Source organism: Oryctolagus cuniculus, chromosome 6 (genome assembly GCF_051225735.1).
Source record: "Oryctolagus cuniculus isolate XC-2025 breed Fujian yellow rabbit chromosome 6, ASM5122573v1, whole genome shotgun sequence".
NCBI classification, from domain to species: Eukaryota; Metazoa; Chordata; class Mammalia; order Lagomorpha; family Leporidae; genus Oryctolagus; species Oryctolagus cuniculus.
In genome coordinates, this window is record NC_142872.1 from 157,975,389 (window position 1) to 158,097,284 (window position 121,896).

Below are 121,896 nucleotides of genomic sequence, written 5' to 3' on the forward strand. Positions count from 1 at the left end.
ACAGGACCCTGCGCTGTTCTTTTGTCTGCTCGGCCCTCCCCGGGTTTGCTGCTGGTTCTTCCCGGGTTGGCTACCATCCCTTCCACCTCCGTGGAAGGGCGGTTCTCCCTGCCACATTCCCCACTTCCGCGGGGGAGCGGTACACCGCCGGCCGGCTCTCTCGGGGGCTGCACAGGTGTTCCCCTTAGATGTTCCTGGTGCATGCCATCTCTCTCCTCCTTTATAGTCCTCCTCCGCCAATCCTAACTCAGCTACCCACACGCTGAGTACGCTGCTCTCCAATCAGGAGCAGGATCAGCTCCTGGAGGTCATCACTCAAGTTGGCAAGAGGCAGCTGTGTAGAAGCTGTTTCCTCCTCTCCCAGCGCCATATTGTGGGAGAGCAGATGCATAGAATAAGTCTTAATTCCAGTAACTTAGTCTAGTCCGAGTTGCTCCCAGTTGCTCCCCACAATTAATACTTATTGGAATAAGTCTTTGGGAGAAGTAAATATCCTTATCGTTATTTCCTATGAACTCTAAATTTGCTGGCAATTACCTTTGAAGCACTAAAATGTGGTCTAATTAAAAGTGAATCATCAGTGCAGAATTTAGAAATTGGAGCAAACACTGGACTAAACTGGCAGTAAAGCTATTTTGGGTAATTCGAGCTAAAATTAATGCTTAAAAGGATGTGGAAAATGCCCTCTAATATCATTTTTATCTTTTCATTATTTTTGGAGGAGGAATAAAACACTAAGGGACAAAATAAAACTTCTATTTTTAATGGCATATATTCTGAAAATGTGTCACTAAGCATAAACATGTATTCTATTTACATGCTAGTGAGCTTTTTCTTGATTTGAACTTGAGATTAGTTTTTGAAGAGTTGTAAGTCAGTAAACTGGTACTATCATTGACTAACATGCAGGGCATCATGTAACAGATGTTGCAGACTGACTAGATGGCAGATATAAACACATGTATGGTAATGCCCGAATTGCACGCCTTCTTCACCTCAGTCGCACAGGCAAGGTCTCAGCAGCCTTTGCTAGAATCTTCCCTCGTTATTTCTGGGAGCGCCTGCAACCTGCCGTGCTCCAAGAGAGGCAATGAGTCCTTTCAGAGATATGATGGAAACAGCACTGGGACCCTGAGAAAAGTAACTTAACGTCAGCTCAGTGGCCCAGTAAAGTCTTTTTGGAGTGAATGATACTTGAAAATAGTTTCTGTCCTTTTCTTAAGATCAGGCACAGCAATCACACTTGTCATTCCTTGTACATTTTCATCTGCTTGTACAAAGCAGCTCCTTTGTCAATCTTTTTCTTTCTTTGTACTTAAATTTATTTATTTGAGAGGCAGAGTTACAGACACAGAGAGGGAGAGAGGGAGAGAGAGAGAAACGTCCATCTACTGGTTCACTCTCCAAATGACCACAATGGCCAGAGTTGGGGCGATCGGAAGCCAGGAGCCAGGAGCTTCTTCCAGGTCTCCCACATCGGTACAGGGATCCAAGCACTTGGGCCATCTTCTACTACTTTCCCAGGCCATCAGCAGGGAGCTGAGTTGGAAGTGGAGCACCTGGACTTGAACTTACGTCCAAATGGGATGCTGGCTCCACCCACTATGGCACAGTGCCGGCCCCTTAATTTTTTTTCTTGACTTCCCTATTCCCACTCCTTTTCTTCTCCACTCCTTATGCACAATTGTAAAAACTCACGTTTTATATGTGTATTTTCAAGTTACACAAGTATTATTGTGCTAAAAACATCAATTTCGTAGATTCTTCATTCAACTCTATATTTTTAAGGCCAAGCCATGATGCTGATATGCATCGAGAGTATTATGAATCCACATATTTTACAAATGACGAATATCTGGGGGGCCTCCACCTCTCCACTAGCATGAGCCGTGCTTGTGTGAACCTTCTTATCCATGCTTCTCATGGGCTTTCTGGGAAACTTTCCAGGGAACATACGCAGGAGGGTGATCACTGGGTCCTGGGCCATTCCTAGTCACACTAACCACTCACAAGGAGCTGGGATGGAAGAACAGAAGTCATACGGGGTCTAAGAAAGGCCACTCAGTGGAGAAAACGGCATGGGGAGAAGAGCGGAAGAGTTCTACATGAGGGGTTCTGAAACTGTGAGATCCTCAGGGCCGGGGAAAAGTGGAACACAGAGTGTGATGGAGGGAAACTGGAGAGGTCTGCACACCAGGCCTTGAAAAGCCTCCTATGCTTTTCTGTGGAACTGAAAGGTCTGGATCATGGATGATCACTTGGATGAGCCATTGACAATGTTACGCAGGTGAGAGGTATTGTCAGATTTGCATGTTAGAAAGGCCACTCTACCTGCTGTGCACCCTGACAAAGTAAGATCTCAAACACTGAGCTCAATACTGAAATGCCACAAATGCCAAAAGGCACTGTGCCCTTTGTTGAAGGGGGGTCTAGCTATCCATCCCCATGCCTGCCACACCATGTCCAAGCAAGGGCTGGGAAGTACGGGACTGACGGAGATGGACAGTGCTAGCTCCTACCAGTCCAGCTTGGGCTTCAAGAGAGAAGCACTGGTGCAGAAAGCATGGATAGGGAAAGGGTGCTTGCAAAAGGGGATAGGAAAGGGGTCTCAGAAAAAGCACCTGAGGCCAGTGCTGTGGCATAGTAGGTTGAGCCTCTGCCTGTGGTGCTGGCATCTGATATGGGCATAAGTTCAGGTCCTGGCTGCTCCACTTCTGATCCAGCTCTCTGCTATGCCCTGGGAAAGCAGTGGAAGATGGCCTAAGTTGCTTTGGCCCCTGCACCCATGTGGGAGACCCAGAAGAAGCTCTTGGCTCCTAGCTTCAGATAGGCCCAACTCCCACCCTTGCGGCTATTTGGGGAGTGAACCAGTGGATGGAAGACCTCTCTCTGCCTCTCCCTCTCTCTCTGCCTCTGCCTCTCAGATAACCAACAACGGGTAGTGGTGGAATCACTGCTCTCACACGTGGGGAGTGAGGGAGCTGCACAGGTGGAACTCTGGAAGAGCTTGGTAGGAAACCAGGGTCTCCACGGTGCTAGTGCTCCTCAGATCCTGTGTGCACAAAGCGGGAGAGGAAAAAGCACACTTCATATCGCCCAGTTATTATGACCCAGTTATTCCTGACTTCCATCTGTCCTTCCTCAGAACATATGATTGTTGATCGTGTTTTTGGCAATAATACAAAACCTAAAGACCAAGGGGATTAGAACACAGAGCAAACCAAAACTTGGCAGACCAGTCCACCTCAACACCTTTGTACCTTTTTGACTCGTGCTAAGCACAGATGCCTGCCTTTTGGGACTACATCTTTCCTTGACTGCTGGGGCACTGTGATCTCTGATCTTCGTCTGCACCTTTGCCAGCTCCACATCCACCCTCACAGGGCTCTCTCTGACACCCAGCTTCGGCTTCTGCCTGTGAATCCAAGATTCCAAATCTCCCTCCCTGAGATCCATCAGCCCACCTTTAGGCAGCATGCCCAGGCCACCTGCCTTCCAATCTAGTCACTAAGATGTCTCCCTTGGCTTTCACCCCAAGCTCAGTACCGCAAGGAGAAACTCACATCCTTCTGTCACCACCCTCACCCTGCAAGAAAACAACCTCGCTTCCCACCTTGTCTACCACTCTCCCAGCACCGGGGTTTTTCTTGCTCTGACTTTGGAGTTACATAACTAGCAGATGTCTCTATTGCTCCAAGCCAGCAGGCAACAGATCCAGAGATTCTTTTTCTGCAGTAAGACTAGGAGCTCTCTCTCACTTACCATCTTCGGCACCGGCATGGAGGCCCCCAGCCGGCTGCTCATCCGTGACTCCTCTACCACGGTGACTACCCTGCTCCTGAGTGCCACTCTCCTGACGAAGAGAATGGGATGGTTACAGGATGAACAGCAAGCTTGATTGTACAGTTGTTTATTAATTCCTGTTTCACCTGTTCTTCCTTTCACTTGTCTGTTGGCATCTTTAGGGGTTTGATTCTAGGACCCTAGAGGATCCACGGATGCTCAGATACCCTATATAAGATAACAACATGGTGCCGGCACACCGGGGTTCTAGTCCCGGTTGGGGCACCGGTTCTAGTCCCGGTTGCTCCTCTTCCAGTCCAGCTCTCTGCTGTGGCCCGGGAGTGCAGTGGAGGATGGCCCAAGTGTTTGGGCCCTGCACCCACATGGGAGACCTGGAGGAAGCATCTGGCTCCTGGCTTTGGATCGGCAGTGCGCCAGCAGTGGTGACCATTTGAGGGGTGAACCAACGGAAGGAAGACCTTTCTCTCTATCTAACTCTGCCTGTCAAAAAAACAAAACAAAACAAACCTACACATTATAGTTGCCATGCTGTATTGTTGACAAGAAAAAGGTTTGTGCATGTTTCGTACGCTTTTTTTGTGTGTGGATTTTTAAGAATATTTACTTGAAAGGCAGTTACAGGGAGAGAGGGGAGAGATTCCATTTGTTGGTTCACTCCCCAAACAGGCTGCAAAAAAACGTAGGGCCCTGGAACTCCACTGGGGTCTCCCACTTGGGAGTCAGGGGCCCACACACCTGGGCCATCTTCCACTGCTTTTCCAGGTGCATTTGCAGAGAGCTGGATGGGAAGTGGAACAGCTGCACTGGAACTGGCACCCGTACTGATGCCAGCACTGCAGGCCAGTGGCTTAAACCACCGATCCTTGGTGGAATCTGCTGCGGTGGAGCCCACGGACACAGACGGCTGCCTGTCCCAGTATGTGCATTACTTTTGTAGTTTCTGAAGAACTCTGCTCCGGCCCTCTGTGCTTCAGCTCTCTACCGTGTGCCTTCTGCGTCCTGGCTCCTATCCGCTCTCACTACGGAACATCATTTCCAAACGGGCATTCGGCGCCTCTCCCCAGGACACAGGCTCTCCAATGCACACGTGCAAGCAATCCACCCGCACAGGTGACCGACCCAGGGTGACCCGCTTTTTAGCAGTTCTGCGAGGTCACCCGGGCGCGTTCACATCTCTGCAGCTCGCACTCGCGGCACGCTCAGCTCGATGCCCGTGAGGACACCGCGGAGCCCTGCCCGGGTCGCTGCGAAAGTCGCCGGGGAGCGGGAGGAAACCGCACAGGCCCGGCTGCAAGGGACCTCCCGGTCTCGGGGAAGGCGGACTGCACCGCGCGCCGCCAAAGGGCTTAGAGACACAAGTCTTTGCCCTCGAGGCCGCCGTGCTCACACTCACAGAGGGGCCCGCCCCGAGTACGGGTGGATAAAAACGAGGGCCGCGTAAGCCACCAGGACTAGAAAGTAAGAGGAAGCGCGCAGCCCTGCCCGCAGACTACCCGGTGCCCGCAGCCACCCCGCGACACCCGCTCCCAGCCCGGGCGCTTCCGCCCCCGGGGGCGGAGCCGGACGGCGGCGGCGTGCTGACGTCACGCGCGTGGGCACGCCCAGCGCGTCGTCCGGCGCGGAGCGGGGCCGCCGCGGGCCCCCTGTCGCTGGCTTCGTCGCGGGAGCTGCGGTGTCCGCGTCCGTTCGCTCCGCTCTTGCCTCCTCGCCCTTCGCCTGGTCTGCGCCTCCGCGGCCCGGCGCCGGCCGTCATGACGCCGTCGGCGCGGCCTGCGCGGCCCCGCTGAGCCTCGGAGCGGCGGCGAGCGCGGCTCGGGGTCACCATGCCTACGCGTGAGTGGCCGCCCGGGGCCGGGCCGGACGGGGGGCGTTGGGAGGCTGCGGGCCCGTTGGGCGCTCCAGGGCTGGGCCGTGCGCCCGGGTCGGCCGGGGGAAGCGGGAGGTGCTGCGCAGACCCAGGAAATGCCGGCGAGCGACTGAGTTAGTTTCGTTTCGGGTCAGGCGTCCCGCCCGGCGGCGGCTTTGCGCCCGTTGCACAGGTGGGGAAACTGAGGCCCAAGCGTTCGAGGGTCCTGCTTGGGACGCGCGGCTGGCTTGTCGGCAGGGCTGATGGTAGCCCGGCGCTGCCCGGAGCCCGTGCCACGGCGGCGCGGCAGAAAGCTGCCCCCGGCGTCATCGCCCTGTCACCTCAGGGGCCAGGCGTACCCGGGGCGCCGCGGGACCCTCGCCGACCCCGACACGTCCGGGTGGTGAGCAGGTGCCCCTTGAGGGTACTGTGCAGCGCAGGTGCTGAATGAGGCCGGCGAGCCGCCCGCTTCAGAGTCCCCCGGGCGGGCAGCGGTTGTAGAAAGGCCGGTGCGGGTGTCCCCCGCCCCGAACTCGGGATCGCAGGTTGTCCCCGACGCGGAGGTAAAGCGTGAGAGTCCCCGGGTGTTGGAGGCGGTGTGGACCAGCGCCAGTGCCACAGTGCTGCGGGTGCTGGCTGGCTGATGGTGCGGTGACCCTGACCCCAGCGGCCCGCAGGATTCTTTCTCAATGCGCGCTCCGGACTGTAGAAAATGTTACTTCTTAGACTGCAGAGCTCACTCCTCGTTTTGTTTCTGTAGACATAGGAAACAGTGGAAAAACTGAATTTCCAGGTCAGTGTCTGATGCAGGTTTTGTCTAGCGAATGGGTCCAGGGGGCTGAGGTCCTGGTATTAGAGGGGTTCCCTTACCCGGTGGCACGTTTTTAGGTAACCTGGATGTCGCTTTTAAGTTCTTATTCATGAGCGGGTGGATTTTGCTCTTCTTCGTTCCATGGTGTTGGGTGTTCTTTGCTCTCCTTGGTGGAATTTGTACCCAGTGTATACGTCTGAGTTGATGTTTCTGTTGCATTCCTCTAATCTCCGCAGTGTCGCTTGCCGTGGTGATTCTCACGATGGCCAGTGCGCGATTTCTAGGTTCACGTTCACTGTATTCAGTAAATGCCATGTGGTCATCTTAACTCTGAGGAAGCCAAGGGGAGGGGGTTGAACACCTGTTCTGCAAAGCCGAGGCTTCCAGTGTAATTTGATGGTAAAATGCCAGTCGGCACCCGGTGAAATGTAGCACATTGTTAGATTCTAGAGCAGAGGCCAGGAGCCTTTTTTTTTCTGCCAAGGGCTGTTTGGATATTTATAACATCACCCAGGGACCATCCAAAATTATCAACTAAAAGTTGGCCTCCTATAGATGTAATGAATTTTGAGTCCTGCCTGCGGTTGCCTGGACAGAGCCAGACCAAATGATTTCACAGGCCTCCCACAGCCCGCGGGCCAGGTGTTCCCCACCCTGTTCTAGAATAATCTAGCTTCATTGAGTGAGTATAGGAAACTCGCTCCTGTTAGAATGTTTGATTTACTCTGCAAAAATCGGTTTAGGTGAACCGCTGGTGTAATTTGCATAGGTAAGAATGCAGATTTCACTCCTTGGCCGCAGGGAAGTGAAATGTTTGTTTTACCACTGCTGATAGTTGTTATGGTACATTTTCTTTTTAAAATAAATTTATTTATTTTTCATTTAATTTGAAAACCAAAGAGACAGAAACAGAGAAATCTATAGTTCATTCTCCCAAAGCCCATAACAGCCAGGGCTGGGCCAGGCCAAAGGCAGGAGTCCAGAACTTAGCCCTGGTGGCCCACATGGGCTGTAGGGACCCAAGCACTTAAGCCATCATCTGTTGCTTTCCGGTGTGCAGGTCGGCAGGAAACTGGAATCAGGACAGGACTTGAATGGGCACTCCAGTATGGGATACAGGCATCCCAGCTTGTGTCTTAACTGCTGCACCAAATGCCTGTCCTTGTCATGGTACATTTTCAATGTTGGAATAAAAGTGTTCTGCCGAGGGGGGTACCAGTATGAAGGGAGTAATATTTACCTTTCCTGTGATGGTCAGAGCTCCTGGGGTAGTGCAGTGAGCAGTAGTGCTTCTTAGATCCCTTGTGTGCAGTGAATTTCCAACATGTTAAGCATCTAAGCCGAGACAGCAAAAGTTTGTTACTTTAGGCTTGCTTTTAGGAAGAAAATCTGTTCAAATAAGCTAAATGGTTTTCTGTCTCTGTCTCTCTCACTGTGTGTGTGTGGTGTGTGTGTGTGAAAAACGTGAGAGGCTCACTTACAAACTCTGCCAGTTAATTCTAAAGAATTTTAGCTCAATAAATGATATGCTCTTCTGTAAAATCAAAAGGTTGGGAATGATCTCTCTGGTCTCTCAGACTCCAGAATTCTGAAAGCAGCCCTTGCTGTAGGTCAGGCTGGGCAACCTTTTGTCTGCCAAGGGCCATTTGTATATGTGTAACATCATTCAAGGCCATACACCATTATCAACTTACAGATTTAGCGTGCTATAGATATATTATATTTTGAGTTCCTCCTGTGGTTGCCTTGGCAAGGCCAGACCAAATGATTGGGTAGACCTTACTTGGCCCATAGGCTGGATGGAACCACCCCTGTGCCGAGTCATAGAATTATTCTACTGTTGCTGTTTTAATGCTCATTTGAAATACTGGTAGACAGTCTTTGAGACCAGTTGATAAATAAAATCCAGCCAGATGTGGTTTACCTTACTGGCTGAACACTTGTGTGTCTTGTGAGTGTTAGCAGCTGCTTCACAGAGTAATTTTGGAGATCCGTATTCTCTGAGAACACAGCTTGCTGGAAGGTCGCTCACAGGGAGCTGCTGAGACACAGGAACGATTCTGTGGCCCTTCACCCTGTAGTTTGAAAGTCATTAGGCACAGATTTCAAGACTCACTGAATGATCTTTTCAAAGCAACAGACCTATAATTTGATGCTTCATTTTTCTGAAAGCCTTTATTTCATTCTCTGTTCGCAGAACCTTTAAGGGGGACTTTGGTTTCAAAGGTTTTCAAACTCTGAAGCGGTGTTTAAATTGGAAAGAATATTCAGGCTTCTTAATCCTGTCATTTTATTTTGCTGACACTTCTTTGAGTTTTGGTGATTTCTGTAAGGTAAAGTGTGGAGTTGAATCAGGATTCAAACAAACATGGCCCCTGTAATCAGTAACTATAATATAGTGACCACACATAACCTCCCCTCCCCTGCATTGAGGTGTTGTTTTTTTTTTTTTTTCCTTGAATTTCATTAAGACAGGTATAGTTTGGTTAAAATTTAGATGAAATTTTTCTGTGAACTTACAACAGAGTTTAACATTTTTGCTTCCATGTTTTCACAATTGTCTGGGAGGGAGGCTGTGGATTTTACAAGTGTGCTAAGTTAGATTCCTGGTTAAATAGGCACAAACTTAAACTTTTTAAGTGAACTACTAATATAAAAGGGGTTCTTGTAGCTCTGAGAATCTGCCTCAGAACAGGTCCAGCATAATGTTCTCTTTTTAAAAAAGATTTATTATTTATTTGGAAGGGAGAGTGACACACACGGAGAGAGATCCATCCTTCCTCATTCGCCGGTTCACTCCTCAAATGGCCACGATGAAGGCAGGAGCCCAGAGCTCCATCTGTGTGGGTGGCCGGGATCCAAGTACCTGGGCCATTCTCTGCTGCTTTCCCAGGTACATTAGCATGGCGCTGGATCAGAGGCAGATTAGTTGGGACTCAAACTGGCACTCCAATAATCACTTGGTAGATTAGCCTGCTGCATCACAGCGCTGACCCCAAAGTGTGCTCTTTTATTATAATCTGAAAGGTTAGAATAAATATGTTAGGGAAAACCAAAATTCCCAACTATTATTTGCTATTAAACCAAGCTTTCAGGAATTATGTGTAGTTAATGCTTTCTTTCCTCATTTAGTTATTGGCATTGATATCTGAATATATTTGTTTGAATATGGTAACGTAGTCATTCCATGTTTGGTTTTTCCTTGGATGAGACAAATTATTTTTAACTTATTTTTCAATCTGCTCTTGTCTCATAAAGAGAAGTACAGAATGAACTGTGGCATGAAGGATGGCTGCTGGTTCATGTGTTTCCTTTTAAATACCTGCAAACTTGACCTAGTCAATCATGTTACTGGCTTTTGAGCATTTTGTGTTCATTTATTCACACTTGTTCATTTATTCATATTCTTATTCTTTTCTCCTTTTCTTCATTTTCTTTCTCTCCTCCTTTTTCTGTCTTCTCTCACACAGCACCTTTGTATCCAAAGTTGTAGCTGAAGACTTCTTTCTCACTGTGACCTTTGGTTTGACCTGCTTTGGTTGCTGTCAGGATCTCATCTTTCAATCTGTCCTGCTTATGAGACCTAGGGCTGCATTAAAGATTTTGTAGGTGGCAGGAGAGAAGGCCAGAGAGGAGATGGGAGCTATATTTAAAGGGCTTTATATGCCATGCAAAGAAGCAATTAATTTGCCTGAAAGTGTTTAAACCATCATTGTCATAGTGACTTTTTTACAGGCATATTATAATAATTTCCTACTTACTGCTTAATTTAAAAAAGAAAAGATAGGTTTATTTATTTTAAAGGCGGAGTTAGACCCCCTGCCCACACACACACACACAGAGGGAGAGAGGGAGATCTATCTTCCATCTACTGGTTCACTCCCCAAATGGCCACAATACCTGGGGCTGGGCCCCGCTGAAGCTAGGAGCCAGGAACTCTATTTGGGTCCCCGTGTGGGTGTCAGAGGCCTAAGTACTTGATCCATCTTCTTTCCTAGGCACCTCAGCAGTGAGCTGGATAGGAAGTGGAACAACTGGGACTTGAACTGGTATCTATATGGGATGCAGGTGTCCCATGTGGTGGCTTAACCAGCTGTGCCACAGTGCTGGCCCCCTGATTACTTTAAAGGACTTCCTGTTTTTAGTAATAGGAATTAAGTATTGAGTAGTGGTTCCACAGCATACCGGTTTGTGCTTAAGTGAATTATCATTGAGGGAGACTGGATTTGACCTGTTTCATGGATGGAGCAAATAGGGTCAGGAAAGGGAAGTGACGTGCCTAATGACAGTCTGTGGTAGAGCTGGGATTAGAACTAGATATACCTGACTTCCAAATTTTGATTCTTTTTTCTTTCTGCACTGCTCTGAGCCAGGCAGGAGTTGAGTCACATCCTATCAGTTTGTTTTAATACTGTCACCTTTGCCTAGCACTGTGACTGGTTACATAACAGGTGCTTGATAAATGTTGAAGAAATGAATGATTGAATCCTGTTGGAGTCAGAGTTATTCTATGATACCCTCCCATAACCTGAAATAATTTTTTTCATATAAAGTGTTATAAAAGTGTTACAGTTCATGATTAGGTTCTTAGCAGACCTGCCTGTAACATTTTTGAGATCTGAGAAAATAATGCAAATGGAGGCCTTCAAACCAAAGTCTAAGTCAGAGTTTTTCAACCTTTGCATTGTTAATGTCTTAGACCAGAAAGATTTTGTTTGGGGAGCAGCTAGGGACTGTCCTATGCATTGTGGGATGTTTGGCAGCATCCTTGGCCTCTACTCACTAGAAGCTAATAATAACCAAGTTTTCTCTGCCCCAGAAGTTGTTAGAACCAAAACTGTTTCCAGACATTGCCGGTTGTCCCCAGGGGACAGAACTGTACCTGGCTGAGAATCCCTGTTTGAAATATTTAAATATGTAGATTAAGTTGTACCCACAGCCTGGCCTGTTTAACCATCTGGGTTCCCTGCAGCCTGTTCCCCAGGGATTGCCATCTCAACCCAGATGTGCAAGCAGCCTGCAGTCCTGGTCTAGGGTGCAGGGATCTCTCTGCTGGGGCAAGGCAGTGTCTTTCCTGACCCTGCCTGGGACTGACCCTGTCAGGCAGGTTCCTGTGGGAGCCTGGGTGGCAGCTTCCCCTCCCTCGATACCCTCACATATCCATTTGAGGATTTCCAGACAGTTCCTAAGCACCTCCCCAAAATACACTGTCTGAGTAGCTAGACAGATGGGAGAGTGAGCCCAGGTTTATTTTGGGAGCCCTGTCTGCCTAGACTCCCATTTTGGGTAATTTGGAATGGGTAACTTAAACCAAAAACTGCTGCAGCTATCTTTCTCTGGTTTTCCAGGTCAGTGATTTTCACTGTAACAGCTTTGTCCCCTGCCTTACCCACATACCCTTATAAAGGAAATAATCCTTTTTGTTCTGGGAGGCACAGGCCCTTTTATAATTCTTAGGATGAAATCACATGTTACCCATTACATGGCTTGAATCTGGTATGGAATAATTCAGTTATCATATACAGTTTCTGTAGTAGTGGGATGGCTTGCAGTAGACTTTGATTCTGTGTGGCTGTCATGTTGTCCTTTTTGCATACTTATTACTGCTCTGTACCTTCAGATACTAGATAGTGTGATTCTATCTTTTGTTAAAGAAGGAGTCATTCCTTTTCATTGTACCTCTGAATTATATAGTTTATTATTTTATTTGAAAGGCAGAATTGCATGGGGGCGGGGGGGGGGGAGACAGAGAGAGAGAGAGAGAGAGATGGGGATGGATCTTCCATCCTCTGGTTCACTCCTCAAATGGCTGCAACGGCTTGAGCTGAGCTGATCCAAAGGCAGGAGCCAGGAGCTTCCTCCAGGTCTCCCACATAGGTGCAGGGGTTTAAGCACTTGGAGCATCTTCTGCATTCTCAGGCCATAGCAGAGAGCTGAATTAGAAGTAGAGAATCCAGGATTCGAACTGGCGTCCATATGGGATGCCAGCACTGCAGACAGCAGCTTTTCCTGATAAGCCACAGTGCCAACCCTTATGTGGTGTTTCTGTATGAACACCAGTTCCATCTCAAACTCTGTGTGTTAGGAACTGTCTTCACTGTGGAAACCTCTTTGTAGGAAGTAAGTTTGCCTTTATCCTCTGGTGGTGGTAGGAAGGATTTTGTTGGTATCCCTAAAGGAAATGGAGTCCCAGACAGTCTCAGAAATAGAGAATCCCAAAGGCCCTCAGCTGTTCCAGGAAGGCATGAATTAGAAGATAGGACATGAGTGTTTGTGTAGGTTAAGAAGCCTACAATATATGTGTCAAGTGGACCCTGTTGAAAATTGGGAAAAGCCTTGATTATTCTTCTCCAGAAAAATGCAAATTCTCCCACAAAGTTTTGTATATAATTTCAAGTGGTATAAAGGCACACTGAGATGCATCCTTTGGAAAAACAAAGCAGACCATTCTTTGTTAGGTGCATCATGCCATCCTAAGGACTTTTTCCTACATTTCTGTTTTTTCCTCTTTTAAAAATGTATTATTTAGGGACTGACGTGGCATAGTGGGTAAAGCTGCTGCCTGTGACACCGGAATCCCATAGGGGTGTTGATTAGAGTCCCAGCTGTTCCATTTCCAGTGGAGCTCCCTGCTAAATGCACCTGGGAAAGCAGCGGAGGGTGAACCAAGTGTTTAGGCTGCTGTACCCAGATGGGAGACCCAGAAGAGACACCTGGCTTCAGATCAGCTTAGTTCTGGCCATTTCAGCCATTTGGGGAATGAACCCTCACTAACTCTACCTTTCAAATAAATAAATAAATCTCTTTTTTTTTTAAAGTGTTATTTATTGGAGAGGCAGAGAGAGCACTTCCATCAGCTGTTTCACATCCCAAATGCCTGCAGCTGCCTTTCCTCCCCAAGTCAGGAGCCAGAATGCAGTCCAGGTCTCCCATGTGGGTGGGTGCAGGAGCCCAGTCACTGAGCTTCACTTCCGTCTCCCAGGGAAGGAAGTTGGAGTCAGGAGCTGGAACTGGGCATTGAACTCTGGCACTCTGATGAAAGACTCTGGGTGACTTAACTGCTGGGCTAAACACCCGCCCCAGTCTCCTAATTTGTTTACATGCTTTTCTTTTTGTTTTACTGTCTTAATCTTCTCTGTTAGCATACCAGAATCTTTCTAATTATTATGTAGATGAATGTTTAGTATGGCTTTTCTAAAATCAGTATCTGTGAAGAGATTTAATTTAAGAATTGTAAAATCATAAGAGAAGGAACTATATAGAGAGAAAGGTGAAATAGAATTTTGAAACCAAAAAAAGAATTTTAGTCCGATCATTATGAAACTGTGGCAGCTCAAGTATGCCATTAAGCTGGGTAATGATAACAGAATGCAGGTCACAGGGATACTCAGTGGGCATGCTCACATTCTACCTCCAGGGGTGATAGGGATATTGGGGAGCAGCGTTATGAAACTCCTGACTAACAGTTTGAACAAGGATTCAGAAGTGATATCAAATAGAAAATAATAGTATTTACAGTATTTGTACAAATCCAATAACAAAACACCAGTCCTATGTTATTGCCCACTTATGCTTATTATAAAAAACAGTACAATGATTGAGAAAGATTTTAGAGAAATCAATTTTAGTTATAAAAAAGTACTGATTAAAAGCTGAAATAATGGGGCCAGTGCTGTGGTATGGTGGGTAAAGCTGCCGCCTGCAGCACTGGCATCCCAAATAGGTGCCAGTTCAAGTCCCAGCTGCTCCACTTCCAATCACGCTCCCTGCCAATGGCCTGGGAAAGCTGCAGAAAATGGCCCAAGTGTTTGGGCCCCTGCACCCACGTGGGGGACCCAGATGAAGCTCTTGGCTTCAGCCTGGAGCAGCCCTGGTTGTTGTGGCCATTTGGGGAATGAACCAGTAGATGGAAAATCTCTTTCTGTCTCTCTGCAACTCTGCCTTTCAAATAAATAAATGCTTTTTTTTTTTTTTTTTTTTTTTTTTTTTAAAGCTGAAATAATGTTTGCGCTATCAGATTACCAGAGTAACACTGAGAGAGAGAGAGGTCTTCCATACACTGGTTCACTCCCCAAATGGCTGCCAGTGCCAGAGCTGAGCCATCTGAAGCCAGGAGCCAGGAGCTTCTTCTGGGTCTCCCACCTGGGTGCAAGGGCTCAAGGATCTGGGCCATCTTCAGCTGCTCTCCCAGGCTCATTGGTAGGGAGCTGGATTGGAAGTGAAGCATCTGAGACTCGAACCAGTTCCCATATGGGATTCTCGCCCTTCAAGCTGGGGCTTTAACCTGCTGTGCCACAGCACTGGCCCCTGGTGATGTGTTTTCTTTCTTTTTTTTCTTTTTTTACAGGCAGAGTGGACAGTGAGAGAGAGAGAGACAGTAAGGTCTTCCTTTGCCGTTGGTTCATCCTCCAATGGCCGCCGCGGCCGGCGCACTGTGACCGGCGCACCACGCTGATCCGATGGCAGGAGCCAGGTGCTTCTCCTGGTCTCCCATGGGGTGCAGGGCCCAAGCACTTGGGCCATCCTCCACTGCCCTCCCTGGCCACAGCAGAGAGCTGGCCTGGAAGAGGGGCAACCAGGACAGAATCTGGCACCCCGACTGGGACTAGAACCTGGTGGGTATGCCGGCGCCACTAGGTGGAGGATTAGCGTGTTGAGCCGCGGCGCCGGCCTGGTGATGTGTTTTCAACTGCTCTGATAGTATTTATGCCTCCGGCCCAGTAATTTCAGTTTTGGGGATCTGTTCTCAAGAAAGTGATCAAAAGCAGATTGAATTTATATTTCTGCATCAAGATGTCTGTCATAGTACTATTTATAAAATTGTCAAGGCCTAGAAACATACCAGTAATGGAGAAGTGATGCAAATTGACATAAAACAATCTGACAACAAAATATCTTGCAACTATTAAAAATGTTACTTGTTGGTGCCTGCATTGTGGCATAGAGGGTTAGGACTCTGCCTGTGGTGTTGGCATCCCATATGGGCCCCAGTTCTAGTCCTGGCTGCTCTACTTCTGATCCAGCTTTGCTATGGCCTGGGAAAGCCGTAGATGGCGGCCCAGGCCCTTGGGACCCTGCGTTTGCATGGAAGACCCAGAAGAAGATCCTGGCCACAGGGTTGAGATCACCGCAGCTCATGCTGTTGCAGCCATCAGGGAAGTGACCCAGTGGATGGAAGACCTCTCCTTCTCTCTCTGTCTCTACCTCTCTGTAACTCTGACTTTCAATAAATAAATAAATCTTAAAAAAAAAAGAAGCTAACTGATCAGTGTTTGTTGCTTATACTGGCTTAGGAAAACAGAGCATTTGCTCTTTGATTGTTGTCATATGTGAGGAAATCTAAAATTCAGTGAATGAGTAATGGTTGATGGGTTATGTTGCTCCTGAATAGGAAGTAAAATACTTTTTTCTTCTCATTTATATATTTTTAAAAGAGGATTAATTTCTGACTTACTCTGTAGTAGTTTCAATCATGAAAACCTGAAAAGTTCAGATGACTCATTAGGTAGGAGTTCAGTTTGTTGGTAGTTTGTAGGTTATTTTTGGAATGATCATACATTGTAGAGTGAATACAATTCTAGGAAAGTATGATTACAAAATGAATATTGGCAATCTCTCCTATGATTAATATGTCAAACCTGTCAAAATTCTCTCAGTTCTTGAAATGAGCTAGCTCTTGAGTACATTCTAAAGCAAGCAGAAGCTAATACTAATTTTCTTATCTCCATGTTGTAACATTTTTCCTTTTACATATTTATTGATTTGTAAATGGATTTTATTATATAGCTTGATTCTAGTTTCATGAAAGAAAGAATCACACTAATCAGGTTCTTTGTTGTACTTTTGGATCAAGAATTAGCTTTTTCTTTTTAAATTTTTTAAAAGATTCATTTATTTATTTGAAAGGCCGAGTTATAGAGAGGGGGAGACAGAGAGAGAGACATATCTTACATCCGCTGTTTACTCCCCAAATGGCCACAACAGCCAGGGTTGGGCGAAATCAGGAGCCAGGGGCTTTTTCTGGGTCACCCACGTGGGTGTAGGGCCCAAGCACTCAGATCATCTTTCATTTCTTTCCCAGGCACATTAGCTGGAAGCTGGATTGGAAGTGGAGCAGCTGGGACTCGAACTGGCCTCCATATGGGATGCTGGCATTGCAGGAGGCAGCTTAACCCACTGCACCACAGTGCTAGCCCCAAGAATTTGCTTTTTCTAAAATTAGTTATTAAAGCTTTTGCACTGTAGTCTTAAAGAGATCTATCTTTCTAAGTGCCACTTTTTTTTTTTTAATTTTTAGTTGGTGAGTTATTCAACTGTACCTCCCCCCCCCCCTTTTTTTTTTTAAATTAAACTCCAGGGTATTTCTCCTGCAGTTTTCTGGAGAATGCTAAGTGTTCTTCATACTCCTGCTATTTAATAGACTTTTTTTTTTTTGAACAGCTGTCTTGGCTTCCAAGTTTGCTTCCAAGTTCTCTGTGCTGTGGTTGCAGTTAACTGCAAATGGAGCACGATCCTGCTGAGCTGAAACAGTGAGATGTGAGGTGTCTGAGTTTGAGATTGTCACCCCCTGGGATCTCAGAAGTTACTGTGCCTGGCCACAGGACCAGCATGGACGTTGAAAGGAGGGGCCTATGTGATATCTGAGTTAGACTGAGTTATTTCAGGAACTCCATTAAAAGCATGATATTAGCTGTTTGATCCACTAAATGGAAAAAGTATAGAGATATTAGATGCCATAGAAATTTATATAAGTGTGCTTGAGAGGTAAAATGCTTTATGAACATCAGCATGTTGTCAGAACAAGATAGTTGCTTCTCACATTAACATCGCAGCATCTGCAACTGCTGCTTCCCGGACATCTGCAGGGGGAGGGCACTCTGGGCAAGTACCTAACCACTAGGATTCCGAGGCCAAGTTCCCATGGCTTCTCCCGTTCTCTTAGCTGGCCTAGACCATGTGAGTTTCAGGGGTCCAGTTTCTTCTGCACTTTACAGCTCAGATTAGCAGCAGGTTTGAGTGGCTTATCTGCTCCATGCTGCCTTTCCCCTTGGTTCCATCTGGATTCTTTGCGTGGTCTTCCAGGGATGGCGTACTTTTGGGAGGCTGTCCCAAGTGTATCTTACTGTACCAGCTTCAAGAAAATGATGTCAGTTCTATTTAAAGTATTTTCACAAGACCTCCTTGCCCTGGCACAGGATCTTTATTGTCTGTTCCTGGGGATTCCTTGTTGTTCTTGGCCCACGATGGAGGGTGGCACAGGGAATCTCGACCCTCTTTTAGAGCAGTGTTTTCAGAACGCCTGCCATGGAGGTATCGTAAGGACTGTTGTGTGGAAGGGGTGCTGAAATCACTGAGCAGTGGGCCCTCTGCCTGAACCAGCTTCAGCTGGAGTAGTCTGGTGTTTGTGGGGTTCTGCGTTTGATTTCAATAGGGAAATCATGTGGTTGCTTTTTTTTTTTTTAACTTCTATTTAATGAATATAAATTTCCAAAGTACGGCTTATGGATTACAATGCCCCCCCACCCCATAACGTCCCTCCCACCCGCAACCCTCCCCTTTCCCACTCCCTCTCCCCTTCCATTCATCATGTGGTTGCTTTTTAAAGGTTTGAAGTCTTAGACATTAGAGTGTGTCCTCTGACAAGAGCTTAAGGTGTTTTAAAATCAGAAGCTTAGAACTGTGAGGCAAAACCCAGAGCCATCTAGCTGATGAGGTCTCATCTGTTCTGCTCTAGTGATAGCATTGGGGACTTTATAATCTCTGTGTAGTCAGTCCAGTCACAGACACTGTCAGTGTGCTTTCGGAATCATAGATGTTCTTTCCGCTTCTCTTGTCTTGTAGCATTTCTCTTGGGGGCTCATCCATTTGGCAGATAGTTTAGTGCCTACGTTTGCAGGGCATAGCGTGGTGGATAATGCAGAGTTGAAAAAAGCAGTCCTTAATTTCAAAAAGTGTATCCTGTTTATGGAGGAGTATAAAGCTGGCTGTATTACAGAGAAGGAAATGGCAATTTTCATGAGAATGGGAATGTAGGAATCACGAGAGAAATTGCACCATTGATTGGAAGAGGAGGGCAAGTGGAAGATAAGTGGAAGGTAACTATATAAGTCTGAGTGCTTTAAAAATATTACAGAAATAGTGATCTAGAAATGCTGGGTGTGTGAGGTGAGTGGACAGGCAGGCAGTTGAAATGAGACTTCAGTGCAGGGGAACGTGAAGACTGTAACCCTCTTTGATGTGTGTGTGTATGTGTTCATATATATTTATATGTGTATAAATTTGCTAACTTTGTCTTTAGCATTCTTTGTTGAATCCTTCCTCTGTGTCATTTATTATGCTAAACAATGAGGATACAGTGGTATCTTCACACTAGACACAGACCTATGGACATCATTATGGATATCTTCCTTGGTCTCATGAAGCGTAGTCTAGTGGGAGACAAAATAATTAGACTGACCAACCAGGGAACTTTATGAGGGTCTATACTGTTTGTTTTACTATTGTATACATAGCTTTTGGTACAGTGCCTGGTCCATGGTACATAGTCATATTTATAAAGTGACTTAAAGAAATATAATGGATATTACTAAGAGAGACAACAGGTCGCTGTGGAAAAATTAAGTAAGGTTGAAGGGAGAACAGTTAGAGCTTATTAAAGTATGTGAGTCAGAGTGGTGGGCTTTGGACTTGGTAGAGGTAGTGGGAAGGAGTGCAGTGGACATATCTGAACACTGCCGAGGAAGCATGGTTGATAGGATTAGTTGCAAGAAGAGATTGAGGGAGAAGGAGTCAGTTTCTGTTAGGTTTCTGGCTTTATCATTTGGGCGAGTTGCTCTGGTTTGATTCAGTGACTTTTCGGAGAAAGAGCAGTTTGGGAGAATTGAAAATAGATGATGAGTCCATTTTAGAATATGAGTGTAGGGTGCTTTACAGGCATTCGGAAAACATTTGTAGGGATACCAATGAATCAGATTACTAAAGGTAAGATTATAAAGGGAGTTAAGAGGCTGAGGGCGTATTCTTTAGGAACATGATCATTTTGGTATGGAATGAGAGAGGAACCTGAGGGAGCAGATGGGGCAGGTTTTAACCAAATGACTGTTGTAACAAGTATTTTATGAGTTATATAAGACACACATAGCAGTCTGTTTGTTTATGATATCATTTGGACATTCCAGAATGGAAAGAAGAAAAAAAAAAGCAGGACAGTCTCTTACAGTTTGATCTGATGCTATGAAGTGTTAGGAAATTTTTTTTAAGGTTTGGAATTTAAAGAGAATCATCATATCTTACCCATGGTATGTACTAACCTATACTGTGTCCTTAACTCTCTTGTCACTGCTTAACTTTGTTGTTGCTTGACAGTTCTTAAGAGCTTGTCGGATTATAATTGGGTAAGAGGATGTAAACTGTTAATTGCACAGTTTGCAAGTAAAAACCTCCACATATGTATTCTAAAATAGATCATATAGAACTCAAGAGTTTATCATTTGTTTGAGCCTCATTATAATGTATGTTTATAAAAAAGAGCTGAATGATTTGCTGGCAGCGGATACAGTGCTTATGGAAAGTTCCTGGGGAACTGCTTTATTTCAAACAAAGAACTCAGGGGGCATTTAGAGAATTGAGCTGTCGCCTGAGAGCATCTGTCAGCAGTTTGCACTTTGAGTTTCCAGTAATATCCACCCCCTCTCCCTCCACGCAGCCTTCCTCCCACATTATACAACTCTTGCCTCGTTCCCTGTCTGCTCATTTCTGTGGGTTTATTTGAAATAATACAGTAAACAGGCTCTTCTCTCTGTTCTGCAGTATGGAAATATTGCTGTTCTCTTGAGCCTGCCCTGCTAGGGTATAGCAACGTGCTGATTAAAGACTTTGAGATTTTAATATCCCCTTTACAGTGGCTCAGAGAACATTAGGGAAGATTGAGTGTTAATGTGGCTTGGATGTGGCACTTCTACCCAGAATGGCAGTTGACTTACCCGTTATTAATATTTTTCATCTAAAATTGTACTATAATTCAACTTTACTGAACACTTTGAGTATCTTCATAGAGATGAGATAATTTTTTGTTCATCCTTTTAATTTTCAGCAAAAGCTAAGTTCATTTTTACAGTTGCAGTAATAAAATGGATACTAAACATGTATATAGATTTTTAGATTATTTCTTTTCATTTAATGCCACAGAAAATTGGCTTGTTTTCTGTGCATCAGTAGTAATAACTCGTAACCTTTTAACTTGAGGTAATTCAGTTACTAATACATTGAAATCTTATAATAACATCAAGTTTTTGGTTTATGATCTATTTAAAAATATTGACCAGGGGCCAGCGCTGTCATGTAGTGGGTAAAGCCGCCGCCTGCAGTGCTGGCATCCCATTTGGGCTCTGGTTCAAGTCTCAGTTGCTCCACTTCCAATCCAGCTCTCTGCTGTGGCCTGGGAAAGCAGTAGAGGATGGCCCAAGTCCTTGGGCCCCTGCACCCATGAGGGAGACTTGGAGAAAGCTCCTGACTTCTAATCAGCACAGTTCCGGCCGTTGTGGCCAGTTGGGGAGTGAACCAGCAGATGGAGTATGTCTCTCTGTCTCTCTCTTTCTCTCTGCCTCTCCTTTTCTCTCTGTGTAACTTTGACTTTCAAGTAAATAAATAAATCTTTAAAAAAAATTGACTAGAAAAGTATTTGATTACCTTTTTAGAGTTATTAACATAAAATCAACACTTTATGAAATAGTGACTTGTAGTCTATGTTTATGATAAATTAAAATAAGATGTGAAAATTTAAAGAGATCTTATTAGGCTTTTGACTTTGTGTTACCAAAATCTCAACGTATGAAGTAAATACAAAAATGTTGAGAACTTCTCTGTGTTGGAAATTTTGGGAGAATTCATCAAGCATTGAAACTTGAAGGTATAAATTATTAATTTTTTTATTTATTTGAAATGCAGAATGACAGGAAGAAGGACAGAGAGAGAGAGAGAGAGATTGAGAGAGAGGGAGAGGGGTATCTCCCAGCTGGGCCAGGCCAAAGCCCCATGGCAGGGACCCAGCTACTTGAGCTGTCACCTGATGCTTCCTAGGGTGTCTGCATTAGCAAGAAGCTGGAATTGGGATGGGAGCTAGAGCTTGAATCCTAGCATGTAGGCATCCAAGCAGCCTCTTAACTACTATGCTAAATGCCTGCTCCAGTAATTCATTTTTTTTTAATGTTTTAAAGATTTATTTATTTATTTAAAAGGCAGAGTTAGAGGGAAGAAGGGAGGGAGAGGTCTTCCATCTGCTGGTTCACTCTCCAAATGACTGCAGTGGCTGAGCTGGGCCAACCTGAAGCCAGGAGCCAGGAGCTTCTGCTGGGTCTCCCACACAGGTGCAGGGACCCAAGCACTTGGCCATCTTCTGCTTTCCCAGGCCATAGCAGAGAGGTGGATTGGAAGAGGAGCAGCCAGGACTCAAACCAGCAACCATATGAAACTCCGGTGCACTTCCCAGATGGCTACAATGGCCAGAGCTGGGCCAGGCCGAAGCCAGGAGCTCCTTCTGAGTCTTTCACATGTGCACAGGGTCCCAAACACTTGAGCCATCTGCTGCTGCTCTCCCAGGCGCATTATCAAGGAGCTGGATTGGAAGTGGAGCAGCCAGGACAGAAATCACTGCCCCGATGGGATGCTGGCGTCTCAGGCAGCAGCTTAAGCCGCTGTGCCACAGGGCTGGCTCATTATTAAGTCTTACATTTTGCTATTTTCAAATTTGAATAGGTAAATTATTTAAAATATATTTCCTGTTTTAGTTGTACAGTTAGAGTGCTGTCTGCCTATTTAGTTACTGTCTAAAAATTTAAATCATCTCAGTTCAAATGGAAATCTTTTTTTTTTTTTTTTTTTTTGACAGGCAGAGTGGACAGTGAGAGAGACAGAGAGAAAGGTCTTCCTTTGCCGTTGGTTCACCCTCCAATGGCCGCCGTGGCTGGTGCGCTGCAGCTGGCGCACCACGCTGATCCGATGGCAGGAGCCAGGTGCTTCTCCTGGTCTCAGATGGGGTGCAGGGCCCAAGCACTTGGGCCATCCTCCACTGCATTCCCTGGCCACAGCAGAGAGCTGGACTGGAAGAGGGGCAACCGGGACAGAATCCAGTGCCCTGACCGGGACTAGAACCCAGTGTGCTGGTGCCGCAAGTGGAGGATTAGCCTAGTGAGCCGCGGCGCCGGCCTCAAATGGAAATCTTTAACATGTGGCATAGATGCTGTGGGTGTTGTGGAGTCTATAAGAAGAATCAATGCTGTTGGTGTATTACATGTATTTCTTCCAAAAGTAATTTTGGAAGTTAACAAATACTGCCACAGATTTAACACATTTGTTACTGTATGACTAATAAGGAAATAAAAATTCGTTAAAATTTAAGTAGTTGGGAATTTTAACGCTGTTACAGATTTTGTGTATAATAACTGATGCCCTACCTATGAAATATTCAGTGGATTTAAGCTAAAATAATGTAAACCAACCGAGGTAACTGAGAATGATCCTAGTCATAGCTTGTGATAGAATATTTTATCCTCATATGGTGATACTATTTTGATTTCAGAACTTATTTTCCCAAGCTATAATGCCTTAATCTATTTAAGCAGGTCTGTTTGCCAATGCTGCTTTTAGCACATGGCTGAAAACTGCAGAAAACTACCCCTGTCTTTTTTTTGTGGTCATGTATTCAGTGCACCAGTTTTTTTTTTTTTTTTTTTTTTTTAACAGGCAGAGTGGACAGTGAGAGAGACAGAGAGAAAGGTCTTCCTTTTGCTGTTGGTTCACCCTCCAATGGCCGCCGCGGCTGGCGCGCTGCGGCTGGCGCACTGTGCTGATCTGATGGCAGGAGCCAGGTGCTTCTCCTGGTCTCCCATGGGGTGCAGGGCCCAAGCACTTGGGCCATCCTCCACTGTCTTCCCGGGCCACCGCAGAGAGCTGACCTGGAAGAGGGGCAACCGGGACAGAATCCGGCACCCTGACTGGGACTAGAACCCGGTGTGCTGGCGCCGCAAGGCGGAGGATTAGCCTATTGAGCCACGGCGCCGGCTTTTTTTTTTTTTTTTTTTAAGATTTACTTATTTGAAAGGCAGAGTTACAGAGAGGCAGAGGCAGAGCGAGAGCGAGAGCGAATTCCATCTGCTGGTTCATTCCCCAAATGCAGCTGGAGCTGCACTGATCCAAAGCTTGGAGCCAGAAGCTTCTTCTGGGTCTCCCATGTGGGTGCAGGGGCCTAAGCACTGGGCTATCTTCCACTGCTTTACCAGGCCATAGCAGAGAGCTGGATTGGAAGTGGAGCAGCCGGGACTCGAACTAGTACCCATATGGGATGTTGGCGCTTCAGGCAGTGGCTTTACCTGCTGTGCCACAGTGCCTGCCCCCTAGTTGAGTTTTAATATGTGACATTAGTATTACAAGTACATATTAACATTACAAGACATATACAGAAAGAATTGACTTTAAAAGTTTTATTGAGTTCTCATTTAATATTTCTTGGCTTTAAGGTGAATAGAAAGACTTGGTTTTTATGTTAAAGAAAAACCTTAGGAATTACTTGGATGATTATTAACAAATGTGAATTCCAAGATACCCTGTTTTTCCTTCTCCTAAATTTTGGTTAAGTTTGGATCCATACTTTGATAAATATTGGAAGACTTGCTAAAATGAAAGATTCTGAAGTTCCAATTCTTTTAAACTCTTAATTTTGTAAATGAGACATTTTTATTTTTGAATTTAGATAATTTTTTTTTTAAGATTTATTTATTTGAAAGAGTTACTGGGAGAGAGAAACCTACAGAGAGGGAGGGAGAGGGAGAGAATAAAAGAGACCTTCGTTTGCTGATCACTCCCCAGATGGCCACAAAGGCTGGGGCTGGGCCAGGCTGAAGCCAAGAACTCAGTCTAGTCTCCCAGGTAGGTGGCAGGTGCCTGCACTTGGGCCATCTTCTGCTTTCCCAGGTGCAGCAGCAGGGAGTTGGACTGGAAATGGAGCAGCTGGGGCTTGAACCTATGCTCCTGGGGTGCCAGCATCAGAGGTGGCATATTAACCCGCTGTGCCGTAAGGCTGGGCCTCTATTTTTTAGTTTAAAAACGTGGAGACATCCAGTATCTGATTACTATAATTACATAACAGGCATCTTAATATATGGAAGAGGGACTTGAAAGGACTTCCCTCTGCATACTCTGGTTATAATAAAGCAGAGGATTCCCATTTGATCTGTACAAAATGAAAGTGGACGTTAGTTTCAAAACAGGAGCTTGTTTGAGGGTGGATTTGCTACTAGAGTTTTGTGGAAAGTTAAGTTATTTTCCTTGTTAGGTTTTGGGAAACTCTTGCCACTGAGTTTTGCTATGGGAGCCCAGACTCACAGTGTACAATGTGTTGGACAACTTTTAGATATTCTAGACAAGAGAGGGCAGTCGCCTTTAAGTTCTGAGTTTGTAAAGCAATGGGGGTCTCCTTCCCCTTTCCCAAGAAGTACTTGTAGCAAGAAGGTGGTTGAGCGCTGCCACTGCCCTTCCCTGTCCCTGGAATGCTGGGAGTTTACCTGGAACCTCTCGTGGAGGCAACTCAACAGCAGAACAGTCTGTTCCTGTAGTAGGGCATTCTGGAGCTCAGAGTAACCTACTGAAAGCAGACGATCTCTAGAAGGAGTAAATTTTGTGACATGACAGATTCTCAGGTCGGGTGTCACTTCATTCTCTGCCACCGGCTTGGCTTTATACCTCTGGAAAGCAATTAATGACACTTGTGTAAGTTTGTGGCAGCTGCAAAATATTTTGTGTTGCAGTGGTCTTCAAATCAGTGAGGTTTCTTCTTTTTTAAAAAAGCCGTTTCAGGAAGGTAGTACAGTATATTAAAATGTTAAGAGCACTGGTTCTTAAAGCAGATTAGTTGTGACCTTGGACAAATTACTTTAACTTCATATTCTTTATCTTTAAAATGCTAGTATCAGTCATCTGAGTATTAAATGAGATAAAACATAGAATATAATGGATAGGCTAATCCTCCACCTGCGGCGCCGGCACCCTGGGTTCTAGTCCCAGTCGGGGCGCCGGATTCTGTCCCGGTTGCTCCTCTTCCAGTCCAGCTCTCTGCTGTGGCCAGGGAGTGCAGTGGAGGATGGCCCAAGTGCTTGGGCCCTGCACCCCATGGGAGACCAGGAGAAGCACCTGGCTCCTGCCATCGGATCAGCGTGGTACGCCGGCCGCAGCGTGCTGGCCACAGTGGCCATTGTGGGGTGAACCAATGGCAAAGGAAGACATTTCTCTGTCTCTCTCACTGTCCTCTGCCTGTCAAAAGGAAAAAGAAAAAGGAAAAAAAAAAGAATACAATGGATACTGAAATACTCATTGAATGCATTCTCAAAGACTCAGACTGGCAGATGAGGTGTAGATGCAAGCATGCAGGGGTTCCTGGGGTGGATTGGCTCTGTTACCATTTGGTTAGAATTTCTGGTTGTCTACTGTATTTTACATTACTCATGAAAACAAAATTTATGCCTTTGTGGAACCCATGGATTTATTTATTTTTAAAGTTTATTTATTTATCGTCATCTATCTGAAAGGGAGAGGGAGAGAGAAAGAGAAATATCTTCTATCTTCTGGTTCCCTTCCCAGATGTCCAGGACGGGGCCAGGTGGAAGTCAGAAGCCTGGAACTCCATGTTCTTTCATGCAGACGTACTAGAGCCATCATCTGCTGCCTCCCAGGGAGTCAGGACGCTAGATCAATGCAGAGGTGCTGGGGCTCAGATCGGTCCTACAGTATGGGTCACCAGTATCCCAAGTGGCTTAACCTGCTGTGACACGGTGCCTGCCCCAACAGTTGAATTTTATATTTGATGTTGTATTGGCTTTCCAGGGCTACTGTAACAAAGTACCACAAATTGGGTGGTTTACACAGCAGACATTTATGGTCTTGCAATTCTTCTGGATGTTGGATGTCTAAAAACAAAGTGTTGACAAGATTGGTTCCTTACAAGGACTGTGAGGGAGATGTCTGTTCCAGGCCTGTATCTGGATTTTAGACATATTATCTGGAGTTCTACCTTGTATATGTTTAGCCATTTTATAAAGATAACAGTCCTATTGAATTAGGGCGCACCCTAATGACATCATCCTAATTTGGTTCCCTTTACAAAATAGGGTCACATTCCGAGGCCTGGAAGTTAGGACGCCAGCATCTGAAGTTTGGGTGGAAATTCCACTCATAACAGATGTATTTGAGATACAAGAGTGAAACATTTTTTTTTTTACTTACAGTGTTTACATTACTTAAATTGTTTCTTATTAAACATTGATGTAAGTGATGTAAAGTCACTTTTTCTTTCAGTAAAGCCAAACATTTACTGAAGTTTAAGAAGTATATTTACAATTGAAAACAGTTGCTAGAATTGAGCAAAAATTCTTTATTTCCTTGTCTCATTTATTTTGTACACTGCTGTTGCAATAAGTGAATGAAATAGCAAGGAGAGAATAAAAGTCTCTGGGTGTTTAAAGTCTTTTTGGCATTTGAATTGATTTCAGGAGTGGTACATATCAACTGATTATAGAATTTATTGGCCCCATATTCTTTGAAATCTGACTTGTTCTACTTTTCCTGGGCTGCTATAACGAGATACCAAAAATAGGGTGGCTTCAGACAACAGAGTATTTTTCTCTCACAGTTCTGGAGTCCAGAAATCTCAAGGTTTAGGCTGATCCTTGCTCCTCCTGAAGGCTCTAGGGAAGAGTTTTTCTGTTGTTTCTTGGTAATTCTTAGAGTTCTTGGCTTGTGGCAACAAGATTCCATTCTCCCCCTGTGTTTTCACTGGCCTTCCTTGTGTGTGTCTGTATCTTTATTTCTTAGGATTCAGGCACTGTATTGAGGGTGTGAAGTAGGCAGGCATACAGGTTAAAATTGATCAGATTTGTGAGCTGGAAGACCACGCCCCTGTGTGACCTCATGCTCCTACCTGATGCCTTTGCCACACCCATGTGTGGCCTCATTCCCCTACCTGGCCACACTGGGGTGCCCACCAGCCAGTCAGGTTAATTAGCCACTCCCCTTTGGAGTGAGTTAAAAGCCTAGGGCACAGTGTGCCTGGGGCCTGCTCTTCTTCCCTGGCCTCTTGCCAGGACAGGGCTTGCTGTAGCCCTGCGCCTCCAGGAAGCATGGCCTTCGGGCCGTGTGCTCTAGGCTTCCTGGCCTAGATGCTCATCCACGTGGCTGGTTCCTGGTGCTTGGTATGAACCCCTGTTCACCTCTCTCCCTTAAATAAAGCTCTCACTCTCTTATGTACCTTTCTTACTAAATAAAAGCTTAAAACGTACCATGCTGCCTCGTTTATCTGTGCCGGTATTTAGAATTCTTCTCTAAATATTAGGCAAGAACCCTTTCGGGCTTATTAATATTGGGGATTTAGTAATAAGCCCATGTTGAAATCGTAAGGCACCCCAAATTTCAGTAGCGCATGTGGCACCTTGGATAGCATTTCTAGGGAACTTTAAGGGGCCACATTTCAGGGTAAATTTTAGGGTGTCTTGTCCTGTTTCAGGTCTACTCTAATCCAACATGATCTCATATTAACTTGATTATTTCTGTAAAGACTTTATTTCCAAATAAAGAGAGTCACAAATACTGGTTCTTGGGCTTTAGTGTATCTTTTGGGGAAACACAATTCAACCTATGAAATGTATCCATTGATTCTAAAAATTGGCATTACTTCTTGTTATGTATTTCTGTTAGGCTGTCACAAAACACACCAAACACTGGAGTAAGGGAAAGGGTTTATTGGGGAAAACCAGCAGGCTGGAGGGAAGGGATGAAGAAGGAAAAGAGAGAGAAGGAGAGTATGAGAGAGAAACAGGAGAGGAGCTAGTGAGGAGAGAAGATAGAGCAGAGAGAAGAGATGAGAGGAGGAGAGGAGCAAAGAGAGCAGGAGAGAAGAGCCAAGAGAGCCACGTGTTCAGGAACAGGCCCCTGAACAGGGCGGGCAGGGAAGCAGGAGCAGCGAATCCCATTAGGATCGGGTGGAACTTGACATCGGCGCTTGGGCCATGTGACCACCTGGCTTCCAGCAATTGCAGCTGGGACTAGGGCCTAGGATGTAAATCAGGGTATAGATTGCGCCATAAATAAAACTGTGCCAGTTTCCTATCACTTCTACCTTCTCTGTTTAATCCTGCAGTTATTCTTGGCTAGTTAATGCATAACTTTGTTGGCATAAATTAACGTACTTGAGCTTGACAACTCGGAGCCGTCTTGCCTGGCCTGATGGTTAGCCCATTGTGTTCGTACATATATAGTTCATTGTTGATTCTTCAGTTTGTTGGCAATTCTTAATTTTTTGGTTTCTTGCTGTCTTTACCAACTGAATATTATAAGTTGTGTTTAAAATTGTTGACTTTTCTATTTTATGTTAATCATCAGAAGCATTTTGTAATTGAAACACATGCTACTTCATTACTAAGTGCTTATTATCTGTATAACTTTTTATTAAGACAAAGGTATTCTGTACAGACAGAATGATGTGAGCAAATGCATTGGAATGAAAAAGTTTGGGAGGGAGTTGACTTGTGAGCTGTTGCATATTCTCAGGTTTTGTTGTGAAAAATGTTATGCTGAACTGGGAAGTCAGGCTAAGTTCACCTCCAAGACCAGCCTGTCAGTGAAACATAAATAACTTGGGGAATTTTATTCTGGCACATGAATTTTTTTTTTCCAAAGAAACATTTTTTTTTAAGGGATACACACTTCATGCATTTCATAAGTACAATTTTAGGAATATAGTGTTTCTTCCCACATACCAGCCCTCCCACCCGCACTCCCATCCCTCCTCCTCCTCCCTTTCCCATTCCCATTCCCAGTCCCATTCTTCACTAAGATCCATTTTTGATTAACTTTATACACAGAAGACCAACTGTATACTAAGTAAAGAGTTCAACACTGTTGCTCAACAGTCAAGACAATGGCTATTCAAAGTCATTGCATCTTTTTTTTTTTTGACAGAGTGGACAGTGACAGAGACAGAGAAAGGTCTTCCTTTTACCATTGGTTCACCCTCCAATGGCCGCTGTGGCCGGTGCGTGCAGCCAGCGCACCGCACTGATCCAAAGCCCAGGAGCCAGGTGCTTCTCCTGGTCTCCCATGCGGGTGCAGGGCTCAAGCACTTGGGCCATCCTCCACTGCACTCCCGGGCCACAGCAGAGAGCTGGCCTGGAAGAGGAGCAACTGGGACAGAACCAGTGCCCCAACTGGGATAGAACCTGGGGTACCGGGACTAGAACCCAGGGTGCCGGCACCACAGGTGGAGGATTAGCCAAGTGAGCTGCGGCGCCGGAAAGTCATTGAATCTTGAAGTTAATTTCACTTTTTTTTTTTAGGAACTCAATTAATAACGAAGTACCCAAGAATGATACATCTTTTGGGAACAGTTAGAAATAGTTATAATACAACTCTTTGAGGACAGAGATCCTGCATGGGAAGTTAGTGCACAGTGATTTCTGTTGTTACTTTGACAACGCTGTTATGTATGACATCCGTGACCACCCAAGGCTCTTGACGTGAGCTGCCTAGGCTGTGGATGCCTTTTGAATCCACAAACTCCATCAGTATATATTTTTTCTTTTAAAGATTTATTTATTTATTTATTTGAAAGAGTTACACAGAGAGAAGGGGAGAGAGAGAGAGAGGGAGGGAGGGAGGGAGGTCCTCCACCTGCTGGTTCACTCCCCAATTAGCCACAACGGCTGGAGCTATGCCTGTTCGGAGCCAGGAGCTAGGAGCTTCTTCCTGGTCTCCCACTCGGGTGCAGGGGCCCAAGGACTTGGGCCATCTTCCTCTGCTTTCCCAGGCCAAAGCAGAGAGCTGGATCAGAAGTGGAGCAGCCAGGACTCAAACCACATCCATATGGGATGCCAGTACGGCGGGCGGCGGCTTTACCTGCTATGCCACAGCTCCGGCCCCCTCCATCACTGTTTAGACAAGGCCATAAGCAAAGTAGAAGTTCTCTCTTCCCTTCAGAGAAAAGTACCTACTTCTTTCTACTGAGGTCTCACCCACTGAGGTCCTTCATGTAGACATTTTTTGCCACAGTGTCTTGGCTTTCCATGCCTGAAATGCTCTTTTGGTCTTTTTAGCCAGACCAGAATGCCTTAAGGGATGATTCTGAGATCAGAGATGATACATATAGTTAATACATGTGTGCATGTATGTGTGTAAAACCAAAATAAACTATTAATAATGTATACATTGGGGCTGGCATCATGGTGTATTTGGTAAAGCCACCGCCTGCAATGCTGACATTCCACATGGGTGTCAGTTCTACTCCTGACTGTTCCACTTCTGACTCAGCTTCCTACTAATGGCCTGGGAAATCAGTGGAATACTTCCCAAGCATTTAGGCCCTAGCAACCCCCATGGGAGACCCAGTGAAGCTCCTGGCTTCTGGCTTTAGTTTGGCCCAGTCCTGTCCATTGCAGCCATCTGGGAAGTAAACCAGCAGGTAGAAGATTGATTGATCGATTGACCTATCTTTCCATCTCTTCTTCTCTAACTCTGACTTTCAAATAAATATAGTTTTTTCTTTAAAGATTTAAGTTTTTAAATTTTGTAGATGTATTCTAAATAAACTTTCTTATAAATTGTTCAATTATATGTACTATATTTTTGTTTTCAGTTTGTGACATTATAAAGTGTTTTGTACTTAGATTTTTTTCTAATGTTCATTTTGCCTTATATAAGCCTCAAAGCCTTTTCAGGGGCATCTGAGAAAATGTCACTTTTTTTAACTTGACAAATTGGAAATGTAACATTTAAATGACTTCTCAGGAAGACTAAGAAATGATTATTTTGAATCTAGATTGGAACTTTAAACATTCATCTGATTTTAGTAGAAAATTTTTATTTACCAAGAACTTCTACAGTAGACTTTTTTTGTCACTTTCATGTCAGTTTAATCCAGAAGGGAAGTATCAAAGCATAAAAAATGAGAAGAAAAAAACAGAATTAACATTAGCTAACCAAGCCATGACTTCCTGCTCACTGTTCCTACGTGCCAGTGTGCATGGGAAGAATTGCTTCCTACCAAACCTGCAGCATTCCTTCAGTTTTTGTAAGGAAGCAGTGCTCTTGGACATAAATTAGGAAGTAAAGATGGACGCAGTATATTTTGAAATTACCATTGGTAGATTCAGTAAGTTGTGTCTTTTTGTAGGTAAAGAGTTGAAGTCTGCCCCATAGTGATTAGCATTTTTGAGATTTAACTTGTGTTGTAAATCCTTGACTACTTTCCTATAATCCGTGTGTCTTGCTGTGTACCTCTTCCCAAATAATAAAAAGAATGTTTATTAAATTATTTCTCCTGAGAACCGAACCATTGTAGAGGTTATTCATTTCCACAGTGTGAGTATTTCTTTTTATACCATAGAATTCATTCAGATACCTCCTTAAGTAATTTTATATCCTCAGAAATAACATTAATAAACATCTGGTTAAACGAGTTGAAGGTATCTTAATAATAGGAGTCTGAAAAATCTGATTTTTTCAGTTTACTCAATGCTATATGCATATTAATAAGGGCACTAAGGGGCTGGCATTGTGGTGTAGTTGTTAAAGCTGCCGCCTGTGGTGGCGGCAACACATTTGGGTGCTGGTTCAAAGCCAGCTTCCACTTCCGATCCAATTCCCTGCTAATATGCCTGGGAAAGCAGCAGAGGATGGCCCAAGTCCTTGGCCACCTGTCACTCACATGGGAGACCCAGAGGAAGCCCAGCCCCACCTGTTGTGGCCATCTGGGGAGTGAACCAGTCGATGAAAGATCTCTATCCCTCCCTCCCTCCCTCCCTCCCTCCCTCCTCCCTCCCTCTCAGTAACTCTGTGTTTCAAATAAGTAAATAAATGCACCTTTTTAAAAAGTGTATTGAAGTGTATTAAGTGCTTTTAGGTGCAGTTGTCTTAAACCATGTTTTAATGGAAAAATCTATACCTTACTTTGTCCTTGATTCTGCATTTTTTCTTCATAGACGTTATTATGTTATCTCAAAATTTTTTTACCTTGGGGGCAGTCACAGGGACATCTCATAATATCATTCATTTTATTCGGCTCCTGCCCTGGTCACACATTCCAATTGTTCACGTTGTCTACCAAGTTCTTGTGTTTATCTTATTGTGTTGTTTTTTTTTTTTTTTTTTTTTTTTTTTTTTTTTTTTTTTTTTTTTTTTTACAGGCAGAGTGGACAGTGAGAGAGAGAGACAGAGAGAAAGATCTTCCTTTTGCTGTTGGTTCACCCTCCAATGGCCGCCGCGGCCGGCACATTGTGCTGATCCAAAGGCAGGAGCCAGGTGCTTCTCCTGGTCTCCCATGGGGTGCAGGGCCTAAGCACTTGGGCCATCCTCCACTGCACTCCCGGGCCCACAGCAGAGAGCTGGCCTGGAAGAGGGGCAACCGGGAAAGAATCCGGCGCCCCAACCGGGACTAGAACTCGGTGTGCCGGCGCCACTAGGTGGAGGATTAGCCTAGTGAGCCGCGGCGCCAGCCATATCTTCTTGTTTTTCAAAGGCCAATACAGAGCTGTGATCTCTTAAATGCAGAGCTTTCCTAATCTCTTTCCAGTTCACAAAAATATCCCAATCTCTAATAAATTGTCCAGGCATTTTGTGCTTGTGCTTGGCTGAGCTCATTTTTATAGCCTTTACAAAGCTTTGCTAGACTTTTGTATTTGGAATTTCTCATTTCTCTTATATTATTAATTGTTATGTGTCGATCTTTGACTCCGTTTAAACATGTACATTCTTGTCAATATTTCCCACTGCTGAGTTTTTCTTGTATCTTCTACAGTACTTTGTAGAGTGCTTTCGACATAATTAATATTCAATATTCATTAATGTTTATTTGCGTTTGAATTATAATCTAACCTGTAGTTTGAGTCTTAACAGCTACTGACACTTGTTGCTGTTTGTAAACTCTGAGGAAGCTTTAATTTTTACCACTTATATGCAAATTCTCTCCTTTGTGGGCATCACAGACTAGTCCCCTCTTTACCTGATGTCCTTTAAGTGTTTAATAGCTGGTAGTTTCACATTTACTAAGTAACACATTCTGCACTAGGCATTTTTTTTAAACTTGTATTTAGTAAATATAAATTTCCAAAGTACAGTTTCTGGATTATAATGGCTTTCCCCCCCATAACTTCCCTTCCACCCATAATCCTCCCATCTCCCGCTCCCTCTCCCATTCCATTCACATCAAGATTCATTTTCAATTCTCTTTATATACAGAAGATTGATTTAGTATATATTAAGTAAAGATTTCAACAGTTTGCTCCCACACAGAAACACAAAGTGTAAAATACTGTTTCAGTGCTAGTTATAGCATTAAAATCACGATGTACAGCACATTAAGGACAGAGATCCTACATGAGGAGTAAGTGCACAGTGACTCCTGTTGTAGACTTAACAATTTGACACTCCCGTTTATGGCATCAGTAATCTCCCTATGCACCAGTCATGAGTTTCCAAGGCTATGGAAGCCCCTTGAGTTAGATTGTAGATTGTTACCCTTTCAATATATTTCATTCTTAAGTGTTTTAAAAAGGAGGAAACCATAACCTTGCCCTTGAGTAATTTATAACCGTCTCAGGAAAACAACAGATCAGTAGGTTGTCTAAGGCATGGAGGACTGTGGTGGTGATGAAGAGTTGAGTGGCTTCTGTCCAGCTTCCGCAAGTGTCAGGGACAGCTTCCGTGAGCAGTGATGCTGGTGTGAGGCTGTCAGGTAAGGTATAAAGGAACAGCCTGAAGAGAGCCTGTGCTGTTCTTCATATGTTCTAGATTGCCAAGACTGTTTTATATATAAGTGACAATCAGAACATTGTGTGTCTGCTCTAGGGCCAAGCTGTGGAATTGTTAAACAGAAGGATTCCATCCAGAGCTTTGTGGCAAAGACTAGAAATCTTCCTTAGGTTTCTCAAACTTGAGGATTTTCGTGGTGTTTTCGCTCCCTGTATTGACATTTATGCGTGAAGGGTTGAATACTTGGGGCCAGCATGGTGGTGCAGCAACTAAGCTGCCAGGTACAGCATAGGCATCCCATACTGGAGCACCAGCTGTGGTCCTGGCTTCTCTGTTTCTGATCTGCTGCTTGCTAACATGCCTGGGAAGGCAACAGAAGGCCTCAATACTTGAGCTTCTGCTATCCATGGGGGAGACCTGGATGGAGTGTTGGGCTTCTGGATGAGCCAGCCCCTCCTTGGCCATTTAGGAAGTGAACCAGCAGATAGAAGATCTCTGTCTCCTGTTCTCTCTGTCACTCTGCCTTTCCAATGATAAGTCTTCAGAAAACAAATCAAAGTTCAAGTACTGTAATTTTAGGTAATTACTTGATGCCAGTATGGTTTTAGACCCAGAAGCAAAGATTAGCACCAAAATCAATATTACATTCACCTAGTTATAAAATGATCATCATGGAAATCTGCATACAGAAAATGAAAACACTTTTAGCAAGACATTTTCTTAGGAACCACTGTGAATTTACTAAGACGTCACAAATCATATTAGGAACCACTAATAACCACAGCTAGATTGTTCTGTAATTTTGTTGATGATTGGTGGTATTTATTGATACACGTTTTCTATCTTCGCCTTTTATATCTCCAGTTACTGGAAACAACTATGATTTATTTCATAAAAAAAAGGTGAGCATGTAAATAGTAGAAGAACTGATGTAGATAGGGTAACCATAAAAAGCTTTATAGGGACTGGCACTATGGCATAGCAGGTAAAGCCACTGCCTGCAGTGCCAGCATCCCATTTGGCTGCTGGTTTGAGTCTGGCTGTTCCACTTCCAATGCAGCTCTCTGCTATGGCCTGGGAAAGCAGTAGAAAATGGCTTAGGTCCTTGGGCCCCTGCACCCGCATGGGAGACCCAGAAGAAGCTTCTGGCTCCTGGCTTCGGATTGGCACAGCTCCGGCCGTTGTGGCCAGTTGGGGAGTGAACCAGCAGAGGGAAGACCTCTCTCTCTCTCTCTCTCTCTCTTTGCCTCTCCTTCTCTCTCTGTATAACTCTTTCAAATAAATAAATAAATCTTAAAAAAAAAAAAAGCAGCTCTATAAATCCCCAGCCTTTTAGAACTTCCTGATCATGATGTCTCAACATTACTGACAGTAATTCTGCCACCATAGTCTTTTTTTTTATGATTTTATGTATTTATTTAAAAGGCAGAGTTACAGAGGCAGAGGCAAAGAGAGAGAAAGGTCTTTCATCTGCTGGTTCACTCTCCAAATAGCCTCAATGGCCGGAGCTGGACTGATCCGAAGCCAGGAGCATCTAATGGGTCTCCAATGTAGGTGCAGGGGTCTAAAGCATTTGGGCCATCTTCCACTGCTTTCCCAGGCCATTGGCAGGGAGCTGGATCAGAAGAGGAGCAACTGGGACAGGAACTGGAAGCCATATGGGATACTGGCACTGCAGGCAGAGGCTTAGCTCACTATGCCAAAGTGCCCACCCCATCTGCCACCAGAATCTTAAAATCTTTTGGTGATGGGAGCCAGCACTGTGACCTAGCGGGTAAAGTCACCACCCATATGGGATGCCGCAGCTCAACTTCAGATCCAGCTCTTTGCTGTGTCTTGGGAAAGTAGTGGAAGATGGCTCAAGGCCTTGGGCCCCTGCACCCATTTGGAACACCTGGAAGGAGCTCCTTGCTTCTAGCTCCTGACTTCACAGATTGGCCCAGCTCCTGCCATTGTGGCTATTTGAGGAGTGAACCAGCAGATGGAAGACCTCTCTCTGCCTCTGCCTCTGCCTCTGCCTTTCAAATAAATAAATAAATATTTTTAAAAAAATTGGTGAGTGAATAGTAAAATCTGATGCTACAATTTTTTGAATTTTATTTTCTACATAGTTTGGGAACTTCCAAAGATACATCTTGTATTTCTGGCCCTTTGCATGTAATGGGTACCTTATAAACCTATTTTGATGGATTGATTAGTCATGAAATAATTGAACTGTTTTTTGAATGTCTGTCTTAGAAGAACTCAGTGTAGAAGTTCTGTTACTGTATCAATTCTTAGAATAAGAACAGTGCCCAATTATTGATCCTATTAGGAGAAATCTATGCTTTTATCTTAAGTTTGGCATCAAATGCCAGATAAAAGAGTGGGATTTCTACAGGTGCATAAAAACATTTTTCTCTTCAGATATTTTAGTATTACTTCCCTTATGCTGTTGCCTTATTTATCCTTCAACATTGATCCCAGATTATAAAATGTAACCTTAAATTGTATATTTTAGTTAGAGGATTTACCTTACTAGGAGCTGATTAAAATAGTAATAGCATATGTGAGTAGATCCTTATAAGGGATATTTCATAATCATTTTTTATAAGATATAATTATGTCATAAGCTATGTGATTTTTTTTCCTTTTTTCTATATCAGATGTAGACTTTATATAATGATGATTTTCAGTCTAGATATTTTGAAACTCCCACTGCTTTATTTTTGGTCAATATAGTTAGTCCCTCTTGACATTTTAAAGTACATTAGTGTAGAATCCTGTTTTCACATTTACTTGCATCTTAAATGCTCTGAATTTCTTTTTCTGCTGAAGGATTTTTTTTGAAAAAGTTCCTGTATCTTTTATCCATGTAATCAGTACTTTTGTAGGAAATATAGAATTTGAAAATTTCTCTTTTGTACTCACTAACACTATCTTTTTATAGTTTTCCTTTGTTCTGCAGGTATATTCTTCCACTTCCTTCCCTTCTCTCCTCTCTCCAGTGTTTGCCTTGCCCAGCACATTCCAGCTCCCCTCTGCTGTCTGTCCCATAACAACCTGTTCTGCCCCGACTGTCAGTGCAGAGTTGCAATTCTGACTGTATAGATTGTGTTCTCTGCCAGGTGGTGAGCCACTACAGGCCAGGAATTGGGGCCTTTTTGTTCCTCCCATGTTGCTAAGTGCCTGCAGCATGGTATGCTTCATTAAATACTTGTTAAAAAACAAGCGATACTGAAGCTAAGTGTTTTTCCCAATCAGGTATATTTCTGAGGCACATATATTTATTGGTTTTCCAAAGGGAACATTCTCACCCTTGTCCCCTTCTGAGTTTGGAGCCAGCTGAAATATACCAGTTAGTCTGATAGAAGTCAGAATAAAGCTGTGTTAGAGAATGGTCTTGGACTTTGTCCATCACCAGGCTGCTACTTTTTCTCCAAATGTAGAGCTTCCAACAGTGTATCTAAGGTCAGTAGAGCAAACTTACTTATCCAGAATTTTCCACAGAAGGCATGCTGACTCAGACTTTGTAACTCTGAGTGGACACATAAACAGGTTTCCACACCTAAATATGCTTAGCACATAGAAGCAGGAAGAATGAAATCATGGAATGCACATCTGAGAGAGAGACTCTTAGAGTTTGTGCATTCATTCATTTGACAGGTACATAGCTCTATGTGCTGGGCACTGTGTAGGTGCTGCAGATAGATACTTGGGGTGTGTGGTTTAGGGTGTCCTCATTGCCTGCTTCCAGACTGAGAAGAAAGTCAGAAGTGTTCTCTAGGGAAGATAAGGATGGGAGTAAAATAGTAAAATAGTTCTGCCAAACAATATACTCTCTTCTCTAGCTATTGCATGTAAAATAGGCCCAGAGGACTATGATAATTTAAAGGGCAGAATAATATGAAATACCGAGAAGCATAACAGAGCAATCTTGGGGATACACGATTGCCTGGGTTTGAGTCCTGGTACCACTTCGGATTCCGGCTGCTTGCTAATGCACACCCTGGGGGGCAGCAGGAGATGGCTCAAGTAGATGGGTCCCTGCCACCTATGAGGAGCCCTGGGTTGAGGTTCTTTCTCCAGTGAACCAGCAGATGGGAGATCTCTTTGTCTTCTCCGCTCTGTCTCTGTGGCTTTCAAAGAAGATAAATAATTTTTAAAAAAAAATCCAAATGCTCCAATAGGTTCTTCTTCTTTGAAAGAGTTACACAGAGAGAACATAGAGAGAAAAGTCTTCCATATGCTGGTTCACTCCCCAACTGACTGCAATGGCCAGAGCTGTGCCGATCCAAAGCCAGGAGCCAGGAGCCTCCTCTAGGTGTCCCTCACGAGTGCAGGGGCCCAAGGACTTGGGCCATCTTCTGCTTTCCCACGCCATAGCAGAGAGCTGGATCGGAACTAGAGTATCCGGGACTTGAGCCGGTGCCCTTTGGTATGTCAGCACTGCAGGCGATGGCTTTACCCACTACGCCACAACGCCGGCCCAAGTAGGTCCTTCTTTAGGTGGCTCATAGGCTACTCTAAGAGAAACCTTGTACTGTGGAATCATGGTTGGCTTAGACAAAATTTATTCTGAGGTGGCCTTACACCATAAATACAAACAGAAGAAACTGGTGAATGTTGATTTTGTTAGGGAGTTGGGAGTGGAGGAGTTGTTCTTTAGAGATGTGTTAATGTTAAGAATATGAAAGGGCCAGTGCTATGATACAGCTGGTTAAGGCCCAGCCTGCAGTGCTGGCATCCCATGTAGGCTGGGACTGCCTGGACTGGTTCGAGTCCCGGCTGTTCCACTTCCAAACCAGCTCTCTGCTGTGGCCTGGGAAAGTCGTGGAGGATGGCCCAAGTCCATGGGCCCCTGCACCCATGTGAGAGACCCAGAACAAGCTCCTGGCTTCAAATTGGCCCAGCTCTGGCCATTGTGGCCATTTGGGGAGTGAACCAGTGAATGGAAGATCTCTCTCTGCCTCTGCCTCTCTCTAATTCTGCCTTTCAAATAAATAAGTAAATCTCTAAAAAATATATATATGAAAGGAAAACTGGCATAGTATGTAGTTCTACCTAGAGACCAAGGGCGAATTCGGTTGTTTGGTGTTACTGCAATTTTTTTGCATTTATCTTTTGATTTTGGTAAGGGAAGTATCTCATTTTCTATAACATTGATATATGAAGGTACTTCTAAAAGTTTGTGAAAAATGAAATTGTAAGTTTATTTTAGTGCAAAAAATTCTGAAATCTGTGCATGAATCTTCAAACCATTCATGGAAAATGTATATTATGGTTAGAACTATGCATGGTTTTCAGGATTTTTTGGTACCAAGATAAACTTAACTTTCAATTTTATCTTTCTGTGGACACTTTAGTATTTAGTATTTAGCACCCTTGTATTTTAAAAGTCTTTATGTCAGGAACCTATTTTATAACTTACTTGCACATTTCACAACCAGGTTAGTCTCTTGAATGTAGTAGACGTTTTCTAAAATATTTTAATTACAGTTAATGACTCACCATACAAAATTGCTGCATTATAATGACTATATACCAGGAAAATTAAAGCCAGCTAAAGTTTGAAGATGTTGCTGTCCATCCCACAGCCCCAGTCTTCTTCCAGGTGTGGTTTGTAATCTTACCTTTGTCTTTATCTGCCCTGAATGGATTGTCCCTGCTTTTCCTCATATTGTAACTAATTGAAAATTCGAGGATGTCTTTGCACATGTCTCAATACTCGAAGAGAATGAGTAGGATAACCATAGGCCCTGGTTTGTTTGAGATGGTCAAAGTTTATGCCACTAGCCTTTGCATAATTACTAATGGTATCCTTGATCACTCTCAAGATGCTAAATTATCTAAGTACAGTTGAATTTTGAAGTATCTAAATCAGCGGTTTGCAAATTGAATTCTTGCTATCACTTGTTTTAAGCCCACATTTTGTGTACTAATGTTAATGAATCTTTCTCTGTTTTGATTTATGTGAGAATTTTGTGGACCCCCAGTTAGGATGTCACCTAACAAGTAGCACTAGTAACACCTATTTTTGATGGGAATTTTTGTGTTTTCATGTAGTTTTTTAAAATTAACCGTATTTTAAAATTATGGAATGTTTTGACTGCTGCCAGAAATTGCTGATCCTTCAGAATTGTTTTGTAATGGGTGAGGATTCCTAGACTGTTAGCTTATATCCAGGCATTGATGTAACAAAAACTTTTCAGAACTGTTTTCTTGGTGTTCCATGAGAATGTGTTTAGTTCATCTAAAGACTCTTCAGAAGAAATATTCAATTTATAAGCAGGCAGAAATAAAATTTGTAAATTCAGTTTCTTTTGTCCTTTTTCAGATTAAAGGAAACTGTTAACAGCCTTTGGATATACACTCAAAGTTTTTGTTTAATGTTAAAGCAAAGCATTCCCTACTCTTTGACTAGCTATGTTATTTTGTATATTTAGCAAGTTTGCTCTAAGAAATTGAAAATAAATTTGGTTGAAAGCTCCAAAGATACTGAATTTTGAAGTGTACTCAGAGATGGAAAGTGTTCCCTTACCGATTTCCCAGATGTTTCCTTAACTGGACAGTACATCTCTCTTTTTTTTTTGAAAATTACAAGATTTTGGGCCGGCGCCGCGGCTCACTAGGCTAATCCTCCGTCTTGCGGTGCCGGCACATCGGGTTCTAGTCCCGGTCGGGGCACCGGATTCTGTCCTGGTTGCCCCTCTTCCAGGCCAGCTCTCTGCTGTGGCCAGGGAGTGCAGTGGAGGATGGTCCCAAGTGCTTGGGCCCTGCACCCCATGGGAGACCAGGATAAGTACCTGGCTCCTGCCATCGGATCAGCGTAGTGTGCCGGCCACAGCACGCCGGCTGAAGCGGCCATTGGAGGGTGAACCAATGGCAAAGGAAGACCTTTCTCTCTGTCTCTCTCTCTCTCTCACTGTCCACTCTGCCTGTCAAAAAAAAAAAAAAAAAAAAAAAAGAAAGAAAGAAAGAAAAGAAAATTGCAAGATTTTGTTTTGAGTGTTTTGTTGCTAGCTAGTGCTTTTGTTAGATGTGTTTTAGTAGACCTCTTAAAATATATTATTAGTGCTTTTACTTTCTCAGTTAAGTTCTGTGTAATCTGATTTGCATTTTGCCTTTCCACCACTTGTCTCCCTTTTAATACTGATTCCTAATATCTATTGTAGCTTATTGTGTAGTTACCTCCTCCTTTTGAAGCATATTAGTTATGCAAAGTAAATATCAATGTATTGCTTTTGACTAAAGAGGAAAGTCATTGCTCCCATACTCTTAAGTTGTAATTCTAACAGCACTCCTGACATTGAAGAGAACATTAGTCAGTATTTTAGAAAAATTTTTTTGACAGAGTTAGAGAGAGAGAGAGAGAGAGAAAGGTCTTCCTTCCATTGGTTCACCCCCCAAATGGCTGCTACTGCTGGTGCGCTGCGCTGATCCGAAGCCAGGAACAAGGTGCTTCCTCCTGGTCTCCCATGTGGGTGCAGGGCCCAAGCACTTGGGCCATCCTCCGCTGCCTTCCCAGGCCACAGCAGAGAGCTGGACTGGAAGAGGGGCAACCGGGACAGAATCTGGCAACCCGACCGGGACTAGAACCCGGGGTGCCGGTGCCACAGGTGGAGGATTAGCCTATTGAGCTGCAGCGCTGGCCAAGTATTTTAGAAATTTTAAGAAGCATTCGCATACTATTTCGGTTTTCAATTCTGCGTCATCTAATTACTTACTTCTGGAGATTGGGACACCAAGGCTCTGCCGCCTGAGCGTGTAGGAGGATGACCTGTGCACCAGGGTCCATGGGTGATGTGCTGTTAGACGGAGGATGAGCCAGGGTCCATGGGTGATGTGCTGTTGGATGGAGGGGTGAGCAGGGTCCATGGGTGATGTGCTGCTAGATGGAGAATGAGCCACGTGCAGTGTCCTGAAGTGGTGGCTCAGAGACATGAGAGCTTTTCCTGCCTGGCTGCAGATCTTATCTCTGTGGTACTCACTGGACTGTTTCTTAGTTACGCTGTAAACTATTCCATCAGGTGAAATGAATAAGGAATTACATTTTCTGACTTTATTTTTGTGTTAATTGACTAAGAGAATGTCTAATTTGTTTTTTTTAAATTAAGGTGGCAATAGTGGGAAAATATAAGATGTTATATATTGAACAGTCAAAAATTGACTCGGGGGAAAAAAGGCTGTTTTTGTTTTTGTTTTTTACAGTCTCAGAATAGTTTGGAAAAATATACCAGAGTTTGGTCTGTGTTGTGCCTATTGAGCAAAATGTTGCAGTGCAGTTTTATTTTCAGTTATATTTATTGCTTTGTTGTCCTTCTTTTTCCCTTAAGGCTTATATGACTGGGAATAAAATAAGTAGTGAAATGGAGGATGAAAGAGAGATGGTATAGAATTACATGTGGAAAAGATCGTGTAATAAAATACTCCCGTAGTGGATTAAAATCCTTTCCAAGGGAACATTTTCCTGATGATAAGACCATTTGTTCCCTTTCTTTTGACCTTATCTTATTAGTCACCAGACTATTTCATGCCTCCTTTATGGCCTTTTCAGAGTTCCTTTCAAAGTTTTGACTTACTAAATTATATGTTTTGTTTTTTTTTTCGTGTGCCTCATTTCATAGTGATGCTTGCATTGTTCCATTTGATTATAGTTGTCCTCCACTCTCTCCAGATTATCTCTGTGGTTAAAGTCTGCTCCTTCTTTTAGGAATTGTGTCAACAGTCCTGTTCAAAGGCTGTCTTTAGTAAAACCTTTCTTCACATGAGCTGAAGTATATTCTCTTTCCTCTGAACTTCAGTGGCTTTTATGGCCATGTGATCCACCTACTGTTGGGCTGTCTCTTGTCCTCAAGTGTCCCAATCTTGTTTTAGCTGGATGGGAAGTGGAACAGCCAGGACTCCAACCGGTGCCCATGTGGGATACAGCGCTGCAGGCAAGCTGCGCTGCAGGTGGCGGCTTTACCCGCTATGCCACAGCACTGGCCCCACAATGTACTTTTTTTATCTTTTGATTTTTATTACATATAGGAACAGATGCTAAACTCATTTTGTTTTTTAGTGAACTTTTTGTGCTTCTGCATTTAGTGAGAAACATTTTTATACATGTCTGCTATATGTCAGACATACAACAATGAATATGGACTTTGAATTTAAGGGGTTCATTTTGTTGGTAAAAATACATATATATATATATATATAAGTAAATGCAATAAATTATTGTAACTGCTATAGTAGAAATATATGGTAAAGTCATAAAGGACCCAAATCCAGTAATCATAGCCATTCTCTCTCTCACTGTCGCTCTCTTTGTCTCTCTTAAAATATTTATTTGGAATAAGTTACAAGAGAGAGGGAGAGAGAGATCGTTTCACCTGCTGGTTCACCCCCAAAATGGCCGCAATGGCCAGGGCTGAACTGAAGCCAGGAGTTTCATCTGGGTCTCCCGCGTGCAGGAATACAAGGACTTGGGTCGTCCTGCTTTCCCAGGTGCATTAGCAGGGAGCTGGATTGGAAGTGGAGCAGCCAAGACTTGAACTGTGCCCATATGGGATACTGGTGCTGCAGACAAGCAGCAACTCACCTGGACCAGAACAGACCCTACCATTCTTATTTAAAAGTATGGAATTTAGTGAGCTCTACATATGTCCACAAATTCCTAACATATTCAATATAAGAATTAAATTAGATAATATAATTGTCACATACAGTCAAAGATACTATTTATTTTCTGCTTTTACAGCTCATGATACAAATCTGATTCAAAGTCACATAGTCAGTTTTCACAATAGGATCTAAGCATTTGTCAGCTGCAGTGACAGCATTTTTGTTTGGGAGAGTAACTTTATCCTAGGAATTCTATGGCGCAGTGGTGTACAGTTCATGATGGGGATATCAGTATTTCCATTTAGATTTCGTTTGTTATAGGGTAACGTCAGTTGAAAGTTGTGTTTTTTAAAAAGGAGTCATTTTAATTATCCAACTACTCACAGGAAAACAAATGTTATCCCAAACCAGAGGTCTCGCTAGTGGAACAGAATGCTGCTGCTTGTCAGTACACGTTTGTGTGCCCATGGGCCTGATCCATGTCGTGAGTTGGGTAGTCAGGTTCTCCGTATGGCTGCTCAAATCCTCCTGTGAGTGCCTCTATGAGTGAGGAGGGGCGGAGATTAATTCTAATGCCTTCCCATCAAAGAATGTTTATTTCCTCTCATAGGCATCCATGCACCTCCATCATTTTAGAGACTGGTGAATCCACATGAGAATAAAGAGAAGAAATTCTCTCGGAGTGTTTTTAAGAAGTGATAGCTTAGGAGTATGCAAAAGGCACGAATTGCAAAAAACATTTTAAATGCATTTAGGTGGCTTATCCACCCCAAGAAATTTTTAGATTACTAATTTAGTACTCTGAACCTTGAGAGATTAGTAGAAGCTTTTCCTGTTTGCTCACTGATGCTCAGAGACCCTTAATGCCCCCTGAGCCTGTCTGCACACTGTTAGAATATGCAGGGACAGACCTTGTGGCCCAGTGGTTAAGCAGCTGCTGCTGTGCTGGCATCTCACAAGGGTTTCAGTTCAAGTCCGGGCTACTACACTTCTGATCCAGCTCCCTGCTAATGCACCTGGGAAAGCAGCAGAAGATGGCCCAAGTGCTTGGGCCCTTGTTACCGACATGGGAGACCTGGGAGGAGGTTCAGGCTCCTGACTTCAGCCTGTCCCAGCTCTGATTGTTGCAGCCATGTAGGAATGGAAGATCTCTCTGTTGCTCTGCCTTTCCAATATATAAATAAATAAATTTTTAAAAATGCAGTCTGGTACTTTTTCCCCCTATAATTTCTCTTTTCTGACTGTACCCAAGTTCCATTTTCCCATAGTTGAGTTATTCTACTTGAGCCTTCCTGTTTCATCTCTTATGTATCATAATCAGGGCTCTGAGTTTCACATGTTTGGGAGAGGAATGAATGACTTTCTCAGACTTCATGTGCTAAAATTAAATGAAGAATTCATATTGCCTAGGCTTGCCAGTTTTGGGGGGACTTGTGTGTGTTCAGCCAGTTTTTATTTTTCATTTTGAAAAAAGGAAGAGGTTGAAAATATGATGGTATCATGGTCAAGTGAGTTTATTGGGAGGTACTAAAAGAATGCTTTAAGAAAAAAATATAAGTAAGTGCACTTTCTTATTTAAACTGTTTGAAAATCTGCTTTTATCAACTAGCAATGCAACTGCCTTAGTATTTTATTTAGGCTAAGTGGCTTTGTTAGCAGAATTTGATATGGATATTATCAAGTTCTTGTTAGCTTTATATTTGATGTCAACCACAATGAAGATAAGTTACTGAGTGTCCTCTCCTAATTAATTAGAAGTAAAGTGAACTAGGCACTTCCTGATCAGTAGGTAAAAGGACCTAGAAGCAGGAAGATCAACTAGAAAATAGTCTTACTACAACATGAAGGACTACGTCCAGGTACCTGCAGCTGAACTAGAAAAGCCTTATGAATTTACTTCAAGGGAGTCAACCACATTTCTATATCCAAGTAGGTCTAATGGTTTGATTTTATCTGTTCTTGTGATGTTCGTAAGTACTGTATTCTCTTACTTAATGTAATCTCTCAAGTAATTTATTTTATAATTATTGCCAATCATTTTACCCTTATATTGTCTATTGTATAGTACAATTTCATAAAAAGTTTGGCAAATGTAAACTTTTAACCTCATTTCATAAATCTTCTTTATAGTGGATAGCTTTTCATTTATAGTGTGTGGTCATGCAGGTATTTCTGTTTCGTTATGGCCTTTCCTGAAAACCTCACTGGTGTTTTTACTTGCCTGTTACGCAGCGCATTCCTCATCTGTTAGGTACACACATTCCTGCAATCATGTGTATCAGTCATGATTTGTAGAAAGCTAAAATGTTTAAGCAGTTAGGACGTTGGCACTTGAATGTAGTGTCAGAGTTGCCCTTTGAAGTCATCAGATCTGAGTAGGATTCATGGTTGCTGAGGCTTTTTGCCAGCTAGATGATGCTGGGCAAATGGGCCTCACGAAACTTCTGTTTCCTCCTTCGTCGATGGGGATAATAACCCCCATCTCACAGAGCTGCTCTAGCAGTAAAGGAATAATGTTGAAAAGCCCCTAGTGTATGGTACACACATTGTGTTCAGAAAATGGCAGTTAACCCAACTGGTACTGGTATTATTGAAAGCTTGTTGTGCATTGTATATGAAATTTATTGAGATTTTTAAATGATTAGTTTACGGCAAAGATTTCTCATTGTTGCACCCTTGATCACCTTAAGCTTAGCCTGATTGTATTATTACTCTACATTACCAAGGGTGTTACCATTTTATGGAATGCTTAATATATATAATTTTCTTCAATTTTCATAGTGATTATGAAAAATATTACATCTGTGTTACTGGTGACGGATAGGTGTGGTAAGACAAGTAACCTCCTGCTTGTGTCTCCCACCCCTACTTCTCCCCTTCCCTTCTGGACATGATTCCAGATTCACCGCATATATGTCTGACTCCAGAGCTCATGCTTTAAACTTATACTGCATGTCTGAATTGTGATTTTGCTGATCTGTCTCCTCCAGTAAATCTAGGCTTCCTGAAAGTGAGAATCTGGGTGTTGTCTGCATTCCAAGTTCATATTTATTTTTCAAGCTCCTTTAACCTAAATAATGGATAATGTATGCTAGCAGAAAGTATCAATAAGTGAAATCTAGTAAGGATGTTTTCAAAATTTACTATTCTGATTGGAAACTTGACCCGTTACAACTGGGTCTTCAGCCTGAGTGCTGGTCTTTTTGCCATGATAACAATTTGAATTTGCTGTATGTGGCCTTGCATTAAAATTAACGAAGAATTCATCTAAATCTTATCAAGTTGTCAACTAATTTCATCATTGCGATACCTAGCTCAGTCTTATCACTACTCAATACATTCTTGATTTTAATTTATTTCAGTGTCAGTATTAATGTTTATAAAAAGTAAAAGAGTATAGTAGATATGGAAATATGACTTTTGCCAGTTTGGCTTTTAACCCTTTTTTCACCCCAGTTATCCAATATGTGTTTTGCTTTTCGAATCTAAAAGGGGTTAAAATATTTTAGTGTTATTTTGAAAAGTTAACTCTTTGGAATATTAGATTCTTTACAATGTTCTCCTATTAAAAAAACAGCTTGAGCAGTGGAACATTTTGTATTTTCAGTATGTAGTGCCTGAGTATATGTTGGTGAATTCATTATTTTTTATAATAGTTTATAAACTCCTCAGGAGTAGGGATATTATCTCTGCAAATTAAATATGTGGGCAATGATTGATTTGACCATTATAGTGTGTATGGTGTAGAAAGAAGCCATTATTGATGAGTAAGTTACTAGATTACTTCTGCAGTTCATGCTTCTGTTAAGTAGTGATGATGATGAAAGCTCATTAGGTTGCTGGAAATCTTAGGTAATGTACCCCTAGTATTTTATGATCCCTGAGGCGTCTATGTCAAACTTAACTGGGTCTTATTTTTATTACTATTCTAATGACTCCCCTCTACTGCAAATCTGGTCTTGTTTTTATTTGTTTTGACTGTGCTGGACACTCACTTGTCTTTGGTATTGATTGTGCGATATATGTGAAAGCTGCATGCTTCATAAAGAAAGTGAGATCTGGAGAAGGTGTCTCTTGCTGTCGTAACTCAGTAACATAATAGCGATCTGCTTAGAACGAAGTTCAGGTAACCTGTACTTCAAGCATTTACTCACATATATATGTGTGTGTTACATATGTTTTTTAAAAAGATTTATCTATTTATTTGAAAGTTATACAGAAAAAGAAGGAGAGGCAGAGAGAGAGAGGTCTTCCATCTGTTGGTTCACTCTCCAGTTGACCACAACGTCCGGAGCTGCACCAATCCGAAGCCAGGAATGAGGAGCTTCTTCCAGTTTTCCCATGCGGGTGCAGGGGCCTAAGGACTTGGGCCATCTTCCACTGCTTTCCCAGGCCACAGCAGGGAGCTGGATCGGAAGTGGCGCAGCCAGGACTCCAGCCAGTGCCCTTATGGGATGTTGGCACTGTAGGCAGCAGCTTTACCCACTACACCACAGTGCTGGCTCCACACATATTTTTTAAAAAAAATATTTATGTATTGATTTGAAAGACAGAGAGAGAGAGAAAGAGAGAGAGAGCATCCATCTGCTGGTTCACTCCCCAGATGGCCACATTGGATCTTCTAACTGGATCCTCCTAAGTGATTGGCAGGGGCCCAGATTCTTGCCATCTTCAACTGCTTTCCCACTCACATTAGCAGGGAGCTGGATTGGAAGTAGAGCAGCAAGGACTCGAACCCAAATTCATGTCCTGATGCAAATTGCTGGTGTTAAAAGCAGCAGCTTAACCCACTGCACCACAACACTGGCCCCTACCTCTAAATTTTAAAAAAATGTTTAAAGCTGTATTTCACTGAAAGGCAAAGAGAGAAGCAGACAGGGATCTCCCATCCACTGGTTCCCTCCCTGATGCCTGCAACAGCCAGGGCTGATCCCAGAACTCAAAGTGGGTATCCCATGTAGGTGACAGGGACCAAACTACCCGAGCCATTGCTGCTGCCTCCCAGCGTGTAGGTGAGCAGGAAGTTGATACTGGGAGCAGAGCTATGACACAAATCCATGCATTCCCATATGGGATTGGGGGTTTCCAAATGGCACCTTAACCACTGTGCCAGACATCCACCCCATATGCAGATTGTTAGAAGCTGTGTTTGGGAGGGGTGAAAAATATAGCTTTCTCATTTCTGTGTCACTTTCTGAATTTGCATACCTTTTTTTCTTTGTGGCAGTTTACACTTTTTATTTTAAGTAGCATACTCATATTCAGAAACTGGAATTTCTAGGTCAGTTTACAATACTAATATTTCTGTACTTTTTGTTTTTTAAACAGGAGTATGTTGCTGCTGTTCTGCATTGCGTCCTCGCTACAAACGCCTGGTGGACAACATATTCCCTGAAGATCCAAAAGTAAATTGATCTACATCTACTGATCCTTCTCTTTGCTGACCCATTCTGCCCCCTGCTGACCTCCCTAAGGTTTCCCTAATTTCATTTCTCTACTTTTACCCTTACATCTCGTCTTACACATTACTGTTTTTATACTTCCGTTTTTTACTTTTGAGTGACCTATGCTCAACTTTCTACTTTTCAGATCCTGTTCATAGATTAGACACAAATCGAGTGATAGGGGATATTCTTTCATAATCTGTATAATGTCTAATTTAACACTCAGCAAAAACTTATGAACCAGTGCTAGATAAAGTATCCTGAGTACTCAAGTTATAACTGAAGAGAGCATGATGTGCTGCCCTCACCCAGCTCATGGATAAATCCATTGGCAATTACGATATTGTGTGAAAAAATTTTGTGACAGGAAGTACAAGGTGCTATGGTATACAGAGGAGTGCTATCGAATTTGGATTTAGTAGATGAAAGCCCTGGAGGAAATGAAATCTAAGCTAGGATCCAAAGAATAAGTAGGGATTGGCTGTAATCTTCTTTTCTTTTAGAAGAGAATTGAGAGGTAAAGACAGACTGTTGTAGAGGTTTTTTGTTTGTTTGTTTGTTTGTTTGTTTTTGTTTTTTGTTTTTAATTTATTTGAAAGACAAAGTTAGAGAAGGGGAATGATAGAGAATATTCAGATTTTTATTTCCCTGAAGATCTGGCATATGGTCACTGAAGGTAAAGTGGAGGCCAAATTATGGGGGAATGTAAATGACAGGCAAGACATCTGCTTTATCCACTTTAACTTGTAGACAGTGTGGGACCCTTCAACTTGCTCATGGGAGCGATGACATAAATGGGAGAAGGACTACCGAAAGAATCTTTATTTTTGCCAGAGATTTAGGTAAGATTTATTAAATGACAGCCTATATAATAAGATTTGTAAAAAATAAAAAATGAGGTCCAGTGCTGTAGCATAGCAGATAAAGCCACCACCTGCAGTGCCAGTATCCCATATGGGCACCGGTTGGAGTCCTGGCCGCTCCTCTTCCGATCCAGCTCTCTGCTATGGCCTGGGAAAGCAGTAGAAGATGGCCCAAGTGTTTGGGCTCCTGCACCTGTGTGGGAGACCTGGAAGAAGCTCCAGGCTCCTGGCTTCAGATCTGCCCAGCTCCAGCTCTTGTGACCATTTGGGGAGTGAATCAGTGGATAGAAGACCTCTCTCTGTTTCTGCTTCTCTCTAACTCTGACTTTCAAATAAATAAATAAATCTTTAAAAAAAAATTAAAAATGCATGAATCTATGTATGTATGAACCATTACTTAATTTGCCATTTTTCTTTTTATTTAGTAAAACAAATGAAAACATCTTGTGTATTCACAATCAATCAGAAAGTAGATATCTTAACAACAGGGATATATGTGCTATAGTCCAGTCACTGTTTTAGGAAAGCAATCTAGTAGAGGGACAAACAAGCAAATGATTTTTTGTAATTATTAATATGGGTGATCTAGAGCAACTTTTTAAGTTATTCATTGTGTGGTGGAAATAATAAATGGTACCTTTCTTACAATCTTTTCTTGAGAACCAAGTGAGTTAATACAGTTCTTTGCTCACTATTACTTCCTCAGTGTTTATCACAGTACCTAGCATATGGTTGGTACTCGATGGCTATTTGTTTAATGAAAATACTATGTGCTATAATATAATACTGGAGTAAGTGCTGTGATCAAGACATAAAGTGGGAAAATCTCACCCAGTCTTGGGAGGGTGATTGGAAAGATGCCATGAAGAGTCTTTGGAGGAAACTGAGAACTGAAAGAGGAGTAGATGTCATCCAGGTGAACTAGAAAGGGGTTCTTAAGCAAAGAAGTTAGCTGAGTGAAAGAAGTCATTCACAGAACAGTCAGCAGATTGGCTCCATTTATGTTAGGTGCCTGCAGACTCAGAATGATGAAAAGGAGAGCTGTGGTTGCTGGAGAGGGGAGGATAGACTGCAGAACACCTGAGAATCTGCAAATGATGGGAACAGTGGTATCTTGTTTCTAGTGGCAGTTTCACTGCCCTATAGAGTGATCACATTTCAAATTATATACTTGAAGTAGATGTTTACTCTAAGGGAAATGCTTTATTTATTTTATTTTTCCCCCAAAAAAACCCTTTTATTTAAGCAATACAGACTTCACGCATTTCATAAGTACAACTTTAGGAATATAGGGATTCTTCTCATTATAGCCGCACTCCCACCTTTCCTCCTCCACCTCCTCCTCCCATTCCCAGTCCCATTCTCCACTAAGATCCATTTTCGATGAACTTTATACACAGAAGACCAACTCTGTACTAACTGAACAGTTCAAAAATTTGCATGGTAAGAAAAACCAAAAACTGAAACAAATAAAAACTATTCCTCAACTGTCAAGATGAGAGCTGTTCAAAGTCATTGCGTCTTGAAGTTAATTTCACTTTTTTTTTTTTTAAATAGAAACTTAATTAACAAAGCACTCAGTGATAATTTTTTAGGAGCATTTAGACATAATAAAACTCTTTGAGGACAGAGGTCATACATGGGAAGTTAGTTCATAGTGACTCTTGTTGTTAATATAACAGTTAACAATCTAATGTATGATGTCGGTGACCACCCGAGGCTCTTGACACGGACTGCCTAGGCTATGGAAGCCTTTTGAATCCACAAACTCCGTCAGTATTTGGACAATGCCATAAGCAAAGTTCTCTTCTCCCTTCAGAGAGAAGTACCTCCTTTGATGACCACTTCTTTCCACTGGGGTCTCATCCACTGAGATCGATCATGTAGGACATTTTTTTGCCCCAGTGTCTTGGTTTTCCATGCCTGAAATGCTTTTGTGGGCTTTTCAGCCAGACCAGAGTGCCTTAAGGGCTGATTCTGAGGTCAGAGTGCTGTTTAAAGCTATTGTCATTCTATGAGTCTGCTGTGTGGACTGCTTCCCATGTTTGGGCATTCACTCCTTTTTAATTCTGTTGTTATTACCAGACCCTTAATCCTATCCATATGATCACTTTAAAATTCTTAGGATGGTATTTGTACCATTTAGCTTAGGGGGATTTGGGGTCCCATGGCAAGTTTTTAAACTGTATCCTTAGAAGTAAGTCCATAGGAATGTATGCAGAACATTCATAATTACAACTTAAGGAACATGGTGATTCTTCCCACAGTGCCCACTCTCCCACCCATACTCCCACCCATCTTCCTCCTCCTCTCTCATTCCCACTCTTATTTTTTACTGAGATCTATTTTCAATTGACTTTATATACTATGTGTAACTATGTTAATTAGAGTTCAACAAATAGTATTAAAAAAAAAAACTGTTCCTCAACAGTCAAGATAAGGGCTGTTCAAGTCATTGCTTCTCAAAGTGTCAATTTCTTTTTTTTTTTTTTTCAATTTTTTATTTATTTGACAGGTAGAGTTATAGACAGTGAGAGAGAGAGACAGAGAGAAAGGTCTTCCTTCTGTTGGTTCACCCCCAAAATGGCCGCTGTGGCCGGTGTGCCGCGCCAATCCGAAGCCAGGAGCCAAGTGCTTCCTCCTGGTCTCCCATGTGGGTGCAAGGGCCCAAGCACTTGGGCCACAGCAGAGAGCTAGACTGGAACAGGAGCAACTGGGACTAGAATCCGGAGCCCATATGGGATGCCGGCGCTACAGGCAAAGGAGTAACCAAGTGAGCCACGGCACCGGCCCCAAAATGTCAATTTCTATAAGTGAAATACTTCTCAGTAAAATCAGTAAGGGGTTCAACAAAGTAGATGAGATTCATTCATATTTAAATGATGATGCAGAACTGATAACAATGCCACAGATCAGAGAACCAGTACTATCAAAGCTGCTGCTGGAACCAGATCCTTGGGCTTTCAGGTACATGCATAGAGAACAGGCAATGTGATTCCTCCTAGACAGGGAAAATGGGGCCCCTGCACTGTGTCTAGGCCAGCTTACATTCTGTGGACTCTTGGTTTCATATAATTCTTTTCTGTGGGGGACTGTCTTGGGCACTGAGTACTTTTAGCACTGTCTGTCCCCACCTGCTGGATCCTGGCCATGACAATCCAGAATGGATCTACGTATTGCCCTGTGGAGTAAAGTCACCCCTGGGGGAAACTGACTGGCTAAGAGGATACTGAGAAAGTGGGAGATTTAGTATTTGTTTTTGTTTTTTAAGATTTATTTATTTATTTGAAAGAGTTACAGAGAGAGACAGACAGGTCTTCCATCCATTGGTTCACTCCCCAAATGGCTGCAGTGGCCAGAGCTGGGCAAAACCGAAACCAAGAGCGTGTTCCGGGTCTCCTATGTAGATGCAGGGGCCCAAACACTTGAGCCGTTTTCTGCTGCTTTCCCAGACACATTAGCAGGGAGCTAGATTGGAAGTGGAGCAGCCAGGACTTGAACCACTGCCCTTGTGGGATACCAGTGCCACAGATGGCAGCTTTATCCACTATACCACAGCATGCCAGAGTGCTGTGAAGGTAGAAGACTCATTAGATCTGCTGTATGTCATGTTTCAGAGGATGGAGATGGGTGACAGTTCACAATTCTGTATCAGACTTGTTGATATTTTTCAATACACTGAGTAACATACATTCATACAATTCTGAATGCTGTCTCATTTGTTAACTACAACAAAACTCTATAATGATATCAGCAAATTCTGAATCATTAAAAACACAGCATGTTCACTATTTTTAAAGGGGTAAAATAGGCTTAATACAACATTTAAAACATTTTTAAATTGAAACAAATTTTGTTTGAAATCTTTTCTCTAAAATATATCCTAGTTCCTGCATACTGCAGTTCATTGGGCATTTCGCTATAAAGGAAAGTGTTATAGTGTCTCATTCATTGTTTGTGACTATCCGTTTAAATGCTTTGCCTACTGAGACATTTCCTTAAATTTTGAAAGGTTCTGTGTGTCCAGGATGGTGAATGTTAGAACTGAGGAGGTGATATTCACAATGTTTTAGCATAAATATGGATAAATCTCCAGGGGAAAGTGTGAAGAAGGCAACACTTAAAACCAAAACAAACAAATAAGCAAGCTTTAAAATGTGGATGACTTTGTTATCTTACTCTTGCTGTTTTTACTTTTAGGATGGCCTTGTTAAAGCTGATATGGAGAAATTGACATTTTATGCAGTATCTGCTCCAGAGAAGTTGGATCGAATTGGTGCTTACCTGGCAGAAAGATTGAGCAGGGATGTTGTCAGACATCGCTCCGGGTAAGGGAGCTGATTGCTGCTAATGTAGTCTCTTCAGAAAATCCTCCCTAGGCTAAGTTGTGCAGTAAATTATTATGTCATCTAGCCAGGCAGAGAGAGTATTTGGAGATAAAATACTGTAATATTATACAAAGAAATGTGTGGTACCTACATAGATGCTGCAGCTTTTATTACTTTCCTGGTGGTCAGATTTTGTAAAAAACAAAAACAAAAACTCAAGTTAGTTAAGAGTTGCTTCAGTGTAACTCTCCAGTAATTTCTGAGATTTTTCTAATGGGAAGTATTGGAAATTGACTGCCTTAGTCTTTCAGTGCTATCTAGAATTTAAAAATCAGCCTCTAGATTCAAAAAGAAAACAGAAAGATCCCAACTTCAGTTTTACCCCTTAGAGGAATAATAAGAGAGACCATGTTAGGCTGAGATACCAATGTGGGAAGGAGTGCTGTGTTGGCTGTATTCCTCTCTCTAAATTGAGGTCCATCATCTTCATCTAATCTCTGTGCTTGAATGGTAGTAACTATGCAACTTGGATAATATTTTTTCTAATACTATAAATATATGATCTTGGAGTACTTAATTCTCCAAGTGATAAATGTGTTTGCTGCACCTCAACATTGTTTAGTAAAATTTAGACCATTTTACTGCGTCAAGGCAGAGTTTTATCGTTGATTTTGAAGGAAAATTACCTAAAGACTGAATTTTAATTTTTAATGCAAGATTTAAAAAAAATCTGAAAAAAGTAAAATTTGAGACATTTTCATATAGTAGAATGTGGTTGCTGCTGCTGTTTGGTTTACTCATGTTTACAAATATAAGTAGCTTATGTGAAGGATTTAGGGATGTTGCTTTAATAATTATTTTGAAACAGATATAAATACATATGCTTGAAAGTCTGGAAAATACAAAGAAAAGACAACACACAAAGCTTGCAAAGTTGAAGCAGCTATGAAAGCATTATTTTAAAAAGGGAAAATGGAGTAGTTCAGGTTTTGTGAGGATTATTTTATAATCTTAAGATCATTACTGCTATATATTAGTTAAGATTCCAGTGAAAAGCACTTGGAATTAAAGCAGCTAGAAATGTTTGCCATCATTTTTTATCCTCAGGTATGTTTTAATTGCTATGGAGGCACTGGACCAGCTTCTCATGGCTTGCCATTCTCAAAGCATCAAACCATTTGTAGAAAGCTTTCTTCATATGGTGGCAAAGCTGCTGGAGTCAGGGGAACCAAAGCTGCAAGTTCTTGGGACAAATTCTGTGAGTAAAAGTTTTCTCTTAATTTTAATTAGCATATTTAGAATCATTTCTTCTTAGAATGTCTTTACCTGATAAAGGCAAATTCCTTGGGCAGGGTAATTTAGCAATTAGTATTAATGAAGATGATTAGCTTTTCCTCCTGCTCCTTATAATATTAACTAATCGTAATGGAATATCTGCCTGTACATGAATCTGTGCCTACATTTTAATTTTCTTTGGATTGGCTGTTACAACACTAACTTTGAATCCTACTCCTGAATTTCTATTTTGTATCTTCAAATATTATAGTTTCTGTTTTTGGATGTAATTCATGTACCATAGAGCTCATCCATTTAAAGTATAGAGTTCATTGTTTTTTATTATCTTCACAGAATTATGTATTTATCACCCCATTCCCTTCTCCTTGTCTCTGGAATTGACTGATTTACTTTCTGTCTATGGATTTGCCTATTCTTTTTTCTTTTTTAAACTTTTATTTAATGAATATAAATTTCCAAAGTACAGTTTATGGATTACAATGGCTTCCTCCCACCCCATAACCTCCCTCCCACCCGCAACCCTCCCCTTTCCCTCTCCCTCCCCCCTTCCATTCACATCAAATAGGATTTGCCTATTCTAAACATTTTAAATAAATGGAATCATCCATTATGTAATCTTTTGGTCAGAATTCTTTAAAGTAGCCTAATGTTTCTAAGGGTTATTCATGTGATGGCATATATTAGTACCTTATTCCTTTTTATGTCTGATATTCCATGGTATGAATACACTATATTTAACCGCTCATCAGTCTTGGGCATTAGAATTGTTTCCACTTGTTGGCCAGTATGAATATTGCTGTTATGAACACTCGTTTACAACCTTATGTATGAGCATGTTTTTGTTGTGCAGACTTAGCAGTATAATTGCTGTGTCCTATGGTGAATCAGTGTTTTCCCTAGTAGCTGCATTATTTTACATTCCCACCTTCATTGCATGTTCCAGTTTCTCCGTGTCCTTGCTGATAACTTGTTACTGCTTGTGGTCTTCACAGAGGTTCTGAAGTGGGATCTCCTGGTGACGTTGATCTTCATTTCCCTAGTGACTAGTGATACTGAAACTTCCTCGCGTGTGCTCATTGATTGTTTGTATATCTTCTTCAGAAAAACCTCTTTCAGACACTTTGTTCATCTTTTGATTAGATTGTGTTCATTGTTGAGTTTTAAAATTCTTTATATATTCTTGATGTCAGTCCTGCATCAGATACATGATTTGCAAATATTTTTCCTGTTCTGTCATTGCTTTTGTCATTCTTTATGGTATGCTTTAAATCACTGATATTTTTAATTTTGATGAAGTTCAGTTGATTTTTTTTCTTTTGTGCTTTTAATCTTACATATAAGAAGTGATTGCCTAATCCAAGGTCATAAGGATTTACTCCTTTTGTAAATCTAAAGTTTTATACTTTTTAGGTCTATTACTCTTCCTGAGTTAATTTTTGTATTTGATGTAAATTAGAGGTTCAGCTTTATCCACAGTTTGTTTAGAGGTACTCAATTGTCACATTACTGTTTGTTGAACAGACTATTCTTTCCCCATTGAATGGAGTTGGAACACTTTGGAAAATCAATTAAGCATGAGTGTAAGGATTAATATCTTCGTTCCTCCTTAGACGTCTGACCTAGTTCTCCTTGCCATATCCATTTCTTCTATCCTGAACCATAGCGTATTGAACATATGTGAGGTTAAGGAAGGCATACATACCTAAAGAGGAAAATAAAATACAGATAAGGTTTAATTTCATTGTATAACCTTCAGTCTTTCCATTCCAGCTTCATTTCTGAGGAAGCATTAAGGAATTCTTCCTACATGAATACTATATGTTAGGAAAAGAGTTGCAGATTGGTGCCTGCTCACACGGGGCACCATAAATATCAGGAAAAGAGGTCAGAATAGAGAGGCGGCAGTGTATGAATTTATAGCCAGACTGAATTTATTCAGAGAAAATGAATTCACAGAGGTGGGTGACCAACTGCCTGCGTGCCCATGATGGAACACGTGGCAGAAGGCCCTGTCCCCCAGGGGCTGGGCCTTTTTATATTGTAGTGGGGCTGGGGTAAGAGACAGCAGGCTGAGGGGAATTCCTGGGACTGGTAGGTCTTTCAGGTGGCTGTGGGGGCTGGGTATGAAGGCGATAGGATATGAGACCCAATTGAGATTCAAGGGCAAGGGATACATCCCAGTGTTTATCTTTTGGGCAATGAGCAAGAATGGCTGAGGCTTATGTTTTTGTTCTATCACTATATATCCCCATTCAGATATTTATTAACAACTAATAAAATCATATATCACCTGCTATTGTTTCTGAATAATTATGTTCTGATACAGGAAGAGGAAGTATAGTAGTGACTGCCAGTGTGGATTAGGGTCTGATAGCTCTGATTTGAATCGAGCCTGCACTACTTTGGGGTTGGTTATCTTTGGCAAGTTACTTAATTCCCCCTTGCCTCAGTTTGTTATCCGTGAAGTGAATATAGCAGTAGTACCAGTCTTAAATGATTGTTGTTTGACATGTAATATATGTGAAGCTCTTAGAGGAATACATGGCACTGTTCTGTTAGTACTGGTAGTAGTGTTGTGGGATGAGGAGAGTGATGTCAGTTCTTCTCTCATACCAAAGAAGAATTTCCGTGTGGACAGGGACAGTAAGCAAAGTGAAGTTTACTGAAAGCAAGAAGCCTCCTGATGCAGCAGTCAGGAGGGAGACACAAGGGAGGAGTTGCCAGAGAAGCTTGCAAGTGCTGGCTCTTTCGTACACAAAGTGTGTGTCTCTGATTAGCCCCTTTCTGAGAAGTGAGTAGATATTTAACCAATCAGTGGAGAGGCAGAATAACAGCTGATCAGGAGGTCAGAATAACAACCAATCAGGGAACTGAAAGTGTATGCTAATGAGACATGCCACATGAACCAATCAGGGAGCTGACATTGGAGTAGCCTGTTTTGCACGGAAGTGTTCAGAGTGCTCAATCAGGTCAATTTGGCAGACTCACCAACATCTTAACATTACAGACTCCCATCCTCAGGACGCCCGGAGAGTACATGGTGTGTTTTTTTCTCTTTTCTATGTTTTGCATTCCTTTTCTAGGGGCCACTGAAGTCCTTATCAGTATTAGATTGTTAAAAATGCCAAAGTGTGTAAATAAAATCCTCATCCAGAAACCCTTAGTATGATTTTTTTCCATTCATTTCTAAGGGGAACGATGGGGTTTTCTAAATGCAATTAGGCAGTGCAGCGGGTTTTGTTTCCAGCAAGGTGGCTTAAACTTCTCCTGTTTCCTTTATAGTTAGGCAAGGAAAGCTTAGGAGAAATGTTTTAATAGTGATGGGGGAGGAGTTTTAGTATATATTGTCAGAAATTTCTTTATTTGTAACCAGCAGTGTATATGTACTATTTTAATGCATCATTTGGGCAAAAGGAAATTCTTCAGTTATCTGCTTTGAGTAAATTATATTAAGTAAATGCTGTCTTATCTTGACTAACCTTGTATTAATTTCTTAGTGTTGCTAAGTGCCCTATGTTAAATATGACCAATACTTAAGATTTAATATTTTTAGATTTATTAGTGGTCTTTGTACATGTTATTTCAATTTTTTGATATTTGCCTCTCTGTGCTGACCCACCCAGTATGGCAGTAGTTTATGAAGTTTTTGTAGACTCTTTTTTGTTGGGAAAATTGTGCGAGATATACATTTTATTCTTACCTCTTCTTAATTTTTTTCAACTTGTTGAAGATTTATTATTTATTTGAAAGGGAGGGAGATACATAGATGAACAGATAGAGATATCGATGTCTTCCATCCTCTGATTTACTCCTTAAGTGGTCACAGCAACCAGGGCTTGGCCAGTCTGAGGCCAGGAACTCCATCTGGGTCTCCCACATGCATGGCAGGGCCCAAGCACTCAGACCATCCTCCACTGCTTTCCCATGTATTAGCAGGAAGCTGAATTGGAAGTGGAATAGCTGGGATTTGAACTGGGATGCAGACTTCCCAAATTAAGTGGCTGCTTAACTTGCTGCCCAATGATGTCCGGTGCTTCAGGCCAGGGCTTTAAACCGCTGTGCCCCAGTGCTGGCCCCTCAGGGTTCATTTTTATCAAAAACATAAGTATTTGGCCTAGTATTTTCTGAAATTACCCATGTTTGGTATGTAGATTGAGATTCTTGAAAATTGGAAACTGGGGCTGGCATTATGGCATAGTGTTTGGTAAAGCAGCTGCCTGTGACACCAGCATCCTGTGTGGGCACTGGTCGTGTCCTGGCTGTTCTACTTCCAATCCACCTCCCTGCTAATGGCCTGGGAAAAGCAGCAAAAGATGGGTCAGGTGTTGCATGGGCTCCTGCCACCAATGTGGGAGACTGGAATGAAGCTCTGCCTCCTGGCTTCAGCCTGGCCCAGCCCCACCTATTGTGACCATCTGGGAGTGAACCACTGGATGGAAGATCTCTTTCTGCCTCTCCCTCTCTGTAACTCTGACTTTCAAATAAATAAATAAACCTTAAAAAGAAAAAAAAGTTTATCACACCTCTTGACCTTGGTGCCTTTTGTTTTGGATGACGACTTAATCTCTGAATCTGTGAAATGGGGATAACGGCACACCCTGTGCAGGATGTTGAAGTGATTAGTAAGAACTCGTGTGGAAACACCTACCTAGCACAGTGTGTGTTGCAGAATATTTAGTGGCTCACAGTTTAACCTGAGCCACATGTAGTATTGGATAGTTTTGTGGTCCTTTCTAAATAATATGAATGATATAAATTTATAATTTTGAACAAGTGCCCTAGTTCTAGCTGAGTTTAAAACCTTTTTGGTGTCATAATGTTGTGTTTTTGTGCTTATTCTATGCTTATTTCAGTTTTGTTTCTAACAGATTAGTAATTTTGATTCTGTTGATACTCTGGTTGAGTAATTCTTTTGGATACAGTCTTTTAAAACTATCTAATTATATACTGGCAGATACATATTAAATTTGCAAGTAAACAGTTTGTTACAAATCACCAAATTAACAAGAAAGCTAATGATAAAAGAGAGTGCATATCAAGGAATCCTAGGAGCCAGAGATATGACATATGTGAGGATATTTAAAATTTCCTAAATATAATGCATCTCTTTTTGATCATTACAAAGAAGACAGAACAAATTACTACCATTTCAGGATTTTTCTTGTCACTTGAATTTGTCATGATTTCCTTCAGTTTATGTACCCTTTGTCTCCTCTTTTTTGTGTAAGTTTTATGCATTCATATGTTTTGTAACAGCTGTCTAGGAAGATTTCTACCCACTATTAAGAAATTGTATTCCCTAGAGGTATGGCCCAAGTTCATCATTGAAGCAGTGTCAGCGTCCAGGAAATGCAAAAGAACTTTGCAGTAAGATCCCTGCTTTTAGAGAGTGGGCTCATTCTCCAAAAGGAACTGAATTGCAAAATTATAGCTAATGTTCAGAATGTAATATCCTTGATTTTATAGAAGTTCATTATTTAAAAATTCCTTTCTATACATGAGGGTACATTAGAAAGTTTGGAAAATGGAGTTAAAATGACTATTTTTGTGTCAGATTTTAAAAAACGTGTATTTTCATCTACTTGAAAGGCTAGAGGGGAGAGAGAGAGAAATATTTTCGCTGATTGTTTCATGTATTTCATTTGTTTTTTATTTGGATGTTGCTTGTTAAATAATAAGTGAAAATAAATGTATTTGTTTCACAGTTCCAGATTTTGCTTATGTTGATGTTTTTGTCTTTCAGTTTGTGAAATTTGCAAATATTGAAGAAGATACACCATCTTATCACAGGCGTTATGACTTTTTTGTGTCTCGATTTAGTGCCATGTGTCATTCCTGTCATAGTGATCCAGAAATACGAACAGAGTATGTATTATTTTACTTTATGATGTATAGTAATTGATGGAGTTCTTTATTGATAAATAACATGTTTACAGATTCTGTAATGATTATGAAAGGAAAAGAGGTATGGCTGAAGTGTGGCCTTTGGTTTCTGTTGGAAGTTATAATGGCCAGCTGAAGCAGCACAGTTACAGTGGTTTCCCAAATCACTCCTGAAAAGTCAGGATCTTTGCCAGAGAATGTCCCTTCATTCCCCCCCACTCATCTCCAATTCTGCCATTCTGTCGTTTCCTCCTGCAGGGACTCTAATGTAGTTGCATGGGTGTCCTTGCTGTTTCTTGCACTCTGTAGACGTATTTCTCCTCAAGGCACTTGGGCACGTTGCTCTTGGTGCCTAGAACAGTTCCCCCAGAAACCCAAGTGGCTTGTTGCTTCAGTTTGGTTCAGATTTCTGCTCAAATATCATGTTATCACGCTCTCCTTACCACCTTTTATGAGATATCAGCTCCTACCATTCATTATCTTCATTATATATCTCTTTGTCTGTTGCTCCCTGGAATATAAATTCCAGGAAAGCGAGGACTTTTTCTTTCTTTTTTTATGATTTATTTTATCTGATAGAGTTAAAAAGATAAGGAGAGACAGAGAGAGATCTTCCATCCATCCACTTATTCATTCCCCAGGTGGCCACAACAGCCAGGATGAAGCTGGGAGCCAAGAGCCTTTTTCAGGTCTCCCGTGTGGGTAGCAGGGGCCCAAGCACTTGGACCATCTTCCGCTGCTCTTCCCAGGCCATTAGCAGGGAACTAGATTGGAAGTGGGCACCCAGACGTGAGCCAGTGCCCAAATGAAGTGCTTGCATCACAAGTGGCAGCTTCACCCCCTGAGCTGCAGTGGAGGCCCTTCGGTCCTTGTTCTGATGACTGATGTATCACTAGCACTTTAAATAGTGTCTGGCACATGTAGGGCCCCGTGTAAGCACTTCTAGAATGAATAAATCAGCAAAATGAGTGAATACTACTGAATCATTGCTAGTCTGACAGTTGTGACAACTGGCTGGGACATTTTTGAACATTTCTTTTAGATATGTCCTAGTAAAAATCTGAAACAAAATGCCTACCTGCAGACACAATCTAGAGGTTGATATCTGTGTATCAATGAGAAACTTCAAAGCCAAAACAACCTTGGTAAATACAGGAAGTAGTCTCAGTATGACTTTAATACACCTAAACAGAAAGAAGTCAGCCTGAATTCAGAGGGTTGTCATGGACAGTCAGTAATCAAGACCTGATAATCAAAACTTAGGTTGATTTGTAATTTTACTTTTAAAATAAATAAATATGCAAGCTACATGTTTGGTTTACATAAATGGAAGCAAATACAAATTATTTTTTTAAGTTGGAGAAAGAAAGCTGAAAGGTGTTTTGATAATTATTTTCAGATAAAAGATTCGTTTCTGTGATGCTATTAGTGTTATGTTTTCCTCAGTATAAAGTAGTAATGCAGGTCACACACAGTACTGCTGTTATCCCTTTATTACGAAGTATGAAGCCTTAGATGTGGGGTAGTATAATTACCTTGTAAAAATAAATCTCCTAATTATCCCAGTTAAACCCCTTTTTTTTTAATTTCCCTCCCTCAAGGACATTTTAAAAATATTGTATAAAATGTTCTCTCTTCTCAAAGGCAAATTATTAAATTGTTAATAGGGCAAAACAGATAATGAAATTAGGCAAAGAAAATGGCATTTTCCCCCAAGATTTTAAAAGTTTTGCTTTCTTTTAAAATACAGAAAATAGAATGTTGTATGCATTTCTTTAGTATTATGAGGATTATTAAAGTAGGCAGGCGCTTCTTAAATTTTGGCTGAAGTGAATTTCACATATAAACCACTGTAGATAAAAAGTGTTTCTGATATCCATAATAATTTATAAAAGAGTACATTTCAAAAATTTTGTGACATAAGTGAGCTTATATACTTAGGTGTTTATCACCCGCTACTGAAATATCTTATGAATATATTTTCACATAAAGGTCTTCATTAATATTTACAAAAAGAAACTTGAAATTTCCTATATCCAAATGAAAGATTCCTAATTATAGGTCTCTCTAGTATTATGTGATATTTGAAGTTCCTAAATGCCAGCATTTTTTTAATCACTGTAGAACAAATGAATAAACTAAAATACTCTAACATCTTAGGGGGCTTGATTCTTAAAAAAAAATTACATACTTATTTATTTATTTATTTAAAAAGCAGAGCCAGACAGAGAGTGAGTGAGTAAAAGAACAGTCACACGATCTTGCATTTGCTGGTTCATTCTCCAAATGACTGCAACAGCCAGGTCTGGGTCAGTCCAAAGCCTGGAGATAGGAACCCATACAGGTCTCCACATGGGCAGTAGGACCCCAAGCACGTGGGCCAATTCCACTGTCTTCCCCATGCACGTTAACAGGAAACCGAATTGGAAGTGGAGCAGCGGGGGCTCAAATCTGCACTCTGATATGGGATGTTGTCATCACAAGCAGTAGCTTAACCCACTGTACTGCAACACTGGTCCCATTTTTCTCGTTTTCCTGAAATAAAAGCTCATATGGTTTTCTTTTTTTTTTTTTAACTTTTATTTAATGAATATAAATTTCCAAAGTACAGAATATTGATTACAATGGCTTCCCCCATAACGTCCCTCCAACCCGCAACCCTCCCCTTATCCACTCCCTCTCCCCTTCCATTCACATCAAGATTCATTTTCGATTCTCTTTATATACAGAAGATCAGTTTAGCATACATTAAGTAAAGATTTCAACAGTTTGCTCCCACACAGAAACATAAAGTGAAAAATACTGTTTGAGTACTAGTTATAGCATTAAATCTCAATGTACAGCACATTAAGGACAGAGATCCTACATGAGGAGTAAGTGCACAGGGACTCCTGTTGTTGACTTAACAAATTGACACTCTTGTTTATGGCCTCAGTAATCACCCTAGGCTCTTGTCATGAGCTGCCAAGGCTATGGAAGCCCCCTGAGTTCACTGACTCTGATCATATTTCGACAAGGCCATGGTCAAAGTGGAAGTTCTCTCCTCCCTTCAGAGAAAGGTACCTCCTTCTTTGATGACCCATTCTTTCCACTGGGATCTCACTCGTGGAGATCTTTCATTTAGGTTCCCCCCCCCGCCCCCCCAGAGTGTCTTGGCTTTCCATGCCTGAAATACTCTCATGGGCATTTCAGCCGGATCTGCATGCCTTAAGGGCTGATTCTGAGGCCAGAGTGCTGTTAGGACATCTGCCATTCTATGGGTCTGCTGTGTATCTCACTTCCCATGTTGGATCGTTCTCTCCCTTTTTGATTCTATCAGCTAGTATTTGCAGACACTATTCTTGTTTATGTGATCCCTTTGGTTCTTACTCCTATCATTACGATTAATTGTGAACAGAAATTGATCACTGGGACTAGTGAGATGGCATTGGTACATGCCACCTCAATGGGATTGAATTTGTGAGGAAGTTGGGGGCTGTGAACTGGGAGAGGAGAATAGGTAGCATTTGCTTACTATATTGATCAGTTTAAGATATATATTCAGGGGCTGGCGCTGTGGCGTAGTAGGTAAAGCTGCCGCCCACAGTGCTGGCATCCCATATGGGCACCTGTTCGAGTCCTGGCTGCTACACTTCCGATCCAGTTCTCTGATGTGGAAAGCAGTAGAAGATGGCCCAAGTCCTTGGGCCCTGCACCCATGTGGGAGACCTAGAAGAAGCTCCTGGCTCCTGGCTTTGGATTGGTGTAGCTCCAGCTGTGCGGCCAACTGGGGAGTGAACCAGCCGGACAGAAGACCTCTCTCTCTCTGCCTCTCCTCTCTCTGTATGACTTTCAAATAAATCTTTAAAATATATGTATTTATACATAAATATATGTATATTTATGGCTGAGATATCTATATATTTTGATGGTGCTTATTTGCCATACCTTTAAAAGGACCACCTTAGTCTTCTTTCTAGACAGACTGTGGGAGATAAGAGACTCTTAGGGAAGACCAGTGAGAACAGTCTGCAGAAGCAGGAAGGGTGTAACAGGAACAGTGAGATTCTATCAGCTTTTACTTACAGGCAAGAAGTGGAAAGACTCTAATTCAATTATTGAGGTGATTATCATCATCATAGGAAAACCTATGATACATGAAGTACATGTCTATATTTTGTAATGTTTCTGAGCTGTGTTTTTATGTCTTTTTAAATTTTTAAAAATATTTTAGGGATAAGCATTGTGGTACTATGGGTTAAACTGCAGCTTGGGACTCCTGCATCCCATTTTAGTGTGCCTTGAGTTGAGTCTTGCCTCTGCTTCTGATCCAGCTTCTTGCTAGTGTGCCTGGAGGTAGCAGATGATAACCCAAGTACTTGGGTCCCTGCTGCCCACGTGGGAGACTTAGATTTCCTGGCTCCTGACTTCAGCCTGGCCTGGCCCAGCTATTCCAGGCATCTGGGGATAAACCAGCAAATGGAGTATCTCATTCTCTGTCTGTCCCTGCCTCGCTGTCATTATGAATTTCAAATAAATAAATCTCCCAATTTTAAAATTTTAATTATATATATTTTTGGTACAGTGTGATAATTTGATACATTTAACTATGTATATTGATGAAATCAGATTGTTTCTGTCTTACATATTTTTAAGATTTTTATTAGCAGTTATACATATGGGTTGCAGTGATATTTCAGTAAATGTATACATTGTGGAGGGGCCAGCACTGTGATGCAGTGGGTTAAAGCCCCAGACTGCATTGCTGGCATCCCATAGAGGCGCCAGTTTGAGTCCTGGCTGCTCCTGTTATGATCCAGCTCTCTGGTATGGCCTGGGAAAGCAGTGGAGGATGACCCAAGTCCTTAGGCCCCTTCACCTGCAGTAGAAGATGGCCCAAGTCCTTGGGCCCTGGTCTCACCCTCGGTGGAGACCTGGAAGAAGCTCCTGGCTCCTGGCTTCCAACCAGCTCAGCTGTGGCGTTGCGGTCATTTGGGGAGTGAACCAGTGGATGGAAGACCTCTCTCTCTTTCTCTCTGGCTTTACCTCCCTCTGTAACTCTTTCAAAAATAAAATAATTCTTTTTAAAAAATGTATACATTGTGGAGTGATTATAAATTCTGGTTTTAAAAGGGTGATTTTCAAAGTCTTTGGAATAATCTCTGCATCCATCTTAGATTTTTGTAATTTTAATTTCTTAGAATTACCACATGTTATTTTAAGATATTTTGTTAAGATAAAAATATTAAGATAACAATATGTACTTGACATTCATTCTTTAGTTGGCAAACAGACTTGTTCAAATAACTTTTTCATGGTTCATTTTTTTTTCTATTTGGTGAATAGAATCCGAATTGCTGGAATCAGAGGTATTCAAGGTGTGGTTCGCAAAACAGTTAATGATGAACTTCGGGCAACCATCTGGGAACCTCAGCATATGGATAAGATTGTTCCATCCCTCCTGTTTAACATGCAAAAGATAGAAGAAGTTGACAGGTATTAATAAAGATGTTAGAGCTGAGGCTGTTACTTAACATGTGTGCTTGCTCAGTAAGTTTTGTCTTTAGTTAGATTAAAGTGGTAGTCTTGTAAAGTTGCATGAGTTTAAATATGTGTTCCTTTCTGGAGCAATTATTTATCCTAATGAGCACGTTAAACTTAGCGGACCACAGATTCCTGCTTGTGCTCTTGGCCTTTATTTCTTATTAGAGTAAGTTTATACTTCTTGCTTATTATTGAGCATCAGAATTGTTGTTTAGTTAATACTACCTAAAGTTTCAGATGTGAGAAATATAAATTATAGCTGAACTTCTGTTATTCTTTAAGGATCCAGCATGCTTTCTCATAGGGAACTACAAAGAACCAAAATAATGATAATAATAATGATAATTGCTACTCATTTTTTTTTTCAACAAAAAGTTTAGATGCACTTCATTTCTGATTGATTTCAGAATGGAATATTCTTTTTGGATGTATGTTGATTTTCTGTTTCACACAGCCCCATTCAGTTGCACTTAGAATTCTGTACTCTATTTCACTTTTTCAAATGCCAGAAGCATGCTTTTGCTCTGCATTTCTGTTGCTACACACATAGATAATACGTGGTTGATTAGGCTTCAGATGCAAAATCTCCAATTCGACCTCTTATCTTGACCTTCCTACTGGTCTAAAAATGAGATGTAAAGATAATGCTGTGATTGAATTTACATATCTATGAAAGTTATGCAAATTACAGGATGGATTTATGCTTAATTCCTTAGACATGACTGTTTCCAGCTTTAGTCCTTTTCTAAAGTATGAGACTTGGTATATTTTAACACGTTCTGTATGTTTCTTATTCTTGGCACTGTTGCTGAGGCTTAAGTTTCCCCATCTAAAATATTTATAATTTAAAAGGTCACTAGCTAGTTGGGAACTCATTTCCCATAAATATGAATATTGAAGTCCAGGGTTAGCATAAGAGAAAAAATATTAGTTGCTGAATCTTAAGAAATTGCGGTTTTTCACAATATAATCCCAAATGCCATAGATAGGCCTTATTATTATTATTGCACATGAATACATTAACCTAAAATCATGTTTCAAGAGCTGAACAAAACAAATACTGTATACCGAAGACATCTACATATGCAGATGTTTTACATACATATACAGATGTTGTAACTGAAGTTTTTTATTAATTTTGTTTTTAATTGGTATGTACCAATTTACATACTTAGGGATATATAGTTTACTATTTTAGTACATGTACACATTATGTAAAAATCAGATCAAGGTAGTTGGTATATACTTCATTTCATACTTTCATCATTTCTTTATAGTGAGAACATTAAAATCGTTCCTTGTAGTTATTTTGAAGTATTCAATATTCAATGCAGTATTATTAATTGTAGTGACCCTGCTGTTCAGTAATTTACTTTTTAGTCACAAGCTGTAGCATAGTTTTTAACTTCATTTTATTTTTACCCATTTGCACTTAAACTAGGGACACCTGAAGGTGTTCTTGCTAAACGTTTGCTGTAAGGTAGAAATTGTGTCAGAGTGAACATATAGCAAGCTGCTGAGTGCTTTACCTATGTGAGGGAAATTCTGTTAGTTGGAAACAGGTTACAAAGCTGAATTTTGTTCTTATTTGAAAGATGGTGTAATTAGCTTTGTTGGTGTTAAATTCATGTTAGAATTTAGCTTTAAAAACCAAATATCATCTTAACAATTCTGAGAAGTCAAGTGTATCCCGTTTAACTGTTAGAACTAATACCATCATTTCTCTTTCTTTGTCAGTCGCCTGGGCCCTCCTTCTTCTCCTTCTGCAGCTGACAAAGAGGAGAATCCTGCTGTGCTGGCCGAGAGCTGTTTCAGAGAACTGCTGGGTAGAGCGACTTTTGGGAATATGAATAATGCTGTTAGACCAGTTTTTGCGTAAGTAGTTGCTGTTTTCCTGATTATTTGTGACTTTGCTCTGTTAATTTTGTATTAATTGACTTACACAAGACAAATATTTTTTTAGTTTTGTGACTGAGATGGTACCAGAACCAATGCAGCACTTCAGGAAGTAGTACAGGATTGAGTCAGACTAGCTGTGTTCAAGTGCTGGTTCAATCACTAGTATTTTCCCCTCCAGTATGAAATGTTAAAATGTGCTTAATACCATGTGCCCCATGTAACTGACTGTCCCCTTACAGACCCTGATGGGCAGTGTTGACGCAGTATCCAGGTGTTCTGGTACTGCTCTGTGGTCAGCTCTCCTGTTGCCACGCTTCGATTTCTTGAGATCACATTCAGTTCTCTTGAGCATTCTCTGCCTTTGATCCAGTAACTTAGAGCATGAATATTAAAGTTCTCATCGGTACTTAGGTATTCTCCTTCAGGTAAAATGTATTTAGAAGCTTTGAGCTTTCCTACAAGACGTTACCTCTCAAGTCGTGGCAAGCCTTTGTGTTCGTAGTTCAGTCATCAGCAGATAGATCTCTATCAAATTCTGTGTCATTTATGGACTCTTGCTAGTCTTTATTTTGTTAAAACTCATCTTGTCTTGTTCCCCTTTTGACTATAGGAATGGCTGGAACCTATAAAGTATTCTAAATGCAGCATCAAAAACTCTTTATTTAAGGCAGATGACTAACACAGGGTTCAGTGTTGAGCTTTGATTACAAGAATCGGTAAACCACAGAATTAAAAATCAAAGAATCATTATATTTTTCAAAGAAATCTGTGATCTCACCACTACAACTACCACTTAAAAACTGAGAGCTACTGTTTAAAGACCTTTTGGGCTTATGGAAATGATGCTAATTCGGAATCCTACCCAGTGTACTAAGGGCAGAAATGCCTGGGTTTGAGTCCTGTTTCCACATCTCTTTTTACCTTCCTGCTAATGTACAGCCTGGGAGGCAGCAGGTGATGGCTCAGGGGCTTGGGTCCCAGCCATTGCTATGGGAGACTCAGATTGTGTTCTGGGCACCAGGTTTGGGCATGGCCCAGGCCCAGCTATTGCAGGCATTTGGGGAATGAATCAACAGATGGAAGATCTCTGTCTGTCTTTCCCTCCCTCCCTCTCTCTTTCCCTCTCCCTGTGCCCCTCTCTGTGCCTTTTCAATGCAATGAAAATAAATAATAATTTAAAAAATTTAAATATACAGGATTATTTTTTTAATGTTTGTGAATGTAAGAATTCTAGTTTTTATTTTAATACTGTTGTTAATCACAGTAATCTATAAGGCCTTAAAAATCTAGACAATTTGAGGGAGGTGTTCACCCTAGTAGTTAAGAGATTGGTTAAGATGTCTACATCCCACATTGGAGTGTTTGGGTTTGATACTGAGCCCAGCTCCTTATTCCAGCTTCCTGCTAATACCGATTTTGGGAGGCAGTGGTGTTGGCTCAAGGAGTTGGGTTCCTGTCAGATGGAGATGTGGACAGCACTCCTGCTGGGAGGCAGTGGTGTTGGCTCAAGGAGTTAGGTTCCTGTCAGATGGAGATGTGGACAGCACTCCTGCTTTAGCTCCAGCCTAGCCTCAGCCGTTGTGGGTGCCGCTTTTTAGTGAACTGTGGATGGGAGCTCTGTCTGTGTCTGTATCTCTGCCTCTCAAATGAGTAAATGTTTAAAAAATCTAGAGGTTTAGAAAGAAGTTACACATTGGGTTTACTGGAGTTAGCTACCTTGAAGTAGGCTATGTCCTTTTCTACATAGAATTTAAGGACTTAAGGGCCAGCTCTGTGGCATAGTAGGTAAAGCTACCATCTGTAGTGCTGGCATCCAATATGGATGCTGGTTTGAGTCTCAGCTGCTCCACTTCAGATCCAGCTCCTTGTTAATGCACCTGGGAAAGTAGCAGAAGATGGCCCAAGTGCTTGGGCCCTTGTACTCACATGGGAGATGAAGCTCTTGGCTTTGGGCTTGGTCCACCCTGGCTATTGTGGTCATTTGGGGAGTGAACCAGCGGGTGGAAGATAATCTCTCTGTCTCCTTCTCTGTAGCTTTGCCTTTCAGATAAAATAAATAAAGCTTTTTTAAAAAATAAGAATTTAAAAACTTAAATCCTGGGGCCAGTATTGTGGCACTGAGGGTTAAGCCACCACTTGTGATGCTGACATGTCAGAACACTGATTTGAGTCTCAGCTGCTTCACTTCCCATTCAGCTCCCAGCTATAGCACCTGGGAAAGCAGCAGAAGATGGCCCAAGTGCTTGGGCACCTGCCACCCTTGTGGAAGACCTGGGTGGCCTGTCTGGCTTCTGGCTTCTGCCTGGCCCAGCCTTAGCCATTGAGGGCATTTGGGGAGTGAACCAGTAGATGGTAGATCTCGATCCATCACTCTTTCTCTCTCTTTCTCTCACTGTGCCTTTCAAATAAATAAATTTTGTAAAAAAAACCTTAAATTCTGGTCATGTGTTAGTCCAATTAAATATTAATATATTTATATTGTATATAAGTTATCTTATTAGCTAATTAGATATTGAATGCTTTCTGCAAGTAAGGTATCAAGTATTTTGAGGAATATATACTTCAGTAACAAATTTGGTGCGTTAGTGACCACAGTAGTTTTACTATACAGATTATGAGAAAAGGATAAAAAGTATTGCAGTTTTCAGCAAGGAATTGATGTCTAACTTTAGAATTTATTGGTGATTTTGTGATAGATATACATTTTTATCAAAAATGCTATGGAAATTTTATTTACAAAGAATGCTTTGGTTCAATATTGAAGTTGATTAATCAACCCAGATGTCCATCAACTGATGACTGGATAAAGAAATCATGCTATAGTTACACAATGGAATACTACTTAGCTGCAAAAAAGAGTGAAATCCTGTCTTTCGCAACAAAGTGGATCTAACTGGAGGCTGTTATGCTCAGTAAATGAAGCCAGTACCAAAAAGACACATAGACACATATCACATATTTTCCTTGATTTGTGCTAACTAATATACAGAGCACACAAAATATAAGTGAATGATCAAAAGTGACCTTTTGAGGTGTGATTATTGGTTATAGTCCTTGTCTATACTCTTGAGGAACAGTGGTTTTTCTACTTACTACTACTTGTTGAATTCTTTATTTATAGTGGATGATTAAGCTTATGATTATAAAGAAAATTGAAAGTATGTCATTGTTGGGGCTGGCGCTGTGGCGTAGCAGGTAAAGCTGCCGCCTACGGTGCTAGCATCTTATATGGGCGCCGGTTGGAGACCCGGCTACTCCACTTCAGATTCAGCTCTCTGCTATGGCCTGGGAGAGCAATAGAAGATGGCCCAAGTCCTTGGGCCCATGTACCCACGTGGGGGACTTGGAAGAAGCTCCTGGCTTCAGATTGGCGCAGCTCTGGCCGTTGTGGCCAATTGGGGAGTGAATCAGTGGATGGAAGACTCTCTGTCTGTCTGTCTGTCTGTCTGTCTCTCTCTCTCTGCCTCCTCTCTCTGTGTAACTGTGACTTTCAAGTAAAATAAATAAATCTTAAAAAAAAAAGTATGTCATTTTAAGAATTAACAGAAATAAAAAGGAGGTGGGAGAGTAGGAGGCAGGGAGGGAGGGTATGGTGAGAAGTATCATCATACTTAAAACTGTATATGTGAAATGCCAAAAATATGTTATTGCAAAAATTTTAAAAAGGAAAGGAGGAGGGAGGCTTGAGGGAGAGAAGAAGTTATCGTTATATTCTTAGAATTGTATCCATGGAATACGTGAAATCTGTATTCTTTGTATTAACAAAATTAAATAATTAAATTAGTTATTTAGTAAAGAAAATAAATGATTCAGTAGGAAATTTGACTATCTCCCTTTAACCAACAGTGAACACAGGGCACTGATACCATTCGCTGGAGTGTTGGAACCAGTTAAGAAGTTAGTGTGGGAAAAGAAGAAAAAGTTTAGGCTACACTGTAGAGATCTTAAGAGTTTTATATTTAAATCTGTAGGCAGTTTGGAGATTTTAGCTCCAAGGTATAAAATGATCAGAATTGCCCTTTGAAGGAATTAACCTTTTCTCTCTGTCTCTCCCTCTATCTCTGTTAACTCTACCTGCCTTTCCTTCTTTTTTTGACAGGCAGAGTGGACAGTGAGAAAGAGAGAGACAGAGAGAAAGGTCTTCCTTTTCCATTGGTTCACCCTCCAGTGGCTGCTGCGGCCAGCGCACCGCTCTGATCTGAAGCCAGGAGCCAGGTGCTTCTCCTGGTCTCCCATGGGGTGCAGGGCCCAAGTACTTGGGCCATCCTCCACTGCACTCCCTGGCTACAGCAGAGAGCTGGCCTGGAAGAGGGGCAACCGGGACAGAATCCAGCACCCCGACCAGGACTAGAACCCGGTGTGCCGGCGCTGCAGGCAGAGGATTAGCCTATTGAGCCACGGCACCAGCCTCTGCCTTTCATATAAATAAATAAACCTTAAAAAAGGCAGGTGGGGGTGGGGCCAGTGATGTGGTTGTGCATTTAGTAAAAGCTGCCACCCGTGATACCAGTGCTGATTCAAGTTCCCACTGCTCCACTTTCCAACCAGCTCCCTGCCAATGTGCCTGGGAAAGCCTAGTACCTGCCACCCATGTAGCAGACCAAGATAGAGTTCCAGGCTCCTGCTTTCTGCCTGTCCCAGCCCAAGCTGTGTGGCTGTTTGGGGAGTGAACCAGCTGGATCTGAAGTGGAGCTGCGGGGACTCAAACCATTCTCATATGGGATGTCAGCATCCAGGCAGCAGCTTAAATCTGTGCCACAATGCTGGCCCCAGAAGATTTTTTAAAAATTCTTTTCCACTTAATTCTCCCTTAACTTAATTTAAACCTACAGTTTTCTTTATTGTCTTATAACAACATTGCTGTGTCTTTGTATAGTATTCTTAGATACTGAAGAAATGTGTTGTGTGCCCCCTATTAATTAAAAGTGTGATACTCAGAATTTCTATTTTATAATTTATTGTCTGTACTAACTCAAGTAACATTTGAAATAAACATGCTTCACTGTTGAACTGAAGGATTTTTTTTCTACAGCTAAAATTTCCAGAGCAATTTTATTCATTTTAAGAGCCATTTTCTAGAGTCATTCATTAACTAGATATAAAATATCTCCCATGTTCCTGGCCTGGCTGCTGGCTGAGTGTTTGAAGTCTCTGGAAAAATTTCCTTTTTTTTTTTTTTTTTTTTTTTTTTAAGATTTATTTATTTCACTTGAAAGTAAGAGAGGAGAGACAGAGAGAGAGAGAGAGGTCTTCAATCCTCTGGTTCACTCCCCAGAGGGTCCCAATGGCCGGAGCTGTGTCGATCAAAGCCAGGAGCCACGAGCTTCCTCTGGGTTTCCCACGTGGGTGCAGGGGTCCAAAGACTTGGGCCATCCTCCACTGCTCTCCTAGGCCATAGCAGAGAGCTGGATCGAAAATGGGGCAGCCGGGTCTTGAACCGATGCCCATATGGGATGCCAGCACTCCAGGCCAGGGCATTAACCTGCTCTGCCATAGTGCTGGCCCCTGGAAAGATTTCTGTTTTTCACGTTCCCCTCAGAGCCAACGTCAAGACAGGGAAGCTTCAACATTCTGCTACTTTTTTTTTTTCATTTCTATGAACTTCTTTTTTTCTTTTATATTTAAAATTGAACAATTACGTGAATATGGAAGGTTCACCCCGATCTTTTGAGGGTCTAGCTTTAGGGGTTCTGAGTTGATGATAGGATGGCTGATCTCAAAAGATAGCCTGTCCTTCCTGGGTGGGCCCTAAGCTTTGTCTCCAGTCTCTGGTGTGTACAGCCTTGAGGCCCTTAGCTCTGGGCCCTGGAGCCCTGAGGATGTGTCCAATACAGCTGCTGCCATCAGTGTACTCACTTCTGCAGAGGCTTGCCTGCTGGTTTGGCTTGAGAGAATTTTCTTTCTTGTGACTTCTAGGTATTTAAAAGTCATAAAAAAATCTGCTATTTTATCTGGTTTTTGACAGGGTTTGGCAGTTGAGGGATATAAATTCTTATTTTTGAAAACCTTTACCTTCTTTCAGATGTTATGAGTGTTAAGCTTTTCAATATCGTTGACAATTCTAGAGGAAGAAATTGTAATAAGACAAGAACATTTGTAAAGTAACTTTTGTTATTTACAGGCATTTAGATCATCACAAACTGTGGGATCCCAATGAATTTGCAGTTCACTGCTTTAAAATTATAATGTATTCTATTCAGGTAAGTTTTGGTTAACTATGTAAGTATTTTTATTTAAGTAATTTTGTTTCTGTATAGATAAACACATCATCAGATATACAGTAAACTGTAGGATGTAAAACATGTTTTTAATATATGTATATATTTCTCATTTCTCATTTTCTAATATGAAAAATACATAATAAAAACTAAATTTTATGATGGTGTTTAACTATATGTATTTTTATTTTACTGATGGACTAGTATTGCATTTGATATTTATTGTAACAGTGTGTAGCTGGTAATAACAGCTAGCATTTATTGAGTATTGGCTATGGCACCTTGAGATAGTACATGTAAGAACCATTAGTTGTTACAGAAATTGATGGTGAAACACTTACCTCCTGTAGGCAACCATTCTGGTTCTTATCTAAACCTGAACAGTCCTGGCCAGCTCTTAATTTAATAGTGACTTCAGATCCTTTTTACACAATTTACATTTTTAGTACTGTTAAAACATCACCATTACTTAAAAGGAGTTGTCAGAAGCAGCACAGATATTAACATAGGTCATAGCAGGATTTGCACTGTGGATGTGCTGTTTATTAGTTATATGAACTTAGGAAAATTGTTCAGCCTCTCAGAGTACTATATTCCTCATCTATGAGAAGAAACTTTTAATTTACGCCTTAAATGGTTGACTTACACATTAAAGTAGAACCTTCTATCAAGTGCTAGCTGTGTCCCTTGACGTGGCTCACAGTCTTACATGGTTTATCTCATTTAACTCTCCTTTGCCTATAAACTGGACATTGTTGCTATCCGCATTTTAAAAGTCTGAAAATTAACTTCCCAAAAGGTGAAGTGACGACTCAAGTATATGCAAGTAGAAAGTAAAGCAGGATTCAAATTCTGATCATTTTATTCTGGAATTCCTATCTGAAGTAACCATTAAGTTAAGATTGATATCAAATGCCTAACATAAAGTGTTCAATAAATGATAGTTATTATAAAGTTGATCTGGATATATGTAAGAGTAATTTGTTAAGTTTAGTTTTAACTTAGAAGTAGATCTGACAGTCTATACACATAAACTAGGGTCTTTCTGGCCTTGTGTTTTTCTGTCATTCACCCTCCTTCATTCAGATTTAGTTGTGAGATGAAATTTTTTATAGAAATGAAGGAAATAAATTATAATGTTGTAAAAACTTAGGAATCAACATTTATTGATTAAATGTTCATAAAACGTCTTCTGATCTACACAGTGCTTTAAAAATATTTGTAATTACACCATACATTTTATGAAGTTCATTAATCAAGAATTAAATATTAGTGTCCAACAGAATATGAATTTATGTCTAATAAGACTATCTTGGTACAGTTCAAACTGATCATAGGCTTTTTTAAAATTTCAGTTTAGTATAAAATTAATAGAAATATTATCCTTAGATAATTATTCAGTCTTCTCAAAACAAGCTGGCTATAGGGAAACTAATCAAACCAGGGTTTATATCCTCAAGAGATTAAATAGTTCCAAATACAGTAGGACATTTGTGGTACAAGGAAAATATTTTGTTTAAGCCTGATCTTCTGTGCTAAATTGATTCATGGGGGTAGTAAGGTATGATTAGGAGGTGGATTCCAGGGTCAGCCTAGAATTCTCTTCCTAGGCCCTTCCTTGGGTTCTGTTTGTGCTGTGCATAGACTAACTGAGCTGGACCTGCCTCCTAGGGCTGTTGTGCATGCAACACATATAAAGGGAACGTTGAAGAAAGGTTGATTGACAGGTACTAGATTACACTTAGAAGTAAGTTTTGGAGTTTTCTATAGTAGGGTGATTATAGATGATATACTGTACATTTTTTCTGTTTAGAAAAATATAGACAAAAAATAAGGCAAACTGTCATTGTATAAAGTTCAGCTATCAGAAACACACAGCTTCTTTGCCGAGAAGTTGTTTCAGGTTGTGTGTTTTGTGTGTATAATGTTCCTCTGTGTTAATATAACTGTAACTGAAGCAGTGATGAAAATGCAAACTTAGTTTTTGCTTTGCATTATTATAAAAGGAGACATGCTGGGACACAGATGCCAGAAATACCTGAACGTGAAATTTATCATGTTGATGGGTCTGGAAGGGAATTCTTTGCTTTTGAGCAGCGCAGCCATTATGTGTAGGATGTTCTCTTAATAAAAATAAACACTCCAAGGAAGAAAAAATATAATTAACTTGAAAACAGTGCAGCTTGGAGCCAGTCTGAAGGCACACTCTAATAGTGAGCTTCAGGATCACAGGCCGTTTCTTTTTACAGCTTGGTGCAGGACTGGAGTTACGCTCATGTCACAGGACCATGCTACTGTTGTTTTTTTATAAATGTTCCTTAGAATCAAACATTTTTCTGAATGCCTTTTTTTTGTGGTAGATTCTAGTATTATTCACTGTGATTGAACAGATTCACTTACATGTGAAAAAGAAGAATTGTGCCAGAATGCATGTACTGTTCCTGTATCTTTGTATTACTTTATTTATTTTAGGCTCAGTATTCTCATCATGTGATCCAGGAGATTCTAGGACACCTTGATGCTTGTAAAAAAGATTCTCCACGGGTTCGAGCGGGTATTATTCAGGTTCTGTTAGAGGCTGTTGCCATTGCTGCTAAAGGCTCCATAGGTGAGTGTCCTTTTTTTTCTTTAAAGGTAATAAAATGATGCATTATTATATTTCAAAGCATTTTAGTAGATTATGAAAAAACAACTTAATAAAATTGCTATCCATTTTAAAATGTGCTATAAATTTCTCTTAAAAGTTTGAATCCAAGTTATTATTTTCAGGCTGCTTTTGTGTCCATACATGTCCATCCAAACCAGTCTCTTCTTTCCTTCCTTTAGGTTTTGAGTATGTACTGAACATTGGGAGAATACAGATAAAAGAAACTGAAACTTACTGTGGTTAGACAAGCCACCTGATACTATAAGGCAGATTTTGATCACATATCTTGAGAAAACGGGTATCAAGAGAAGAGAGGGAATTGGGATTAGCATGAGCAAAATATTATGAGTCTCATATGACTTGAATGTATGATCTTGGAAACAAATTAGAGAAGTGAATTTAAAATGAAATTTCAGTAGGTTGTAGATTTTAGTTCTGTAGTTGATTGACTCTTTAAAGACTTATTGTAATTTTTGTCAGAAATGTACTATGATAATTTATCTGGCAATAAAATGTAGGGCTCATTAGAGTTAAGTCAACATCATTATTGTAGATGTGAGAGAAAGGACTTGCCACTTGGATAGCAGCAGTAGGGATGAGAATTATAAAGTCAGTAGAATTCGATAATTGGCTGATTAGAGGTGACGGGTCAAAGTGTGACCTTTCACCTATGTGTGATTAGAAAAATGCAAGGATTCTTAATAGGGATATGAAACTTCAGAAGGAGAACCTGGTTAGGGTCTCTGTTTCAAAATTGAAGTGGAAATATAGCAACTAATGAAATATTCTAATATCCTTTCAGTGTCAAATGGTATTTTGACTATGAACTTTTTATTATTTATCTTAAACTGACCTCAGATTGGTGAAGCATATTATTGATGTGCAAGCTACTTAATTCATACAATAATAAATTAATAATCCATCAATAAATTATTGATTTAATTAGAAATGATTGTTTGGCGAGAGTATGAAAGGAGACGCTGATGATACCTTGAGCCATCTTGTGTGTTAGGTACTGTGTGCCAGCGTTTGTACGTTTGAAGGAGCATGTGAACCTGGAGCTGTGCTGAAGGAGTCCCCAGTGGAGAGGGGGAATAGAAATGAAATCTACAGATTAGAACATCCTGTGATAGAGGCAGTGGTAGGGCTCTCTGGGGAATTCATAGAACAAAAGTCAGAAAGCAATTTCAGTTTAGCTTAATCTGATAAATTGGCTAGTTTATGTCTCAGAACTGAGGCAGCATCTTCTTTCTTCCATCTCACAAGATGCCCAGTAAGTCTTCTCTGGGACAGTGGACTGTATATTGTAATCATGGGTTCTGATGGGCCAGTCAGCAGTCAGGCTAATTGTCTCAGTCCACATTACTCTGAGCAGACAAGGGTAGATAGGTAGGAAGTTTTTGGTAACCTTTCTATACCATTGCACAGTTTGTTTGGATTATAGCAGAGATTTAAACAATGAGCTTCTCATAGATATCCTACAAATGTTTGTGTTAAAATGGAGGCATTTTATTATTTAGGTATTTTTCTCTTTTGTTTGTTTTAATGGACTGGTTAGTTCATAAATTATTATATATTTGATTATTTAGAAACTAATCAAAAACTCTGATGAGAAATATGAGAATTGATTTTGATCTGCTCATGTAAGTGATCCTTCACAGGGCCCACCGTGCTGGAGGTGTTCAATACCCTGTTGAAGCATCTGCGTCTCAGTGTTGAATTTGAAGCAAACGATTTACAGGGGGGACCTGCAGGTAGTGCCAGCTTAAACACAAGTTCCAAAGACAATGACGAGAAGATTGTGCAGAACGCTATCATCCAAACAATAGGTGAGTGCAAGTCACTTTCCAATCCTGTTATGGAAAACGCTGGTTAAAAAAGCTCTCACTTAAAGTTCTTTTACAGTACTTGCTAAAGAAGACTGGCAGCTTAGATTCTAAACTTTATATTTAGAAAGTAAACCTGCATAAGAATGGGACAAAGAATACTGCTTGCCCTTACTAGATTCATTTATTGAGAGCTATAATGCCATTTGCTCTTCCCAGTCTCCCCAACCCCAGCCCCATCTGTCATCTCCTCCCTCTTTCCTCCAACACTCCCTCTCTCATTCTTTCTCATTCCATTCCCTTCTTTCCACTTTGTCTCCCTCTCAGCAAATGTGTCTATGTCTAAAAAATATACATATATACACACATGTATACGTGTTTCCTAAATCACTGGATATAGTAAGTTGAATACATCATGCCTTACATAATAAGACTAAAGTTACCAATGTCCATAAATTTAATATTAGTACAATACTTTAATCAACCTTCCATATTTCAGTTTTGTCACTAGGCTCAATAATGTCCTTTATAGCTTTTTCCCCTTGGGTCTAAAACCCAGTCAGGATCATATATTGTATTTAGTTGTAATATGTCTTTAGCTCCATTAGTGTGGGACATTTTATTATGGCATAGGAATTTTTTTAAGATTTATTTATTTATTTGAAGATTTATTTACCTACTTAAAAGGCAGTGTTACACAGATAACTTTCATCCACTGGTTCACTCCCCAAATGGCCGTGACCACTAGGTCTGGGCCAGGCTGAAGCAAGAGCCAGGAGCTTCTTCCAGGTCTCTCATGTGGTTTCAAGGCCCCTAGCACTTGAGCCATCTTCCACTGCTTTCCCAGGCACATTAGCATGGAGCTGGATCAGAATTGCAGCAGCCAAGACACAAACTGGTGCTCTGATGGGATGCCAGAATTGCAGGCAGCGGCTTAACCCGCTGTGCCACAATGCTGGCCCCACTTCTCCTTTTTTTAAAAGAATAGAAAGTTTATTATCAGGTTTTGTCTGATGTTTCCCCATGGTTAACTTCAGGTTACACAGTCCTGTCTGGGATACTGCATTTGTGATATGGTCTTGTCGGAGCAGCACATCCAGAGGTATATGGCATACATATGCTTCTCATTGGGGTGAAGTTAATTTTGATTAGCCAATGTGTTTTCCTATTTCTTCACTGTGTAGTTTGAGTTTTTTGGGCAAGTAATAAGCAGAAATATTCTGCCTTTTATCTAAACTTTCCCTGCATTTAGCATACAATTCTTTTCTTGCCTGAACCAGTCTTTTACCATGATGGCTGCAAAATAATGGAATTTAAAGTTGAGCATTCTGAGGGCCAGCACTGTGGCATAGCAGGTAAAGGCACCGCTTGTAGTGCTGGCATCCCATATGGGTGCCCTTTTGAGACCCTGCTGCCACACTTCCAATCCAGCTCTCTGCTATGGCCTGGGAAAGCAGTGGAAGATGGTCCAAGTCCTTGGGCCCCTGCACCCACATGGGAGACCTGGAAGAAGCTCCTGGCTCCTGGCTTCAGATTGGTGCAACTCCGGCCATTGCAGCCATCTGGGGAGTGAACCAGCGGATGGTTCTGCCTTTGAAATAAATATATAAATATTAAAATAAAGTTGAGCACTCCTTCCACAACTACCTGTTGGTGCTCAGTGCTTTATTATAAGCACAAGCATCATTTTCTACCTTTGTACATATATATACAAATGAGAAGAGCTTCCTTTAAAAAAAAAAAAAAATCCTGGGTCTGGTGCTGTAGCACAGTGGGTTAACGCCCTGGGCTGAAGCACCGGCATCCCATATGGGCGCCAGTTCAAGACCTGGCTGATCCACTTCCGATCCAGCTCTCTGCTGTGGCCTGGGAAAGCAGTGGAAGATGACCCAAGTCCTTGGGCCCCTGCAACCCCGTGTGAGACCTGGAAGAGGCTCCTGGCTCCTGGCCAGGATTGGCGCAGCTCCGGCCATTGCGGCCAATTGGGGAGTGAACCATCGGATGGAAGACCTCTCTCTCTCTCTCTCTCTCTCTCTCTCTCTCTCTGCCTCTCCTCTCTCTGTGTAACACTGAATTTCAAATAAATAAATAAATCTTAATAAAAAATAAAAAGTGACTTGAGTGTATTTTCTTGGAAAATGAAATAACCTGACTGTAGATAAATCAGTTAAAGCAAGCAAGCTATTTTCTAATTCAACACCTCCCTCCACCAGTATTTTCTTCAGAATAGCAATCATATTTTACTGTAACTACTTGAGTGGAGTGCCATGATCATTTCAAAACTGGTTTATATTTGTAGAGTAGAGTACCTGTATACTTGGAACTAGATTTATGCCTTTTATCTGGGTAGTTGGCTACCTCTGTGATACTTGGCTACCTACTTGGCTACCTCTGTGAAAGTTCTTTGGAATACTTAATACAAAGTTTCTCCTATTTCTGAAGTTTTATGAGCTTGGACACATGCATTCTGCATCCCCATTCAGTTCCTACATATTGAACCCAATGTGTATGCCAGGTCCTGTGCCAGGGCCTCACGATGCACACAGCTGTCACCTTGCTGGAGGTGTTTAACTGATCTGCCTAGTGTGGTACCTCCATTTCACCTTCTTGCAGTTTCTCTCATAATGTGCATAGAAGTGCTCTTCCTGAGAGGCAATGCATTGGAGTATCTTTTCCAGTGTACTCTCTAATGTGATAAATGTGTAAGATTTGGGGATTGACTGAAAAGACCATATAAAATAAAGTTAAGCATTACCATGGAGCTTCAGTGAATTAGAGGCATTCTAGTTACTGCTTAAAACTGTTACTATCAGCGTAAAGTGAACCCAGTTTCTGTGGTGACTCTTACATTTATTTGTATTACTTGGAGATTTTCTGTGATATTCTAAGATGATATACCAAAGCAGCTAATCTTATTCTCATAGAATTAATTTAAATGGTTTTTATAACTTCTGATTAATTCAGTATTACTGTTTTACTCTATTTAGTTTTTTGCTTCTCAAGGATTTTGTTACAAAATGTGTGTAGGCAGACTCAGTATTTCTATAATAAAGCACATTCAGAGTAACGTGAGAATTTAAACATGAGAGAAAAGAAATGTAATGTGACACAATGAGTAAAATTTTCCTTTTTTTTTTTTTTTTTAAAGTCACACCTCTGACTTTTCTTAGTATTTTCTTTTAGAATTTCTTATATTCTGGTAGTTACCAGCTGTTGTAGATTCTCTTGTGGGAGGCCCATGGAACATGACTCCTATAGTTTTTAGACTTTAGGTTAGTAGGCTGTTGGCCATGTCCTTCTTTTTTTGAAACAATCAGGAATGTATCTCTGTCATATGCTTTACTGGGTCCATCGACCTTTCTGTTCAGTGCACCAAACACAGACAATGAGTGTGAAGAACGAGTGCTGTCCTAGACTCCTTCCTTACAGTTGATCATGTTGCAGACTGCTGCCAAATTTTACGTTAAGAAAATAAATTGTAAAGCATAAATTGCGTTCCTTCCTACTGTGACTATTTTCAGTTCTTCAGCAGTCTTATTTTTATCTAATCAATACCAGCCTCAGTTGACCTTATATTTGGGAAAGAAAAATAAATTTTCCCTCGTTGATTCTTAAAATGTTCTGTAACTTGGAATTAGCTCAGAATCTTAAAAAACTGATGCTTGGACTCCTACCCTCTGATACTCTGACTTAATTAGTTTGATGTATGGCCTGAGCACCAGCATTTTCAGAGTTTCCTAGGTAACTCTGATATGCAGCAAAGTTTGGGTACTACTGGGTTAGAGCAAACTATTCCACACCTTTGTAAAGCATGACGTGTGACTGTGGACTAAGGGTAGGAGTGCTGTCATATGGAGAGGCATGGTGGTACTTGTAAGCTTTTAGCAGCATGATAGGTGGTCAGTCTATGCCAGGTGCTGTGGTAATCAGAAGTACATGCTATTTTATGTTCTTGTGCTAATGACTGATATTGGGAACAGCAAAACAGTATCCACTTTTCTGCAGTGTTTAGGAACATATCTAATTGGGTGCTTAGGAAGTTAAAAGTAGCTTCTATAGAGGAAGAATAACATACTAATAGCATAGACTTTGGAAAGAAATAGCCATTTCTTGAGGCCTTAATATTAGCTGTGTAATTTCTTACAGTAGTTCTTAAGTCTTGACCTCATTTCCACAGAAGAAACTAAGACAAATAATAATACTTAGACTCATAAGGCTGCTTTGAGGATTCGAATACAAAATAGATTCTTGTTTTATGAAAGAGTGCTCGTTAAGTATTAGCTAGAATAATATACTTTATGCAGATGGAGTAATGTTAAGATAATGAGATTTTTGATTGCTAGTCCGATTTTGGGAGATCACTTTTACCCCCTAAGTCCAATCAAAATGATGAGAAAAGCAATTTGAGGGTGTATAAATAAATTATTAATCCTAATAACAGCAGCTGAAGAGTTAAGTTAAAAAAAGCAAACTCACTGTTAAAGAAATGTTAAAAATACAAAGAGTCCGTAATGATTATGTTGAATTTTAAGAAAGGAATAAGAACAACTAGGATTTGATATCTGTTCTTATCTTTCAACGAAACAAGAACATTTAAAATGCAAATAAATAATAAAATAATTGAAACTTGGAAATCTTTTCTGACCAGCATGTCAGCCATCTAAAACCTACAGCAGATAAATTTAAAATGTCCTCAATCTCAAGATTGCATGAGAAAAATGACAAATGTATAAATTTCATATTTTTTATACCCATTGAATGATGTCTGTTGAATTAACTCAGAGTTAACATTTGAGCAATCCTGGGAAGATGCTTCAGTAGTCTCCTGATTGTTGACTTCTTTACCAACTAGTGTAGCCCAACTACTGACGTCTTTTCCAGAACAAGAATTTCTACTCTCAGTATATGAGCAGAGTTTTATCAGAAATACTATCAAACTCTCTTTTACCTTTTTCTAAAACTCCAGTCCACTCAACTTGATAATGGCTTGCCACTATTAGCTAAAGCAAGATATTTGTGGCTCCAGTTTATTACATTCCCTACATATTAGTTCATTAGACATGTATTATACGTGATGAAATGATTTTGGGCAAATGAAATTCCATTATCTTTACTGTTAGATTTACCTTAAAGGCAGTCATTGTTTTACCACATATTGGAAGCTTTCAATAAATTACAATTTTGTATTATATGAAAAAATAAACCTTCCTAATTTGCAAAATGCATCTTAATATTTCTGCAGGATTTTTTGGAAGTAATCTGCCAGATTATCAGAGGTCAGAAATCATGATGTTCATCATGGGAAAAGTACCTGTTTTTGGAACATCTGCCCACACTTTGGATATCAGTCAACTAGGGTATGTTCTCAGACTAAATTTGAATTTAGTCTTGGATTAAATTTTTTCTGAAAGAAATCTAGAAAATTATAGCTTTGTATGTATTTTTAAAGATTTATTTATTTTACTATTATTACTATTATTTTATTTGAAAAAGTGACAGAGCGAGAGGTAGAAATCTGTTCACTGGTTCTCTCCCCAAATGCCTGCACACAGCTGGGACTTGGCCAATCTGAAGCCAGGAGCCAGAAACTCCAGCCGTTGTGACCAATTGGGGAGTGAACCAGCTGTTGGAAGACCTCTGTCTGTCTCTCTCACTCTCTGCATGTAACTCTGGCTTTTAAATAAATAAATAAATAAATCTTTAAAAAAATAATAAAATAATTTTTCAGCTTATAAAATCTCAAATTTTCTATGTCTTTTATTGAACAAGTGTAAGGTTTATTCAACCTGGTCATTATGTATGTGCATACATATTTAAGATAAAGTTTCAAGTTGTCTGTTAAAAATACTTTTAATGTTAGTGTATCAGGAATATTGGCTTATTCTAGAATTCTAGAACTGATTGTGATTTTAAAGGTAACCTGTTCTCTTCCCCTTATTTTATATATTTAATGTGGTTTCATATCATACCAAAGCTGTAGTTTGTAGGTTTTTTTTTTTTGCTAATTTAATAAGGAAATGGCAGTATCTTATTTGGTTTTCCATTTATTAATTGTTTTTAATCATCTATTCTTATTGTTATATATTGAAGACATATTCATCGCCTATATTCACAGTACATATTTTTCCTGATTTATAGTGTCTTTTAATTTGAATTGTTCACTTATGTATTCATATGATTTAATTTTCATGTCATCATATGTATAGTACTGTTTGCTTTGAAAGCCAATATCTCAATTTTTTTGTTTAAATTTGATTTTTTATATATGTATAATAAATTTAATTCATATGAAATTTACTTTAGCTTATAAAGAGTGCCATGCCTTTTGCTATCATAAAAATAACAGCCAGTGGAATGGAATTTTAAAATCAATAAATAGTAATAGGAGCGAATGTTAATGAGTTTTAATGCCAGCATTTTGTATATTTTAGGGATTTGGGAACGAGGCGGATTCAGATAATGTTGCTGAGGTCTTTACTCATGGTAAGGCATTTAAGGCATATGAAGGACACACTTTAAGTTACTGAAAAATAAAGGAATAGCCTCACATCATCAGCTTCATTTTCTTATTTACTAAACACTGTTTCTGGAATTAAATATTTTGCATTTTTCTTTATTACCCTGTACTTTTTACTACTGTTTCCTTCCTTCTGTCATTTTGTTTGGTCTTCATAATGATGAAATATACAAAGGACCGGAAATACTGCCATTTTGCAGATGCCTGGTCTCAGAGGAGTGGAGGGAGTTGAGGAAGTTCATCATGGCCACTGTGCTAAAGAGTAGAACTTGGGCTTGAAGTCTAGAGTTCTTTTACATAGTAGGCTCCTTCCTTCACACCCTGACCAAATAGTGATTTTGTACTGGGAAAAGAATTCATGAAAATGAAAATCTAGTATGTTAAATTGGGAGTGACTGTAAGTAGTTAAAAAGGAAAATTATAGCCAAAATGAGAAATGCTGATTATTTCATAGTTAACAGTATTCTTTTTTTATTCAGCTACTCCAAATGTAATGACAAGAACTAGGCAGGGGCCAGTTGTTGGAAAGTATGTCTTTTCCAATTCAATATCTTCCTGGTTTATTCTGGGAAAATATTAATGTCCCATAATCCTATTTTTTTAAGGAATTCTCTCATACCTAAAGATAACTACAATAGTATCTTCTGTGATTTCATTTTTAATCTTGTTCATGGTACTTGTGATATTTGAATATAGACATAGTTATCAGTGCTTTCTGTTTCTCACCTTTTTATTTGTGTCTTATTTAATAAGTTGTGGCCAACTGTGCTATAAACACATTATGTATATTATAAATTTTTTTAAAATTTGGTATTCTCTATTTAGAATTTTTATCTGAAAATTTTTTGAAGATAGTGTGAGAAATATGTATATATTTTTAATTTCCTAAGTGGGTAGCTAATTGTCCCACCAGTTTCCCTGCCAATTTAGAAAATAACCTCCATTCTATAGTAAGTGTGCAAAATATAAATGTTTAATATCCATATATGCTTATAATCTTGAGAATAAGTAGAAACTCCCAGCTGAATTTTCATTTGTTCCTGATCTTTGTTTATACTAAACATATTCCCTAAGTAAATTGATTATACCACATAGCCAACTGAAAAATATATGTGTGATACAATTAAAATATATTAATAACATTTAAGTATATTCTCCTTAAAAACTTTAAATTTAGAGAATACTGATATTCTCAAAATGTCAAGTCAAATAAATAATAAAGTGTGACATTCCAAAATGAAATTGTATTCCTGTTATCCAACTGCTTAATTTAAACTAAAAGAATAATTTACAAATTTAAATTTAAAATTTGAAGGACTTACCTTTAGTATTTTCCACCTCTTCATGCTCACTACCTATTCCTAACCTATAAAAACCTCAGTTTCCTTTACAAAATGGGGCTTTGCTCGTGACTACTCACCAGATGTGCTCTGGATGGAATCAATACTTAGTTGGGGGTTAGATCATGCCTGGCACTTGGTAACTGTCCTGTTGGTAGTAGTAGTATTCTTTTAAGAATAATGGCACTTCACTGATTTCCTTTATGTCTTTCCTTCAAGCTTTTGTCCATATTTTCTGTTTCTCTAGGTAAAACAATATGAGAATCTTACCAAAGCATTAGTGACAAATGTTTTTTTATTTGTTTTCCTCCTCATAAACAGGTAACCTCTGGATACAAAGCAAAGACAATTGTTACTGCACTTCCAGGGTCTTTTCTGGACCCTTTGTTGTCTCCATCCCTTATGGAAGATTATGAACTGAGACAGTTAGTTCTGGAGGTCATGCACAACCTCATGGATCGCCACGACAATAGAGCCAAGCTCCGGGGGATCAGGTAATGGCCGTGCTGAAACGGGCTGAGTTGATGACGTCTTCTAACGAATGCCTTAAAGTATTGTGATTGTCTTCCATCGAGAATTTTCAGACTTTATTCTTACAGAGTTTTATTTAACGATTAATATATTTAAGACAGGAAATGCTTGGAGGTTGTTTAATGTACATTTCAAAGGTCTTATCTGCTAGTAGTCACTAATTAACATGATTTTTATTTTGCTTTTGCTTTAAATTTAGGAATTACCTTACTATTTAGATTGCTATATTTGATCCCCCTTAATTTGTCTCGATAATTCAGTAGTATCAATACATATAGGCATCTTTTAAATGCTCATTAAAAATTAAGTCAGCAACAGGAGTCACTGTGCACTTACTCCTCATGTAGGATCTTTGTCCTTAGTGTGCTGTACATTGAGATTTAATGCTATAACTAGCACTCAAACAGTATTTTTCACTTTATGTTTCTGTGTGGGAGCAAACTGTTAAAATCTTTACTTAATGTATGCTAAACTGATCTTCTGTATATAAAGAGAATCGAAAATGAATCTTGATATGAATGGAAGGGGAGAGGGAGTGGATAAGGGGAGGGTTGCGGGTTGGAGGGACGTTATGGGGGGAAGCCATTGTAATCCATAAACTGTACTTTGGAAATTTATATTCATTAAATAAAAGTTAAAAAAAATTAAGTAAACTCCTAATTATAAATACTGTTTTCCATATAAGACATGGTATTATAACTAAATATGCTATTTATTCAAAACATTATATTGATTATCTCTAGAATAATACCAGATGTAGCTGACCTAAAGATAAAAAGAGAAAAAATCTGTAGACAAGATACAAGTTTCATGAAAAAGGTAAGATCGTCTTGTGAAAACTAAATCCATAATATAAATTTTAGGTGCTTTTATATTGATCTGTTGCTTTTTAAAATGAAGCCTTAGAATCATGCTGCTGACTTCAGCCACCCCACATGGCTACAACATTCCTGCTGGTGTCTCCTCCAGCTTACATTTCTGTAATAGTTCCAGAGTATTTCTTTTGAATGAAAACTCTCTCATTTCTACCCTGTACTCTTCCTCCATCCAGAACACACATGCTGATTTTACATTTTAGTGGCTCTTTTATAAACAACTTAAGGTTTTTGAAAATAGCTGTCACCATTGAATAAATAACTATAATGAATATTTACTGTGTATTAGGCACTGTTCTATCTCCATTTGGGATACAAAAATGAATTAGGCAGGATCTCTTCCCTTAAGTACTATCTAGCTAGATTTCCATGATGATAATTTAAATTCTGTAGGGTTTTCTAGCCTATTGAATGAATTTCTGGGTCATTATTTATCCAAAGTGTTAGCCATACACTGAGCTTAGTGTTAAGGTGACACGTTCTAAGCGCCACGCTACACTCGTCATGGTGGGTAAGGGAGCTCTGTCTATAGAGTTGCAGGGAACACAGACACGTAGGAAGGTTGGTGCAGAAATCTCTCAGGTCCATGTTTCTGCCTCCTTAGACACACTTTCTGCAGTGAGCATCTTTAATGTTGCCATCTCTATCATTATTGATTTCTGCGCATCAAGTGAATTCCTTCAGTTTCAAAATTTATTTTGAAAATATTGAGGGGCTGGCGCAGTGGTGCAGTAGGTTAGTCTTCTGCCTGCTGCGCCAGCATCCCATATGGGCACTGGTTCTGGTCCCAGCTGCTCCTCTTCCAGTCCAGCTCTCTGCTATGGCTTGGGAAAGCAGAGAAAGTCCTTGGGCCCCTGCACTCGTGTGGGAGACCAGGGGAAGCCCCAGCTCTTGGCTTTGGATTGTCACAGCTCTGGCTGTTGCAGCCATTTGGGGAGTGAACCAACGGACGGAAGACCTTTCTCTCTGACTCTCCCTATCACTGTCTGTAACTCTCTCTCTCAATAAATAAATAAAAATCTTTAAAATAAAAAGAAAATATTGTTCCTTGATTCCTTGAATAAAAATATTTTTAGGTTGGGTTATAATAATGAGGGGCTATAAAAAAAAAAGAGAGGCCATAAAAAGTTCATAGAAAATGTGGATTCACCATCAAGGTGGCATGTACCAATGCCATCTCACTAGTCCAAGTGATCAATTTCAGTTCACAATTGATCACAATGATAGGACTAAGAGCCAAAGGGATCACATAAACAACACTAGTGTCTGCAAATATTAACTGATAGAATAACAAAGGGAGAGAACGATCCAACTTGGGAAGCGATATACACAGCAGACTCATAGAATGGCAGATGTCCTAAACAGCACTCTGGCCTCAGAATCAGCCCTTAAGGCATGTGGATATGGCTGAAAAACCCATGAGAGTATTTCAGGCATGGAAAGCCAAGACACTCTGGCAAAAAAAAAAAAAAAAAAAAAAATCTAAATGAAAGATCTCTGTGAGTGAGATCCCAGTGGAAAGAACAGGTCTTCAAAGAAGGAGGTACCTTTCTCTGAAGAGAGGAGAGAACTTCCACTCTGACTACAACCTTGTCTAAATATGATCAGAGTCGATGAACTCAAAAGGCCTCCATAGCCTTGGCAGCTCATGACAAGAGCCTAGGGTGATTACTGAGGCCATAAACAAGAGTGTCAATTTGTTAAGTCAACAACAGGAGTCACTGTGCACTTACTCCTCATGTAGGATCTTTGTCCTTAATGTGCTGTACTTTGTGATTTAATGCTATTACTAGTACTCAAACAGTATTTTGCACTTTGTGTTTCTGTGTGGGTGCAGACTGTTGAAATCTTTACTTAATATATGCTAAACTGATCTTCTGTATATAAAGAGAATTGAAAATGAATCAATGTGGATGGAAGGGGAGAGGGAAAGGGAAGGGTTGCGGGTGGGAGGGAAGTTATGGGGGGGGGGAGCCATTGTAATCCATAAACTGTACTTTGGAAATTTATATTCATTAAATAAAAGTAAAAAAAAAAAAGAAAATGTGAATTCAGAAAACTGCATAGATTTCAAAGTTTTCTAGCATAAATCTGAGCTTATTTTTTAATTCCATTTTTCCATGATCCTTTGAAGTGCCCTTGTATATCAAAATGCTGGTTAATCAATAGGGCAGAGACATTAACTCTTACCAAATTGTATTTTTTGTGTATTTTTTAATATAACCCAACTAAAGAAGATGTTGCACATCACCGAGGAACTTTTAATCCTGAATAAAACAATGAATTTTGGAAACTAAATTGATGGTTAATTCAAGGTCTTTGGATTTATGTGATGACCTTCAATAATACCGAACACTGAGACTGGTTTTCATTTTATCTGTTATGATAGTGATAGAAATAACACTTCTCCATGCTTAGTTTTTCTCATCATCAATTTGAATGATTGATTTATTTGCCTGCAAGATGAGACTGCTTTGTTATATGTTAAATTTTGAATCTTTTAACTGGTTCCTGAATTAGTTGTCCTGTTTTCCAGTGTCAAATAACTAAAGTGGTTAGCATTTGTTACTGATAGGATGGACTATAACTAATAGGATCTTCTTCCTTAGGAAAAATCAGTTCATACTTTTTCCTTCACCAAAATTTTATTTTTAGAATTAGACACTCTTTTTAATTTACCTTTCTAATTTATTTATCAGTAAAAATGCTATTTGATTTTCATAAGCAACCTTAACTGGCAGTTTACAAAAATTTCTACAAAGTTCTGAAGAGAAGGATTGTGTTCTGTAGCCACAGGACAGAGGACTGCCCTTTTTGTGAGAGAATCTGCATTCACCATGGGGAGTATGTTTTCTGTGCTAGCAGTTGTCTGTTCAGGAAGCTGTGCTTCATGTTATTGCCATGCCTAAAACTTGCCCATCTTAGAACATCTTAGATTGGGTCTGTTTGAAAAAAGAAGTCCCTGGGCAGGATGCCCTTACACTTTACCCTGGGAGGTGTTCCTAGCCATCACTGCTGCCTCCCAGGGTCTGCAGGAGCAGGAAGCCGTGGAGTCAGGAGCTGGGGCTGGGTGTCAGTCTCAGGCACTTAGATGTGGGATGTGGGCTTCCTAAGGATTTCCTATACAGCCAAACACCTGTCCCACAGCTCTGACTTTCAAACAATATTATTTAGTTTATTTGGCTACTTCGTGTATTTTGTATGAGAGGAACCTCAGTTTGTGTGTTGTTCTGCTTAGTTTTTCTCATTCAGCTCTATCTTGGTGGAATCCATCCATGTGTAGGTAGCTTTCACAGTATTCCATGGAGTAAATACATTCCATGATATGCACAAGCATGCTTGTGTGTGTGTGATGATGTATTCAGTTCCCATTTCTGAAAGGGCTGGAGGAGAAATCACTGCATAGAAGGTTATGCATTCTTCAGATTCACCAAATAATACCCAGATACTTTAAAAAGTCATTAAACCTGTTTATTCTGCATGGTTATAATAAATATTGCAGAATTTTTATTTAATATGGTGGGTATGTAGCGATGATTTTTAAAAATACACTTAAATTACTTATGGAACCTGAAAACTGAACCTGTGAGCACTGCTTTAATGTTTTTTAATGTTTAGAAAGTATGGGATTCAAGAGTATGTCTCAGGGTTTGAGAAGACCTAGTACATAAGACCTTTCTTTTCTACCCAAGAATGACACTCTCGAGAAAAAAGCAAACTCTGAATTCAGAGTGGTACCAACCTGACGGTCAACTTCAAAGACAAAGGAATCTGGTAGGAGAGCATAGTTTCATATCTGTAACCCAAAAGGCGTGCGTACATGCACCACTGGTTTCAGCAGATGCAAGCAGTCACTGTCACAGTTGGATGGAGAACAGAGCAGAATACACACTTGCTATAGACAGGCTGGGTACAAAAGTCTCGTGCTGTTCCTGCTCAGTTCTCTCTTCTGAAGTACTCAGAGGAACCTGCCAAGAAGCAGGCCTGACAGCCCCCACTCCACTCAACCCCTGCCACATGGTGGTGTGTGTGTTCCTAATGCTGGCTGAACACTACAGTTACCTGGGAAGCTTGGTGCTGTAAAAACGCTAATGCTTGACCACTAACTAGTTAAATCAAATATGGGAAAGGATGAGGAGTAGGGAAGGCAGGAGCATGGCAGCCATTCCAGGAGCCAGGAGCTTCCGCTGGGTCTAACACACAGGTGCAGGGTCCCAAGGATTTGGGCCATCTTCCACTGCTTTCCCAGGCCACAGCAGAGAGCTGAATTGGAAGTGGAGCCGCCAGAACTTGAACTGGCGCCCATATGGTATACCGGCACCACAGGCGACAGCTTTACCTGCTGTGCCACAGTGCCAGCCCTATATCCTTTATTAAAATACTTAGGTATTAATATACTAATCTAGGGCCGGCGCCACCGCTCAATAGGCTAATCCTCCGCCTTGCGGTGCCAGCACATCGGGTTCTAGTCCCGGTCGGGGCGCCGGATTCTGTCCCGGTTGCCCCTCTTCCAGGCCAGCTCTCTGCTGTGGCCAGGGAGTGCAGTGGAGGATGGCCCAGGTGGTTGGGCCCTGCACCCCATGGGAGACCAGGAGAAGTACCTGGCTCCTGCCATCGGATCAGCGCAGTGCGCCAGCCGCGGCGGCCATTGGAGGGTGAACCAATGGAAAAGGAAGACCTTTCTCTCTGTCTCTCTCTCTCACTGTCCACTCTGCCTGTCAAAAAATAAAAAATAAAATTTAAAAAAAATATATACTAATCTAGTTTAGAGAGAAACCTCTGTGCGATGCCTGTGGAGTTTCTTTTCCCTCTTTCCAGTAAATAGACTTTGGACTTGCCTTTGGAGACTCCACACCTAAGTTAATATTTATTTATTTATTTGAGAGGTAGAATTAGAAAGAAAGGTCTTCCATATGCTGGTTCACTTCCCATATGGTTGCAATGACCAGAGCTACACCTATCTGAAGCTAGGAACCAGAAGCATCCTCCCAGTCTCCCATGTGGGTACAGGGGCCCAAGAACGTGTGCCATCTTCCACTGCTTTCCCAGGCCATTAGCACAGAGCTGGATCAGAAGAAGAGCAGCCAGGACACCAGCCACTGCCCATAGGGGATGCTGGCGCTTCAGGTTGAGTCTTAGCTCACTGTGCCACACTTGGATATCTCTCAACCCACAGCATAAGGTTTATCCCCAAGACAAGAAAGCCAGTACATTTCCCCACAGCAGAGTATTCAGTGTCATTGCCAAGGCTGTACTACAAAAGCATCTTCCCAGGATTCTGCCATCCACTTCAGTGTTTTCTCAAATCAATCTATAATTTGATTTTGTTTTCCCAAATTATTGCTAAAAACATTGTTTACATTAGAAGTATTCCTTAGTTGCTGTTTTTAAGGTTTGCTCTTCAACTCCACCATTGTTTTGTAGTTGTATGTTAACATATTTGTTGATGTTAATCATCTGAATTCAGTTTGACCATATAATTATCACCTCAACTTCCATGTTACATTATGAAATAAAACAACTGTTTTATAAGGTTATATGTATGTGACATTTGCCTTCACTACATTTTAAGCAGAATTATCTTTTTTCTCTGTCATTTCCTTACAGAATGGGCAGCAGCTGTATCGGCACATATATTTGGGCTGTAAAGAGGAAGACAATGTTCAGAAAAACTATGAGCTACTTTACACTTCTCTTGCTCTTATAACCATTGAACTGGCCAACGAAGAAGTGGTTATCGATCTTATCCGCCTGGTCATTGCCTTACAGGTGTGCTTTCATTACCTGTCACTGAAGAAAACTGGTTTTGTGTTTTTATTTTGATTTTTTTTAATGAAACAGACACCTGTTCTAAAGTGTTACTGCCTTTATCCCAAGACATGAATTTTAATTAGAGATGTCTACTTGTAAATCTAAATTACCCAAGATTATAATAGCATTCTTTTTTTTAACGAGTATTGACTTCATGGCCCTTGGGATGCTGTGGTGAAAAAGACAGCCTGTACACCCATACTGTCTGTCTAGTGGAAAGATAGTCTTTGAATACTAATTATGTATTTGATGTATTTAAATTGCATTTGTACATTATAAAATATAGGGACAGTATGCATGGAGATGTTAGAATAGAAAAGGCTTTTTCAAGAAAGAGACATTGAAGTTGAGATTTAACTCCGCTGTGAATGGGCATTTATTGTCCTTTCAGAATTCTTTTAGAAAATAGCTTCGGATAAGATGACGCTTTTGTTAGCGTTCCAGACTGCCTGCAGTTTTCCAGGTAGCCATAGAGGAGGTGTCAGTGGAGCTTAAGCATGTGATCTGTTGAATGTGTTTGTTTCTTACTCAAGGACAGTGCGATTATCAATGAGGATAATTTGCCAATGTTCCATCGGTGTGGAATCATGGCCCTGGTTGCAGCGTACCTCAACTTTGTCAGTCAGATGATAGCTGTCCCTGCATTTTGCCAGCATGTTAGCAAGGTAATGAATTTACAAAAGTCCTTAAACTTGTCTAAAAATGGCTTATTTTCTTTCAGTGGTGATTAATTTTTATGATTATATATCAAATTATTAAGACAGTTCTATAAAAATAGTAATTAAATTGAAATCACAGCTAAACTACGGTTAGTATTTTTATCCTGTATTTCTTTAATACTTCTTAGAATTTTTTAATGTAGTGGGTGAGTTTTCTTTGTTAATATCTTGTGTGATTACTTGTATAATTTTTTCTTTAGCATTATGAATCTTAATATCTAAATTTTCCAAAATCATGCTGTATTTGTTCTTATGTTACATTATTGTTTTACTCTACTTGAGGCATATTTAAAAACTGAATCAACATGAGTCTTAAAATTTTGTCTTGAGTCCTTCAATTATGCTTAAGGTTTTTTCAGCAATAACTCTTAACTAGTTACTTATGTGATTTCATACACATTTAAGAGTCCCTAACTTAGCAGAACAAGTCCACTTCTAAAAACATCTGACATGAAGAACCTAATTTTTATGAAATTGGAAGTACATCTTTTAGTCCTTAAAAGTATAGGTTTTGTGCATCTTAATAACACTTGGTCATTCAGTAAACAGGCAGGTAAGTTCTGAGGCCTGCATTAGCAGCTGTTCTAACAGCAGAATGCCCTGTTCCCATCGCTCAGGAGCAGTGGAGGGCCACATCACACAGACGGGTTGAGGCCCCATGCGCAGGCTACAGGACGTGTGCAGAACGTGCAGGGTGGGCAGGCTACAGGACGTGTGCAGAACGTGCAGGGTGGTGGTTTCCAGTGGGATTTCCAAAGTAGTTCTTTGGGAAAAATACTTGTTCCTTCATAGTAGGTTTGAGCAAATGTAAAATATCATTTCTTACTTTATATATTACTTTATTGTTAAAATTTGACAGTGTATCCTAGGGTTTTAAAATAATAAAACAAAAATGAACTCTGGGCTCAAGACTTAGCTTAAATTTCAAAATAAAATTATATTTCATTTAAATGTTTAAAGGTTTTGTCCTTTTTAAATTGTTTTTCAGAGTTTCTTTGCAAGGTCTTGAGAGGTAAGGTTTTTGATATTTGTTTTGTTTTTGACTTTTTCAGGTTATTGAAATTCGAACTATGGAAGCCCCTTATTTTCTACCAGAGCATATTTTCAGAGATAAATGCATGTATGTGAATTCTTTATAAAGAAGTGCTGACTTGAAAATCCAATGACGTAGATTATTGCTGTAATTATTTTTCCCATCTTATATTGATCATTTGTGTTTGTGTCATTTAAGTAACCCAGCCTCTCTCCTTACTATAAGAAGCTCTTGTGCATTATAAATATCAACTCATGCACACATGGAGTGTCACCAAAAAAAAGGAAAACTATATCATGTTTGTTTTAATGTAGGAATATGTCTTTTAACTATAACTTTTTTTATGTTCTCTTATATAAATAAACCCTTATTTAAGAGAACATAATATCCTGTTGCAAATTTTCAGTAATAGATAACAATACTCATAAAATTGTGAAAGAATGTATTAAAATTGATAACTTGCTTGCCAAAGGAAACAGATATAGTAATAAACTTCCATATTTTATTCAAATTTTTGGCTCTACAAGCTATTCAATATTGGAAGTGTCAGCGTAAGATCATATCAGCACTTTAAACGCAAAGTGAAACTGTGTGGTTTGGGAAGTGCTTTCAGTCACTTGGCTAATTGATTGTAGTTTTTATTAATAATGAGCTACAGTTTTGATTTTATACCTTACTGAAGATTTTTAATTAGCATGAAAATAAAAATTGGTTTTACTGTGTGCTTCTCATTTTATGTTCAATATGAACAGAGACTATGAGGCTAAATTCACTATTGGAACATCACTGGGAGAAGAGTCAGAACACCGTAGTTAGTATGTGGGGCTACATACCATCTGCTTTTTTTTTTTTTTAAGATTTATTTATTTATTTGACTGTCAGAGTTACACAGAGAGAAAAGGAGATGGCAGAGAATGAGAGGTCTTCCATCTGCTGGTTCATTCCTCAATTGGCCACAGCGGCCAGAGCTGCACTGATCCGAAGGCAGGAGCCAGGATCTTCTTCCAGGTCTCCCATAGAGGTGCAGGGGCCCAAGGACTTGGGCCATCTTCTACTGCTTTCCCAGGCCATAGCAGGAGCTGGATCGGAAGTGGAGCAGCCGGGACTTGAACTGGATGTCAGCACTGAAGGTGGTGGCTTTAACCCACTACCCCACAGCACTGACCCCACTATCTGCTTTTTTTTTTTTAAGATTTTTTTTTTCATGTTTGTTTATTTTTCTCCCCAAAGAAACTTTGTATTTAAGGAATACAGATTTCATGCATTTTATAAGCACAACTTTAGGAATATAGTGATTTTTTCCACCATACTGACTCTCCCACCCCTTCTCTTGAAAGTCAGAGTTATACACAGAGAGAAAGGAGAGGCAGAGAGAGAGAGGTCTTCCATTCACTGGTTCACTTCCCAGATGGCCGCAACAGCCGGAGCTGTGCTGATCCACAGCCAGGAGCCAGGAGCTTCTTCCTGGTCTCCCACAAGGGTTCAGGGGCCCAAGGATTTGGGCCATCTTCTACTGCTATCCCAGGCCATAGCAGATTGCTGGACCAGAAGTTGAGCAGCCGGGACTCGCACCGGCGCCCAAATGGGATGCCGGCACTTCAGGCCAGGGCCCCCACCATCTGCTTTTAAAGAGCTCGGTTTAGTCACCTAAAATGCACTGATTGTTGCTAATTACAGATTAATTTGAAATTATATTTAGAAGAGAGAGGATTTTGCTATGGAGTGCTTTGCTTAATAACTTTTTACTAAGTAATTTGAATAATATTGAATGATTGTTGTTTTGATCAACCTGGCAGGCTTCCAAAATCTTTAGAGAAACATGAAAAAAATTTGTATTTCCTGACCAACAAGATTGCAGAGTCGCTGGGAGGAAGTGGATATAGCGTGGAGAGGTTATCAGTTCCATATGTACCACAGGTAACAGGTAAGAGGAAGATCATTCAAACTCAACCTTGGTAATTGTTATAGTTTGGTAGTTTTTACATTATCCAATTGGCAAGAAAAGAGAGTAGCCTACTCTTTCAAATGTTTAAGAGTGTTTATTTTTTAAGTTTCACTTAAAATTCTTTAGCAAATCCAAAGATATAAATATGATTTTATCATTAGCAAATCAAGTTTTGAGTCTTTATTGTTATTTTATGATTACATTGAATAAATTATCTTAACATGATGTCTTTCCTCCATGAATGATATTGTATTTAACTTATAGAAATGGGTGAAAATTGTTTAATGAGTAATTAGTGATTATTTAGCCACTTTTGTCTTTGAAAGAGTACAGTCTGTTTGCTATGTAAAGAAGTCTGTTAACTATATTTAAGTTAGGAGTATTCTTGTCAGCTGTGAACTGTGTGTTTCCTTCCATTCTCTGCATTGCCTGAAGTGAATCTGTGGTCTTTGAAGGCAAAACTGCATGGTGTTTTAGATTCAGTTTTTATTTTAAAAATGAAAAAAAAGAATTTCTATTTTATACTCTGATTTTCCATTGATTACATAAATATTAAATTTGTTGGAAGAGACAGTTCTTCCTATAGGTTACCTCTGATATATATGAGAACTATTTGGTTTCAGTTAGATAGCTTTCTGGACTAATTGCTGAAATAGTCAAATCTTTGTAAATAGCTGTCTTTTTTATGCAGATGCAAAATATATACACATCTGTTACAATGATGGTTCTTCAAAATAGTCTTAAGATGTTCAGGAATGCGTTCACGATTTGTTTTTAATGTCATACAATTAGAGATTAAGTTCTTCAAGAATTTCTTGGGAAATAAAAACGTAACAAAAAGTATTAATAGAACTTTTTATTTAAAGCAATTTTCAAGAAGACTTAAAATATTTCATTCTTATAATTTGGATCTAGCTCTCTTTCCTTCAGGCAAAAAGCCTCATAAACCCAGGCACAAGTGCAAAGGTAAATCCAGATGCCAGTTAGGCCTGCCCTTTCCCTCGTCTGTCCTCTAGGAAAACAGCTGCCTAAAATGTGCCTTTAGAAGCGGAACCAGTCCCCTGTGTATTTCATAGCTAGAAGTTTAGTTTGTATTTTGCTTTGCCTTCCTTACAGCAGTTGTTTATTTTCACTCTTTTGCTTTGTGCTTCTACCCTGTTACTTTACCCTTAATTCTAAATTAAAGTTCTGGCACTTTTTTTTTTTTTTTTTTAACAGATAGTTTGCTCTTCCTTAGTTCCTCCCGCCCCTGAAAAATATCTGTTCTACTTTCTAATGTCCTTCTGTCATTGACTGGAAGAATTCTGGATATTTCGGTTTATAATTAATGGTATGGGTGCAAAGCAATCACTATGTATGAGTTACGATTTTTCTGATTTGTAAGGACTTTGATTCTTTATAACCAGTCTATGGCTTGCCTTAATGAAAAAAGGAGGCTGAAGAAATGGTGATTTTCTATGGGATACTCAATTAATTAAGACATTTCCTTTTGCTGTATGGCCATCAGATATTCATCTTAAAAATTTAAGTTATTTAATAGCAATATATAAAAAGAAATAGCAAAATATCCATGTATTGTGTATCATACTGATATTGGGATTGGCCCCCTAAAATATGATATCGGAATATAGCCCTCTTAAGGTTCCCCAAAAGTACCATCGGGGGTACCATATGAAATCAGAATATGGGGTGCCATACTATATCACAATATGCTTATTAATAAATTCCCAATATTAATAAGCCCTTGTGGGTTCTTGCCTAATATTCAGAGAAGGATTCTAAATACCGGCATAGATCAACGAGGCAGTATGTTACATTTTTTAAGCTTTTATTCAGTGAGAAGGATGCATTGGAGAGTGAGAGCTTTATCTAAAAGAGAGGGATAAATCTGGATTCATACAGGGTGCCAGGAACCAGCCATGTGGAGGAGCATCTAGGCCAGGAGGAGCATCTAGGCGCAGGGCCGCAGCAAGCCCCGCACTGGCAAGAAGCCAAGGAAAGGAGAGAGCAGGCACACTGTGTTGCAGACTTTTAATCCTCTTTCAAAGGGAGTGGTTAATTAACCTGATTGGTGAGAGGGTGCACAGGTGTGGCCAAGGTAGGGGCATGAAGTCACACAGGGCGTGGTGAAGGCATGGTCTTCCGGCTCACAACCTAATCAGTTTTCACGTGGATGCCTGCCTACATCAATACCATATCATACCATCATCGCAGTAGTAGCTACCATGTATTGACTAATTATATGCAGGTACTGTGATAAGCACTTTGTATGCAATTCTCACTTCATCTGTATAAAAGTTTGGTGAGGAAGATAGCATTATCTCAGCCTACAAATGAGGAAATAAGGCTGAAGTTAAATAATTCAATTAGATTACACCAGTAGAATTACTCTTTCCTGTACAGTTGGTACTTAATAAATTAGCTCAAGGATTTTTCAGGGACCCAGAATGATATAGATTGAATTTTGTTTTCATTTATTGCATACCCCTTTTCTAAATGTACTTTTATGACTTTGGTGGGGAGTAGAAAAAATTAAGGATTCTGTCTCTACCCTCAAGGATTAAGATCTAGTGGGGAAGGTGATTGAATAATTGAAATGCACTGATTTTAGAGAAAGAATATGATCTACCTAAAACCCAACAGAACTGTTGGTGACTGATATAATAAGTGCTCATCAATTTTATTTGATTATTGCATTTTTAAAAAAATCTCCAGTAACCCTAGAACTCGAGGGAATAGTGTATGTCTTCACATGTGCTAAGCACCACTCTCTAAGGCGCATTTCTAAGTTGGGGTCTCATCCAAACCACAACACACAGAAAATGATTTGAATGACTCTTTTTCTCAATTCTCCTAAAATAGTGCTTTACTAATATTCTGGATTATAGGAAAGAATTTCATTTTCTGTGTAATTTGTCTCTAACAAGGCTTATAAGTGAGCAGTTCTAATATGCCTGAAGTCTTTAATCTGGGAAGTTTAGGATCCTCAGTCAGCATCCAGGAGAATATTCAATCCAGGTTTGATGGGCCAGGGATATCAAGAAGAAAGTCCCTAAGTAGAATCTAAGACAAATGTTAGAAAGTGAACCCTGTTTAAACAGAGATAGCGTGTGTGAGTGAACAATTTATGCAGGGAATTAATGCAATCAGTTTGGAGTGAATTGAGGGAATGGGATTGGAAATTGCAAATCCAGTTAAATAGTTTGAATTTCATTCTGAAATCAATGAGGAGGAATTGAATAGTTTTAATTAAGAGATACAATCATCAGATTGATTGTAGTTTAGCAAACTGGGTATGGAATGACCATTTAAGAGAGTTTTTCAGTAGTCTCTAGGAGAGGTGAAAGTAACCTGTACTGAAAAGGTATCAGTGAGAAGAGTACAGGGAAGTGGGTAGGGAAAAATTTACAGGAGAGTCTACACACAGTTTACTGGAGGACAGGGAGAGACCAGAGACGTGTCTAGGTTTCCAACTTTGGCACTTGTGTGGATGTTCAGAACTGAGAACAGAGTTCCCTTGCCACTTGGATTTGGTTTTGGTTTTTGGTTTCAGGAGGATTGGTTAATGTGACCAGGTTTGTATGAGGAATGAAAGAAGTGTGTGTACAGCTGTAACAGTCTGTAAGGTAGTTTTGAATCTAAGATGATAGAAAGTGGAATTTTTGTTAACATGAATAGAAAGTCATGACTAGTTTGGGAGAGGACATTCAAGTAAAGTCCTCTAGGCACTTAGGAGTCAGGGCTGGGTTTTGTATGAGAATTGAGAAGTTACAGTGAAGTTTGATGTCAACAACATAGGACATTTTGCTAAAGCCTTCAGGGAGCAGGGTAACCTCTCAAAGTGAAGATGTCAAGAGGAGGAAAAGGACAGAATGGCTAAAGAATTCCCCTTTCCTTAGTGAAGGAATGCTGGGGAAGGAGCCAGTAAAAGGCTAAGACTCAAAGTGCCCCATTAGAAAGTAACAGGAGAAAGTTGTAATGCTGTATTGTGGATGTGTAGGACGCCTGGGGAGGTGAGGGGAAAGCTTCAATAACTTAACCTCAGGGAGTCTGAGACTGGATGACAGCCTTTCTCTGGGTTTTCATAGAAGGTGATTATTGACAGCCTTTGCAACAATAGTTTTGATGGCAAAATGAAAAGAAATAGAAGCATATATAGACACTGTCATTAGGATTTCTTCAGTTTCTGTTGTCCATGAGGATGAATGGAGACTTTAGTATGGCTCAGTCTTCGAAAAAGTTGCTAAGAAAAGACAGAGAATGCACATGCACAGATATGTGTGTATGTGTATCCTTTTACACTGAACACACAACTCATAACATAGTACAAAGAATAGGAAAAAAATCACTTATAAATAAAAATACAATCATTTGTCTTATCTTCCTCCAAAGAGCCATTTGCTGCCATGGATAGCCAGCTGTAGTAGGTGAAGCAATATAGTTTGAAAGAACTGATGGTAACTGATTTTGTCTGAACCAGAAAACATAAGCTGAGTCTAAGTTGGCTTTGAGTCAAAAGTCCATTATATTAATTTTGGCTCTGTTATAACCATTTGACATTGGGCATGCCCATTAATGTGTTGGTGACCTCTTGTTCTCAGAGAGAAAGCAAGGACCAAAAAACACTCAGTGTTTTAGCTCGTAAAATATGTGCTTGAAAGTACTTTACTTATTTATTTTTAACATTTATTTATTTGAAAGAGTTACAGAGAATGGAGGGGAGAGGGGGCGGAGCGATAGTCCAACTACTGGATCACTCCCCAGACATCTGCAACTGCCAGCACTGGGCCAAGCTGAAACCAGGAGCCAGGAGGTTCTTCGGGGTCTCCCACATGGGTGGCAGGAGTCCAGATATTTGGGCCATCTTCCACTGGCTTTCCCAGGCCATTAGCAGGAACCTGGAATGGACGTGGAGTGGGCAGGACATGAACTGGCACCCATGTGTTTTTGGCTGACATTGCAGGTGGTGGCTTCACCCACTATGCTACATGCCAGCTACATGAAAGTGCTTTAAAAACTAAATAATTTTCTATAAATATAGGAATGATTTTAGTATTTATTTCAGGTCTTAATGTTCTAGTTGACTTTCAAATAGTTTTGATTTGTCCTGTTGATTAAAAGCACTTACAATACATGGCTATCTTAATTTGCTTTGTCAAAATGTCTGTTATTGGGGCTGGCGCCATGGTACACAGTAGGTTAATCCTCCGCCTGGGGCACTGGCATCCCACGTGGGCACTGGTTGGTGTCCCGGCTGCTCCTCTTCAATCCTGCTCTCTGCTGTGGCCTGGGAAAGCATTAGAAGATGGCCCTAGTGCTTGGGACCCCACACCCACATGGGAGGAAGCTCCTGGCTTCAGATTGGCACAGCGCACTGGCTGTAGCGGCCATCTGGGGGGTGAACCAACAGAAGGAAAACTTTTCTGTCTGTATCTCCCTCTCACTGTCTGTAACTACCTCTCAAATAAATAAAAATAATTTAAAAATCTAAAAAAGAATGTGCCCTTAAAAAGGTTGTTTTTTAACCAACCCCTCCTGGAGAAGAGCTCCAGGGCCACAAACATGGAAGAAGGGTGGGGGACGGGGAGGGGTGCTCCATGGCCTGATGGGGTCTGATTGGATCACCACCCTGTCCTCCATGGCAGTGTGCAGGGGTTACATGTGAATCAACTTGTAAACCTGGTTTCACATGTCGGTCCCATCTCCTTTCTGGAGGGGATTGAATTTCTATTTTAAAGTTTGCTTAAAAACAATGGGTTGTTTTTCACATGATTTTGTATTCCCTATTGAAAAGAGCTTTGATTTGTTTTTATTCTGTAGAACATTAGTTTGAGATGTAATTTCATGTTTTTACATAGAACCAATGCAGTATATCTTTATAAGTAGTATATTTGCATTAGACTACATTTTGAATTTTGTGTCTAAAGGAAGTACCTGAAAGTTTCACTCACTCCAGTTACTTTTGATCTGAATCTAGGTGGTCTAGTAACGCTGGATACATTCAGGATTGATTGTATGTAATGAAGTCAGTTCCTGTATCTTTTTTTCTTTAGCCATGTCAAATTATGTTAGAATTCAGTTAATGTAGTCCTGTACCAGACTTGCATTCAGACTATTTTCTTTATTCTTTAGCCATCTGGGTGCAGTTATATAAATTAGGCATGGATACATCAGGTAGCAGCAAAGTATCAGAGGGAAGCTAGGCAGAGCTCTAATGCTGGCCTTCATTTAGAAGTGTTGCTTCTAAACTGTAGATCCTTGTGCTCAGATAAGAACAGAAAAAAGAAGGGATTGTTACCTTTGTGAATAGCAGAAAGGAATGAGAAAATGGAGAGTGAGGTAACTCAATCTGGGGAAGAAAACAAGAGCCTCTCCAGAGGGTGCATGCGAGACCTAGGAGATGCTGACCTGACATTTGTCGGAGACTCAGCACAGTGCAGCCCACGGAGGAAAAGCAGAGCAAGAACGTACATGACACACAGGGGTGCTGTCCTCCATGAGCTCTACTTTAGAGCTTTGCAAGATGTTTGGCTGTAACTGTGGGCTACTCTGCAGCCACCATAAGCAGATGAATATGTAGATGAGAAGAGAAAAGGTTATGAGAATGTAGTTTTAAGAATTTCCCATTGAATATCATTTTCTTTCCTTTTAGAATTTCTGACCATTTTTCTTAAATATCAGGCCACTGTGCTTTCTCTCTGTCCATTGATTGCCATTCCATGATCTCTCTTCTGCGCCCTTCTCTTTTCTTACCTATGTTCATCTTCAGTTTGACTCTTTTGCAACCATAGGCCTGTGTGAATGAACATGAAATTTATTTCATAGCGTATTCTATGAGAAGCAGGCTTTATTTTTTCCTCACTTTTAGTTCTGGGGAGACCTTAAAAGTTGACGTTGGTGTAGATGTTGTGCTGCAATAAGGTAAGCTGCAAATGGGATCCCCTTGCCCCATATTGTCTGGGAGGATGATGAAGAGGACAAGGGCGATCTCGGTTCTTGTCTCACGTCAAAGAAGAACTTCCATGTGGACAGGGGCAGTGAATAAAGCAAGTTTCATTGAAAGTGAGAAACCTCTTACCACAGCTCTCAGGAGGTGAGCTCCAAGGGAGGAGTTGCCAAGGAAGCTTGCCAGTGTCTGCCCTTTATAAACAAGATATGGCTCTCTCTGATTGTCCCCTTTCTGAAAATCAAAACTAGATTTAACCAATCAGGGCAGGAGTAGAAAAACAGCTAATCAGAAGGAAGGGCTTACTATCCTGTCTAGCTTTGGTAAGTGCAGTTAACTGACCTGATTACCTTCCAACTGGCCCAGCTGCCCATTAGCCTAGTTAACGCCTCACGTTTCCATCTCTTTCAATGTCAGAGTGCCTGGGATCAAGTCCTGCCTCCGGTTTCTGCTAATATACCTGGGAGGCAGCAGATGATGGCTCAATTAATTGCATCCCTGCCGTTTGCATAGGAGGCCAGATGGAGTTCCAGGGTCCTAGCCTTAGCATGGTCCAGCCTTGACTGTCCCAAGCATTGGCAGAGAAAACCAGTGGATGGAAGATCTCTGTCTTTGTCTTTCTCTCCCTCTCTCTCTCTGTCATTCTGCCTTTCAAATAAAAAAAGATAACCTGGTTAGAGCTAAAAGCAGGTGAGCAGAGATAGCTCGGTACTGTTTATAGCACTTCCATTGATCTCACGTCTCGTAGTGTATACCAAAGCACCTGAATGTTCACCAGAGGATGAGTAGATTTTTAAAATGTGGTGTATATATACACATAAATACATACAGTAGAATACTATTCAGCCTTAAAAATGAAAAGCAGCTAGTTCTGTCTTTTGCAACAGCATGGATGAACTTGTAGGACATTATGTTAAGTAAGATAAACTAGCCAGAGTGATGATACAGGATGATTTTACTTACATGTGTATTCTAAAGCTTACATAGGAGCAGTAAGTTCTGATGTTTACTTACACAGCATGGTAACCATATTAGCAATAATACATAGTTCTGCATTGCTAAAGGAGAATTTTTAAACTTTTGTTTAATAAATACAAATTTCCAAAGTACAACTTTTGGATTATAGCTGTTTTTCCCCCCTTAACCACCCTCCTACCCGCAAACCATCCCATCTCCTACTCCCTCTCCCATCCCATTCTTCATTAAGATTCATTTTTAATTATCTTTATATACAGAAGATCAACTTAGTGTATACTAAGTAAAGATTTCAACTGTTTGCACCCACACAGACACAGAATATAAAGTACTGTTTGAATACTAGTTTTATGGTTAATTCGCATAGTACAACACATTAAGGGCAGAGATCCTGCATGGGGAGTAGGTACACAATGACTCCTGTTGTTGATTTAACAATTAACACTCTTTATTTATGATGTCAGTAATCACCCGAGGCTCTTGTCATGAGCTGCCTAGGCTATGGAAGCCTCTTGAGTTCACAAACTCTGACCTTACTTAGACAAGGCCATAATCAAAGTAGAAGTTCTCTCCTCCCTTCAGAAAAAGGTGCCTCCTTCTTTGACAGCCCATTCGCTGAAGGAGAATTTTAAATGTTCTTACCAGAAAGTAATGATAAATACTTGAGGTCATAGATGTGCAAATCAGCCTTATTTCATCATTCATCAATGACATAGTGCATTGTACCCCATTGATATGCATGGATTTTGAAAATTTGTAAACCAAAATATGAATCATTTGCTATGAACTTTTTGAAATACACTAAGTATATGCAGTTACTTTTCAATTAAAAATAAAATAAAACTTGGTACCAGCATCATAGTGTGTAAAACTGCCGCCTGCAGCACCTGCATCCATATGGGCACCGTTTCGAGTCCCAGTTGCTCTGCTTCCAATCCAGTTCCCTACTAATGCACCTGGGAATTCAGTGGAAATTGGCCTAAGTCCTTGGGCTCCTTGGCCTGCCATGTGGCCATTTGAGTGAACCAGCGGGTGAAGGATCCATCTCTCTGTCTCTTCCTCCCTCTCTGTATCTTTGACTTTCAAATAAATAAAATAAATAAATAAATATAAAGAAAATAAATCTGAGAACACACTACTTTATATATTTAGAAAGAGAAAAAAGGACATACTCTTATTTTTTGTAAACTTTTCAAAGCCAGAGGTAGAGTTTATAACTAAAAATCAATGTAATGTTTCCAACAAATAATGAGAGAAAAACTATTTTTATTTTAGATGAAGATCGGCTTTCCAGAAGAAAAAGCATTGTAGACACTGTATCCATTCAGGTGGATATTTTACCGAACAGCATTCCTCCTGATGACGTGGTAAGTCATGGAATATTTACATTGGAATACTTTCTTGAGATAGTCACTATAGAAAAGAATTGTGTGCTCTTCATTCTGTAAAACTGAAGAAAATACAACTCTAGATTATTCCCAAATCAAGTAAATTCTTAGTAGAAATTAAAGTTAGCCTTGGATTTGTTTATAATTTATTTTACTGAACTCATTTCAGCTGTCTATAAAGATACATTAACTTACCCTTGGATGTTATTATATTGAAATTTCACATTATAACTCAGCATAATAAAAGAAACTAAAACAGAGGTAAGATTTTTGAGTGTGTTAGCAAAAGTATTACACAATGTTATTCAATTCATAGGCCCTCTGTATCCTGTTTATTTTTTTAAAATTTATGAAACATAAGTTACAGGAATAAATAGAATTATACACACTCATGTGAGGTCAAATGGTCAGTGACTTTAGGAAATTTCAAAACTGCACATCTACAGGAAATTTTTTAATCATTTTGGGTAGAAAACAATGAATTGTATAGCTTACATTAAGCTGTTATCAATGAACTGTGTACTTTTTGAGGACTGTGGCTTGTTTGAAACCTCATAGACTGAATGCTCTCCTCCTGTTTCAATAGAGCACCAGAGTGTACCCTCCTGAGTTATAGGAAGAAAACGCAGCCAGTGTTCTCTAGGACTTACTCCTCACAAACCACCAGAGAACTTTTTGATAGTCAAGTAAAAATGCCGAAGTGCCAGCATGTCAAGTCAGTCTCCTCCTTGTGATTTATCCATTGTTTTCCTTCCTAGGTATTTTATTATTTCTCATTGGTACAATGTAAATAATTAAAAGAATATCCATACAAGAAAAGGGGAAGGAAGTTGTCTGAATTCATGCTTTCTCAGCCTCCTTTCTCTTCACCGTCTTCCAACCCTTGTCAGTTAATTTGTCTTCGATAATTAAGACTCTTTGGTGACCAGGGTACTTACACCTTCTGTGTTCACACAACTCCCTGTTAATCCTACAGGATTTTTGTGTTTATTAAGAAGTTATCAGTAGAGCAGCAGGAGTACTTGAAGAGGCAGTGAGAATTCATTCTGAAACTTGATATTAAGTCTGATTTAAAGTTTCTAACCAATTTTAGGCTAAGAAAAATTGTCTTCTCCAAATTCACCTCTGCTTTCAAAGCCATTTTAGTTTATAAACGACTATCTAAGGAAAATATCTACCTTTTTTTCACTGTGAGCTTTCTGATGTTACCCATGAGGGAAGAAATGCTTCCAAATCTTTATCTGATTGACTTAATGTTGACAAATATGCAATATATCCTTATTGACTGTTATTTTTCAATTATTCTTTTGTTAACTATTTTTATTTCTCTCAAAAAATACATAGAGAACACTTGAAACTGTTGCAAAGAATGTGTCTATTTTGATTAAATACAAAAATGTACATAAAGACAATGTAAGGAGAAGTTTCTTGACACATTTTACATTCAATATGCTTTAATAATTCAGTAACTTTTTAAAGATCTTATTGTTTCTTTCATTTGCCCTAAGTCCCAAGTCAAATGTGGCTCTGAGCAGCTGAAAACTGAAGTACAGTTTAGTATCACATTGACTTGAAAGCACTTGAGCTTTGACTTCGTTTGCCATTGTGGAATCTGCTTTTGTATATTAGACACAATTGTTGATATATACCAGAAGGCAGAATAAGAACCTTACCTCTAGGCTAAAGTGAATTAATTGATTTCATAGCGTGCCTAGAAGAAATTCCTATCACATATTCACTAGTTAATGGTGCAATAAAATAGCATAGCAAACTATAGGTAAGTTTATTTACTTCCAGTGAAATCAGATGTGAAAATTGCTCAGTAAACATAATTCATTTAATTAAAAATACTTGAAATTTTTATACATAATCCTAGTTTATTTTCAGTTATATCTGGTCCTAGAGCTTATTCTTAAAAAAAAAAAAAAAAAAAGATTGTTTAGATGGGGATCATAGCAAACTTCTATTTTCCTTAGATATAATGCCAGTTGTTACTATAGTTTACGGAAATGCCTGGCACCACTTGAGATATGTTTGTTCTAATATTTACAGTTCAAACCTTAGTTCACTTAATAAGATTTTCTCTAAAAATTGCCATATATAAAAAGATGTGTGTATGTATGTATGTAAATTTATGTATATTAGCATATACGTATACCTCAATACACACACATACAAAGATACCGAAATTAAATCAAGGTATTCAGGAGGATGTATGTCATAAACAAAGTGCCTCTGCCTCCTGAGATGAGAACATCTGCCTAACCATTAGAAAGCACTATAGGTATGATTCTTTGACCTCTTATGTGTAAGAATGGATATGAGTGAAACCTGAAATCACTATTTGATTCTTTCCTCTCAAAGGTGATAGATAGTAAGTGCTTGATTACTTGGGGGCACATATGGGATATATTTTATATATATATATATATATATATATATATATATATAAACACACACAAACATGTATATAGAAAATTTTTGCATATTAAATTTCTCTTTGTACAAAATGAAGTCATGGGTTGACTACACAGGATTGTTGTTTATTCTAGAACAATTAACAGACCTTTGTTTTATACATATGTACTTCTGCATTTTTCCCAAATATAGTTAGAGAAATCTGTATATGTGCTGGCATTAAGTCAGTATTAGCTACAACCTGCTATACTAATTGCTATCAAATTACTAAGGTGTCAGTAGAAGTGACATAATTGCTGTACTTGGAAGAAAATGAAGAATAGATTTCATGTAGGCCCAATAGCATTATACACTCTAGGTTAGAGCCATAGGTCATATGTAAACAAAAATTGGAAAAAGTAAAAGGAAAGTTCAAACTCTTTTAGGATGTTGCCTTTGCACCCCATTTCTCCTTTACAGTTAGGACAGATTGCAATGTAGTTGAGCATCAAATAAAGTTAGGTAGCTTGTATTTAGCAGCTATACTGTGTGAAAATAGAAGTCATCTAATGCCGGTATAAATCAGTTGGTTTTTTTTATTTGTTTTGTTTTGATTTTTCAACTAGGATGCACGAAAGGGAGGATTGGGAGATAGATTCCAGCCAAATTTAGAAGGATTTATCACTGGTCTGAAGGCTCAGTTTGTAATTGGGTAGGAAGTAAGGAGGCCCTGAAATTCAGGCAGGACAGTTCTTGGAACTATACTTTCAAGAAACAAATCTTAGAAATGTGACTAGGCTAAATTAAAAAGAAGAAACTAGAGGCAGGACATGGTAACTGTCCACACTTAAGGGAACAAGGACCTACCATAGCGTAACTGGGCTGGAGATGAGCAGGGACAGGAGAGCAGGATTGGGGCCAACACATAACTCCCAGGGACTTAGAGGAGGTAAAGAAAACACTGATGGACAGAATGACTTGGAGGTTCTTGTTGCTAGGAATTTTATCGTCATTAGGTGGATCAAGGAAGACTAGAAGAAATCAGGGGAAAGAGTTCATACGCTGAGGTACTTTAGCTCTTCATTTTTCCTGCACTGAACAGGTAATAAGTAAAAATCTTAGGTATCAAGAATACCGATCTTCTAACATCTCCCATGTTATTTCTCTTGTACTATAGTTGTTTGTGAAAAGTCTAAAGCTTTTAGCCAAGTATAGAAGGAATAGTGGGTTTTTTCATTAAAGTGCTAGATTGCTGCCAGGTACAGTTAACTACCCAGAGCCTAATCTTGTATGTCTACTCCGAACATCTAGAACAAAGCAACTGAAGATTCCCAAGTTTAGTCTGACTGCAGCTAGAAATGTGAACATTCAGTAGAAAAACTGAGGTAGAACTCTTGCTGCTTGATTTCCTGCTAAAGGCTTTGTATTCGAAAGAAGCTAAGGAGCAAAGCATGAAGTCTTTTTGTTTTCATTAGTCTTGCTGTCTTAGACTTAGCAAAAGAAGCCCATGAGCTAAAATTAGGGATGACCAGAGTTCCAGGCAAGTACTCATGTATCTTTTTTTTTTTTTTTTTTTTTTGACAGGCAGAGTTAGAGAGATTGACAGAGAGAAAGGTCTTCCTTCCGTTGGTTCACCCCCCAGATGGCCACTATGGTCGGTGCTGTGTCGATCCGAAGCCAGGAGTCAGGTGCTTCCTCCTGGTCTCCCATGCGTTTGCAGGGTCCAAGCACTTGGGCCATCCTGCACTACCTTCCCGGGCCACAGCAGAGAGCTGGACTGGAAGAGAAGCAACCGGGACAGAACCCCGGGGTGCTGGCGCCGCAGGCGGAGGATTAGCCTAGTGAGCCATGGCACTGGCCCATGTATCATTTCTTAATTTTTCATTCAGTGATACCACAGTAACTCAATATATTATTCCTTCTGAAAATGTGCTGTTGTCACAAATAGTATTAATTATTTTTTTTTATCATGAAGAAGTTGATGTCATACCTTTTATATATCTCAAAGTAAGAGACTGATCTAAGAGTCCAAGTGAAAGGGTTTTTATGTGGAATAAAATTTGGTGATTCAGCTTAGAAGACCTAAAATATGCCTATTTTAAGATGCTGATTAACCGTTCTCATTGGATGCTTCCCAATGTAGTGACTATTATTTTAAATCATTTAAAAATCCAAGATTATTTTATTTTTGATTTTAAACATCCATGGTTTCCCAAAATTACAGATTGTGGAGTGCTTAGTTCTTACTTACCACAAGGCTAAAAATGTATCAGCTCAGCTTTGACTACCTCAATGTGTTGTTTACTTATGAAGCCCAGGTCTGTTATTGAACATCACATTCCTGGAGACTGAATTCAGTTGCCTAGGGATTGCTGATTCTGCCAGTCTAGTTCTAATCTGTAGGATTGTTTGGGGAAATTTACACTGCAGTAGACCATTGTTAGAGCAATGAAAATGTAGAAAGTATTGGACACTGTGGAGTATAATCACAAACCAAGCCAACACAAAGAAAAATATTCTAAGAGTTTCTTAGATGACTTGTAACTAGGCAGAGGTATTCTCTGAATTAACATTCTTTAACTCTCTATTTTACTTAAAACCACTTTCCTCTAGGCTAATAACACTGAAGAAATAACCTTTGAAGCACTGAAGAAAGCAATTGGTAAGATACTGTGCACTTATGAGCTCCTCTAATGTTTGACCCCTCTTTAGCTTGGTACTGTTTTATATGCCACAACAAATAGAAGCAGTATGACCAAAAAAGAAATTAATTAGTTTCTATATAAATATATCATTTTTAGCCCTATTTTCTGGCTGTTAAAATTGTCTTACCATTCTTTTCATTCTTAAGCAGACACACACAGCTGTTTCATCAGTGGTAGTAGAAAGACATTATTTTATTGTCTCACAGACTCTGGCCAGACTATATATTATTTTAATATTAAAAATCCCATTTCAGATTATGATAAATAAAAATATAACTTCCAATGACCCCATCTGTATTTCAGTTGTCCATTCAGTATCAATATTCAATTTGGCAGATATTTTATTTAGTGCCTCATATATGCAAAGGCATAATTATGAAACAAACAAACAAAAAGCCCAGAATGGTCCTTCGGGAAGAATGTTGAAGTTTTCTGTCTTGCAGGAAGTTTCTATTCCCCTCCACTTTTTTAAAGAGAGACAAAGGCACTCTAGGAGATACTATTGTACATCTGTTTTTAAACCCTCAGATTTAAAATTTTTCTATTCTAGCCTCAAATGAGACATTTCAAGGTTGTTATGCCTTTTGCATTTTTTGTTATAAAAAGTAGCCCCATAAATTGCCCTTTTTATAGATCATAGCTCTTAGGGTCTTTGTAAGGGTTTTGGGACACTGTATTTGTTTTGATGGATCTTCACATTTATGTAGATACCAGTGGAATGGAAGAACAAGAAAAGGAAAAGAGACGTCTTGTCATAGAGAAATTCCAGAAAGCACCTTTTGAAGAAATAGCAGCACAGTGTGAATCCAAAGTAAGTAAACAGATGACAAGTGAGGCTGGAGAGTGATTTTACAGAAACTCTTGGTTGGTAAATTCCAAACTTCAAGAAACTTTTCAGAACACAAAGAAAAAATATATCAGACACCAAAAACTCTGAAAACATAACTGTGAAGCCCCAAATGATTTGTATGGTATAAGCTGATAAAAATGGCAGGTCCCAAACTGAATATTTATGAATACTTTACAGTGGCGTTCACTGATTTTGCTCTGACTGGTTTGTTCTGTGTGTTTATTTGTTAGCAGTGAGCTTAAGAAAGGACAAGGTGAGGCGAGTATTTGGCACAGTTGTTAAAGACAGTAGGGACATCTGCATTCCGTATTAGAATGCCTGGTTCAAGTCAGGGCTACAGGTAATGCACACCCTGGGAAGTAGTAGATGACAGCTGAAGTACTTGGGTCCTTACCACTGGGAGACCTGGATTTAGTTCAGGCTCCTGGCTTCTGCCTGTTCAACTCCAGCTTCAGCTGTTGCACACATTTTGAGAGTGAACTAGCAGATGGAAGTTGTGTGTGTGTGTGTGTGTGTCCCTGTGTCCATCTCTCTTTCTTGCAGTGGTATTTCTGTGCCATTCAAATATAAATGAAAATAAACAAAAAGAAGAGAAACCTTACATTAAATTCCAATAGGTGAAACCAAGTCAAAACATTAAAGCATTCTGAACCATCAGAATTACTGGTTACTGGTTAGGCTTTGTCCTTTAATTATATTAGTTATATTCCTGTGGATATTTGGAAAATGACAAATGTTATCTTCATTTTTCCCCCCATCACAGGCAAATTTGCTTCATGATAGACTTGCTCAAATATTGGAGCTCACCATACGGTAAGCATTTTGTTACTGCATCAGTACTAACACAACAGCAAAATAAAAACTGTTAAACTCCTATGAATTTGCAGCTGATTGTGTTTAAGCATTTTTTTTTCCCATTTAGGCTGAATACAGGATCAGACAGGTGACCCCTTGTCTTAGCAGTCATTCTGTTTACTAGATGGGATCTGTCACCATTTCTTGCTAAGTTTTCTTTAATCTTCTAGTTCCTTTTTTAGATCGTTCATTCCTTCATGATAGAAAGGTATACAGTTCATATGGTTTAGCTCATAGTTCCTTCCAGGGTGGAATTGTTGAACTTCCCTTGATCTTGCCTATGGCATACCCAGTTGAGTCCTGTTATGAGTTACTATACTCCAAAACATGTGGTATTTGAAAGCACTTGGGTTAGAATCTGTTTGTTAACTAAGTAACGAAGGAAAGAGAGAGAGAACTCTAGGTTCTATGCAAAGAAAGAACATTGACATCAGTGAGGAAACCAGGCTTTGTGTGCAGTAGCTTGGTAGAGGAGCCTCAGGTAGCTATGCTTCTGTAACGTTTTTCTACATCAGGTCCTTCATATTTTTAGAGTTATTAATTAAATATGGTTTGCTTCAACCCCTGTAACTTGTAAATGGAAGAGACAATAATCTGCTTCTTTATTTCAGCCTTTTTTCTTTTCATATGCAAGGTATATTTCATCAGTTTCATGTCTTATTCTAGGCACCTTCCTAGCATTCACATGATCCCCACTGAGTAGAGGATTGCTCGTTTACAGAATTTCAGAACAGGGAATTGGGCTAAAAAATGCACTATATGATAAACTCAGGATTCAGAGAAAATTGCTGGGCATGAGCAGTTACTTCTTTAATGTCTGTTAGTGGTTATACCAAGTGTCTGTTGTTTATTTGGTCTTATGTCATGCATTTTATACTTGTGATTTCTGCTAATCCTCACCACAGCCCTGAAAGGTAGGTAGATGTATGTTTTCATATTTTCTAAGTGAAGATAGCAAGACTTAGAGAAGGTAGGTAGTTTGTAGTAGGTCGTACAGCTGGTGAGTGCAGAGTCAAAATTCAAATCCTTAACCATGTCCCTAAAGGCTATGTCACTTGGGGTCACCGTGTTACATTCAGTCATACTAACAAAATTAATATTAGCTATTACCAGTACTTAACATTTATTGAACATAGGCTACCAAATGTTAAGTTATTGAGTATTTATGATATTCCAGGCACTGAACCTGCACTATTTAATTTTTTTAAAGATTTATTTATTTATTTGAAAGGCAGAGTTACAGAGAGGCAGAGAGAGAAGTCTTCCATCCACTGGTTCACTCCCCAATTGGCCATAACGGCTGGAGCTACACCAATCCAAAGCCAGGAACCAGGAGCTTCCCCTGGGTCTCCCACACAAGTGCAGGGGCCCAAGGACTTGAGCCATCTCCACTGCTTTCCTAGGCCACAGGAGAGAGCTGGATCGGAAGTGGAGCAGCCAGGACTCGAATCGGTGCCCATATGGGATGCCGGCATGCAGGCTGTGGCACAGTGCCGACCCCAACTATTTAATTTAATATCTACAATAGATCTACAAATAGAATAGGATTTTTTTTTAATTTTACAAGTGTGTAAACATGCACATAGGAATTAGGTAATTTATCCAGTGTCAATCAGAAAAAAATGATGCTAAGGGCAATGCAAATGAGTCCACAAACAAGATCAGTTAGGAAAACGCTGTAGGAGAAAAGAACAAGGGAGCATTTGCTTTGGTTGATAGGAAAACATGATTGATCTTTCGTACTTGTAGCAGGTTGGACTTGTATACATACAGATAGAAGAAAATTCAGAATGAAAAAGTATTGTGATAAAGATTTCAGATTTTCTAGAAGAGCAAATGTTCAGTTCAATCTTCTTTAGACACCTCTTGGAGACTACTGACCAGCAGGGAAGAAAGGCTGTGGGAGGCGATTCCCATTTCATTTCTTTTACTAAGATAGACAAATTAACTCTGGAAAAATACATAGAAATACTACAGTTTAGGCTGGTGCCGCGGCTCACTAGGCTAATCCTCTGCCTGCGGTGCCGGCACTCCGGGTTCTAGTACCGTTGGGGCACTGGTTCTGTCCCAGTTGTTCCTCTTCCAGTTCAGCTCTCTGCTGTGGCCCGGGAAGGTAGTAGAGGATGGCCCAAGTGCTTGGGCCCTGCAAACACATGGGAGACCAGGAGGAAGCACCTGGCTCCTGGCTTCGGATCAGCGCAGTGCGCTGGCTGTAGCGGCCATTTTGGGGGTGAACCAACGTAAGGAAAATCTTTCTCTCTGTCTCTCTCTCACTCTCTCTCTCTCTCTAACTCTGCCTGTCAAAAAACAAGCAAGCAAACAAACAAACAAAAAACAGTTACTGGACCAAAAGTGGCATGGACCAGTCTTTGAAAAATAAAAAGAAATACTACAATTTATACAAAAATACTCTTTGTAATCTTGGTTGAGGGGGTGGATTTTTCTTACTGTAACTCAAAAATTAGAAAGCATAAGAGGATAATTGCTGCCATATGAAGTTTTTAATCATTTGTCAACATGTTAAGAATTAAATAATTGTAGAAAGCATTTGTGTCATATGACAAAAGATTACTTTTCCAAATTGATTAAAAAAAAAGCCTATGAGTAATGTCCACTGGCAGTGGACACATAGACATTGTACAGCTTCAAAGAATGGTTTCTCTTTAGGCTGCCAGGTTGGCAGTGTTTCTTTTTTTTTAGATTGTGTCCGATATTTAAACAATGTAAGAGAAAAATTATACTCAAATGCTGAAAGTGTAAATTACTGGTGTTCTAGCAAAATGTCCCAATGTCAAAATTGTGAATATACTTTAAACCAGAAATTCTGCTTATATGATTATAAACCAAAGAGAAAGAATAAAATTAGACATGCTTAGGAAGGTATTGTAGGGTGGGCATTTTATACAGTTACTAAGATGCCAGTTGGGAAGCCCATCGCATATCAGAGTGCCTGGCTCAAGTCCTGGCTCCTCTGCTTCCAGTGCAGCCTCCTGCAGATGTACACCCAGGGAGGCAGTGGCTTGATGGCTCAAGTGCTTGGGTCCCTGCCACCCACATGGGAAACCCAAGTACCTGTGTAGGATTGAGTTCTGGGCTTATGGCTTCATTCAGCCTGGTCCAACCCTGGCTGTTGTGGGCATTGGGAGAATAAACAAACCAAAGATTGGAATATTTCTGTCTGTTTCTGTCTATATCCATCTCTTTCTTCCTTTCAAAGAAAGTGGAAAAAAATTTTTAAAAGAATATACTTCTGAGGCCAGCGCTGCGGCTCACTAGGCTAATCCTCCACTTGCGGCACTGGCACCCCGGGTTCTAGTCCTGGTTGGGGTTCCGGATTCTATCCCGGTTGCCCCTCTTCCAGGCCAGCTCTCTGCTGTGGCCAGGGAGTGCAGTGGAGGATGGCCCAAGTCCTTGGGCCCTGCATCCGCATGGGAGACCAGGAGAAGCACCTGGCTCCTGGCTCCGGATCAGCACGGTGCACCGGCCGTAGCGGCCATTGGAGGGTGAACCAACAGAAAAGGAAGACCTTTTTCTCTGTCTCTCTCTCTCTCTCATTGTCCACTCTGCCTGTAATAAATAAATAAATAAATAAAAAAGAATATGCTTGTGAACATTGTTTATAATAATGAAAATGAACCTGCATTTGTCCATAGTTTGAAACAACAGTGGTGTCTGGCCTGTGCCATGGCTTACAATGCCTGCAGCCCATATCAGAGTGCTGGTTCACTTCCAGTCCACCTTCTTGCTAATGAGCGTAAGAAGGCAGTGGATGATGGCCCAAGTGCTTGGGCCCTTGTCACCCGTTTGGGAGACCAGGATGGAGTTCCAGGCTCCTGGGCTTCACCTGACTCAGCCCTGGCTTTTGCAGCTTTCTAGGCAGTGAACCAGTAGGTGGAAAATCTCACACTTGCTCGCTGTCTCTCCCTCTCTCTCTGGTGTGTGAGTGTGTGTGTGTGTGTGTCCTCTTCTCTCTCTCATGTTCTGCTTTGAGATGAATAAATAAGTAAATCTTTAACTCAGTGATGGTGTAGCTATTTAATGAAATACCATATGGTGTTCAGCAAAGACAATATATGCCTACATGAAAGATCTTTTACTATGAAACAGAAAAGTTCACAATAATTAGTAGATTACAATTCCATCATAAAAATTGTACATGAGACTTAAACAACTTGATTGTGTCATGGCTTATTTGCTGTTTAGCTTCACAGAAGGTTAGAAACTTCATCACATGATTTCTGCACTTACGGTTGACGGTGCTGTGTGTAGATAGTCATAGAATGCTGTGTGAATGAATGCTGGTCAATGCACCTGTGGATAATGCCCTGTTCTTCTTTTGCAGTCCTCCTCCCAGTCCATCAGGAACACTGACCATTACTTCTGGGCATGCCCAATACCAGTCTGTCCCAGTGTATGAGATGAAGTTTCCAGATCTGTGTGTGTACTGAGTGGCCCAGGAAGACCTCAGCATAGGATTTTAAAGCTTAAAATTAAGGCCAAGTTGCGTTTTCAGGGTTTACTTAATGCATATTAACATACTTGTTGAAAATAATGATGGAACTTATCTTTAACCAAATGCTTAGCGTATCATATAAGAAGTTTTGGAACTATATATGATTTAGAGTATTTTGAAGTTAGACTTATACCATGTAATTTCTTTTGAGGTTCCTTTTGACATTTAAAGTTGAATATGTATTGGTCTCACATTATTCCATTGTTAAACGGTGTATTTTATTCATTTCAGAAATGTTAACTTTTTGTAAAAAGTAAGCCTCCAGAGGATTGAAAATGTGTAATGTGTCTACTGTATTTCTTAAATGTCAACAGAACTGTTTAGAAATAGAATTGCTTTTGATTTTGGTTATCTTCAAAAGCAAATACATTCAATTATATTCCTAATCCTGGGGCTGCAAAACTGTCCTGTGGCTTTCTGTTCCCATGCTAACTTAGGTAAGTTGTGACAAGCATCCCTCTAGTCACTTACTGTGATAATACTGGGTAGCTATTCCTTAATGTGTTTACAGTAATGACATCTTGTGGAATAGTTTCCTAGAACATGACCCTAAGAATCGCCATACTAAACTATCTGGTTCTTGTAGTACTGTGTGTTTTTGCTAAAAGTTTGACCATTCTACTTGAGAGGCTTAGAGCTTGCTCTTGGAGTACCGAACTGTGCAATATTTTTTATATCATAAGATGTATTCGTTTACAGGCCATGCTTTGAAATTATAATAGTATTTTGCTGTGGCTTCATTAATTATATATAAAAATATATACATATATATATATTTAGTATAGGAAAAAAACATTTAAAACAGCCACTAGTTCACCTGTGAGGAGTTTATACATTTGATTTCTGTTAGGAGCACATGAATTTATAGTTTCATATTATGCATTGGTCTAAATACTCATGGTCAAAAATTCTTCAAATGGACTTTTAATTTGTGAGCTTCTTTTGATTTCCTCTATCAGGATCACAGGTGTACCCTATACATGTACTGATGGACATGAAACTAGGTACATTTTAGTGAATTCCATCACATTGTAAAAATGAACAATTCTCTTTCCAACTCTAATAAAATTCTCTTAGGACATTTTTATAAAATCACCTGTTTATAGTTGTACTGCTTTTTCAGATTCAATTTCTTCTTACATAAATTACAAAAATTGCACCTCAAAATATAATTCATTTTTGGTTTTTCTTTGAAAAATCACCATGAAGAATGGAATGTTTTAACTTCATTCTGTAGTTATTTGGTCATCATTAGTAGAAGCAGGAAAAAAAAAGTAAGGAAATGATAATGGAATACTTGAAAATTGTTGAATATTTAAACCACAGGGCAACCGATTGAAAAGAATAGTTATTTTAAGCTGGAAACTGACACTAAAATGGTGGATTAAGTGTCAGTGCACAAGACTTGTGTTCAGAGCAACAGTATAGTCACCACTGGAGGACTAGATGGCCCTGTTGTCACTGTCACTGCCTCTGATCAGATAAAAGGCTTCACCAGTTAATAAGTCAAAGTTTATGTTATGGTTTTTCTTTTTATCTTTTGTATTTTTAAAGAAGGATGTGAATTCCTGACTGTACATTTAAAAAGTCTAAGCAGGGGGACAGGCAGAACAATCACCATCCACTTGGATGCCATTTTATAGATCAACACTGTGTGCTTTTGTATGAAGACATATAAATTTCATAGTTTAAGAAAAGATATATATTAATTTGCTTTCATGCAAAACATAAACTTTGCTCCTTAAAATTTCCCATTTCTCAGTGATTTAGAAATGCACGTGCTGCATGCATAGGAAAACCATCCCAGTTCGTGTTCGTCATTGTTCTCTCAGTCTTTGTAAACTGTTGACTTGGGTTTTTTGGGATTTTTGTTGATGTTATTTTGAATCACAGATTTTGTAAACCTTGGGGCACTGAACTGGCCTTGTTGACAAGGATTCCCAAGATATGGATCTTTTCTCTGATGATCTACCATGTCTGTGGGAAGTTCTCCAGACACTAGGAGAGCATACTGTATCATAGCCAGTTCAAACCACGAAAGCTAGGATTTGCTGAAGTTCACTGTCTTGCTCTATTTTTGGAGTATATAAAACTCAATAAATTGTTAATCATTCTCATTTTTGCTGTATGCAATTGCTTATATCACTTTATTTTTTTCCTTGACATTGAACAGGTAACATTTGAATGTTCCTTCTATATGTGTATTGACCATCACTGCATTGGTAGTGTTTGGTTGTCACATATATATTCATGTACTTGCTTGGTACTTCTGAACTAATTATCTTTTAGGATACTAATACTACACTTTACCAGCAATTCAATTTCAATCCCTTCCCAAAATGTTTCTCTTCATCCTGTCTAGAAATGGAATTTGTCTTATCTATGTATTAAATGTAATGAAGTAGTTTTTTTTTGAAGTGTAAAAATCCACTGTGCAATTCATATGTAAGCAATAAAACAAAAATTGAATTACTTGTGCATAAGTACATTTGTATAATAGCTATTATTACATGTATTAGATTTATTCAGTACTTTAGTTAAAAATGAGGCAGGATGGGTGTTTGGCACAATTACGATGCCAAGTTGGGATACCTGCATCCCTTCTCAGAGTGCCTACGTTCAAAGCCTCGCTCTGCCCCCAGTTCCAGCTTCCAAAGGAGGCAGCAGGTAAAGGCTGAAGCACTTTTCTTCCTTCTACACATGTGGGATATTCAGATTGAGTTCCTGCCTCCTGGCT

The 121,896-nt window shown here is 40.2% G+C and overlaps 1 protein-coding gene and 1 long non-coding RNA gene across 4 annotated transcripts; both read left to right on the forward strand.

The window, feature by feature from the left end:
* Nucleotides 1-5,397: 5,397 nt before the first annotated feature.
* EFR3A (EFR3 homolog A) lies at nucleotides 5,398-121,631 on the forward strand. Of its 3 annotated transcripts, none has more exons than XM_051844031.3 (23): nucleotides 5,398-5,637; nucleotides 49,161-49,237; nucleotides 54,340-54,467; nucleotides 55,575-55,725; nucleotides 61,507-61,628; nucleotides 66,972-67,121; nucleotides 68,907-69,044; nucleotides 75,190-75,268; nucleotides 77,759-77,894; nucleotides 79,595-79,762; nucleotides 85,002-85,116; nucleotides 86,191-86,242; nucleotides 87,938-88,110; nucleotides 88,891-88,966; nucleotides 94,630-94,791; nucleotides 95,367-95,498; nucleotides 96,605-96,672; nucleotides 98,382-98,509; nucleotides 107,727-107,818; nucleotides 112,850-112,898; nucleotides 113,649-113,752; nucleotides 114,555-114,604; nucleotides 118,989-121,631. In XM_051844031.3, exons 1-23 carry the CDS (start codon nucleotides 5,628-5,630, stop codon nucleotides 119,092-119,094), a joined length of 2,466 nt encoding a protein of 821 aa, XP_051699991.3. In that variant the 5' UTR covers nucleotides 5,398-5,627; the 3' UTR covers nucleotides 119,095-121,631. The 3 variants fall into 3 exon arrangements, with proteins under 3 accessions (XP_051699991.3, XP_051699993.3, XP_089191841.1); XM_051844033.3 differs by having other exon boundaries at nucleotides 5,416-5,637; nucleotides 49,161-49,306; XM_089335715.1 differs by having other exon boundaries at nucleotides 5,635-5,843; nucleotides 49,161-49,306.
* LOC149126343 (uncharacterized) lies at nucleotides 32,619-37,249 on the forward strand. The gene is made up of 2 exons (XR_016235983.1): nucleotides 32,619-35,229; nucleotides 35,927-37,249. It is a non-coding gene; the product is annotated as an uncharacterized LOC149126343 (long non-coding RNA).
* Nucleotides 121,632-121,896: the final 265 nt, after the last annotated feature.

Bases quoted from the DNA above. Each gene is read 5' to 3' on its own strand.
- EFR3A (XM_051844031.3), top strand. The intron at 88,967-94,629 runs GTAAGATCGTCT...ATTTCCTTACAG, and splicing joins ATACAAGTTTCATGAAAAAG to AATGGGCAGCAGCTGTATCG. The intron at 95,499-96,604 runs GTAATGAATTTA...TGACTTTTTCAG, and splicing joins TTTGCCAGCATGTTAGCAAG to GTTATTGAAATTCGAACTAT.